At 41.6% G+C, this 144,179-nt stretch overlaps 1 protein-coding gene across 5 annotated transcripts; it reads right to left on the reverse strand.

The window, feature by feature from the left end:
* Positions 1 to 2,352: 2,352 nt before the first annotated feature.
* dcbld1 (discoidin, CUB and LCCL domain containing 1) lies at positions 2,353 to 71,976 on the reverse strand. Of its 5 annotated transcripts, none has more exons than XM_080192568.1 (15): positions 71,708 to 71,976; positions 54,391 to 54,609; positions 38,454 to 38,591; positions 35,885 to 35,936; positions 26,032 to 26,104; positions 24,654 to 24,787; positions 23,946 to 23,986; positions 20,057 to 20,278; positions 15,351 to 15,475; positions 13,874 to 14,021; positions 8,005 to 8,106; positions 7,347 to 7,434; positions 6,469 to 6,512; positions 3,973 to 4,092; positions 2,353 to 3,182 (listed from the first exon to the last, which is right to left on the reverse strand). In XM_080192568.1, exons 1-15 carry the CDS (start codon positions 71,793 to 71,795, stop codon positions 3,010 to 3,012), a joined length of 1,767 nt encoding a protein of 588 aa, XP_080048694.1. In that variant the 5' UTR covers positions 71,796 to 71,976; the 3' UTR covers positions 2,353 to 3,009. The 5 variants fall into 5 exon arrangements, with proteins under 5 accessions (XP_080048694.1, XP_080048690.1, XP_080048691.1 ...); XM_080192564.1 differs by having other exon boundaries at positions 2,353 to 3,485; positions 71,708 to 71,970; XM_080192565.1 differs by lacking the exon at positions 71,708 to 71,976 and adding an exon at positions 63,029 to 63,782 and having other exon boundaries at positions 2,353 to 3,485.
* Between the last annotated feature and the right edge of the window lie 72,203 nt (positions 71,977 to 144,179).

The raw sequence follows: 144,179 nt of genomic DNA on the forward strand, positions 1-144,179 counted from the left end.
CCCCTATCTACATCAACAGGGACGAAGTAGAAAGGGTCGAGAGCTTCAAGTTTTTAAGTGTCCAGATCACCAACAACCTGTCCTGGTCCCCCATGCCAACACTATAGTTAAAAAAGCCTACCAATGCCTCTACTTTCTCAGAAGACTAAGGAAATTTGGCATGTCAGCTATAACTTTCACCAACTTTTACACTTGCACCATTGAAAGCATTCTTTCTGGTTGAATCACAGCTTGGTGTGGCTCCTGCTTTGCCCAAGACTGCAAGGAACTACAAAAGATTATGAATGTAGCCCAATCCGTCATGCAAACCAGCCTCCTATCCATTGGCTCAGTCTACATTCCAGCTGCCTCAGCAAAGCAGCCAGCGTAATTAAAAGACCTACGCATCCTGGACATTCTCTCTTCCAGCTTCTTCCGTTGGGAAAAAGATACAGAAGTCTGAGGTCCCGTTCCAATGAACTCAAGAACAGTTTCTTCCCTGCTGCTTTGAATGGATTAATATTGCATTAAGTTGATCTTTCTCTACATCCTAGCCATGACTGTAACACTACATTCTGCACTCTCTCGTTTCTTTCTCCATGAACGGTATGCTTTGTCAGGAATAAATTTCTGACTGTACTAGCCAATCCAAGCTCAGTCCGCATCTGTACCTCAGGATCTGGCACTTTCTTAAAATCTGAAATGGGTCTATTCACCCAAAGAAAGACATCTGGCTGAGTATTGCTTCTCCAGACTTTGACTAAAACTGGATACTCACAGATGCCACATCATCATAATCCATCCCATTCCTCTTGCCAAATCTAATGATGCACATTTCAGCAGAAACACAATGAATAACGAAAAATCGTACAGAACCCCCTGCCTTGAAGCAGCCCATCAGTTGCCCCAGTATCTATGTGTCTTCTACACATCTTCTAGATGTCTTCTGCCCAGAGTAGAGTCTCCACCTCCTGGGGCAATTACCCACTCTTAGTCCCAATTGGTCCCTCAAGCCAGATAACCCTCTTTTACTATGTTGAACTGCCTGATAACTCATCATCTACACGTACCAGATGCCCTTCGCCACAAGTGCAATTTTATCCCAGCATTATTTAAATACAGTAGCTCTTTACTGAGTCCAACTACACTTGAATTGTAAAGCTATTGGAAAATTCATGGTTTGCGTCGGTTGTTCAAACAAGTATATTAATTAGTGTGATAGCTATATGATCTTTATATTTCTCTTAAAAACCAGCTTAATTTTGAATTGCATTGAGTTACCTTTTCTCCATTAATAGGAATACCAGTGAAAACCTTCAAAATTTTGCAGACATTAATAAACTATTTTTTTACTGAGTTTTACAATTCTACGATATGAAAGCCTTAAGTAAGCTGTCAACCTACACAAGAAGCATAATTTAAATTTATATTTATTTATATTGGTAACCTGGAAAGGGAGGGGGGAGAATGAAATAAACTAGAATGCACCTTCCTAATTATCCTATTGTAAAGTAAGTGGACAGATAATGTAAATTGAAGCATTCCAAATGGATCTGATCCTAAGCCTTTGAACACTATCTGGGCATACACAGGAAAACAGGACTCTAGCACCCATTGAGCTATTGGCAACATTGGAACACTATTTTTGCAGGACTTGGCAGAATGACAGAATTGGAAAATATTTTTAAAAACTTAAATGAAGATCAATAAAGACAACTTGTGTAGAACTTTTTAAAGATATGACATACCTCCAGCTAATATCATAGTTAGAAATATATTCTTCAGCACCCTTAGCATTGTTATAGAATAACATCACAACAGTCAATAACCCCTTAAAGTTTGAGTTCAGCAACAAAAGACCCTGTTAAACCCGGAGCAAAACTAAATTTCACACTTGCAAGTTCTTAGAAAACCTACAGTGCAGAAGGAGGCCATTCAGCCCCTCAATTCTGCACCAACTCTGATAAAACTTGCTGACTCAGGCCCACCCCTATCCTATCCCAACAACCCCACATATTTACCCTGCTCATCCCCCTAATTTACACAGTAAGGGGCAGTTTAGCATGAACAATCCACCTAATCTGCACATCTTTGGACTGTGGGAGGAAACCAGAACATTCAGAGGAAACCCATGCAGACATGGGGAGAACGTGCAAACTCAACACAGTCACCCAAGGCTGGAATCAAATCTGGGTCCCAGATGCCGTGAGGCAGCAGTGCTAACCACTGTGCTGCCCCTTTGAAAACAGGTGTTATTTTGAGAGAAGTTAATTCTGTCAAATTTAAACAATGCAGTAAGAATGCTATATGTAGTCATCAGTATTTAACAATTGGCTATTAAATAAGCAATTAACAGTCAAGAGAAAAGCAAAATGTATACCTTCTGCATGTTTATAAACCACTAACGTCCACAGGTAATCCAGTGAGCCAGCAACAAATTGTGACAATAAACTATATTAGCGCACACATTATTAAAACAAAGCAAACTTCAAAAGCTCTTCTTTCCAGTTACCAATGATAATAAAATTGAAATCTCTTATGCAACAACAAAAGGTTTTACAAAGTAATATTTCACCCTTTAACAGCAAAGGATAGTTAAAAATTACTAACTTTTTTTTACAAAGTTAAAATTCTTGTGCTGATATGATTAGAAAAAAATCCATATCTAAAATCTGCTATTATGAGCACCTCGCATATCAATTGCACAGTGTTTAAAGCAGCATATTTATACCAATTGAGGTACGGAACATAAAAATGTGTGCAATTTTGTACACTTTTGAAACATTTGCCAGTTAACAAGTCTAAGTATGTTACATTTACATAATGCCAGAATTAAAATTTCAGTCTTGCAATAGTTTGGCAAAATTGAGGCCAGGTGTGGCATGCGACTGCCATACCTTACCCAAATATTCCACTTTGATGCTATGCCAGCAGTTTATTCTCATTCCATGGTGATGAGTAAAGTTTTGAATCATCTGTACACAGAATTTGGATGCCAGATTCTTTTCACTGACGGTGGCAAAACGAAACTCAATTACCGGAAAATCCGCCAACAATCAAGGTGCTGTTGCTGGCTGGCTGATCATATTCTGTCTTGCCATTCTTTGAATTGTCAGTAATACCTTGTGGTATTTGATAAAATACACCACTTGGATGTAATCCATTATCATTAGAAATATTGTGTTCAAGGTGAGAACTAGTCACTTGAGAAAACAAAGGTATTTTTGTTAAACAGGTCACTGCTACAAAAGTTTCTTTTGTACGTGGTTTCTTACTCGTAGAATTACTAAGGTGCTGCACGTTTTCAATAATTGGTGTTGCATATACTGGTTCCTGATTAGTTAAAGGTTCTGCATATTCATGTTGGTTTACAACAAGCGGGACGACGTAATGGCTCAGAGAATCCCTTTGAACAGTTCCATCATCATCTTCTGTGTCTATTGGTTTAAAGGTAGAGCCCTTTCTTGCCACCCTTACTGTTCTAGCCATTACAGATGGCTGGTAATCTTCAAAATAAAGGACAGATGAACATGTCAGTTACAACTTTAATCTTCTTTCACTACCCGACATTGTAAGACAATACCCAAATAGATTTTAGAGATGTTTTAAGGGTTATTCTGTGGGACTTTCCAAGAAAGGAATTCAGTACATTGTGTAGCTAATTTTTATGTTACAGAAGTAATATAGAAATTTTGGGATCACTCTGAAACTTCAGCATTATGTGGTATGAAGCACACAAAATCTTGATGCAAGATTAGATTTCCTTGATTCTAAATGTAAGAACTGACAAACTTCAAAGAGAACATGACCACGTTTAAAACATGCAAGTAGCAACTGTGCAATATCACTTCTAATAATACTTTTAGAGGCGATTAGTGGTAAAATCACAATATTAATTGCTCTAGCACAGTTTCTTGAGGCAACGTCTTTCAAATGCGATACAAGTTTAAGCATATAAATGATTCTCAGGATATGTGAATTCATTCCTTTTACCTGATGAATCGCTTCTGACAACATCAAGTTTCTGCAAGACCTCCTTTTCTTGGCTGTAACTAATGGTAAATTCAGTTGATTGGTATCTTTTGAAAGGCTGTTTGAATTGTTCCCAGCAACCTGAAATAAATCATATAAATAATGCTTCAAAGGAACATAGGACATAGAAGCAGGAGTCATCCAATTGGCCCTTTGTATCTGCTGTACCATTTGATAAGATCATGGTTGAACTGGTTGTGGTCTCAATTCCACTTTCCTGTCTGACCCCCATAACATCAAATCTTTGAGAATCAAGGACTGTCAAATCCAGAAACAACTTTATAGTATTATCCCAGTGCCTAATTGCACAAAATTCTTATAAACCAGATGAGACCCCAACCAACCTACAAAAAAAAGTGCAGATTCTTTTAACTATAGCAATGCCGAGCTACAAACGCAGTCTTCAACATGTACTTCCACTTGGCAAGGACACAGGAAGCCAAGCTGTATCAAGACACATTTACACATGAGGCTGAATAAACTAGGCTTGTACTCGTTAGAGTTTAGAAGAATGAGGGGAGATCTCATTGAGACGTATAAGATGATGAATGGGATGGATAGGATAGAGGTGGAGAGACTCTTCCCGCTCAGAAAGGACAGTAGGACTAGGGGGCACAGCCTCAAGATAAAGGGGGGGGGGGGTGGTTTAGAACGGAGTTGAGGAAGAACTTCTTCACTCAAAGGGTGGTGAATCTCTGGAACTCTCTGCCCGTTGAAGTGGTGGAGGCTGCCTTGCTAAATATTTTTAAGATGCAGGTTGATGGGTTTTTGATAAGAGAGGGGATTAAGGGTTATGGGGAGAGGGCGGGAATGTGGAACAGAGCCACGACAGATCAGTCATGATCTTATTGAATGGCGAGGCAGGCTTGAAGGGCTAGATGGCCTACTCCTGCTCCTATTTCTTATGTTCTTATGTTCTTATCCTGCCAGCAGCAAGGTCAATTCATGCCGAAATAACTTAATGTATACTGTAAACTAAATAGATTTGTCAGTGATATAACAGGCCCCAAAACATATCAGGGAACAACAGAAGAAAATTCCAAAATGTTGTACAGCTTTTTGATATGTTGAGCAGTATTGAATACTAAATAAGGTAAATGGGATCATATGTAAATTATCCCTAATCATTACATTATTCCAAAGATAAGCAAAAAGCCAGTTACTTCCTTCCTAATGGTAAAAATGCAGAACATTTCTTCATTTACTATGCATCACCCCTTTTAAAGACCTGCACATCATTCTTATGCTAGCTTTTAATTACTTTCTATCCTAGCTGCGAGAGGTGTCCGGATGCAACATGTTCCTCTGACACTATAAGCACTGCAGCCTCGCAGCGCCAGGGATGCGGGTTCAATTCTGGCCTTAGGTGACTGTTTGTGTAAAGTTTGCAGGTCCTCCCCGTGTCTGTGGAGATTTCCTCCAGCTGCTCCAGTTTCCTCCGTTCAAAGATGTGCAGGTTGGCGGATTGGTCATGCTAAATTGCCCCTTAATGATGTACATGGGAATTAGTGGGGCAAATATGTGGGGTTACGGGGATAGGGCCTGGGTACATCCTCTGTCAGAGAGTCGGTGCAAACATGATAGGCCAAATGGCCTCGTTCTGCACTGTAGGGATTCTATGGCTGAGATGACAATCTGCGTACTCAGAACTTAAACACAAACAAGTTACAGTTACACAAACTGCCCTTGTATTTTTAATCTCTGCTGCTTGCTTTTGTTTAAAATCTTCTATGTGGCTTATAACTGCATTTTCTCCACATCTCAGTATCTCCTTTATTTTAGATTTATAATCTGCGCTGAAGTGGTTTCTTACTTGTGGCTTCCCAGAAATGTGAATGGTGAATGTTAGCGTCAGAGAATCCAAGCAACAATTATTTTAATTGCTTCCAAATATTAAGCAGATTTTTCAGGGAAAATGAAAGTATTTTCGCTGTGAAATATGCAAACAGGAATTTTATAACTTAGTCCATGCTGCTGGTTAATGTTAACCTTTGTAACAATGCAGATTTGTGGTTCACTTCAGCTTAATTTACTTACTCAATGGCAACATCATCACATCATATGTCATATGAGTGTGGATTCAATTCCCTGTTCAGGAACACAAGCATAAAATCTGATTGACATTCCAGTGCAGTACTGTGGAAGTGCTACACTGTCATCTTTTTTTCACTGTCATGAAACCTTAAACCAAAGTCTCTATTGTCCCCTCAGATAATGTAAAAGATCCCATGACAATACTTTGAAGTAAAGATGAGTTCTCTCGCCATCCTGGCCAATACTTATCCCTCAACGAACATCATTACAAACAGATTCTTTGAACCTTGCTGTATGCAACTTGGTTGCCATGTTTCTGTCATCACAACTATGACTACACTTCAAAATAACTGGCTGTAAAGTGTTTTGGGATGTCCGGAGACAATGCATGATGCAATGCAAGTGCAATTCTTTCTTTCTCACCTGTTTTTTGACTGGGAGTGCCAATACAATCTTCTGTTTTCTTTCTGCAAGATGAAAGTAATTACTAGAATGTTGAAAATTCAGTGCAACAGCTGACTGTGAAAATGCATGTTTTTACATGCCGAGGCATCTTAAGGGCACAACTATTTTGTAGGATGTCTAACTGCAGAATAGCAACAGTCAATTGTTTGTATCTTTATTACCCCACAAAAACAGGCTTAGATCTTTAAAATGACAACATGCTGTCCCGAAAAGCTTTTATTGAGAAAGGACATTTTAAAATGGACTTGCCCTTGTTAAAATAATAACCCACTGAAGACAGAACATTCTGAAGGCTAGAACATTCAGACTATTTAGATAGAATCATAGATCATAGAATCCCTACAGTAGAGAATGAGGCCATTCAGCCCATTGAGTCTGCACTGACAACCATGCCACCCGGGCCCTATTTCCATAACTCCCCATATTTACCCTGCTAATACATCTACCCTACCCATCCCGGGACATTAAGGGGAAATTTAGCATGGCCAATCAACCTAAACCGCACATCTTTGGACTGTGGAAGGAAACCGGAGCACCAGGAGGAAACCCATGCAGACACAGGGAGAATGTGCAGACCCCACAAAGACAGTGATGCAAACTGGGAATTGAACCCAGGTCCCTACAGCTGTGAGGCAGCAGTGCTAACCACTGTGCTGCCTATGGAAATGTACATATATATGTCCATTGAAATGTATATTTCTTTCTTTAAAAATTGTTTGCTTTTTATACAGTAAGCCCCTTCAGTTAATTTACAAAGTTCAGAAAAACATCTACCAAACTTTACAAGTTACTGTCTTAAACTCTTGAAAATGTGAATTCTTTTATTATTAACTTACTTTCTTAAACTCCTGAAAATGCAAATTCCCAATAGCATTAGGACTACAGAAAGTACAATTGGAACCACAATAGCTACGAGCCTTATTCCTGAATTAAGAGAGAAGAAAAATAGATGAATTACATAATTCCTTTTAGCAGAATGAATCTTGTGATGGGAGCATCTTTCCCCCGAATTAACACACAAAAAAGTTCTCTTGCTGAAGCAAGGGTTACCAGCAAGTGTCCTTCAAGTGGAAATCAAACCAGCAGCATCTCTCTACCAAAACATCTCCAACTGGATCAATTGCCATTAGTTCTATAAATTTTAAACCCCCCCCAAAATTTTAGTTGATTCAACAGTAAAGTAATTTCTGGGCCCTTATTTTGCTGTGTCTACCAGTCTGCTATAACTTTGATGGGATATGTGCAAAATGTCTTGGAAAATTAGTTAAAATCTGACTTGCACTGTTAACCTTTGGGTTCTGCGGTCATCCCTTGGAGTTATCACAGGAGACAGGTAGGACTGTGGCAGAATTCAGGGCTATAGTCGCTAGATATGTTTCTATACAGAGGAACTGTATTTATGTCAGAAACTCTCTCATTCAAGCATAAATCCCTGGACAGCTGTCATTTAATTTGATTAAGTTGGCACAACAAGTGATTATAGTAATATCTTACCACAATTTATATCCTTTTTAATTATAGGGTCTGTATTGTTCACATTTTCTTTTTCCAATATATCAATATGCCGAATAGATTTTTGTTTAATACCTGTAAATGCTGGAAAAATGCAAAATCATTTGTCTTTACATATAATACATATTTAACAGTATTATTTCTCAGTAAGTAAAATGCAAGTCACTTTTCCCTGCAAGGATTAGATCACATCTGTTGCGATCAGGATGGGCAAAACCACATATCTCTTACACTGAAACAATAGATAATCACATAGGTGATAGAGATATTTTTAATTTATTTAGAGTTCTTCTCATTAATACTCAGGCAAAATCTAGGTCTGTCATTAGTCGAAAGGCACTTGATGGACACAGTGGTACATTATGTGCGGACTTACTTCAGGATCTTAGGGTTGCTTGTCTGTTCTTTCAGCTTTATGCATATTAATATTTAAGTTGCCTATTACTGTGTCCCCACCAATATCATTACCACTCTAAGTACATTTTGACACAGATTAATTCCGCCAGAGAAGATTTCAATAAATTTTGAATCCATTCATCATCGTTAAATATAGAAATAGGATTTTACCTGGATTTTTTTATTGAAATTAGTTATTTGGCAAGGCACTCGATAATAAAAGCAGCATCAGAGCAAACCTCACTTGAGAATCTGTGAATATTAATTTGAACACAGTGGTGTCAAAGTAACTATCCCCAGCACATGTGTGATAAAGACAGTGGGTTAGCTGCCAGTTTTACACATGATATAATCTTCAGTGTAAAGGAAAGTCCATCTTTTGGGCTGTAAGCTGGGCAGGGAATCTACTACTACCCATTTAGTGAAAAGTGAACCCAGTGAATTTTCTACTCGTCAAAGATTTTTGAAAATCCCCAGTTATCCAAACACTAAGGTGAGTCTGAGGGTACTAAACAACTGTGGGGTTGGGTGGGGCGGGTGGCAGGTGGTATAGAATGTTATCAGGGTAGAGCATCAGACTTTTAATCTGAAGGCCCAGGGTTCAAGTCCCTGGTTGGGCGACACTTTAGCTCTACATCTCCTTCAACTGCACCTTCAAAAAAAAACCACAAAAAGCAGCTAGACTGTCAGGTTTGTCATATCGTATACCAGGAATTCTTTACCGACACCACACAGTGAAGTTATTCAGTGCAAATCCAATTGCTATTATCGTCAGTGTACTACTCGAGTACTGATTTCAATAGGTCTCTAATTAGAATCAGGTATCTAAAGCATGTGAGAAGGCAAGAGAAAACCACTGGGAACATTGTGAAACCAGAAAGGAGTTGTAATGATGTCAGTGCACCTGGCATCTGCAGCCATTTAGTTAGCAGTTTCTGGCTTAAAATTCTTCAAGTATTCCAGAATGATGAGCAATACAATACAGCACAGGAAACAGGCCCTTCGGCCCTCCAAATGTGCAAGACTGTTGCTAAGTTTTCTTATGAGAACATTCATGGCAAAAATAAAGTGCAGGAACAGGACAACTACTGATCAGGAAGTCCTTTAAACAGTATGAACAATAAAGTGTCCAACAAACAAACATCCATACATTTTGACAAAACTTGCCATTATCAGAACAAGTTTGAAATAGGGCTTTACTGTGAAGGTGACTTTTGACAACTTTCAGATACTCTCCTCTTTCTTTATGAGTCACAGGAAAATCTGTAAGACAAAACTGAATATAAAGTCTCTGATATCATCGGTGCCTCAGCTGCACAGGAGGAGGAAGAAGAAGAGTGGAAGGCCAATGGTGATAGGGGATCAGACAAACGTTTCTGCAGCTATAAACATGATTCTAGAATGGTGTGTTGCCTCCCTGATGCCAGGGTCAAAGATGTCATGTAGCAAAGAGTGGACATCAGGTTTCTGAGGCATTTGCATCAAATTTCTGAGGGATTGGGACCAGTTCTGAGCCAGATGGATTGGTTACATCTCAGTAGGACCAGGCCTGCCCAGGGAGATTTACTAGTGCTGCTGCGAAGGGTTTAAACTAGCTTGTCAGTGAGATGGGAACCTGAAAGGTAGATCAAATTGGAAGGAAGTAAAACTGGTAACAGGAAGTAGAAAAGTAGCAAGCGAAATGAAAAGGCAAGAGAAATGAAGGTGAACATCAACTGGGCTTAGAGTGCGCATGAATGTTAAAGAGACAAAGTTAAGGACACTCCACCTGAATGCAGGGAGCATTCACAAAGGTAGACGATTTAAAGGCACAAAGAAAGGTAAACGGGTATGATCTAATTGCCAAACACGGCTATTGGGTGATCAGGACTGGGAATTGAATATTCAAGGATATTTGACATTTAGGAATGACAGGCGAAAAGGGGAAGGAGTTGCAGTGATAATAAGGGAAAGGATAAATATATTGCTAAGGGAGGATTTCAGATCACAAAAGCAATTGTGGAATTTTTTTATTGCAATTAGGGATGTCTTACTGCAGTCATACAGGAGTCTTGGTGAGACAGCACCTGGAAAATTGCGTGCAATTCTGGTCTCCGCACCCAAGAAAGGATCTGCTTGCCATAGAGGGAGTGCAGCAGAGTTCGCTCAGCTGATAGCTGGGTTGGTGGGACTGTCCAATGAGGAGAGATTAGTTTAACTGGGCCTGTATTCACTGGAGTGAAGAGATCGTATTGAAATGTATAAAATTTTAACAGGGCTGGACAGACTAGTTGCAGAGAGAATATTTTACCTGGTTGGGGAATCTACAACAAGGGGTTGCAGTATGACCATTTAGGACTGAGATGAGGAAAAACATCTTCACTCAAAGGGTAGTGAACCTGTGGTACTCTCTACCACAGAAGGCTGTGGCGGTCAAGTCACTGAATGTATTCAAGAAAGAATGAGATGATTATTTTTAGATTTAAGGGCATCTCAGGGTATGGGGGGAGGGGCAGTGGTGAGTGAGCATATGGTATTGAGATAGATAATCAGCCATGATCATGTTGAATGGTGGAGCAGGCTTGAAGGGCCAAAAGGCCTGCTCCTCATTTCTACATAAATATCTCAAAATTAAAGATCCAAGAGATTAGGGAAAATGAGGAACTGAAGGAAATTAGAATTAGTAGAAGATTGTACTGGGGAATTTATTGAGACTGAAGGTTGGTAAGTTCCTGGGACTTGATATTCTACATTCCAGTGTTGAAAGAGGTTGCCATAAAGATAGTGAATGCATTGGTTCTTCCAAAATTCTATAGATTGTGGAATGGTTCCTGCAGATTGGAAGAAAATGTAATCTCACTGTTTAAGAAGGGAGGGAAAGAGAAAACAGGGAACTATAAATCTGTTAGCCTTACATTAGCAGTGGGGAAAATGCTGGAATCTATTATAAAGGAAATATTAAATGAAAACTTAAATCCATGTTGATTATGCTCAATCAGATCATTATTATCTAAGAATGAGAAATCATGTTTAACAAACTGTTGAAGTTTTTTGAGGATATTATGACAGAACTAAGTGGACACAGTATACTTGGATTTTAACTTGTTATAAAGTCCCCCAAGAGAAGTTGGTTAGCAAAATTAAAACATATGGGATAAGAGGTAATATCCTGGCACGGATTGAGGACTGGCTAACAAGCAGAAATCAATGAGTAGAACTAAATGAGTCATTATCATGTTGACAGGCTGTGGCTAGTGGGTTACCTCAAGGATCAGTACTTGGGCCCCAGCTACTTACAATATCAGTGATTTAGATATGGGAATCAAATGTAATATTTCCAAGTTCACAGATGACGTAAAGCTACATGGAAACGTGCATTATGAGGAAGATGCAAAGCAGCTTCAAGAGGGTTTGGACAAACTTAGTGAGTGGGCAAGGACATGGCAGATGGATAATAATGTTGAAAAACGTGATGTTATTCACTTTGATAGGAAGAATAGGCGTACAGAGTATTTCTTAAGTGAATGTAGAAAACGTAGATGTAAAAAGGAACCTGGTGTGATCATCAACAAGTCACTGAAAGTTAACATGCAGGTGCAGAAAGCAATTAGGAAGGCTAGTGGAATGTTAACCTTTATTATAAGAGGATTTGAGCATAGGAGTAGCAAAGTCTTTCTTCAATTGTAAAGAACCTTGGTTATTAGCCCATACCTGAAATAACATGTGAAGTTTTGGCTCCCTTATCTTAAAAAGGAAATTATTGCCACAGAAGGTGTGCAACAAAACTTCTGGGGATGGCAGGACTGTCCTATGAAGAAAGATTGAGAAACTGGGCCTGCATTCTCTAGAGTTTTGAAGAACTGGAGGTGATCTCATTGAAACCTACAAAATACTTAAAGGGACAGACAGGGTAAATGCAGGTAAGATGTTTCCCTTGTTGGAGAGTCTAGAAGTAGGAGGCACAATTTCAAAATAAGGGGAATGGCACTTAGAACTGAGAGAAGAGAAATTGTTTCACTCAGTGGGCTGTGAATCTTTGGAATTCTCAACCTCAGCGGGCTGTGGAAACTCAGTCATTGAGCATGTTTAAAGCAGAGATTGACAGATTTTTAAATTCCAGTGACATAAAAAGATAATGGGATATTATGGGGAAAAAGGCATTGAAGTGGATGATCAGCCATGATTGTACTAAATGGCAAAGCAGGCTTGATGGGCTTCTGCTCTTATGTTCCTAAAGTAGCTTTTGACTGTTTTCCTTACAAGTGATGAAATTATGCATTAAAGCAACATGTAGCCAATAGTAGCCACCAAGTTGTATTATAGAACCTTCCTGTGAAGGTCAATATTTTCCAGCTAAATATCAACAGTTATAACAGAGTTTCCATCACTTTTTTTATGCTCATGGCTATTAGTAGATTTTATTCAAATTTTCATGTTCCTGGACCAAAAGTAAAAACAAAATCAAAGTAGTGATTAATTTGTGCAGTCAACTGTTCTAATGCAAAGTATCTGGTATGTATCCAGACGTCCACTGGCCTCAAATATAGCAAACTGAAAATAATATTCAGACATACTTTGGTGGCTTCACCATTATCATTTAATACATGTTTTATGAGGGATGTACAGACATCCACCAAAAAGTTTCAAATGCCATCTCTTCTTTTGGTCCACCCTTGATCAGAACCCATGTTAACCTTGCCATCTGAATTTTGCCTGAAAGACTCTATGACACTACTTGAAGAAAAGCAGAGGAAGAATTCTTTGGGTTTCTTGGCAAACACTTAACCCTTTATCTACACTAGTAAATTAGATTATGTGATCATTTATATCTGCTGTTTGTGGGACCTTGCTTTTTGACAAATTGGCTGCCATTTCAACTACATTACAGTATATTTCAAAACTATTCAATAGGCTATGACACACTTTCAGACTGTGTGTGAACGTGTACAGCAGTGTATCAAAATACTTCCTAGCAAAGATAATTGGGTGGAATGTCAGAAAAGGCTCTTGGTTGGTGATCGCCTGCTTTGCTCTACTGCTCAAGAAGATCCCTATGTTCATAATACAAAATAAGTGTGATTTTAACCTTTTATTATGTCAATCTCTCATCCTTAATAAATTAACTTGCAGTTTCCTAAAAGGAAAAGCTCTGCAGAATCCTTCAGTGAAATGAGAAATAGAGTAAATGTCATTATTTGGTTTTGGGACATCCCAAGGTTGTGAAAGACACCATCATAAATGCAAATTCTTCCTTTCTATGGTCTCTGAGGATCAGATCATTCAGTCAAAAGAACATTGACACAGGAGATTCATGATTATTATGCAAAGGTATAGTGCTAAAAGATTAATTAACTGGAAACATAATTAGAAACTCCCCATCATTATGCATTGATGGTTTTGGTTGAAGATGAGGTTGATTTCATACCAATGTGCCCTTCACACTAGGACATTATAATTTGAAGTCAAATGTACTCACATCGTACTTGCCGGCATCCTATTAACTCCACTTTTATGGCTATTCTCTGACTCCAGCTTTGTGGAATTACACGAATGTAACGTGCAACGATAGCAGGGATGAAGTTATTGCGGGTCAACTGACAGTAATCAGTGTTGCCCTCAAATATCTGCAATAAGCATTTATTGTGTTACCTTCTGAGAGCATAAAACATTTTAAAGATGCCTTACATACAGCCCCTTTATCACTGGACATGAAACATTGGGCCCGATTTCACCACTTTCATTCGAAGTGCTGAATCTGGGCTTAATGCAAATCAGACTTAGAAATCCGCTTTCAGGCGCCCCCATACACACACAGCCTGAAAAAAAAATCTCCAGTCCCATTCACACTGTGGGCGGGGCTTAGCGTGGTCAAAACGATGGGAGCTCTGAACTGTGCATGCACAGTTAGAAAAAAATTTGACAAAGCGCGCCGGTGTCAGATTGCTCCCAGGCTGCAGAAAGCTCGGGAGCGACAAGCGGAGTGATGGCCCCTACACAAATCACTGTCCCCCTTATCAACCTCCCCCACTACCCAGACACCTCACTGTCCCCCTTGTCCAGCCCCCCACTGCCCAGACTGATCGCCACCTTTGCAACCTCTCCCCCACCCCGCACCAATCGCCCGCAGAGTGGCAGCAGATCCCCCTGCCCCCGACCCCCCCCCCCCCCCCACTGGAGATCCAATCTGCACTCCCCCCCACCAGTGAGTGATCAGGCCTCCCTTCCCTGCCTCCCCCCCAGACAACAATGCAGCCTCACTCACTCCCCCCTCCCCCCCTGCCCAAGAATGGTCTGGCCTCATTCACCCCCACACACTCCCCACATCAGACAACGATCTGGTCTCACTCCCCTTTCCCCAACCAGAGAATGTTCTGTCCCACTTCCCTCCTTTCCCCCACCACCGATCTGAGTCAGAGAGCCATTGGAAACTCTTCAGCAGCTGGAGCACCCGAATCAGACATTTATTTAGCAGATCCATTACAGTGAAGTTCCACATTGGCAAACACGGTGGTAAAGGGGGAAATGCTGATAAAGTTGGGTAGGCAGTTCATTAATTCAATTAAATGCATGCAAACGCATTTAAATTGCCAGTGTGCCCGCTTTGGGCATGAATCAAATCGCCACCATTCCTGGATTTTGGTAAAGTGGCAATCTGCGCAGATCACGTTAATAGCCTCATACTCAACTTTACCATGTTTTTGCACCCAAAAACTGGCGCAACACAATGGTAAAATCAGGCCCCTTGACAGCTACAGCTTTGGAACACAAAGGAAACGCCCAGCTTGCTTATAACAACTTAGTATTTGAAAATTTAATAATAAAATACATCAGTCTATAAGTGCAAACATAGATTTACAAAAGTGGTTTTTGAGATAACCTCGAGCAAAATGCCTTAACTTAAACAATGAACAGCTATGATCCAATTGAAATTTCTGAACTGCTGTAAAACTTACCCGTTCAACATTATTGTTGCTTTCTTTGTATACCTTCCATTTTTTACCATCTTTGCTGTAGGCCACCTTATAAGTCTCTACGTAAAAGAGAAACCGAGGAAGTGTGGAACCTGTAGTTATGATTCCTGAAGAAATTACAAAACCATATAAACAGACTAATTTCTTTGACAGTTACATTTTGTATAGATATATTGGTGTCTTGCACATTCTTTGGACTGAGATGAGGGGGAATTTCTTCATTCACATGGTGGTAAATCTTTGGAATTCTCTGCCCCTAGGAGTTATAGAGTCAGAGAGGTCTACAGCACAGAAAAAAAATCCTTCCGCCCATCCAGTCGGTGCCAGTCAAAGACAAACCACCCAACTATCCTAATCCCATTTTCCAACACTTCATCCATAGCTATGTATGGCTTGGCATCGTAAGTGCATATCTAAACATTTCATTAAATATTGAGAGTCTCTCCCTCCATCATCATCTCAGGCAGCGAGTTCGAGACTCCCACCATCTTCTGGATGAAAAGGATTTTCCTCACATTCCCTCAAAACCTCCTGCCCTTACCTTAAATCTATACTCCCTAATCATTGATCCCTCCATCAAAGGGAAAGGTTTCTTTCTGTCTGTCTATCTATGCCCCTTGTGGAAGCTCAGTCGTTGAGTACGTTCAAAACTGAGATTGATGGGTTTCTACATATTAAGAGCATCAAAAGATAATGTAGGAAAATGGCGCTCAAGTAGAAAATCAGCCATGATCTCACTAAATGGTGATTCAGGTTCAAAAGAGCTGAATGGTCTACTCCTTCTCTTCGTTAAGGATCCACTGAGTTATGTGATTTAGAAGAGAAGAAAGAAAAATGTGAATGGCTTTTCTTCACATTTAATATTGCATCAATTAGAAAACTTACGATGGAGTCATGTTGCATAAAGAATTATCTTCAGATTTCAAACAAAATACAGTAATGAAATAGTCACCAATCACACCCTTGACCTTCTCGACTCAAGGCCCTAATTCTAAACACGATGCATGATTAGCATACAGCTACTCAGTTCCAAGTCAACCATATTTTCTTCATACTGTTCACATTCTGTTCTGTATTTGGCTCAAATTCAAATTAAACCATTATACACCTGTTCCAACATACAAGTGTCAGCAGATTTTGCACAGTGCATGCTGCACATCATTTGGGAAGGGAGATTGGGAGAATATAATCTGATGGTCAATTTAAATTCTAAAACATTGTCTAAAATAATAACATTACAAGGATTAACATTTTACCAAGATTAATTTCTGAGAGGTTATCCAAGAAACATTAATAGAAGAGCTGGAAGGATTCACCATGAAAGGCAACATTTGTAAAGAAATGAAAAAAAATTGATGTTTCAGATAACATTCTGAGAATATTGCAGGAATTTCATCATTAACAAAACTCTAAATAAAAGTGGATTCTCCAATCAGATGTGACTTCCTTTAGGCTCTCAATGGAGTTGAGTGGGGCTGGGGCGGGGGCGGGGGGAGTTGAGGGGTGTTGGTGGGAGGAGGGGGGTTGAATTGGATTTTCTTTTAGTACATACCAGGGTAAGAGGATGTGGCAAGGAAGGGTAACCTCTGATATTGGCTTCTGAGCAATGTTAGCATTGCTGTGAAGCTGGCACAAAATGCAAACATGCCTAATGCATTATGCGTAATGCACTGTAGTTTAATGCCTGTGTTTGATTGTGATTCAGCCACTATGAAATATTTGGTGTAGAAGGAGAAAATGACTCCTAAAGGTAGCGTGTTTACAGAATAACCATTTATTCAAACGACAATATAATCTGCAATGTAAAAGTAAAAACAAACTCATATCACCAATTGTATAGGAACTGGATTTTGTGCTTTGTGTTTATCTATTAGAATCATAGAATCACTACAGTGCAGAAGGAGGCCATTTGGTCTATTGAGTCTGCACCAACAATTCCACCCAGGCCTATCCCTGTAACCCCCACATAATCACCCTGCTAATCGTCCAACACAAAGGGAAAATTTTGCATGGCTGATCAACCTACCCCACACATCTTCGGGAGAAAACCCATACAGACACAGGGAGAACATGCAGACTCCGCACAGACAGTAACCCAAGGTCAGAATTGAACCCAGGTCCCTGGCACTGAGGCAGCACAGCTAACCATTGTGTCACTCAAACTATGACTATTATTGCAATGCAGCAAATTCATTGAAGCAACATATTGCGTGACCGAATGAAGTGAAGAGTATTACATAAATGAAATCGTACTGTAAGTTTTCTACCTGACAAATATCTCTAATAGTATTTATAAGATATAGAAACAGAAGTCAGACATTCAGCCCATCGTGTCTGCTCTGCTATTCTTATGACTGATTTGATATGATAATTCATTTTCCTGCCTTATCCCCATAACCCTTGGTTCTCGTACTGATTAAAAATCTGCTTATCTCAGCTTCGAGCATACTTAATGACCCAGCCTCCACTGCCCTCTGTGGTAAAGAATTCTACAGATTCCCTCTGGGAGAAGAAATTCTTCCTCATTTCTGCCTTAAGAATGTAAGAACTAGGAGTAGGAGTAGGCCATCTGGCCCCTCAAACCTGCTCCGCCATTCAATAAGATCATGGCTAATGTTTTTGTGGACTCAGCTCCACTTACCCGTCCGCTCACCATAACCCTTAATTCCTTTACTGTTCAAAAATTTCTCTATCCTTGCCTTAAAAACATTCAATGAGGTAGCCTCAACTGCTTCGCTGGGCAGGGAATTCCACAGATTCACAATCCTTTGTGTGAAAAAGTTCCTCCTCAACTCATCCTAAATCTGCTTCCCCTTATTTTGAGGATATGCCCCTTAGTTCTAGTTTCACGCTAGTGGAAACAACTTCCTTGCTTCTATCTTATCTATTTCCTTCATAATCTTATATATTTCTACAAGATCTCCCCTCATTCTTCTGAATTCCAATGAATATAGCCCCAGTCTACTCAGTTTCTCCTCATAAGCCAACCCTCTCAACTCCAAAATCAACCTAGTAAATCTCCTCTGTACCCCCTCCAGTGCCAGTATATCCTTCCTCAAGTAAGGAGTCCAAAATTGTACACAGTACTCCAGGTGTGGCCTCACCAGCACCTTATACAGCTGCAACATAACCTTGCTGTTTTTCCAAGATTATGCCCACCCATCCTAGATTATCTCACAAGGGCAAACAACGTCTCAGTCAAACCTCCTGAGAATTCTATATGTCTCAATAAGGTCTCCTCTCATTCTTCTAAATGTATCTACCATTTTGAAAAAAGCCATGCCAAAGGCCAGTAATAGAAGTTATTCTTCCTTCCACAGATCTTCTTACCCTGTTGTACATTTAAAAAAATCCAAATACCTCACATGATGTACTATTTTTTATGATGTTAATCATTTTATTCCTTCCAGAATTGCCCTTTATCTATTTGCATAGCAGAAAGAATGTTTTCCTCGCATTTATTTCGCCAGTTTAAATTACTTCCTTATCACTACGCTGAGTCATCTTTCCATACGGTCAAATCTTCAATGGCCAGTAAGTATTGATCATCTCTGTGTTACTGTCCAAAATCAGCATCAAAGCATTTCATAAATATCGGCTCCTACCAGTGGTATCGAATAAAGCGCTTCTTAACACTACCCCAATGCTGAATTTTTATTAATGCCTTTAAATGTTTTGCAGCTTGTGAGATTTCTTATGCTGGTGCAAATCAGTGATTTGGCAATAACAAATGGAAAAATCAGGAAACCCACACATGGAATATGTTGGTTTTTTGAACCTAATCCTCTGATCTATGCTCCATTGTGTTGGGGGGGGGAGGGGGGAGGGGGGAAGCCTTTCAAAACTGGCCTTAAAAAAAAACACGTCGACTCCAGCCACACACCAACTCAAGTGTATACCTTTCCAGTTTTTGATTTCTAGTAAGAACAGCAAGGATCCTATTATATTCTATTATGACTTGACAAGAGCAGAAACTGGTTACATAATAGTATTGGTAAATGCCAATAATATATATATTTGAAATTCATGTTTTTTCAATACCCTGGCTATGATTGTAACACTACACTCTGCACTCTCTTTCTTTCTATATGAACAGTATGTTTTGTCTGTATAGCGTGCAAGAAACAATACTTTTCACTGTATGTTAATACATGTGACAATAATAAATCAAATCAAATTTTGAGCATTGTAAGCACTCAATGTGATCAGATTAAATTTCTGCATCCGCTAGTTTAAAGGTTCAATCTGTTTTAAATCGAGCAATGCTGCAGTTAAAATAGCAGACAATGGGATTTCATTCAAGCTAATTTTAGTGTGACACTTCTGAAAGATTTTATTTGCAATATTCAATAAACAAATGACATTTATTCCAGACTTGAGGAAAATTTGATTGCTATGAAAGGTCAGAAAATATGTGTGAGTGCAGCTATTATATTACCACATAAGCAGCATCTTTATTTGTTAACTTTAGGAGCGCAGTTGTTTACATTGAGCAAGTTTCAACTTAATCTTAACATCTTGTTAGCATGAAGAAAAAAGTAATTGACAGTAATACTATAAAGATATATTCCTTTCACCAACCACATTTGAACCAATGTGCCTTTTAAACAGAAATAATCATAAAAATATTAATATATTTATTGAATGCCTAGTTGTATATAATTAAAAATAGTTGGCGTATAACTAACCTGTGACGTATTTCCTCTCTCCCAGATCTATTTGAAGCCATTGCTGGCTATTGCCTTCAGCAGCAGCCCATCCAGGCCCTGGAACATTCAGTCGTGCTTTGTCTGGTGACCAACTGATAACTTGACCATTTTCATCTGTCCATTGCCAGAATGAGGTGGCATTGATCTGATGTTCTGCAATGTGTCCCAATCCCATTCCCATTCCCAATGGTTGATTACAACCTGAGGAAAGTCAAAGATACCTTCACTTTTGAGAGCGAGGCAATGATAACCATTGTAGTAAAATAATGCTGATTAAAAATCCAGACCACTAGATCTAGCTTCAAGCACAACTTTTTGATGCAGACTCCACTAGAGAAGGTGTGGACAAGATTCACCAGGAAGTTACCTAGGCTGGAGCGTTTCAACTATCAAGAAAGACTAGATAGGCAGGGGTTGTTTACCTTGGAGCACGGAAGGTTGAGGGGGGACCTGATTGAGGTATGTGTAAAATTATGTGGGGCATGTATAGGTATGTATATAACCAGGCGGCAATGATTTAAGTTAAGGGGTAGGAGGTTTATAGCAGGTATGAGGAAAAATGCTTTCACCCAGAGTGTGGTGGGAATCTAGAACTCACTGCCTGAAGGGATGGTAGAGGCAGGAACTCTAACATCACTTGAAAAGTATTTAGATGAGCTTTCAAAATGCCATAGCATACAAGGCTATGGACCAAATCCCTAAAAATGGGCTTAGAATCGATAGCTTGATGACTGGCATAGATACGATGGACTCTTTCCATGTTGTAAGACTCAATGATTCTATTACTATGAGACCTGAAAGTCAAAATAATCTGTGTAGCTGGTAAAGAATGAGACCTCACAGAATGAACGAGCAAAAATTTGGGAAAGGAATGTTGAAAACTGAAATTGTTCCTTTAGGGCAGCTACAACTGAAGGAAATAGATGCTATGCAAAAAAGCAGAACTGCGCAGTTGATTTGTCAGTGGATGGTAAATCTCATTTAAATTGGCTATTCCTTATAAGCAACTTCTTGTCTTAACCTACATGGAAAAATATCTAACAAGCTCCGCACAACAGTGGTCTCATGTCTCTCCAGTCCCGAGGGAGTCATTTTCTTTTCTCTGCATTATTAGCTCTCAAGGCTTTGCATCGCCATCAGTTATTATTACAAGTTCCCAGTTGCGTATCATTCATAAATACTGTGATTAGGTTTGGGCAAAGACTTATGGAATTCCAATGGGTCCCTTTTCTCAAGTACAATGGGGGCAATTCTCCCAGCCCGCTGCACTGTTCTAGCAGTGCAGTGGGCTGAGAGACATAAACAGAGGCTGTTTCGCAGGCTTCCCGTCGGCCGCCACAGCCTCCATCCGTCTCCGATGGATTACCGACATCGTCGCTCCACACCAGAAATCAACGTGGAGCTGAATAAGTTATTTAAAATGACATTTAAATCTCATTAGCATTTTCAGATTTCAGTCCTAGCCTCTCCCGCCTCTCCCTCTGCCAGGAATGTTTCACAGCTCCCCAGTAATAGTGGGGGTGGGAGTGGGGTGGGGGGGGTTGTTTGGGGCTGCTGGCCAACAACGTGCGGGGTCATGGGGCTGGCCAGCAATTGAACTAGCCAGGGGTCAGGAGGCCGGCAATATGAGACTACTGCGCATGTGCCGATCTCTGCTATGACAGATCAGTGCATGCACAGTGGCTGGCTCAGCGCTATTCCTGCTGGAGAGGCCAGCAGCATAAGTCCTGCCCACTGATTTTCAGTGTGATTCACACTGGAGCACTCTGTGATGCACAGACTGTGGGAGATCCATTTTGAAAATCCCGCTGAAAAAACCTGTGGGATTTACTCTTGTTTTCACACAAATTCGGCACTGAGAATTTTTTTGGGAGAATCCCACCCAACATTTTCCATTTACTGCTAACCTGTCTTCCATTTCGAGTATTGCCTATTCCATCAGCTTTGAGTTTGATTATTAGCTGCAATGAGAAAATCTGCCAAAGGCTTTCTGAGAGCAGCATGGTAGCACAGTGGTTAGCACTGCTGCTTCATAGCTCTGGGGACCTAGGTTCGATTCCCGGCTCGGGTCTCTGTCTGTGTGGAGATTGCACATCCTCCTCATGTCTGCATGGATTTCCTCTGGGGGCTCCAGTTTCCTCCCACAGTCCAAAGATGTGTGGGTTAGGTTAATTGGCCATGCTAAAATTGCCCCTTAGTGTACTAGGATGCTTAGGTTAGAGGGATTAGCAAGTAAAATATGTAGGGATATGGGGGTAGGGCCTGGGTGGGATTGTGGTCGGCGCAGACACGATGGGCTGAAGGGCCTCTTTCTGCACTGTAGGTTTCTATGATTCTATGAAAATCTGATTGTATTACATCTGGATTACGCTCGGTTATTAATATTTAACTCCTCAAAGAATTGAAGATCACCTGTAAGCCATGATACATCACTTCTATTGTGCTCCCAGATTGAAGGTTTGCAGGAAGGATGGAAAGTAATGTTCCCTGGTTGTTTGCTGCCCCAGATCTGTCCACAATTTTATGATGTGCCCAATCTTGATCCAATTTTTGGCCATTTAAGGGTGTTGACCTTAATTTTGAGGCTGACTGGAGGAGATCGGGGCAGGGGGAAAACTTAGCAGGACTCCTTGCTCAGATCTTGGTTGAGAAGGTAGGTGCCTCCCTCAAGGGCCTGCTTTCCCCCCAGCCCTCTCCAGCAAACACCACCATCTGAAAAAAAAATCCTACCCCACATAAGCTAAACAGCATGCATTGTTGCTGCAATTTGAATCCAGGCCTTCTTTATGGTAATTGGTGGATTAGACTGGCAAACAGGATACAGAACTGCTCTACTCTTCTGGATCTCTCCAATCAAAACATTCAGGTCCTGATCTGAGAAGCAAAGGGCAGCTGGACCCTTCCCTTTCCCAGCAGCTCCTCAGTGTGACATTCGAACAACAAATGTAGGGCAAAAAGTATCACGGGCCTTTCAGATTACAATTCTCTGAAAGGGAAAGCCCATCATTGGCCATCTAATCAAAGATCAGCTAACAGTTGGACAATATTTCTCCCACTCACCAAACATGCAAATGACATTTCCTCTTAAGCACACAGATCTTACCATTACCTTTCTACCCCTCAAATGGGCCTCTTTTTATACGCGCCCGAGTTGTTAAACCTATGCTGGGACTACCTCTGACCACTCACTGATGTCGCCCATTGGGCAGCACAGTGGCACAGTGCTTAGCACTGCTGTCTCACAGCACTAGGGACCTGGGTTTGATTCCCGGCTTCAGTCACTGTATGTGCGGAGTTTGCACATTCTCCTTGTGTTTGCATGGGTTTCCTCTGGGAGCTCTGGTTTCCTCCCACGGTCCAAAAATTAGGTTATGTTGATTGGCCATGCTAAAATTGACCCTAGTGTCAGAGGGACTAGCAGGGTAAGTGAGTGGGGTTATGGGAATGGGGGCTGGTGGGATTGTGTCCAGTACAGGCTCAATGGGCCGAACAGCCTCTTTCTATACTGTAAGGATTCTATGATTCTATCCCAATTACTAATATAGCCTGCTACTCCCGAAGTGAAAATCAGATTTTTAGGACCATTTTTATAGAAGACAGGTTCAAAAGCCGGGAATTTGCATCAGACGTGTAGACTGAAATCCAGATCTAGCAGCCTACCCCTAGTCATCACAGCTGCCCCTACCATTGTCCAAGGTTGTGAAAACCTTGCGCCTTCTTCCAATAAAACAAACAAGCCGCTCAAGCTTATTGTGAGCAGAATTCAGAATTGATACATGACTCCCCCATCTCTTCATTCTCCAATTTTACCCTAAATCAAAGACAGTCCCAAGGCATAACAACCTTATAAACAACAATGCCATCTTACCATTTGTGCCAAATACAATCCGCTTATCTGACAGCGATCCACTGAAAATATAACAAGAGGATAAAAGTCAATACGATATATTTTGAAATGAAATATTTAAAAATTGAGGGCATGAATAGCTTTTATCCCAAGGGGAGGCTTGGCTTAGTGCCACTTACTCTCTAGTAGCTTCAAACCCTCCTACAGATTTCAGCACTTAATCTATGCCAACACAGGAAGGAAATACAGATTAAATGCTGCATTGTGTGCCTTGTTCTTTCAAGACAACAAGGGAAAGAATTGTTCATTTAGTGCTACTTCAAGCAGGGTAACGCTGACTTTAATAATTTCCCAGGGACAGATGGCACCACAGGCAGCTACCCGCACAGCAATGTGATGCTCAATATCAACGAGAAAGCCTTATCAGAAATGAGCCTGCAAGACTGTCTGCTCCTGGGATATCAACATATATCGGCATAGTTCTACTTTAAGCCGTGCTTTGCAAACAAAGTTTTCCCCAAATATCTGAATAAATTCTATGCGAGAAAGTGCTAAATTTGATTGACTTTTCAACAACAATATTTGATTTTCATGTTGCCTTTCAGCATAGGAGAGAGAAAGTTAGCACTTCAAGTTATTCCACATTTATCATGGCAGCAAAAATCAGCAAAAAATATTTCAAATAGCGAATCTGTACTTGAAGTAAGACAAAGGAAACTTGTTACCTACTCTTTTGACAAAACACCATTTGCCAGGATACCTTCGTATCGACTCAGACCTTTATGCTGAACAATATCGATTCTCCCACCCAGTTCATCCAATATTACACCAGCATGAATGGCAGCTTTGCAAAGGGCTGATGTCTAAAAAAACAAAATTACAAGTTGGTCAAATGGGTAACCTGAATGTGCTAATAAATTGTTTATTTCATGCTCATAGGGTAAATAGATATTTTACAATCATGGTTTCCCATCCCTATTCATACCCTTTTGATTTTTCCGCAAGACTTGGGGACAATTTCCATTGGAGTAGAGAAGGTTAAAGAAAGATTCAAGAAAAGGAAAAGACCATTTTCTCTTTCAGAATTGATTTTGGCTCAGTGGCGACACCCCCATATTTGAAGATTGTAGATCCAGGCTCCACTCTGGAGTTTTGAGCCCATAATCGAGGCTGTGCTCCAATAAAGCACAGGGGGAATGCTAGCATTTGGATTAAGCATTAAACCAAGATACAATGTGCCCGCTCAGGTGGACCAAATGATTGTATGGTTGATTAAGAGCAAGAGAGTAATCTCCTGACGTCCTGGTTAGCATTTACCCCATAAAATCACCACAGATATTAGTTTTTAGGAATAATGAGGTACAGTTAGGAAAAGCCAGATATATGGCAGCTTCTGACACATTGGCCAACTCCATTAATACAAAATACTGTTGGACCACAAACATTAATTAGTCTTCTCATTTTCTGGCAGCTGTTAAAGTACTAGATTACAGAAAGCACTGGCTAACAGTGATCTTTGTGTCAATCATAAGCTGTGATTGAAATCCTCAGCCCTGCCTTTGTTTTCTTTAGATTTGGCTATTCCAATACTCTCATGCTGGCTGACTTCCCCTCTTGCATCCTCCACCAACTTGAATGTATCCAAAACTCTACTGCTTGTCTCTACGTCACACCAAGACCCACCACCCCTGTTTTCTCTCAACACTGGCTCCTGGTCTGGCAACACTCAAATTTAAAATTCTTATCCTTGATTTCAAATGCTTCCATGACCTCAACCCTTCAGATCTCTGGAATCTCCTCTCTCCTTATAACCATCCAAGATCCCTGGACACCTTTCATTCTGGCTTCTCATGCAGCCCAAGTGCCTTATCTTCAGCTACCATGACTCTAAGCATTGGAATCACAGTTTGAAACTTACCTCAATGACCAATCTTAAACCTCTTAAATGGCTCAATGAAGCACTTCAGAATGTTTTACTATGTTGAAATGTAAGTTGGTGTTGTGTTAGGAAAGTTGATTCTTTGGATAGAGCACCCACACTCTCAAAACAGCCTTGAAAGAATTGTTAGAGGACAAAAAGAACCATTTACTCTTGTTTTTTACTCACATGCCTGTATCCTTGAAAAAAATCACCAGAGACATCTCCTATCACAGCTTTGCAACCAGCAGGACAATTCTTGCTAAACCAAAATGAAAAATATCAAATGAATTCAGCATTCTTCTAAAATGTAAGTGTAATAAATCGGGAGAATCATCAAAATTCCAATATAACATAACACTTGGCTCACCATCAGTATTAAAAAGATCGTCAGCCATAAAAGACCAATTACTATAGACAACCTTCCAACTTTCTGTCAGTTCAAGGGCAATAATTACTCATAAAATTTGTTAGAAAATGTAACAAAAGGATTTGAACAGCCTAAAGGAGCCCTTGAATGTCAGACTAATTTGTCTATACATATAGCACTTGGCTGAGTTTTCATCCTCGAGATATCTCAGGTTGGAAGGTAATGGAAAAAGCTGAGGAACAACAATCTACTTTTGAGAGTTTGGTAAATATTTTTCTATGAGGAAAACACATCTTTAAAGAGGTAAAAGTGATTGGCATTTCTAATGCACCTTGACTCGGTTCCCCGATATCACAATGTACTTCCTGTAAAATTAATTAATTTTTAACTGCCTTGAACTTATGTAGGTGAATAATGGAATCCTTATCCATAAAGCAAATTTTAAATTTCTCCACTTAAACTCGTTAATTTGTTTATGTGGTGATTCCATCAGGGAAGCAGAGGTAGTTTTAAAGGATTTATATTTGTATTGTTGAATATTAGCAATAAGATATAGGGTGGGATTTTCCAGCCTCACTCACCTGAAACTGGAAAATCCTGCCCGAGGTCACAGACCTCAAATTCCTATGACAGGTAGGATGGTAAAATTCACCCAACAGAGTTAAGTGGGTTTAATTTAATGTTTCTGTGTATGGAAGGATAAACCTATAGTTAACTTCATGTTAGACAAAAGTGTTTGCATATGGGATTTTGGTTTCAATTCAAACTGTGCTTCCACTGTGCTGAGAGAGGGCTACAACATGAAAAGTAAACAAGCTTGGAGAAGGGAAAAGCTGTTGCTTAGTAACCAGGTGGACTTTTAGGGGAAGATGACTTTTGAAATGTAGTTTTAACTGAAATCATTAGCAGTTGGAGTTAGGTAGTAAGGGAGAAGGCAGCTCTCACAGCTCTGCTGGAAGCACGAAAGCCGTACAATGGAGTAAGGTGCATAAAAGCAAGCTCCAAGGGAACTAAAGGACTGTTAATTCCAGAAACCAGGGAATGGAAATGAAGCTCCAGGAATATTGAAGTGAAAAGGATCAAAGAAGAACTGTCCTTGGGAATAGGGTAGTGTTTATGGATGTTAAAGTCAGACCTGGGAAAAGAAGAGCTGATGAGTCTGGTTACAGACAAGGCATATATTTGAAGCAGTCATAAAGTTTGATGTACTTATTTCTAATAATCTGTTAGGGACTGAGTACCTGCTATTTAAGATAAAAGAAGCTTGATAGGAGAGGTGGAAAAGCTGGGGCTGGATTCCTTGTTAAAAAATCAAGCAGAAGCTTATTTTGACAGGACAGTTTGAAAACTTGGAATGGATTTTTTAATGTAAACAGCTGATAGAAAGCATTGTTTGAATGAAGATTTTAAAGTCTTTATGGGAATGGTGGTTGGGAAACTCTCATGTGACAATCATCTGGGGGGGATTGTGAGAGAAACCCACAGAAGATTGGGTGAGTGCCAATCGCCATTTACTTTTACAATGGGGTGATATCTTTGAAAACTACATATTGGAAAAGAGTAAAGGAGTATTGTATTATAATCAAGCCTTTCATGTTTAAAAATTTTATTCTTGCTGTTAAAAATGAATTGGTGACCTTGTGACTCTATTCCTCCATATTTTCTAAAAAAGTAATAGTTACAATCATTTGAGCCTGGGTTCCATTCAGGAATCTTCCCACCCAGTAATATCGCCAGCTGGGTTCATAACAATTCTCTGACTCTTCCTGCCCTCGATTTCTTTATCTTAATTTCTGGAGACAGGCTTTCTACCAATATTCACTATAAGGCCACTGATTCCCACGGTTACCTTGAGTACACTCCCTCACATTTCACTTCCTTAAGGACTTTGAGGTATTTTCCCATCGCATGAAATTAGAAAATGCTACCTTTCATATTAATGTTTGCCAAGTTACTTCCTTTTGCCTCTACTGAGAATTCCACCCCACTGGTTGATACGACTCTTGATTATATTTATCCAATTTCCTGAAATTCTCTTTTTCTTTCCCCACCCTTCCAGACCTATGACATAGCAAGGTTGAGTTAGCTTCATTAGAGCAGTGAAGGAGGCAAAGTCACAAGAGATGGAGAATTAAAGCAGCAAGTGACCTGACGCTCAGAGCCACATCTGTGGATTATAATGAGATGTTCGGCAAAACAGCCCAACTCCTTACCCTCACCTTTCACCCTCCCGGCCTGCCATTTCCAGTGTGATGCCAACAGTGGGGCTGAGGTCGTATGCTCTGGCTGGACATATTCCCATTTTCTGGAAGATATCAATGGAAGTGATGTGACAGAAAGCCAGTGGTGTGGCCTGAGCAAGTTCCAAGGGAGCACAAGAGAGGAAAACTTCCTGTATAAATTCTCACCAATTCACACACTGGTTTAATTTTTAAAAAATCAGCTCAGACTAAATTTATCTCTATAACTTTCAACCTACTGCTGGCTGATGCAACTTTTCTAGCAGCAGTACTTGTTCTATTTATTTCCTCAAGTCAGTTGGTAGAAATAGCAGACAATGATGTTCATGAGTACAGTCCAAATGCATGTTAATTTGGGTTTACACTTTATGTCATCACATTCTCAAGTACATAACTTTTAAAATTTTTTAAAATCTGCCAATTGCTTTCAATTGCCACTGGGAGACTGATGCCAATCTCAGAAAATTCTTGGCCATTCCAGAAGAGTTACGGCAACCCTAAATGCATTTTCACACCTTTTCAGCATTTTAAAAAGGATATTCCCTCCATGACTCATCACCAACTTCTTCATCATTTCCAAACCCACTCACAGCATTGCCCCATGCAAGCAAAAGAGTTGAGGGGGTTGAACTATGAGGAGAGGCTGAATAAACTAGGCTTGTACTCGTTAGAGTTTAGAAGAATGAGGGGAGATCTCATTGAGACATATATGATGATGAATGGGATGGATAGGATAGAGGTGGAGAGGCTCTTCCAGCTCAGAAAGGACAGTAGGACTAGAGGGCACAGCCTCAAGATAAAGGGGGGGCGGTTTAGAACGGAGTTGAGGAGGAACTTCTTCACTCAAAGGGTGGTGAATCTCTGGAATTCTCTGCCCGTTGAAGTGGTGGAGGCTGCCTCGCTAAATATTTTTAAGACGCGGGTTGATAGGTTTTTGATAGGCAAGGGGATTAAGGGTTATGGGGAGAGGGCGGGAAAGTGGAACTGAGACACAACAGATCAGCCATGATCTTATTGAATGGCGGGGCAGGCTCGAGGGGCTAGATGGCCTACTCCTGCTCCTATTTCTTATGTTCTTAAAACCTTCCCTTCCCTTCCCTATATTGGAGTATAATGTTAGCAAGTGTGATGTTATCCACTTTGGCAGAAATAATAGCAGAAGGGATTACTATTTAAAGGGCGAAAAGCTGCAGCATGCTACGGTGCAGAGGGACCTGGGAGTCCTTGTGCACGAGTCGCAAAAACCCAGTCTGCAGGTGATCAAGGAGGCGAATGGAATGCTGGCCTTTATAGCGAGGGGGATAGAATATAAAAGTAGGGCGGTCTTGCTGCAACTGTACAGGGTACTGGTGAGGCCGCAGCTGGAGTACTGTGTGCAGTTTTGGTCACCGCACTTGCGCAAGGATATATTGGCCTTGGAGGGAGTGCAGAGGAGGTTCACCAGGCTGATACCGGAGATGAGGGGGTTGGACTATGAAGAGAGACTAAATAGACTGGGTCTGTACTCGTTGGAGTTTAGGAGGATGAGGGGTGATCTTATAGAGACATATAAGATAATGAAAGGGATGGATAGGGTAGAGGTAGAGAGATTCTTCCTGCTTAGAAAGGATAACAGGACTAGAGGGCACAGCCTCAAGATAAGGGGGGGTGCAGTTTAGATCAAAGTTGAGGAAGAGCTTCTTCACTCAAAGGGTGGTGAATCTCTGGAATTCTCCGCCCATTGAAGTGGTGGAGGCTACCTTGCTGAATATATTTAAGTCACGGGTAGATATGTTCCTGATAGACAGGGGAATTAAGGGTTATGGGGAGAAAGCAGGAAAGTGGAATGGATCCACTTCAGGTCAGCCATGATCTTATTGAATGGCGGGGCAGGCTTGAAGGGCTAGATGGCCTACTCCTGCTCCTATTATGATCTTATATGTTCTTATGTTCTTCTTCCGTTTCCACCATCCAGTCCCAAAAACAGTGAAAGTGCAATTTGCTTGTGCTTTGTACAATTTAACATATTGCATTCACTGCGCACCATGTGTTTATCTCTACACTTGGGTAATTAATTGTAGGTTGGGTGGCTGTTTTTCCGAACACCTCATTACAGTCCACAGATGTGGCTCTGAGCTTCAGGTCACTCGCCGCTTTAATTCTCCATCCCTCCCGACTTTGCCTTCTTCATTGCTCTGATGAAGCCCAACTCAAACTTGAAGGACAGCACTTCACCTTCCAGTGAGGCACTTTGCAGCTTTTGGAACTCAATGTGGAGTTGAACAACTCCACATCACAATCATTGTTCCCATTTTCAGAGAGCAGATGCTGGGAATGGTTCTGCTCTAGATCCGTCTTGTATCTCTTTCATTGCCTCATTACCAGCTCCTCCCCTTTTGCCACTGAATCACTCCTTCCCTCCACTGTATCACACCTTCTCCTTTATTCTTTTCTCCCCACTCCATCCTTTTCCTTTGGTTCTGCACTTACTTATAAACGGTTACATTTCTACTTTTCCACAGTTCTGATGAAAGGTTACCCACCTGAAATGTTAACTCTTACACCCTCCCCAGAGACAGTCAGAACTGCAGGGTATTTCCAGCATTTTTTCTTTTTACTTCAGTATAATTGTTTCTATCATCGTTGCTACTTTAAACAATGCAGTCTTCGTCCAGCTTGCTGCACTCAAAGCGTTATCTTAGATTATATTCTCAAATCATAGTCTGGAGCTTGAAATCAATAACTGAATAATGATCTAATCCAAAGTGTCTCATCAACTGCATTAAATTACAATGAATAGTGAAAGCATCATATCAACTCCTTCATTCTGCCAATTCAAAGAGAAGTGAGGGAAAAAACTTGCTTTACAATAGTGATCGCAATTTCCTAATCATTCCAAGATAAGTGCTGCAATCAAATAAGAAATGCGTGATAAAGTATAATTATTCTGAAGTATATTGCTGGGAATTTTTGAGAGGAAGGTCAATTTTTCTGAGAATTCTAATAGAGTTTTGCCAAACTCGATGGGCGTGACCTTACCAGCCGCTCATGCCACATTCCCACTGCAGCAAGGTTGGAGAACCATTCACTGCAGCAGGATGGGAAAATCACGCCACTGTGAACAGTGGGAACATTCCAGTCATGTTTAGGTGTTTCTGTTTAGAGTTCTTAACTGACATGGAAATCAATAGGATTGAATAATGAGAAGAAAGCAATAAAGGCTGAAGTCTAGTATGATTATTTTTGAGAAATTTTAGAATGGTTGCAGCACAGAAGGAGGCCATTCTGTCCATTATGTCTTTGCTGATTGTGCCATCTCCCGTGCTCTTTTCCCTCATTTTCTTCCATTACAGATAATAATCCAATTCCCTAGCATCATGTGACATTGCCACCACCATGCATTCAGGTAGTTCATTCCAAATCCTAACCAATCACAATGTCAAAAATATTTTCTCTTTTTTTGCTGTTGCTTCTTTTGCCAATTACCTTAAATCTGTGTCCTCTGCTTTGCAATCATTCCAACAATGGGAACAGCTTGTCCATCTCAACTCTGTCCAGACCCCTCATGATTTTCTATAAATCTATCAAAACTCCTTTGTATCTTCTCTTCTCAAAGCAGAACAACCCCAACTTCTCCAGTCTATCCATGTAACTGAAGTCCCTCGTCCCTGCAATAATTTCCATTAACCTTTTTTGTACTTTCTCTAATGCCTTCATATCCTTCCTAAAGTGTGGTGCCCAGAACTTGATGTGATGCTACAGTTGAGGCCAAACCTATGTTTTATACAGAGATAACATGCTTCCCTTCCTTTTGTACTCAACCCCTTGATTGATAAAGCATTTGATGCATTAAATCTTCACTTGATTGACAGGAGCCACAGAAAGACATACAACCATGTACAGTGGATACTGTGCTAGTTTCCACTCACACCACAAATTAGTACTCTGCACATCCATTTCCTACCCCCCCCACCAAACATCATTACCATATGATTTTACTCTACCTATTACTGAAGTTACACAAACCTTGTGGTCAATAAACTTGAGTGTTATTCTCCTAACACGGAATCTTAAAGGCAATGTTGAATAGTGACTCACTGTCTACAATGACAATCATTAAAGATGCAGACTAAGTGCTGAACTTATAAATGGCCGTGTAGGCGGGAGGGAGGCAGACAGCCTGCCGTTGGCTAGCATGCTGGTTTACTGACAATGTTCCCACCTCAGGGCCATTTGGGAGACCCTGGCTCGATGTAGACAATTAAGCCTTTTAATCCACCAATTAACATCAGCGTGTAAACAGCAACTGCAGTCTGGCTCTCCGATGGGGCCAAATCCTGGCCAATGCATGGAGGCAGATTCCCAGCAGCAAACCAGGGGGCCAGCACTCCATCTAATATTTTCAACAGCCATCACCTTCCTCTCCATCCCACCCACCCAAAGACATGATTGTGAAATGATGACGGTTGCAATTGCACAGCACGTTGTGGAAGTTTTTAAAAAGTGTTTAGAAGACTCTTCCATGTTGAGGCACCTTCCATCTCCCACAGTTTCTGCAGTTTCCACTTTCAACAGTGAGTGCTGAAGTGTCAGCACTGTAAGGCCTCCCATTAGACACGCCTTGCCTTAACTGGATGTGACTCCAAGGCAATCATTTAACTAGCCACTGCTTTGGAAATCACCCTCTGGGTCCTAATACCATGTGTGGGTTCCCAATCCACATTTCCTCCTGAAAGCAGGATTCGGACCCACAACTGTAAATACAGCCCTGTGAGTTTCTGCTTTGGGTATAGTCAGTAATCAATTGCACTTAAAACTGTTTTCATTTTGGAGAAGCATATTTTATCTCAAGCTTCCACTCAAACATAGGCTGCAATTCTCCTGAATTGTGACTCAGGCAAAATTTTATGAGACAAACGCAAGCTGTCCACGTAGCATGAAAATGGGAGAGTTGCAGATCCATGTTTTGGGTGAGTTTTTAATCCCAATCTTACGCACATAGTGCAAGATAAAAATGGGGCTGGACTGTTTCTAGCTACGAGAGGCAGTGGGTGGGACTTAATTCACCAGTCAGCAGCAGATGGAGCTATTGCGCATGTGCAGACCTCAATGTTTCCAATAGCAGAAGCCTGACGGAGAGAGAGTGAGCTGACAGACCTCTGCTGTTGCAGCCAGCCTGAATCAATTCCCCCCACCCTCCAGCAATTGTGGGGACCCGTGGCCGATCACGGACCCCACACCAGCTGAAAATAATTGACCCTGCTGCCCCCTTCCACCCAGGGCCCACTATGATCACAGCTGCAGAGCGGCAGCAGGCCCCACGTCCCCTCACTGATCGCAGCCGCAGAGCAGCAGCGGTCCACCTCCTTCCCTGCCCAATCAGGCTGCCCCCTCAAGGCCCTGTCTCATAGTCCCTTCAGGTCCCACCCCCATAAGCCTGTGCCTTTGTGCCCCATCCCTTTGGGCTGTGCCCCCATAGGGCCTGCTCCCTGCCACTATCCACTGCATAGTGGGCATTGCTAAGATGCCAAGCTGACACTGACCAATGGGTACCCCCTTTCCCCTCGTCCTTCCTGGGTGGCCTCAATGGCCTCCAGTTCTACCGATGAGAGCAATACATCTGTTCCCTGTTCATGGGGAGCAGATGTTTTCCCTCGCTGGAGAGAACCTCTCACAGTGAGGCCATAAAGGCTAGTGACCGTAGATGACTGAGCACCAGGCTCACTAAACACATGCAAATTCACATTGAAATATATTTAAATAAATTATTTAACCTTTCACCAGAAATGGTGAAAGGCTGACCGGGCTCGAAATCGGGTGCTGGGAAGATTGAGAGAGCTGAGAAATCGGGCGCGATCCTGATTTCTCGGCTCCTGCGTGACTTTACCACTTGCTCCGCCCATCAATGGGCAGGGCGAGCTGGCAAAATCGTGGCTATGTGCCCACACCAGTGGGTAACCTGGAGGGCTTCCCGCTGGCACTGGTGGCATCCCTCACCTGAAATGTATTAATGAGCTCAAAGTGAGTAACTCGCCAGCCAGTGCCACTGTTCTGAGACTGGGCCATCAGTGGGGTGGAAGCATCATGATGTATTTGGCACCCAGCACAAAACCCATTTTTGAGTCAATCCCTGATTCTCTGACCTATTGTGATTGCGATCAGAGCTGGCTGGCCAGAAGAATCCCCCCCCCCCCACCACCCCCACCTCCCCCTCCCCTAAAATGAGCCAACACAATCAAGTTGTGTTTTTGGCTTTTTTTAAATGTTAATGTTTAATTACCAAATTTTAGATGTAAAATTCAAGTGTTAATACCTGATGCAGCTTTAATACAGATGAAAATGACGCTGATCACAAAAACCTAGCATTTTAACTACTGCGCTCTTTCCTGTAATCAGCACTTTCTGTATAATTTGATTTGCAAAAATACTGACAATGGCTTTAAAAAACTATACGGAAAATTTACTAGTTACATTGGTGGACAGTAAATTTCAAAAAAAAAATCAATGGACCCATTAGTGCCCTTGCACCTTCAAAGAAAGCTTAATTTTAAGATCCTCCTCTGCAAATGCATTCAATTAGTTGAAACTCAAAACATTGATTAATTTGATCTGGGACATGGCCACTTTTGTATGCAAAAACACAGCGTCACTCAGTGGGCAGGATTTGCTGGTTTGGGTCAGGCCCACAATGTTGGGATCAAATATGGCTTCTGACCCCACAATGCATTGGAAATGGTTACCTGAACAGCAAGCACACTCCCGAGGCGGTGACCGGGATCTCAAAGCTGGAAAGCCAATAGGAGACCCTGCAGCTCCAAAGGGGCTATGGCCTTCCTTTGGAGGTGAGGGATGGAGAGGTCACTTCCACTTTGAAGCACCCTCTCAGCCATGAAAAAAAATTTGAAAGCAAAAAAATGATCATGGCTACCACTGTGGGGAAGGATCTGCCACTGTGGCTATGGCTGAATAAACATGGAATGACTCAGAGGCATCTTAGAATGCTGACCCCTTGGTCTGCCACTGGTTTACCACTTCCTGGCAGCTGCAACACTCCTGATGCCAAGGGGAGGGTACCCTGGCAGGCCAACTGGAATGTTTCTAACAGCCGCTTACAATTGATCCTGAGTTGGCACTGGTTCAGAGGGAGCATTGATACCAAAAAACTGGCACACCATGACCCATCGTCTGCCTCAGTTCCCATCCCCATATCAAGAATAAAACTGTGCCCCATGTTTCTTAAACTGAAAATCATGGAAACATGGAAAATATTGTACTGATGTGATTTATGCCTCTTTCTGCAATTTAGTGCACTGTTTTGGTCACTTTTGTTTGATTGCACTGAAAATAATCCATCCAACCTCATGCTCATTAACTTTTAGCCCTATCAACACTACAAAATATTATATGGAAAAATATCTCCATTCAGAAGATTCAGCTGATTTTAAAGTCTTACCTGAATTGTGGTTCATTGTAATGATTTCCTTTATCCAGACATGTAATTAAATCTGTACGGAATAAAAATCAAGATTAGAGACATTAAAAAGCTATATGCATTGCAGCTATGTAGACCTTAAAAGGGAAGGATTCACCAAATATCAACTGTAAGCAAGATTGGCATTTATAAATCTACAATTTCTAACATATAATTGACACCGGTTTAAGTCACATTTTATTTTATTATATGGAACAAGGGAATTCTACTATTATGTTGCTGATTACATTGGTGATTCCATCGATTTGTTTATGAATATACTAAACATGTGACCTTGCACAAAATGAAATAGGCTGAAAAGTATTAAACGCAATAATATTCAAATTTTAGTGTTCAATATGATTTATATTTCAAAGACCATATTATTTTAAAATCAGAAAAGAAGCGGGGCTGAGGTAGCTACATATATGACTACACATATGATGGAACATCACTTTTGACCAGAATACTGGTACATAATCTATTGCCTACTTATAGGGCTTGCCTTAAATATGATCACAGCTACCGCAATATAAGTCATTAGCATCTGGATCCCTAGGTCTTGGAGTGCATCCTTTCCACCACAATCATTTGGCAAATGATAGGGATTTTCCAATGAAATCTTGTTACGAATAGCAGCTACTGATATTTCATATCTACCGAGACATGGAGTGGGATTTTCCGGCCGCACCCCCCAAAACCGAAAAATCCCACTTGAGGTCAATAGACCTTTGTGTAGTCCACCTCACTACAATTCCTGTGGTGGGTGTGACAGGAAAATTCCAGCAGTGTTTTCCAGTCTTTAAGTGCTGAAACAAAACAATGAAACTTGGAAGTACAAATTGAATAAGAGAACATTTTAATTATAATAAATATATACATATAAGAAATAGAAAATCTTTCATAAATTTGTTTTTGTATGCTTGGTATTAACTGCTAATCTCTAAATTTCCTTGAAAAGGTGGTGGTGAACATTGGCAGTCTATGTGATGTATGTACACCAAAAGTGCTGAAGGTATACCCGCACTGCTGTTAGGGAGTTCCAGGATTTTGACGCAGCAGCAGTGAAGGACGAGCGATATATTTCCAAGTCACTATGGTGAGTGGCTTGTAGGGGAACATCCAGGTGATGTGGTTGTCATATGTCTGCCACCCTTGTCCTTCTAAATAGTAGTAGTTGTGGGTTTTGAACGTGCTGCCAATGGAGCCCTGGTGAGTTCCTGCATGTGCATCTTGTAGATGGTACACTCTGCTGCCACAGTCCGTCAGTGGTGGAGAGAGTGAATGTTTGTAGATGGGTTGCCAATCAAGTTTTGTCTTGGATGATGTGAAGCTTCTTGAGTGTTGTTCGAGCTGCACTCATCCAGGCAAGTAGAGAATATTCTTTCACATTCCTAACTGGTACTGGCACCCAGGTTTGATTCCCAACTTGGTTCTCTGTCGGTGTGGAGTCTGCATGCTCTCCCTGAGTCTGAGTGAGATTTTTCTGGGTGCTCCAGTTTCCTTCCACAAGTCCAAAAGAGGTGCTGGTTAGGTGTATTGGCCACGGTAAATTCTCCATCAGTGCACCCAAACAGGCACCAGAGTGTGGTGACTACAGGACTTTCACAGTAATTTCATTGCAGTGTTAATGTAAGCCTACTTATGACTAATAAATAAATATGTACTTTAACATGTGCCTTGTAGATGATGGACAGGCTTTGCGGAGTTAGAAAGTGAGATATTCACCGCAGGATTCTGAGCCTCTGACCTGTTCTTGTAGCCACATTATTTACATGACTGGTCCAGTTCAGTTTCTGGTCAATGGTAAGCCCCAGGATGTTGATGGTGGGAGATTCAGTGATGTTGATGCCATTGAGTGTGAAAGGCCGATGCTTACATTAATCTTTCTCCTCAGATGCTGCTACAACCCTGCAGAGTATTTTTAATTTTAATCAGTGTAAGTGAGTTCTTCTGCATTTAGAGCGATGAAGCAAGTTCTATGTTGGCAAGGACAGACAAAAACATTAGAGTCATTAAAGAACAGTAATGGGCACGCAAGGATCTTTCTAATTAACTGAGCCAATGATCTTCTTCATTTCGATTCTATTATGATTTGTGTAGGATAATCATCTTCAACCATATACACTAACCTGAGTTAAAGTAGCAAATAATGATCAAATATAACCAAAAGAAGAAATGCTGGAAAATCTCAGCAGGCCTGGCAGCATCTGTAAGGAGAGAAAAGAGCTGATGTTTTGAGTCCAGATGACCCTTTGTCAAAGCAGCTCTTTTCTCTCCTTACAGATGCTGCCAGGCCTGCTGAGATTTTCCAGCATTTTCTCTTTTGGTTTCAGATTCCAGCATTCGCAGTAATTTACTTTTATCCAATGATCGAACATACTTAATCACTAGTGTGCAATTTTGATGTATAAACAAGTATATTTCATCTGTGGAAAAGACCAGCATTCAGTTGCTTGCCTTTCATTGCAGCTCTAATTAAAATACTTGTGTTTTTTTAAATAATACTTTGTTAGATTCTAGATAAGCCTCTCAGTTTGTAATGCCTTACCTGGGTGGTTGCTCGTGGTGTATGATAGCAAGAAGCCACGTCCTGATATGTGGGATCCACTTTTAAATTGAATACTTATTTCATTGCTGTCTATATGGATTTCTCTGGAGATCGAGTTTAAGTTTCCACAGTAAGTACCTATAGATAAATGCAAAGTTCTTAAATGACACTTAGCATGAAGATTAGTCCCAATTTACATTTTCATTTTTTTTTTGCATATGTAACAATCATTATGCATCAAAAAAAGCAATCTGAAGATATTCTGCAGATATAATAAGGTGTGTGATAAATATGAGCTGATCTCTCATATTGACATACGCTTATTTTTTAAATAGGTTTCCACATTATGATCAGCACTATTTTTCTCTCATAGAATATAGAGCATAGTAGAGCACATTACAGACCCTTCGGCCCTCGATGTTGTGTCGAGCTTCGTCCGAAACCAAGATCAAGCTATCTCACTCCTCATCATTCTGATGTGCTCCATGTGCCTATCCAATAACCGCTTGAAAGTTCCTGAAGTATCCGACTCCACTATCACAGCAGGCAGTCCATTCCACGCCCCAATCATTCTCTAAGTAAAAAATCTACCTCAGACATCCCTCCTATATCTCCCATCATGAACATTATAGTTATGCCTCCTAGTAACAGCTACATCCACCGACGAAATAGTCTCTGCACGTCCACTCTATCAATCCCCCTCATTATCTTATAAACCTCTATTAAGTCGCCTCTCATACTCCTCCACTCCAAAGAGAAAAGCCCCAGCTCCCTCAACCTTTCCTCCTAAGACCTATCCTCCAAACCAGGCAGCATCCTGGTAAATCTCCTCTTCACTCTCTCCAATGCTTCCATATCCTTCTTATAGTGAGGTGACCAGAACTGTACACAATATTCCAAATGTGATCTCACCAACGTCCTGTACAGTTGCGGCATAACCTCACGACTCTTAAACTCAAACCCCCTGTTAATAAACGCTAACACACTATAAGCCTTCTTCATGGCTCTATCCACTTGAGTGGCAACCTTCAGAGATCTGTGGATATGAACCCCAAGATCTCTCTGTTCCTCCACATTCCTCAGAACCCTGCTGTTGACCCTGTAATCTGCATTCAAATTTGTCCTGCCAAAATGAATCACCTCGCACTTATCAGGGTTAAACTCCATCTGCCAATTTTCGGCCCAGCTCTGCATCCTATCAATGTCTCTTTGCAACCTACAACAGCCCTCCACCTCATCCACTACTCCACCAATCTTGGTGTCCTCAGCAAATTTATTGACCCACCCTTCAGCCCCCTCCTCCAAGACATTGATAAAAATCACAAATAGCAGAGGACCCAGCACTGATCCCTGTGGTACAACACTGGTAACTGGTCTCCAGTCTGAAAATTTTCCATCCATCACCACCCTCTGTCTTCTTTGAGATAGCAAGTTACTTATCCAATCGGCCAAATTTCCTTCAATCCCACACCTCCTTACTTTCTTCATGAGCCTACCATGGGGAACTTTATCAAATACCTTACTAAAATCCACATATACGGCATTAACTGCTCTATCTTCATCTACACGCTTAGTTACCTCCTCAAAGAATTCAATCAAATTTGTTTGGCAAGTCTTACCCTTTAGGAATCCGTGCTGACTATCTCAGATTAAACCGCATCTTTCCAAATGGTCATAAATTCTATCCCTCAGGACCTTTTCCATTATCTTACCGACCACCGAAGTAAGACTAGCGGGCCTATAATTACCAGGGTCATTCCTATATCCTTTCTTGAACAGAGGAACAACATTTGCCACTCTCCAGTTTTCTGGCACTATCCCCATGGACAGTGAGGACCCAAAGATCAAAGACTGCAATCTCATCTCCTGTCTCCCAAAGAATCCTAGGATATATCCTATCTGGCCCAGGGGACTTATCGACTCTCAGGATTTTCAAAATTGTTAATACATCTTCCCTCAGAACATCTACCTCCTGGATCACATCTACCAGCCTGGATCACACACTCATCCTTAAAAACATGGCCCCTTGGTGAACGCTGAAGAAAAGTATTCATTCATTGCTCCTCCTATCTCTTCTGACTCCATGCACAAGTTCCTACTACTAGCCTTAACCGGCCCTAACCTTACCCTGGTTATGCTTTTATTTCTCACATACAAGTAAAAAGCCTTGGGGTTCTCCTTGATCCGACCCGCCAAGGACATCTCATGCCCCCTCCTAGCTCTCCTAAGCCCTTTTTTAAGCTCATTCCTTGCTACCTTAAGTGACCCAACTGAACCTTGTTTTCTCATCCTTACATACGCTTCCTTTTTCCTCTTGATAAGGCATTCAAATCTTTTGTGAACCATAGTTCCCTCACTCGGGCATTTCCTCCGTGCCTGACAGGGACATACCTATCAAGGACATGCAATATTTGTTCCTTGAACAAGCTCCACTTTTTTAATGTGCCTTTCCCTGACAGTTTCTGTTCCCATCTTATGCTCCCTAATTCTTGCCTAATTGCATCATAATTACCCCTGCCCCAATTATAAACCTTGCCCTGCCGTATGGCCCTATCCCTCTTCCTTGCAATAATGAAAGACAGTGAATTGTAGTCACTATCTCCAAAGTGCTCTCCGACAGACAAACCTAACACTTGGCCCGGTCCATTACCCAGTACCAAGTCCAATGTGGCCCTGCCTCTTGTAGGCCTATCCACATACTGTGTCAGGAAACCCTCCTGTACAAAAACTCCCCATCTGAACTATTCAACCTATAAAAGGTTCCAATCATTATTTGGAAAGTTAAAGTCATCCATGACAACTACCCTGTGACCTCCACACCTATCCATAATCTGCTTTGCAATTTCTTCCTCCACTTCTCTATTACTATTTGGGGGCCTATAGAAAACTCCTAACAACGTGACCGATCCTTTCCTATTTCTAACTTCAGCCCTTATTACCTCAATAGGAAGATCCTCCTTGAACTGCCTTTCAGCAGCCGTTAAACTATCCTTGATTAACAATGTTACTCCTCCACCTCTTTTACCACTTTCTCTACTCTTATACCCCAGAGCTTCCAACAACCATTCCTGTCCCTGTTCTAACCATGTCTCCGTAATAGCCACAACATCGTAGTCCCAAGTACCAATCCATACTCCAAGTTCACCTACCTTATTCCGGATGCTCCTTGCATTGAAATAGATACAATATCCTGTCTGCCTGTACACTCCTGCGACCTTGATACCCTTCTCAGTACCTCACTACACTCAACACTAGCTTCTGGACTACAGCTCATTTTCCCATCCCCCGACAGATTAATTTAAATCCTCCCGAAAGGCCGTAGCAAATTTCCCTCCCAGGATATTGGTGCCCCTCTGGTTCAGGTGCAAACCATCCTGTTTGTACAGGTCCCATCTTGCCCAGAATGTGCTCCAATTATCCATGTAACTGAAACTCTCCCTCCTACACCATTCCTGCAGCCACGTAGCAAAGAATGCCTTTTCATGGCATCATCTTCATGGGTATGTACCCAATTTAAATGATAAATGCTGCATGCTAGAAGAGGCCACCAGCTGGGACACAGCTAGGCATCTAATCCAAAGATCTATGAGCCATCAGCTACATTCAGAGGTCAATGTTACCAGGAGCCTGACTCTTTGCGCATTTCAGTGTACTGCCCCTGCCTCCACTTCAGAGTGTTGCCATATGTGACTTTCCATGAGGTTGGCTACTCTTCCAGTGGAAGAACTCACACACACAGAACTCAGACACTGTGGAGTACAAGGGCTATGTTGGCTTCTTCTTTGCATGCCCATGTTTCCACAATGGTTCTGGGAATTCCGATACAGAAATTAAGTGCAGGAGTGAGAGTCGGCCATTCCGCCCCTTGAGCACGAGGATCATGACTAATCTGATTGTGGCCTCAACTCCATTATCCTGCCAACCTTTGATTCCCTTAGATAAAAGCAAATTATTGCAGATGCTGGAATCTGAGACAAAGACAGAAAATGCTGGAAAATCTCAGCATGTCTGACAGCATCTGTTGGGAGAAAATGGAGCCAACGTTTCGAGTCTGGATGACCCTTCATCAGAGTTCGTACATAATTCAATAAGATCACATCTCATTCTTCTAAATTCTCGTGTTTGGAACAAAATAAAAGGAAAGTGTGTTTGGTGTTTTCTGGCTCTATATTCTATTGCGTATGTTTGTGGACTTTCCGTTTTTGTTTTAAAACAAAACTTGACCTATATTTGGAAACAGCCCAATCTGTCCAATTGGATGAAATATTCTAAAATCTTCTCACAAAATAATCTCCTCATTCCAGGAATGAGCCGAGTGAACCTTCTCTGAATTGTTTTTAATGCAATTACATCATTCTTAAAGAGATCAAAGCTTCACAGTACTCCAGATGTGGCCTCACCAGTGCTACAGCTTTAGCAAAACATCCCTACTTTTATATTCCATTCACTTTGCAATAAACGACAACATTCCATTTGCCTTCCTAATCACTTGCTGTAGCTGCATACTGACTTTTGTGATTCATGTGCTAGGACACCCAGATACCTGTGCATCTTGGTGTTCTGCAATCTCTCCCCATTTAACTAATATGCTGTTTCTCTATATTTTCTGCCAAAATGGACAAGTTCACATCTTCCCATATTATACTCCAAATGCCAAACCTTTGCTTATGCACTTAAGCTGTTTATATCCCTTTGCAGGCCCGTTATGTTCACAACTTACCTTTCTACCTATCTTTACATCATCAGATATAGGTATGAGTACAGCTCCCAATGCTGACATAGCTTCGATCATGGCCTCAGGGGAGACATCAGAACAAAATGCACCACTGGAACCTCTGCTGTACCTGCACATCCATTTGCAAAAGCAAAGGCAAGCTCAGTCACTGTTCGTGTATGTCTTTTAAATGATCCCTCTGCGTCTGGCTCCTGTCGCCTGATTGCACCTGATGCTCCTTAATTGGCTGGTGAATTCCTTTGTGCCAATTAGTAGCTGCCACTTTAGATATCATTCCAAGTCACTGCACTGATGCTGTGTGGGTTTGGGACTGGGAAATGTTTCCGACATCAGAGTTCTAACCCCGCAATGAAAATTCTGCCCGCTTCGTCTCTGTGAGCTTTCCATAATCTGATTGGTTCAAGAAACTCTCTGATTCTTGCTCTGCTCACAATGCCATATATCCCCTGTAGAGGGTGCTGCATTGGAGAAAGTAGAAGATTAGAGGGAAATTGTGTGAAAAACATGCAGAAACTCAAAAGGCAGCCATTAGCGAGGTGATGACAAATGCTCTTTCTTTGGTGCTGACAGCAAAGATAAGGTCATTAATCGGTTCTAAAGATCCCAAACCAATCTAACTTAGTGCACTATGTATGGAATTTTACAATATTTAATTCAATTGACAATCTAATATCCTGCCTGAAATGACAAACTTACAGAATCAGAGCACGCTTCAATGTGGAAGGAGGCCATTTGACCTATCGTGACAATATTAGCTCTTTGGAAAAGTTAGCAAATTAGTCCCACTCCCCAGCTCTTTCCATGTTGCTCTGCAAATTTCTCCCCTTCACATATATTTTTTAAATTCATTCAAGAAACATGGGCTTCACTGGTTAGGCCTGCTTTTATTACCCATGTCTAACTGCCCTTCAGAGGGCAATGTTTATTCAATTCCCTTTTGAAATTTGGTATAGAATCTACTTTAACCATCCTTTCATGCTGTTTAACTATTGTGTTTAAGCTTGGCACAAGCCATTATCTTACAAGTTGGAAGACTCCACTATTTATAAGCCTCAACTGCAAAATATTTGTGTGTTCTACTGCATTAATTCCACTGCAGTGGCAGAATCATTTAAAAAGTACAACGGTCTTTGAGAGAAGAAAATTATTTTAACAAATCATCTTCCTACAAAGGTGCACATTTAAAATATTAACCTACAATTTGGTCAAATTGAGCTTTTGAAAGTTTACATGCTCAGGACTGTGATTGGAAGAAATAATGTAGTTTATTTAGCATTATGGCAATTAGGTAATATCTAGAATGATCCGAAAATGCTACAAAGTCAGTTCCATATTCTAAACATTGCAGAGTTCCTAAAATGGTTTTTGAACAGTTTTCTTCCATCATTCCTCCATTTAGTCCTTTGGTTATAATATACATAATATATACACACATGCACACAAACCTTATTTGCTGATTCCAAAGACTAGCCATCAACATACTTAGAAAGTTTGAATTATTGGGAATGAAAGTATCCCAGTTGATTTTGAATGGGAGTTGCAGAGCTGCCTGTTGTAACCATGCACCTGTGGGCATCAAATCCTTACTTACCAAAACCTGAGGGCAGCCAGTTGTGTTAAACTGTAAATTAACCTTTACGGCTTTGATAAGATACTAGCATCTAAGGGGCCTTGCTCCATATCTGTTGTATTAAATGCACTGTTATTTTTCTCTCTCATTAATGGCAGTGACAGTCTTGAAAGCTTAAATAGCATTGTTAAAGCTCTATACTTCACGGTATACCAAAAAGGAAAAGAGATTTAGCAACACATAACAGACTCAATAGTTTTCAGTCAGCTGTTTTAATGCAGCAAACCTGGGCTTAATGGAAACATAAACCTCTGAGTGGTGGAATGTTTCAGTTTTAGATTTACACTAGACAATATCAGTATAAGTATATACAGGCATTTATTTTCAGTATCAAATATCTAGATACTAATAGCATGACCATGGGAAATCATTGTTATATGGACAGGATACTGTAGTTTTCTACATCACTCCAGTGCAGTACTGACGCAGAACTGCACTGTCAAGAGTGGCATCTCTCAAATGAAATATTAAACTAAGGCCCTGTCTGCTCTTTCAGGTGAGAGAAAAAGTCCCCAAGCCATTAGTTTTTGTAAAACAAGGAAATTCTTGCCAATGTCTGAGCCAATATTTATCCCTTAATCAACATCACTAAAGACAGATTATCTGATCATGCAGTGTTGCTAAAGAGGCTGCAATTTAGAAGTATTTTATTGATTGTAAAGCACTTTGAACTGACCTGGGGTCATAAAAAGTGCCATATAAAATGCAAACTTTTCTGTTCACTGTTAGTTTTACCAATCATTCAAAAGTCAACGCAAAATATGAAACAATTAAGGTTGATATTTCAGTTGTGAGTCATATAGCACAGAAACAGCTCTTCAGCCCACCATGTCTATATTGACCATCCAATACCAATCTACAGTAATCCCATTTACCAATACTTGGCCCATAGCCTACTATGCCTTGGCGATTTAAGTGCTTGTCCAGATGCTTCTTAAATGTCTCAAGAGTACTTGTCTCCACCACCCCCTCAGGCAGCATGTTCCATATTTCCAGCGCCCTCTGGGTGAAATATATTTTCCTCAGTTTCCCTCTAAACCACTTACTCCTCACCATATTCTTATGCCCTTTGGTCTTAGTCACCTCTGCCACGGGGAAAAGATTCTTACGATCTACATATGCTTCTGATAATTTTGTATACCTCTGTCTGATTCCCCTTCAGCCGCCTTCGCTCCAGGGAAAACAAACCCAGCGTATTAAGTCTCTCCTCATAGCTGAAACTTTCCATGCTAGGCAAAATCCTGGAAAGTTTCCACAGCGCCCTCTCCAGTGCAATCACATTCTTCCCATAGTGTGGTGACCAGAATAGCATACAATACTCCATCTGTGGCCTAGCCAATGTTTTATAAAGTTGTACCAAGACCTCCCTGCATATTCAATGTCCCGGCTAATGAAGGCAAGCATTCATATGCCTTCTTCGCCATCCTATCTAGCTGTGCTGCCACCTTCAGGGATTTATGAACTTGTACACCAAGGTTCCTTTGTTCCTCAATATTCCCTAGGGATTTAACATTCACTGTGTATATCCAATCCATACTGGACCTCCCAAAATGCATCACTTCACACTTATCAGGATTAAATTCCATCTGTCATTACTCTGCCCAATTTACCAGCTGTCAGTCTGTAGCTTAAGTCTATTGTCCTCACTATCAGCAACACCAGCAATTTTTGTATCATCTGCAAACTTACTAATTATACCTTCTACATTCACATCTAATTCATGAATGTATATAAACAACAAGAGTCCCAGCATCGATCCCTGTGGTACACCGCTGGTCACAGGCTTCCAATCCTAAAGGCAACCCTGCAGCACCAACCTTCTTCCTCCTATTAACAAGCCAATTTTGGATCTAATTTGCCAACTTGCCTTGGATCGCATGGACTCTACTCTTTGTGATCAGCCTTCCATGTGGGACCTTGTCAAAGTGAACAGATGAACCTCTGAAGCAAGCATCACCACAATAGGACTTGACCCAGCACCCTCCTTCCGAACAAGTAAGTAACAGAAATGCATACAGGCTACAAAATTGGACAATCTCATCACTGAGCCAAACAAACTTTGCTCAGTGCCTATCTACTGTTTTGACTTAACATAGATTACCTTTGACTTTACCTTCTTCTCTCAGTAGAGTTTTGCAATAATATCAAACTTGCTGCTTCCCTGCTCCTGAGCAGTAAATAGTTTTTAAACTAACTACCTCTGTTTTCAGAATGAGTTGCCAGTGATCCACAGCAACAGTTCAGCTTCATCATTCCATCCCTCTTCCCTCAACTGGCCAGTCCATCTGGTTTAACTGTGTATACCTATTTTGCTCCCTCCTTGTGTCTCCAACTGTTATTGAGCTTTGTGACCTTCAGCATGAACTATACATGATTTTTCCATGGCTATGTGGTCAAACATCCTGAAATACAACGCACGCCAAATTTCACAAAGTTCATTTACAGTTTAGTGTAGTTAGACATTTCAGCTATTCAGCAGCAGCTCAAACAGTTAAGCAGTGCTCAGCTCAAGTGCCAGCTCAAGGTTCAAACACAGCCCTGCAGATCATCACCCAATTGAAACCTTTTAATGTGATGATCATTTGATTACAACCACCATTTTGGGGCTATGACTAAATTAATCATTACCACCAAGCTTTTCTTTCAATTACAGGAAAGCAAAAAATAACTTCCTAAAAGTGATATTTTGAGAAAAAGATCAGAAATACAGCTGTACTGTTTGAGGGGCTGAATTTTGGTGCACAGTTCCACAGATGCCAGCAAGTGACATAAAAGCTTTTTGTGTGAGCTTACACAAGTATCAGCAGGTTTCCCTCAATCACAGAAAGACCCAAATGTCAAAGTAAATCAACCTTCTAGTAGGAGTCTAATGGTTGCAAGTGGGGACCAAACACAATGATTTTTCTCCTTGCTAATTCTCTAAAGTGTACACCCAAATGCTATCTCACTCAAATCCAAAACTTTGACATAAACCATGAATAAAAATGGAGAATTCTAGTTAGTCAGGAATAGTGCTATGTAGTGAGAGAGAAGTCATAGAGAGATTTCATTATAGAATTAGAGGAATAAAGCCAGTAAAATGCCAATGGTATGTAAACACAGTGCCAGAGCAAAAGAGAAGCTGAAAATACAGCTTTCTTTATCCCTCAAAATGATTCAACATCCTTACCAAGATGTCCATGTTTTATCAGCTAACCCCATCCTTTTACAGAAGAGCACATTATGTTTTTGAAATGTTAACCAACTGGTTGAAACATGTGAGCATTTATTACTCAGTTTCCTTTCTTTCATTTTCATTTGTGTTTTTTTCTAATTTACAGCACTGTTTTGCAATTATCTTGGCTACGTTTCGTCAGTGCAGTTCCTTCCTCCACCTCATATCCTCCTACGGTTTCCTGTTTGACATCCTCATCAAATCACATACCAATTATATTACCACAGAACCCAAGCAACAGGATTTGTCTGCTCTGCCTAAGACTGCAAGAAACTACAAAAGGTCATGAAACTAGCCCAATCCACCACACAAACCAGCCTCCCATCCATTGACTCTGTCTACACTTTCTGCTGCCTCAGCAAAGCAGCCCACCGTGGACACTCACTCTTCTATGTTCTTCCTTCAGGAAAAAGATACAAAAGTCTGAGGTCACGTACCAACTAACACAAGAACAGCTTCTTCCCTGCTGCTGTCAGACTTTTGAATGGACTTGCCTTGCATTAAGTTGATCTTTCTCTACACCCTAGCTATGACTGTAATACTACATTCTGCATTCTCTCGTTTCCTTCTCTATGAACAGTATGTTTTGTCTGTAGAGCACGCAAGAAACAATACTTTTCACTGTATAATAAAACATGTGACAATAATAAATTAAATCAATTCAAAATTGTAGAAGTTCTTTGATTCCAGGGAATTCTGTCTTCTCTGAAGACTGAATGGAGGTAAATAGGAAAAAAATATGGAAAGAGCATACTAATTTCTTGTGAATTCAGATGCATGATTCACAGGCCTCTGTTTTCTCTGGATGCTCTTGGCCAACTGAGCTTTCTGTTTCTGCTCATCTCTTTCAAAGCTCTTCCAAACCATCAGCTTCCAAAGATCACGGCCATCAGTGACTGTCTCCCAGTCATCAGTGTCATTATCCACTATGTGCATGCCTTGCTTGCAGTAATACGTGTAGTGGAGATATAGACATCCAGTAGGTTGTGCTCTTGTGGCAAAATCACCATACAGAAGGCTTTGGGTATAGAGCTGCCAGCTATCTGATGAACATCTGTGCTGAGCCAGCACAGACATTGTTAGCTTTAAGTTTTTTTAAAAAGATTTTATCTATTAGTGTCACAAGTAGGTTTACATGAATGATGTAATGAAGTTACTGTACAATGGGGAAAACAGTGAAATGGTTATGTTACTGACATAATAAATCAGAAAACATGAACCTTGAAATTAACAACTGGCACCAGTAAAAGTAACCATGAAGCTGTCAGATGTTGGTTAAATTCCAACTAATTCATTAATATCCTTTAAGACAGCAAACCTCCCTTCCTAGCTCTATATTTAGTCCCACACCGATCTGTTTGAGTTTTCACTGCTCCCTGAGGATTAAGCACTGCCTTTTCAGGGTAATTGGAGATGGATAATAAATGTCAGTCTTGTTAATGACATCCATAGTGCAAGAATTAACATTAAAAAGGGAGACTTTCAGTTGTGACGAAAGGACACCGATCAGAAACGTTAACTTGGTTTCTCTCATCACATATATTGCTAGAGTTGCTGAATGTTTCCAGTTTTTACTTCAGATTTCCAGCAACTGCGGCACTTTGCTCTTGTATCGGATTTGTACATAGCCGTTTCATTATTTTCCACTCATTCGTTTGAAAATGCAGAAAATTGCAGGTTGACAAATATTGGCTGTGCAGTGGGAGGTGGGGGGGAATAACAGGTACAGTATTGACTGAATTGAAGTGGGTGGAAAGAGTCAGGCCAATCTGCCAAACTCTCATTCACATCCTGTAAAGAATGACTCATATAACTACTGCTTATTAAACTCAGTCAGACAGATTTCATTCGGTGTGCTCCCATTTTAAACTAGATGAAGTACAATCACTTGCTCTCTAAGATGAAAACTGATACAAATAAATTTACCTGTAATTTGAGAAAAAATAATAAAATCAAGAAGAGTGCTCCCTAAGGGGAATATATGTAAAAGCATGAATAGGAATAGAGATTTTTGGAGGAGCAGGAACTATTTTGTTCCTAAATTTGCTTACTCAACAAGTTAAAAAGAACTCAAATGTAGCTGCTAGCCTAGAAAAGAAGGAAAACAGATTAGTGATTACATCTTTCCTTCATAAAAAGACTATACTCATTCACACGCACACATACATTGGCCAATGTAGCACTTTACCTGTTTTTGGTCAGATCTAAGCTCTGCAGTCCTTCCACATCCAGTCGTGAATGGTGGTGGGTAATTAAAAAACTCAGTGGAGGAGTCGGCTCCACAAATATCTCCACCATAAATGATGGAGGAACCCAGCACTTCAGTGCAAAAGATAAGGCTTAAGTATTAGCAGCAATCTTCAGCCAGAAGTGCCGAGTGGATGATCCATCTCAGTCTCCTCCAATGGTCTCCAATATCTCAAATGCTGGTCTCCAGCCAATTTGATTCACTTCACGTGATACCAACGATTGGAGGCACCGGATATTGCAAAGGCAATGGGCTCTAATAACATTCCAGCAATAGTACTGAAGACTTGTGCTCCAGAACTTGCTGCTCCCCTAGCCAAGCTCTTCCAGTACTGTTACAACAGTGACACCTACTCAACAATGTGGAAAATTGCCCAGGTATGTCCTATTCACAAAAAGCAAGAAAAACCCAACCCAGCCAATTACTGCCCAATCAGTCTACTCTCGATCATCAGTAAAATGAAGGAAGGGGTCATCAACAGTGCTATCAAGCAGCACCTGCTCAGCAATAACCTGCTCGGTGACGCCCAGTTTGGGTTTCGCCAGGGTCACTCAGCTCCTGACCTCATTACAGCCTTGGTTCAAACATGGACAAAAGAGCTGAATTCCAGAGGTGAGGTGAGAATGACAACCCTTTACATCAAAGCCACATTCAACCGAGTGTGGCATCAAAGAGCCCTGGTGAAACCGGAATCAATGGGTATCAGGGAGCAAACTCTCCGCTGGTTGGAGTCATACCTGGTACATAGGAAAATGGTTGTGGTTGTGGAGGGTCAGTCATCTCAGCTCCAGGATATTTCTGCAGGAGTCCCTCAGGATAGTGTCTTAGGCCCAACAATCTTCAGCTGCTTCATCAATGACCTTCCTTCTGTCATAAGATCAGAAGTGGGGCGTTCGCCGATGATTGCACAATGTTCAGCACTGTTCACGACTCCTCAGATACTAAAGTAGTCCATGTTCAAATGCACCAAGATCTGGACAATATCCAGATTGGGCTGACAAGTGGCAAGTAACAATCATGCCACACAAATGCCAGGCAATGACCAATAAGAGACACTCTGACCATCCTTGAAATTTCAACATGTTACCATCACCGAATCCCCCGCTGTCAACATTCTTGGAGTTACCATTGACCAGAAACTCAACTGGATTCTCCACAGTTATGTGGCTACAAGAGCAGGTCTGAGGTTCGGAATACTGTGGCAAATTACTCACTTCCTGACTTCCCAAAACCTATCCACCATCTATAAGGCACAGGTCAGGAGTGTGATGGGATACTCCCCACTTGCCTGGACGGATACAGGTCCAACAAGACTCAAGAATCTAAACACCCACCCAGGACAAAGCAGTCCTCTTGGTTGGCATCAAATCTACAAACATCCATTCCCTCCACCACCGAGGCTCAGTAGCAGCAGTGTATACTATCTACAAGATGCACTGCAGAAATTTACCAAAGATCCTTAGACAGCACCTTTCAAACCAATGACCACTTCTTGAAGGACAAGGATGGCAGATAAACTGGAACACCACCACCATGCAAATTCTCCACCAAGCCAATCATCGTCCTAACTTAGAAATATATTGCCGTTCCTTCACAGTCACTCGGTCAAAATCCTGGAATTCCCTCCCTAATGGCATTCTGAGTCAACATGCAGCAAATGGACTGCAGCAATTCAAGAAGGCAGCTCACCACTGCCTTCTCAAGGGCAACTAGGGGTGGGTAATAAATACTGGCCAGCCAGCAATGCCCATGTCCCATGAATGAATAAAAAAAAGTCACTTAATAACTAGGGAAAACAACATCCCCTAGAAAATAATCACAAATAACAGACAGAATTTTATATAAACATACCAGCAGGGAAGCTGGTTCTGGGTTGGGAACTCGTTTGCAATTGAAGCGAGCTTTGCCATGGCCCTTGAATTTAGCCATGGCTTTAGCTTTCCACTTCTGGGTTTTAGCATAGAGAGCAGGCAGGATGATGACCCATACTTTTATCACTAAAGGATCTCTACTGAAATGGATCTCAGCAGGAATTGGAATAGGTGGAGGAAACATTGAGTATGATATAAAATAAATGGAAGAAAGATATCCCCGACCACCTTCCTTGGTTCTCAGATTCCTCCCTAAAGGTCATTCTAGGGGCAGAGAGGATCAGAATGGAAGGAAGATGCCATGCACATTAATGAAATGACATAGAAGTAATGGAGGATTTGAGCAGAAGGATTGTAGCACCCAGGACCTGGACAGTGATGGCAAGGGCATAATAACCTCATTAGGTCAGATATGAACAGTTTTATACCAATTTCAGATACCAATGATCTCCCTAGGATTCTCTTGCACTGCACTCCTCTGACTGACACATCTTACTGTTTACATACAGTTCTCTCTCTCTGGGCTTCTCCTCAAATCTCCATCTCAGCAACACTCACCCTTATCCTATTGCACACCATCCTTCACAGTCACCCTCCATAAATGGTACTGGGGCCACATGGGTCCACAGGGATGCATGGGGCAGGAGTGATCAGTCAAGGGTTGCCATGAGTACACACTGTTGGCAATGGGACTATAACAAGCCATAAATTGGGTAGAGGGACCGAAGCTGGTATGGAGATTACAAGGGGCAAAAGTTGGCATGGAGGACATGTGGATTGAAACAGAGGCATAAGTTGATATGAAGGGCATTAAGGAGCCATTAGGAGTGGGTGAGGGTTATGATATGGCATGAATTAGCATGGATGAGGTATGGGATTGTGTAGGGGTGGGGGGAGTGAGGAGACATGAGGACTACGTTTGGTTGTGTTGTATTTTTGTTACAGCTGAGACAGTCCCAGAGCACCAAGGCAGAGCTTTTTAATCAATCCACTCAGGACCCAGAAACTCCTGTTTCTGCCTCCACCACTTTCTGGGAGCAAAGACTGTATTTTTGTGAATTTATTAAAAAGAACTACAAGACACTCATATAATATCATTAGCTGAAGTACAAGTTTGATCATTGGACTAAATAATTTGCTGTTTATTTTTGCTTTTGTATTTTTCACCTGTGATTAAATTTAAAGTAAGTAATTTTAATTGAATGGATGATCAAGGCCATGTTACTTTATATCTTTTAAGGGTAATGGCAGGATGTGATGGACATCTCACATATTATCCAATACACAACACATACAAACATACAAATCAGGAGCAGGTGTAGGCCCCTCCAGCCAGCTCTGCTATTTGATTGGATCATGGCTAATCTGAAACCTTGACCGTATGTTCCTGCCCACCCCCGATAACCTTCCAAGAATCTATCTAGTTCTGCCTTAAAAATATTCAGACATTCAAAAACATTCAAAGACTCTGCTTCACCTGCCTTTTGAGAAACAGTGTTCCAGACAGTCAATCCTCTCAGAGAAAAAATTCTCTCATCGCCACCTTAAATCAGTAGCCCCTTATTTTTGAGGAGAGAAAAGAGTTGATGATTCACATCCAGATGACTCTGTCAAAACTTTGACAAAGGGTCATCTGCACTCAAAACATCAGTTCTTTTCTCTCCTCACAGATGCTGCCAGACCTGCTGAGATTTTCCAGCATTTTCTCTTTTGGTTTCAGATTGCAGCATCCACAGTCATTTTCTTTTAACCCCTTATTTTTACATGGTGATCCGTGGTTCTAGACTCTCCAGCAAGAGAAAGTATCCTCTCCACATTCACCTTGTTAATACCCCTCAGTCTTAAAGGTTATGAGGGGTATGGGTTACATAGCAACATCTAAATTTGTGCATGTTAACCAGCTCACAGTACTTAATAAAAACACATTGGTTCATAAAGGCTTTGATCGGCTGCTGGAAGCTGTAGTCTAGCAATGAACACAATGACAGGTGGAGCAAGTACTGAACTACAATAAGTTTCACCCTGGTCTGGGCATCCATGTTTCAAAGCACAGTTTATGTTCGTTAACTATTTAATTAAAATAAAATCCCACTTCATGCCATTTCTGCTCACCTTTTCCAGACTTAATTTGCAAGTAATTGCTCCTCAGCGCAGACAAATTGATTAGCACCTTTGAATCAACTGCTTGAGGTTTGGCTTGTCATTTATTGGATTTGAACAATTACACTGGTGAACTTACCATATTCAGTCACTGACGAAGATGTTCTTTTGAAGATTTTGAGGTAATCAGAGATGCACTGCTGCAAATCTAAGTCTCCAAATTTCAGGAAGATGTTCTTTCCTTCAGGCACTTGGATTTGCCACTCACACCAGGTATGGTTTGGGTAGGTTCCAGGATAATTCCTTGATGTCAATGTTCCACTGCCGGGGCCTAACAGCATGTGGCCACATCCATCACCTGGTAAAACAGGTCATTCATCAAATATGAATTTTTTTTAACAATGTGTTCGTTTCTAGATTTTGGTTGTCTTTATTTTTCTTTGAATAATGATTTCTTTACATGCCAGCTGGCATGCAGTTAAAAAAAATACTTCTCGTTTGTGCCCTGGGGCAAGGGAGGGATTGGAATGATACTTGAAGAGGCTGTTCAAAAGCAGTTTGAGAAGAAATTCTATATAGCAACATTCTTAATAGGTAGGTAATGCAGTACAAGAGAACTTTCGCAAAACTATTAGAAAGGAATCTCTTCAACCCAAACTCTATCCACATTCATTGAAAGAGGTAGGAAGCAATGAATTTCCTGGCTGAATCTTGGCCTGAAACACAAAATGACTGAGAGTAGCATGTTTGAGTTTAACCATTTACCCTTATTGGTACACACATCAGAAATGGCATGGGGTTCCCACTGTCCATCCTAACCTCTCAAGGTCAGGTAGGCAACCAATCCCAACAGATCAAATACATAAAAAAAAGATTGATTAATAGTTTTAGCATTACGTGTGCAAGCAGAGGCAAGTTAAATCAAAAGCTGAAATGCCAATACAATACTTAGCAGAATCTATTTGACACAAAAGTAAAAATGTGTTTGCTGTTCTTAAATGTTTTTTTTCTGCTGAAAAATTTTCTGTTGAATTTTTTTCATGTAAATATGCACCTTTGCTCCAGGGAATTCTAAATTAATACACTGCTATGAAATAAGGTTGAACTGAGTGTAATCAGGAGGGGATAGGCGACAGTAAGGTAAATAACTATACCTGGTCCAGTCAGTTTCTCACACCTAAAGGTATTTCTTCATGAAGTAAATTTCTGTAAAGAAGCTGCTGATTCTCAATTGTGGTTTTAAAAAAAAGATTTTACACCGATTATATATTTCAGGCAGTGGCTTTTGATCCTTTGACAAACATTAGTGTCCTTTGACCCCAAGCAACCTTATGCATTACCTGCAACAGAGGTAAGTTTGCACGTGAACATTTCACAAACACTGATAGCCTGGATAATCTTGAACCTCATGAGGATTGCTTGGAACTACACAGTGCAAAAAAGGCCCTTCAGCCCATCGAGTCTGTACCGACACACAAGAAACACCTGGACTCCCACCTAATCCCATCTATCAGCTCTTGGCCCATAGCCTTGAATGTTACAACAGGTCAAGTGTTTTTTGACAAACGCAAACTAAAGTACCAGGAACCCTCTTTGCATTTCAGTGGATAGACCCAGAAAACAGGTTATGAATTGATATGCTCAGGCCCTCACATGATGGGATGTGGGCGTATCGTCAGAAGTAGAATTCACAGTTTCCACTTCAAAATTCCCAGTGCCTTGGCCTCCATTTCATTCACATAAAAAGAGACAGCACAGAAATATTTTAGGATTTGAAACACAATGGAATCATTCTTCCATCACATGGTCCTTCATCAAAACAAATCTTTAACTTGTGATCTTTTGAATGCCAATTAGATTATGCAAGCATAAGTAACATCCCATTTTTAAATCATTCTGCTCTCATTTGTATTGAATTTACATTATTTTCTAGTCATTAGTATAATTTATGGGAAGCAAAGTTGCTTGCTGCAGTATAGGCTAACAAAGTTGGAAGCACAACAAGAACCTACATCAGTAACAGGACCATATTGTTTTAGTTGCATGTCTATATAAGCAGTTTCCCCTAGAAATACGGATACAGCAGCTTATAATGGAAAAATGTAACAAAGCGAAAAATGTAACAAGCTAAACAGCAGGAATAAAGGCTCGGTGGACTATAAGTGGACAGAGACACAGCTTGTAACATTCAAGGAGGATGTTACAGAGGATTTTAATTCCTAGGAAGGAGAAGCTGAACTAATTAATCTACCAGAACAATTCCGTTTACATAGCTTGTGTACTTTGGGAAGAAACGTTCAGGGTTACAGAGCTGAGGCTGGGAAAAGTTCTCTGAAAGAAATTAGGTTGATAGCAGTTGCTATTTTTTTAAGCAAGTCAGATTCTGGGGAAGGGTTGCTTATTCTGTGACTGAAACAGGGAGAAGAGAAATCCATTTTTCACCTCACTATGCATATCGATTAGGCAGACTGGACCTGCATTTATTCAGTATTTATATGTACAGCAACCGCAAGTCCATAAGGAAGTGATCAGCATGTAAAATCCTTAAGGCCTTACAGAAAAAAGAGTTGGTGGATTCTGTCAGAAGGTTCCCTGAGCAGACTGTCAGGAGTCATTTGACAGAACACAATATCACTGGCATTTTCAAACATGTACCAAGACCAAGCTTGGCCAGTGATGAGAAGGACACTCTCTGTCAGATCCTTCATGTGGGCCCAAAGTTTCTGCCCTTGAGGTAGCTCTGGAGGAGGGAGAGGGTGGAAGAGATGGTCCTGCAGTCCCTTGTGGGATGTGCCCTTTCAAAGACAGTCTGGAGAGAGATGCAATGGTACTTGTCGAGGTTCACCCCAAGCAGCTCCATGACGCAGGCCTCTGTTGTCTAAGGACTGTTTCCGGGGATGCACACTGAGACTAACATCAACGGCTGGAGGATCATCAACTCAGTAAAAGACACTCTTTGGTCTGCCAAAAACTTGTTGATCTTCCAGTGCAAAGAATTGTCCTGGACCGAGTGTTGCTGGCACATTCCAAGGTCCCGGACAACATGCTGAGGGATGCCCTCAAGCTTAGGGCAGCCGCCGCCAAGGCACAAAGGGGAAAGGCCACTGTGTAAGGCCTTCCAACCAGTGTACACTGAGGGGCTGGTGACTGGGTAAAACTCCTTAGACTGTGTGCTTAACCCTAACTGTATGTAACTGTACTGAAGCACCACAAAGTGCAACATGATCAATGTATATAGTTTAAACAGAATTGTATTATCTGTAATGAAAATATTGAAATGTTTGTAATGTCTTCATTTCTGAATTGAAGCATCTGAGTGCATCTTTGTCCTGGGAGAAAATGTGAATGTCAATACATTTCCTTGTTATGACAATCTGAAATATTTTATAATGTCTCTTTCAGATATTTAATGAATAAAGTATATTTTTACCAAAAGGAAGTTTTTATATGTACTGTATTTCACAGGCAAGGCATTTCTACCCTAATAAGTACTTCCAGAGTGCAATCAATGGAAACTCTGGCAGCTAACTGACACACAGTGAGGTCCAACAAACAGCAATTAAATAAATGGCCATATAGCTGTTTTAGTGATAATGGTCGAGGAATAAACGTTAATCAAACTTTCAGGAGAACTTCTCAGCTCTCCTTGAATAATGTCACAGGATCCTTGGTGTTTTCCCCACTGTCAGCAGTCCTTCAGGGATTACGTCTACTCAGCATCTCAGGTCTCTGCTGTCACCTTCATGTGACCTAACAGACTGATTCTTAACACAAATTTTGGGCACATGGGGCAGCAGGGCAGGATCTGTGATGTACACCTAGGAGGACAGAGGGGGGCCTCAGTTTAATCTCTTGTCTCAGAGACTGCATCTCCAACAGTACAGCACTACCCCCTGTAGCACAGCTTCAGGGGAGGGCTTAGGGAGAAATCCCAGCAAGTAGTTAGGGCATCAAGTTCAGCATGGGATGGGAGGGCTGAAGAGCCTGTTCCTTTGTTAGGTCATAGATCATAGAACCCTACAGTGCAGAAAGAGGCCCTTTGGCCCATCGAGTCTGCACCGAACACAATCCCACCCAGGCTCTACCCCCGTATCCCTACACATTATACGCACTAATACCTCTAATCTACACATCCCTGGATACTAAGGGGCAATTTCTTAGCAGGGCCAATCAATCTAACGCGCACATCTTTGGACTGTGGGAGGAAACCAGAGTACCCGGAGGAAACCCACGCAGACACAAAGAGAATGTGCAAACTCCACAAGACAGTGACCCGAGCCAGGAATCGAACCCAGGACCCTGGAGCTGTGACGCAGCAGTGCTAACCACTGTGCTGCCCATGGTGTTCTTTAGAAGCTGAAAGTTCTGTCACCAATGGTGGGACAAAAGGGCAGGGTGGCAGAAGACCACAAATAACTGATGGACATTTATGCTGAAGGGGGTTGCAGAAAGAAATGGTGGGGCTAGCACATAAAATGATTTGAACATGAAGATCAGAAATTTAAATTCTATGGTGGTGGGGTGGCAGGATGGGAGGGAGAAGGTGACAAATGAAGGACAGATATCTATACAGGATACAGTCTGTTGAGTTTCTGGAGGATGGTGGATGGGGGGCCAGTAAGAATGGAATTAGCAAATTAATGTCTGAGGATGACAAAAGCATGGATAAAGACCAGAGTGATGCTAAGGAAGAGGAAGGGGCAGAGATAGGCAATGGTGCAGAGCTGCAAGTAAGCATCTTGCTGATGGATAAGATGTGGGATTTGAAACTTAGCTCTAGTTGAAACAAGATGCTAGGTCATGATCAGCTGACGGCCTGTAATCAGGGAATGGAGTTTGAAGTGGGGATCAAAAATGATAGCCTCCAGATGTTCAAAAAGCAAAAAAGTAGAGAAAAAAAAGACAGAAATTGTTGGAAACACTTAGGAAATCAGGCAACATTGGGGGAAGAGGAAGGAAGAGTTAACATTCCAGTTCTATGACCAAAAATCACTGACCTAAATCATTAAGCTGACCTTCCTTGCTGCACAGATGTTGTCTGACCTACTCAGTGTCTCCAACAATTTTTTCATTTAATTCCAGATGTTCATTTAGACAAAATTAAAATATCACAGAAACAATCTGGTAATAGAGAGTTGGTTTCACAGTCAAGGGAAATGATAAGATAGAGGCAGACAGCATATCTCAGATTTGAAGTAGATCATGTGCCTACAGATGATGCCATTGAAGCTTGTACATAAGGAAGAGGGGCCAGGCTTGGACACCTGCAAGATTCTGGAGGTGACTTCCTTGGGGGATTGGAGTGGAATCATTGCTCGATATTAGCCTTTATCTGCAAGTCAAGACACTGCCCATTTAATTTTCGAAAGGAATTAAATGCAACCCTTCTCATTTGAAGTGATCAGCATTTCTATTTTTGAAATCTATCGGAATTAAAATGACTGTGATCACAATTTATAAATGTCAGTGACCAGCATATCACCAAAATTAAAAGACCACAGCTACTTTACAAATCCTATGCCATTGCTAAAAGCTGTACTGTTAGCAGATACTCTATAAGTAACTCAATCTAGCTTCTGAATGAAAGCTTGTCATTTGACTACAGGGGTAACATCTGAGAAAACACCTGAACATTCATATGGCGGCAGGGTGGTTGGGGGGGTGGGGGGTGGTGCAGGGAGAAGGAAATTACGTATTTATGAAAGAGAACCAAACAGCACTGACTGAAAATTACGTAAGCTTTTTGTATAAATAAAACCATACAGGACAAATAAAATGAAGGTTCTTCCATTTTAAATATTGCATTTTCAGCTGGCTTTATCCAAAGTGCCAAGTGGATAATCCAACATGGTCTCCTCCCAAGTTCCTCAACCTGAATATCTGTGTCAATTTGATTAATCCCAAATGACATTTAGAAGTAGCAGGAAATAATGAACACTACAAATGCAACCAGTCCTGACAACATTTTAGCTATAGTACTCAAGACTTTATCCTCAATGCTCCAGTATACCTATAGCACTGGCATCTACCCACTATTGTACAAAACCACCCAGGTCCATACAAGTTATGAGAAATAAGGCACAATTTAGCCAATTTAGATTCATTCTATCAGGATGAGATAAACATAGTGCGAGTGGAAACATTAAGAGGTGCAGCAACATTGAAAGTTGTCAGGTCCAGATTAAATTTATTGTCAGCTGCTAAGAGAAGTAAGGGAGAAAATTGTGGAGATTCTGACTATCATTTTCCAATCTTTTCTGGTGAGAGGTGGGGTGCCAGGGTACTGGAGGCCTGCAGATGTTGTATTGTTGATTAAGAAGAGACAAAGGGATAGAATAAATAATTACAATCCATTCAGTCTAATCTTGTTGTTGGGCAAATTGTTAAAAAAAAATTCTAAAGGACAGTGCAATTTGTCATTTAGAAAATCATGGATAAGTTAAGATGTGGAGATGCTGGTGGTGGACTTGGGTAGGCACAGATCAGATCAGTCTCTAATCTTTGGATAAGTGTTCTCCAAGGCACACATAACAACACAGAATCACCAAGCAGAAACTGACAACCAAATTTCGCCCACGAGGACAGCCTCAACCAGAATCTTGGGTTCATCTCACACTATCTATAACTGCCACACCTTGCCTGGGCTTCAAAAATCTCACTAACCGTCCTGGCTTGAGACAATTCACACCTCTTTAACCTGTGTTTAACCCTCTCTCCGTTTACATCGTCTACACCTGTAAAGATTTGATTACCTGTTAACACTCGCATTCCAACCATTGTCCTGTAAATTGAGTCTGTTTCTACATATGCCCGGTTTGTGAACCCAATCCTCCATTCATCTGATGAAGGGACAACATTCTGAAAGCACATGCTACCAAATAAATCTGTTGGACTTTAACCTGGTCTTGTGAGACTTCTTATTGGATTAGTTAAGACAGTGAGCGTTAATTTGTTAAGGAAAAATCATGTCTGACTAACTTGATTGAGTATTTTGAGATGGTAAAATGAGTCAATGAAAATAACACATTTAATATAGTCTACATGGATTTTAGCAAGGCTTTTGGCTAGGTCCCATATAGAACTATAGTACATTACAGCCCAGAAACAGGCCTTTTGGCCCTTCTTGGCTGTGCCAAACCATTTTTCTGCCTAGTCCCACTGACCTGCACCTGGACCATATCCCTCCACACCCCTCTCATCCATGAACCTGATCAAGTTTTTCTTAAATGTTAAAAGTGAGCCCGCTTTCACCACTTCATCTGGCAGCTCATTTCACACTCTCACCACTCTCTGTGTGAAGAAGCACCTCCCCCCCCATATTCCTTTTAAACTTTTCCCCCTTCACCCTTAACCCATGCCCACTAGATTTTTCCTCCCCTAGCCTCAGCGGAAAAATCCTGCTTGCATTCACTCTATCTATATCCATCATAATTTTATACACTTCTATCAAATCTCCCCTCATTCTTCTACGCTCCAGGGAATAAAGTCCTAACCTATTCAACCTTTCTCTGTAACTCAGTTTCTCAAGTCCCGGCAACATCCTTGTAAACCTTCTCTGCACTCTTTCAACCTTAATTAGGTGACCAAAACTGCATACAATATTTTAAATTCGGCCTCACCAATGTCTTATACAACCTCACCATAACATTCCAACTCTTATAGTCAGTATTTTGATTTATAAAGGCCAATGTACCAAAAGCACTCTTTACAACCCTACCTACCTGTGACGACACTTTTAGGGAAGTATGTATCTGTATTCCCAGATCCCTCTATTCTACTGCACTTTTCAGTGTCCTACCATTTATCATATGTTAGACTGACCTGAAAAGAATGAAGACATTGGATCCAAGGACAAGCAGGAAGATGGAACTACAATTGGTTCAGTGGATGAAGTGTAATGGTTGCTGTTTCCAGTACGGTTCCACAGGGCTAAGTGCACAGGCCCTTGCTTTTCCTGTATGTTTTAATGACTGACTTGCAAGGGGCTTGATGAAGAAGGTTGCAATTGATTGTAAAATTAGTAATGTGGCTAATGGTGTGCAAGGAAGTTGTAGACTGCAAAAAAATACAGAAAGTTAAGTCGAGTAACCATTAACACCGTGACAATGATTAGTGACTGCAAATGTACACCTCCCGTCTACAAAATCAATTAAAAGTTTAAGTCTTGCTCGTTCAGATTGTAAATCATTGTTGAAGATTGTAAAAATAGAATTATTTATTTGCTTTACTTAGTCTCATCGTCCGAATTGTAAAATCTTCCTTTCATTTCTGTACCTGTCATGTGGAGATGCTGGCGTTGGACTGGGGTGGGCACAGTAAGAAAGCCCAACAGGTTTATTTGGTATCACGAGCTTTCAGAGCGTTGCTCACCTGATGAAGGGGACAGCACTCCAAAAGCTCGTGATACCAAATAAACCTGTTGGACTTTAGCCTGATGTTGTGAGACTTGTTTCTGTACCTGATTTGACATTGTATTCACCTTCATTCTCAGCCCTATCTCTATTTATTCCTCAATCTTTAAATCTCATTGGTTAAGATGCTATTGATCCCTGTTGTAACAAGGCTGTCCTGATTGTACCACGATCAACTCACACATCTAGTAATTTCCAGGGCAAGAAAGAAAATTGAGCTGTTCATAAGAACAAGGCTTACTAACAGAGCATACTGTAAAATGCCACACTCTAGCTAATTGTGGGCCAGGAAAAGAGCACTAAGTGCAATGGATTTATGTGTGTTTATGCTCCACACGAGCTTTCATCCACCTCCCTTCAACTTACCTTATGTAATTATTTAGCTTCCTCAGATGCATCTATACCAGTGGTTCCCAACCTTTCACATGTCAAGACACACTTCTATACGATGATAAATTTTGAGGCACACCTCCTATTTTTTCAGTCTTCTTCCCTTACTGGGAACTTTGTTTTCAACATCCCTTGCCTCTCCAGCTTCTTCCAGGGTTTTTGCTTTTTCTGCAGGTGCATGGACCTTTCAGCTCTAAGACCTGTTGGTCACGTGCACAAGCCTAACCAACATTAAAAGTCTAAACCATGATTTTGTGAAGCGGAGGTTGTGTCTCAAACTTGATCAAGTTTTTTGTGGAAGCCACGAAGATGATTGGTGAGGGTAGGGCTGTGGATGTTGTCTACATAGACTTCAGTGAGGCCTTTGACAAGGTCCCTCAAGGCAAACTGATGCCGAGGGTGAAGTCGCATGGGATCAAAGGTGAGCTGGCAAGATAGATACAGAACTGGCTCGGTCAAAGAAGACAGAGAGTAGCAGTGGAAGGGTGCATTTCTGAATGGAGGACTGTGACAAGTGGTGTTCCTCAGGGATCAGTGCTGGGACTTTTGCTGTTTGTAATATATATAAATTTGGAAGAAAATGTAACTAGATTGATTAGTAAGTTTCCAGATGACACAAAGGTTGATGAATCTGCGGATAGCGATGAGGGCTATCAGAGGATACAGCAGAATATAGATCAGTTGGAGACTTGGGCAGAGCGATGGCAGATGGAGTTCAATCTGGACAAACGTGAAGTGATGCATTTTGGAAGGTCTAATACAGATTGGAAATATACAGTAAATGGCAGAACCCTTAGGAATATTGATAGGCAAAGGGATCTGGGTGTACAGATACACAGGTCACTGAAAGTGGCAATGCAGGTGGAGAAGGTAGTCAAGAAGGCATATGGCATGCTTACCTTCATCAGCTGGGATATTGAGCTTTACAGAACCTTAGTGAGGCTGCACTTGGAATATAGTGTTCAATTCTGGTCGCCACACTACCAGAAGGATGTGGAAGCTTTGGAAAGAGTACAGAAAAGATTTACCAGGATGTTATCTGGTATGGAGAGCATTAGCTGTGAGGAGAGGTTAGAAAAACTTGGTTTGTTCTCACTGGAGTGACGGAGGTTGAGGGGAGACCTGATAGAAATCTACAAGATTATGAGGGGCGTGGACAGAGTGGATAGTCAGAAGTTTCTTCCCAGGGTGGAAGAGTCAATTGCTAGTGGGCATAGGTTTAAGGTGCGAGGAGCAGGTTTTAAAAGAGATGTACGAGGCAGATTTTTTACACAGAGAGCGGTAGGTGCCTAGAACTTGTTGCAGGGGGAGGTAGTGGAAACGGATAAGGTAGTGACTTTTACGGGGCATCTTGACAAGTACATGAATGAGATGGGATTAGAGGGATTATGGTCCCCGGAAGGGTAGGGGGTGTTAGTTAAGTCAGGCAGCATGGTCAGTGCAGGCTTGGAAGGCTGAAGAGCCTGTTCCTGTGCTGTAATTTTCTTTGTTCTTTGTTCATGCAGCTCTTTCCCAGCTAGCGCACACGCAGAGGCCCAAAATTTGTCAGGATTCGGAGATCCAACACATAGCTGAAGACAAAGATTAATTTTAGTTTAGTTCCATAAACTTTGGATCTTTTCTCCTGGCACACTCGAGGGGGTTTTCACAGCACACCACTGTGTAACGGCACACTGGTTAGGAACCACTGATATAAATCATTTGTCTCAACCACCCCATGTGGTAGTGAGATTCGGTCTCACCATTCTCTCACTTTGTTTAGAAATCCTCACTGAGTTTTGTAAGACATTGCCTTTTATCTTTGGTTGCTATGCAAATTGAAATAAATTACATTCAGTAAATATATCAAGGATAACTAATTATCCCAGCCACACGTTATCCCTGAAGTACAACTGGCCAATATCACAATATCATTTATTTTTAAAAACCAGGATTTCAGATAAAGAAGAATATATTTACACAAAGGTTTCTGTCAAAACTGAACTTTTGGTGGGGGTGATTCTCCTGGCCCGCTGCGCTTCTCTGCACATTTCTAGTCACTGGATTTCCAGTGTCATCAGCTCCACACTGAAATTGGCGCGGAGCTGATTAAAGTATTTAAATCTTCACTCCAATATCATTAGCAAGCCCAGAACTGAAGCCTCTGCCACCTCCCCCGCCAACCTGGAGTGTTTCACTCCAGCGGGGTTCACAACACTCCCCACTAACGTGAAGCTGGCAACCCAGTGCTGCTGGAGTGAAGGGAGGCCATCGAGGCACCCATGAGGTCAAAAGTAAGGTGGGGTGCCCTTGGGCATTGCAAGCTTGGCAGTGCCAGCCTGATCCCCTGGCACTGCAAAGTGTCAATACCCAAGAGGCCATCTTGGCACTGCCAGTCATCAGAAAGTGCCAAGGAGAAGGTGCCAAAGGAGCAGAGGTTCCATCATCACTCTGCACTTCAGTGACAGAGACAGGGTGGACAGTGATCAAGGTTGGACATCGGGGTGGGGTGGGGGGTCGGGCAATTCATGAGGTCAGGGCTGTCGGGGCGTAGAGGGGGAGCAGGAGATCGAGGCAGACCAGGAGGGTGAGGGGTGGTCAGGGCTGGCTCAGAGATGTCCAGCAGGCCAGCGATGCAGGGTAGCTGTGTTGACCAGCGATTAATTTGGCCAACAATCGGCAGCCCAGCAGTAAGGGCTACTGTGCATGCACCGATTTCCAATTTGACAGATCAGCACATACGCAGTGGCCCACTCAGCCTTATGCTGCAGGCCTCTCCAGTGGGAATAGGCCCTGCCCACAGATTTTCATCGTGATTCACGCTAGGGCAGTGTGTGTTGCACAGAGTGTGGGAGATTCATTTTGAAAAGCTCACTGAAAAGAAAACAGCGGGATTGATTCCAGTTTTTACACGAATTCGACACTTAGAATTTTGTTGGGAGAATTGCCCCCGGTGTGTTTTCAACAAGGAGTTAGATATAGCTCTTGAAGCTAAGGGACCAAAGGATATGTGCGGGGCAAAGCAGGAACATGTTACTGAGTTGGATAATCAGCCATGAACATTATGAATGGTGGAACCCTGTCATTATGGACACACTGACCACTCTGAATACCTGCTCCAAACTAGTAGAAAAAAAAGCAAATTACTGTGGATGTTGGAATCTGAAAGAAAAACAGAAAATGCTGGAAAATCTCAGCAGGTCTTTCAGCTCTGGCAAAGAGTCATCCGGACTTGAAACGTTGACTCTATTCTCTCTCCACAAGTGATGTCAAACCTGCTGAGATTTTCCAGCTTTTTCTGTTTTTGTTGCAATAGAAGAAAAGGCAACTAACCAATAATTAATAACTCCAACTGGGCACATGATGAAAAGGGTGATCATCACTGAATCACGTTCACGTTGACAAGTGGGGACAGAGCTGGCATGTTTCACTGAGTCATGATTCTTAGGAATCACGCATGATATTAAAACATTGGTTGTAACTGCAAGTCAAAAACATAGAAGCTATACTAAGATACACTGTGTCTGAAAAATTCACGTGGGAATTTCAAACTTTAGTGGAAGAAAGGTTGCAAAGTTTTGCACTAACTTATGAAGTAAATATATACATGAAATACTTTCATATATATTGTGTGAGGTAGTTTTTTTTTATTCAATCGTAGGACATGGGCGCCGCTGGTCGGAGAGCATTTATTGCCCTTCCCTGTTGCCCTTGAGAAGATAGTGGTGAGCTGCCTTTTTGAAATGCTGCACTTCACATGGTGGGTTGATCCACAATGCCATTAGGGAGGGAGGTTTTACTATAAAAATTGCATTTTGCTGATACTGTGTTGCCGTAGCCATGCTACAATTTCTATTGGATGTTAAAGGATAAAGCCAACTGGCAAACTGTCAACATTGTGCAACATGTAGTCTTATCCTGAAATGTAATCCAATCCATCACTCAAACCAGCCTCCCACCCATTGACACTGTCTACATTTCCTATTGCCTCGGCAAAGCTGCCAGCATAATTCAGGACCCCACACACCCTGGGCATTCTCTCTTTCATCTTCTTCCGTCGAGAAAAAGATGCAAAAGTGTGAAGTCACTCGCAACCGACTCAAGAACAGCTTCTTCCCTGCTGACATCAGACTTTTGAATAGACTTACCTTGCATTAAGCTGATCTTTCTCCACACCCTAGCTATGACTGTAACACTATATTCTGCACTCTCCTGTTTCCTTCTCTATGAATGGTATGCTTTGTCTGCATAGCGTGCAAGAAACAATACTTTTCACTGTATACTAATACAGTGACAATAAGAAATCAAATAAAAAACAATGTAGGAAATGTGCCTTCCAGCAGAAAGCATGAAATAGGAAGAAGGTGAAAGAGAGAATGTCTGGGGTGCATGGGATCCTTAAGAACATAAGAACATAATAAGAACATAAGAAATAGGAGCAGGAGTAGGCCATCTGGCCCTTCGAGCCTGCCCCGCCATTCAATAAGATCATGGCTGATCTGTCGCGGCTCAGTTCCGCTTTCCCGCCCTCTCCCCATAACCCTTAATCCCCTCTCTTATCAAAAACCCATCAACCCGCTTCTTAAAAATATTTAGCGAGGCAGCCTCCACCACTTCAACGGGCAGAGAATTCCAGAGATTCACCACCCTTTGAGTGAAGAAGTTCCTCCTCAACTCCGTTCTAAACCGCCCCCCCTTTATCTTGAGGCTGTGCCCCCTAGTCCTACTGTCTTTTTTGAGCGGGAAGAGTCTCTCCACCTCTATCCTATCCATCCCATTCATCATCTTATACGTCTCAATGAGATCTCCCCTCATTCTTCTAAACTCTAACGAGTACAAGCCTAGTTTATTCAGCCTCTCCTCATAGCTCAACCCCCTCAACTCCGGTATCAGCCTAGTAAACCTCCTCTGCACTCCCTCCAAGGCCAAAATATCCTTGCGCAGGTACGGCGCCCAAAACTGCACACAGTACTCCAGCTGCGGCCTCACCAATGCCCTATACAGCTGCAGCAAGACCTCCCTACTTTTATATTCAATCCCCCTCGCTATGAAGGCCAGCATCCCATTCGCCTTCCTGACCACCTGCTGCACCTGCAGGCTGGGTTTTTGCGACTCATGCACAAGGACCCCGAGGTCCCTCTGCACCGTCGCCTGCTGCAGTTTTTCGCCACGTAAGTAATAGTCCTTCCTACCATTCTTCCTACCAAAGTGGACCACCTCACACTTGCCAACATTAAATTCCATTTGCCATTTCCTGGCCCATTCGCCCAGCCTATCCAGATCCTTCTGCAGACTCTCCACACCCTCCGCACAATTTGCCTTTCCCCCAATCTTGGTGTCATCAGCAAATTTCGACACCCTACACTCGGTTCCCTCCTCCAGATCATCTATATAAATGGTAAATAGCTGAGGCCCCAGCACCGACCCCTGGGGCACCCCACTAGTCACCAACCGCCAATCCGAATAGCACCCATTGACCCCCACTCTCTGCCTCCTATTTGACAACCAATCCTCTATCCACGCTAACACCCTACCCCCAACTCCATGTCCTCTGACCTTCTGCAGTAACCTCTTGTGAGGTACCTTATCAAACGCCTTCTGAAAATCCAGAAAGACCACATCCACCGGCTCTCCTCTATCCACCACCCTAGACACATCCTCATAGAACTCCAGTAAATTTGTCCCTTTAATGAAACCGTGTTGCGTCTGCCCTATCAAGCAATTCCCTTCAAGATGCCTCGCAATTTCCTCCTTAATGACGGATTCTAACATTTTACCTACCACAGACCTACCACATTTACCCACATTTACCTACCACATTTTACCTACCTAATTATGCTGGCAGTTTTGCCGAGGCAACAGGAAGTGTAGACAGTGTCAGTGGATGGGAGGCTGGTTTGCTTGGATTGGATTACATTTCAGGGTAAGACTACATATTGCGCAATGTTGATTGACAGGGCGCAGGTGGGCTTTATCCTTTAACATCCAATAGAAATTGTAGTGTGGTATGGCAACACAGTATCAGCAAAATGCAATTTTTATAATAGCAAGAAGTAAAATTACAAACTTTTTGCTTTACTAACTCCAGATACAAATTTAAAAGAAAATGTGAGGGAATTGTACTTATTTTTGTATTACCAATGTTCATTACTGGACAGTTCAGTACAAACTTCATCCCTAATGTTAGGGAAGTACACAACTCACTTTAGGCCTGCCGCAATTGTGAATTGTTAAGTTCTTCTGACGTCGGGGATACATTCCAGACTCACCACATAAACAGTGAGCATTCTGTTCCATTCAAATTACAGAGAAATTACAGCATCAAGTTAAGCCTTTCAATCAAGCCAGTCTATGTCGATATTGATCCTCCATAAGCTGCTGGGCTAATACCACAGGGCAGCTCTATTCCCATCTCCCTTTATTCCCTGGAAAACTGAATAGAAAAGCATGCATCTAGCCAGCATACATGTACAATAAAAGCTTATACTCCATGAACAATGCAACTAGTTTACTTTCTTGTATTAACATTAATTTCTTCCAATAGTAAGGGACACCACATTTAGATGTCTTTTGAATAGTTTCACACTAATTGCAGTCAGTTGACTTTATCCCCTACAATCTGGAAGTTGTTTGTATAGAATCAATCAACCATCCCCTTTCATTTCTGTAAGTTTAACACTGGACCACATTAGGTGATATGAAGGCAAAAGGTTTTAAAGAGCATTTTAAAGGAGGGGAGAAACTTCAAGGAGGGAATCGCGAGCATAAGGGCCGAGTCAGCAGCTAACTGTTGGAGTCATGAGCCTCAGGACAGGAGGCCAGATTTGGCTTATATGGTCAGTGTTAAATGTTGTTTGGTAATGCTTCAGGAAACATAGAAAATAGGTGCAGGAGTAGGTCATTTAGCTCTTCAAGCCTACATCATCATTCAATATGAGCATGCACTTTCAGAATCCCACTCCTCCTTTCTCTCCATACCTCTTGATCTCTTTTGCCACAAGGACCATGTCCAGCTCCCTCTTGAACATGTCTATGAATGGGCCCCAATAGCTTTCCATGGTAGAGAATTCCACAGGTTCACAACTTTTTGAGTGAAGAAGTAATTGCATTTCAATCCTGATTGGCTTACCCCTTATTCTTAGATTGTGACCTCTAGTTCTGGGAGCAGCTTGGGAAATCAAAGGTGCTACATAAATGAAAGTCGTTATTGATTGTAAGACTGGAGGAGGTTCAGAGACAATATCAATACCGTTAGGGACAATAAAAATGATCTATCAATCTGCCCTTTAAAAAAATAAACAAAATTCAGCCGTCCATTCCCTCAGTTAGAACGAAGCACAACAATTAAAGGAGAGCAGGTTCTTATTGTTATGTTCATTTTATACTGGAGATCTTGAGTCAGAAAAGTGCAATATTTAACTGTACTTAAGATGTGTTTACAATTCTACCCATACATACGATCGCTTAGTTAAAGCAATCCTATACAAGGATTGCACTATAGCAGCCATCTTTTTCTCAAGAACAAAATCTACTGAATCTACCACGCCATAGGGCAGTACTGTGGCATAGTGATTAGCATTGCTGCCTCACAGTGCCAGAGATCTGTGTTCAATTCCTGGCTTAGGTCACTGTCTGTGTGGAAACTGCACCTTCTCCCTGTGTCTGTGTGGGTTTCCTCTAGATGCTCCAGTTTCTTCCCATAGTCCAAAAGATGTGCTGGTTAGATGCATTGGCCATGCTAAATTCTCCCTCAGTGTACCCGAACAGTGTAGCAACTAGTGGGTTTTCGCTGTAACTTCACTGGCGTGCTAACTGAAGCCTACTTATGACACTAATAAATAAACTTTATTTTAAAAAATAACTAAAACATGCACACAAAATCAGTTATCTCTTAAAACTGGTTTGAAATGTTGCTGACAGCACTGGCAAACTCCTTTTGAGAATAGAAATGCAGAAAGCTTTACCATTCCCATAGTTGGCAATGGAAACAGAATAATAAAGGCTGTCCATTCATAATTAATGACAAAGCTGCATTGTATGCACTGCTGGTAATAGTCTGCAGTACACCTATGAACAGGTTTATTCAACAAACGTCAAAGAGGGACCATCCGAACAAAAGCTGTTTGACTAGAATTTCTAAATCTGTCTGACGAAATTTCAATTCGGGAGGAAATGTATCTATTTTAAAAATATACATATAGCAAAGGCGAGGCTGCCGTCATAGTTAACTTTGGTTAGTGTTGCAAGTAATCAGCACGCAGAGAAATTAAACTCCGCAAAACTAACGTGCTGTAAACAGGCAGAAAATAAAGGACGGAACCCTAGTTAACAAAGTCGTTGTTTGTGAAGCAGAGTCAGGTTTCAGCACAGTATGTACCATACCTGCTCCACACTGATCTTATTGGAGCAAAACAACTATTCTCCAGGAAGTAAAAGGAGAGAGAAGGGAGGGGGGAGGAAGACAGACCGCATGCAAAGGAATTAATGGACCTATTTGAATTTTTCCAACTTTGCTTGTATTCGGGAAGAAGTCAGGCATCACAGCATTTTGGTTTTAAAAATATACTCAGTGCATGCCTGCCAGACCCAACCGCTTTCCCCAGCCCACAGTTTGTGCCCAGTTTACAGTCGGAGGGATTCCCCTTTTAAATGAAGTCCAGTCAAACTTTCACTCACCCTTTCCCCGCGACCCAGTCAGTTGCGCCGAAGAAGAAACCGGCAACAAGAGGGTCACGACCCTTAAAGCACAAACAGTTAGCCACATGATTATTGATTGCTGGGGAAAACAAAGGGCAGTGGGACGGGGCAGAGCAGGCTTGCCTGTAACTTTCCTCGCAGCTTTCGCTGTGCGAGGCGGGCTGGGAGAGATTCATTCACTGAGCCAGACTCCGCCTCTCCAGTCAAGTTAGAGCCGGCACTCCGGCAGCGAGTTACAGCAAGTACAAAGCAGCAGCCTGTCATCTACATGGCACCAGCCTTCCCGGCCGCTGGATACTGCAGGGCCACTATACTGTGTGGTAGATGCAGGAAATCATTCAAACTGTTAAATTTAGTGTATGATCTGAGGGTTATTAGTGGTGTCCTTTTAATAAAATGTAATTCTCTTATTTGGTGGCACCGAGTAAACCTGTGACTCCTTCTCCTTCCAAGTTTAACAAGTGACCCCATCAGTTCTGATGTGGAGATGCTGGCGTTGGACTGGGGTGGACGCAGTAAGAAGTCTCACAACACCAGGTTAAAGTCCAACAGTTTATTTAGAATCACAAGTTTTCCGGGCGCTGCTGCTTCATCAGGTGAGTCCCTCCACTAGCTGATGAGGGAGAAGCTCCAAAGCTTGTGATTCCAAATAAACCTGTTGGACTTTAACCTGGTGTTGTGAGACTTCTTATTGTACTCATCAGTTCTGCTCCAGTGTTTTTCTTCTGTCGCATCCCACTGTTCTGCCCCTTCCGAGGAAGTTTAATATTCATATTTCATATTCTAATTATCTTTTTTAAAAAATGGAGGAGGGGCACAACAAAATTGATCATCTGCCACATACATACAGTGCCTTCAACACAGTAACACCGGCCAAGACACTTTAAAACCACTTCTCTGTGAATAACTTTTCTAACCTCCCCATTATTTTTGTGATTTGTTTTTGAAAAGTATTAATATCTTGCCAACAAGTGGAAATAATCAATTACTATTTACCTTATATGTTTATAACACCTTATTATGTTTAAGAGTTCTATTGGTTGCCAAAAATGCTTAAATATCCACTTTTTACATGAACAGACATTATTTAAGCTAGTATTTATACTGTCTGTGCTTGTGACATGGAATCAAAATAACTCAAATGCCCTTTCCTCCCTGACACAACACAAGGTTCCCTCTAAAGCACTTAATACAGACTTTTGCTGCTAGTGGGCTTGCCTACTGCCATTGGATATTGGAGATGGGCACTCCCATTCTTGCTGTCATTCCCACCTCTAGTACATATGTTGTCTGAGTTATTAATGCTGGAAGGACTCAAGAGGTGGAGGCCTACCAGGTTCATTAACAGAGAGGAGGGAGTGAAGAAAAAATAATTCCAACAGAAGGGGACAAATACATTCAGAGAGACTTACATAAGAACATAAGATCATAAGAAATAGGAGCAGGAGTAGGCCATCTAGCCCTTCGAGTCTGCCTCGCCATTCAATAAGATCATGGCTGATCTGAAGTGGATCAGTCCCACTTTCCCACTCTCTCCCCATAACCCTTAATTCCACTGTCTGTCTAAAACCTATCTACCCGTGACTTAAATATATTTAGCAAGGTAGCCTCCACCACTTAAACGGGCAGAGAATTCCAGAGATTCACCACCCTTTGAGTGAAGGAGTTCCTCCTCAACTCCGATCTAAACTGCACCCCCCCCCCTTACCTTGAGGCTGTGCCCTCTAGTCCTGCTATCCTTTCTAAGCGGGAAGAATCTCTCTACCTCTACCCTATCCATCCCTTTCATTACCTTATACATCTCTATAAGATCCCCCCTCATCCTTCTAAACTCCGAGTACAGACCCAGTCTATTTACTCTCTCTTCATAGTGGCATGGGATCTTGTAGGTAAGGGAGCTTGATGATTTGATGGCATGGGCAGTGGAGGAGCCAAAATTTCTATTGAAGAGAAGGATAAAACTGGTCCGGGAAGGATAGAAATTGGATGCAATGAGAGAGGGTGACAATGAAAGAGAAGAATGGATGACAGTGAAAAAAAAGGAAAATGAAAGAAAAAGACACTGTGAGGAGTGTATTTGGCATGCAACAACTGGCTGGGAATCTGACCCTGGTGGGGCCTTAATTTTGCAAACATTGAGCAGGATTTTATGTTGAAAATTCCATCCGAGATCAATGGATCTTCCCATTGTTTGCCCCTTACCTGCTCCAATTCCTGTGATGGGCAGGGTGGTGGAATTCTGACGACTGGCTCAGAAACTCTCTCTGTTTTGGTTTGATTGCAACGACAAATAACCCAACTATCTAGCTAAATACATAGGGAAGATAATTATTGTAAAGGTAGCACTCAGCAAAGGGCTAGATTTTTTGTTTGTTGTTTGGTTTTGTTTTCTTATTGTTTGGGGTCTCCTCGTTTGTTTGCAGCAGACTTGGTGTCAATAAATGTAGTCATCATCATTCTATTTCTCTGAACTCTCATTTAAAGTCTGCTAAGCTCCCTTACCTACAAGATCCCAGCCTCAGAGCATGCTTGGCAGTACTAAACAGTAGCAAGGCAAAAAGGCTTGGGGAGGGAGTTCAGAGAATGCTGGAACCTCTGCCCAAGACACAGCATTTAGGAAGAGTCTGGATATGAGCAGACTGTAATAATACAGTACAGTAAGAACTTTTTAAATTTACTTCATTCATGGGATATGGATGTCGCTGAGCAGGCTTGCATTTGTTGTCCATTCTTATTTGTTCCTGAGAAGGCAGTTTGACAAGTCTCTTAAACTTTTCCAATTCATGTCATTTAGGTCTACACATACTGCAGTTAAAGAGTTCCAGAATTTTAACTTGAAATGATGAATGACCAGCAGTGCGCTTCCAAGTCAGAATGGTATGATAATTGAAAGGGGACTTTGTGGCTTTCCCATCAGCCTACTGCCCTGTTTTTCAGAATGTTAAAGCTTCTAAGTTTGAAAGGTGCTGTTGAAGGAGCCTTAGTTAGTGGCTGCAGTGCATCTTGTATGTAGTACATATGATGGAGGGAATTAATGTTTAGAGTGCTGATTGGGTTGTGGATCAGCTTTGTCATAGATGAATTGAGCTACTAAGTACTGTTGGAATTGTACTTATCCAGCCAAGTGGAGAGTTTTCTATCATACTCCTAACCTGTGCCTTGTTGTTGTAGAAAGGCTTTGAGGAATCAGAAGGTGAGTTACTCTTGTCACAGACGATTTTTTTTATTATTGCCATGGTCAATATATTTGTATATAAAAGGTATGTGTTTTCTCACCTCCCGAGATGGTCCCAACTTAATTAATCTCAGCAGCAAGCATTGTGAATTTTTAAAATATTAAGAAGGTAAATTATTGTCACACACTTACCCCTGGAGGTATAAAACACCAATATCTTACTTACCCATGCACACACCACATCACACAAAGATTAGATACAGTTAAAGGTAAAAGAATACTGTTAATGATTATCTCAGTCTGTTAAATGGCAGGCCTGTAGTTTCTTAGATGGGCTGATGCTTTAATTGAAGAGAAGGCATTGTGAAGCAGAGGATTCTTAGAAGACTGTGAGTCTTCTTGTAGCTGAATGCCCACGAGGTTGATTCTCAAGTAAATTGTTATTTGGAATAAGTTGGGGACAATTTTTCTCATTTTCAAGATATTGCTATTTATTAGCTTGGCTGATTAGATAACTCACTTTCTGTCTCTGCAGAGTAGTTTCTTCCATTTAATTTAGAATCAAATAGTAAAATGTTTTGCTCACCATGAGACTTGTGCAAGAACAAAGATCTTTCTTTAAAAGGTTGTGGTGCATTGATTACACATTCTATGTTGTCATTTGACACCTTAAAATTCACCCAATCTCATTTGAATAAAGGACCATTGTAAAACGATGCAAGGGCCAATGGAATCCATTCACATTTATCTGACACATATTGGGTTAGATTTTATGTGCCTCTGCTGGGTCCATTTTTGACATGGGTGGGGAAGGTCATGTAAAATAGGTCAGGTGACAAGCCTACCATCTTCCTGTCCACTCCTGATTTGATTCAATTTGATTTGCTTTATTATTGTCATATGTATGAAAAGTATTGTTTCTTGCGCGATTGTTATAGTTCAGGTCAGAAACTCCAAATTATCTTATGGAGCCCACCTAGATCATAAGTTTTGCATCGTAAATGTGGCTAGGATAAGCATGATGTGTTTCATTTCAGGTATGATTCAAATGACCCACTAGGGAGCTTTTGTCAAACAAAACGTATTTAAGAATATTGTTCACATACACCCTGAACAGAACCCTCCACACACCCGACGAAGGAGCAGCGATCCGAAAGCCCAACGCGCCCACCACCAAACAAACCTGCCGGACTCCAACCAGGTGTTGTGAGACTTCCTACTGTGTTTACCCCAGTCCAACACTGTCATCTCTACATCTGCCCATCAAAATAAAACAACCACAATAATGTATAATCCTTAACAGATATATCTAAGATGTTCCAATCAAACCAAAACCTCCTACAGACAAAACCCTTCAGGTAAGTTCAACACAGCAAAGTCTAATGTTTGCATCATACTGGAACTAATTCTTTGGCTGGAGAATTGAAAACCTTCAGCCTTGTAAGTTCTAGTAGTTCTTTTGAATGCATAGGACAATTTGAAGTCATAACAGTTTCCCAGAACTCCAAGTAGATTCTGGTCACCAACAGCGGATTTTCTACTCCAGGAAGGCTTTCAGCTAACCCATAGAATTTCCAAAACCAGGGAGAGAGAGAGAGAGACAGTTCTTTCTAACTTGATGTCCCTTCTAACAGTAAAACCTGCAGCTCAGAACTGAAAGAGAAAGAGCTCCTGTTATGTGACCTGCAAACATTCTTCCTCCTGACAATGCAAGGTCATAAGACTAATTCCCAAAGTAAAAATAAACAATCCTCATTTAAAACACTTAAGGAACAATAAAAGGATCTCTTCAGCCAACTCGGCAACAATGACATCAGCTGAGAGCTACAGAGAACATGATTTTAAAAAAATTCTTAAAGATACACTAACTTCACAGCGATATACAGATAAAACATACCGTTCATAGAGAAGGAAAGGAGCGGATGCAGAATGTAGTGTTACAGTCATAGCTAGGATGAAGAGAAAGATCAACTTAATATGAGGTAGGTCCATTCAAAAGTCTGATGGCACCAAGAAGAAAGCTGATCTTGAGTCGGTTGGTACATGAGCTCAGACTTTTGTATCTTTTTCCTGAAGGAAGAAGGTGGAAGAGAGTACGTCCACAGTGCGTGTGGTCCTTGATTATGCTGGTTGCTTTTCTGTGGCAGCGGCAACTGTAGACATAGTCAATGGATGGGAGGCTGGCTTGTGTGATGGACTGGGCTACATCCACAATCCTTTGTAGTTTCATACAGTCTTGCACAGAGCAGGAGCCATACCAAGCTTTGATACAACTGGAAAAAATGCTTTGTATGAAGTGTCTGTAAAAGTTGATGAGAGTCGTAGTGGATATGCCAAGTTTCTGTAGCCTCCCGAGAAAGTGAAGGCGTTGGTTCAAGACAGGTTGTTGGTGATCTGGACACCTAGAAACTTGAAGTTGTCCACCATTTCCACTTCATTCCCATTGATGTAGACACGGGCATGTTCCTGTTTACGCTTCCTGAAGTTGGTGACTATCTCCTTCATTTTGTTGACATTGAGGGAGAGATTATTGCCGTTGCACCAGTTCACTAGATTTTCGATCTCTTTCCTGTACTCTGTCTGGTCATTGTTTGAGATCTGACCCGCTATGGTGGTGTCATCAGCAAATTTGAAAATCAGGTTGCAGGGGAATTTGGCTGCACAGTCATAGGTGTATAAGGAGTATAGTAAGGGGCTGAGGACACAGCCTTGAGGGGCACCAGTGTTGAGGATGATCATGGAGAAAGTATTGTTGTTTGATTGTTGTCTATGGGTTAGGAAGTCTAGGATCCAGTCACAGAGGGTGAAGCTGAGCCTCCAGCCATAGTGTTGAGATGAGTTTTTTTTAGGAATAATGGCATTGAAGGCTGAGATCTAGCCAATAACTAGAGTCTGATGTAGGTGTCCTTGTTATCTAGGTGTTGCAGGGTTGAGTGCAGCGCCAGGGAGATGATGCCTGCTGTGAACCTCTTGTGGTGGTAGGCAAATTGTAGTGGATCCAGACAGCCTAGGAGGCTGGAAATGATCATGACATGATGAACTCTTCAAAGCACTTCATAATGATGGATGTCAGAGCCACTGGATGATAGACAATAAGGCACGCTGGCTAGCTTTTCTTTGGCACCAGGATGATGGTCAAATTCTTGAAGCAGATAGGGATCTCAGATTGTTGAAAAGAGAGGTTGAAGATGTCTGCGAATACCCCTGCCAGCTGGTCCGCACAGGGTCTGAGTACTCATCCGGGTACTCCATCAGGGTCAGTCATTTTCCATGGGTTGACTCGCAAGAATACTGCTCTGGTGTCTGCAATAGTGACCTCCGATATTAGCTCAGCCGAGGCTTCTGAGTTGGAAGGCATGTTCTTACTGACCTCTTAGTCCAAACTGGCGTAGAATGCATTGAGCTTATTGGGGAGGGGTGCATTAGTACCAGCAATTCTACACGCCTTCATCTTGTAGCCTGCCAAGTCTTGCAGACTTTGCCACAGTTAGTGGGAGTCTGTGTGGCTAGCCTGGGACTGTCCAGTACTGTCTTTTGGCATCTTTGATGGATCTCTGTAGATCGTATCTGGATTTCTTGTATAGGTCAGGGTCGCCTGACTTAAACACCTCAGGTATGAACTTCAGCAAGCAGTGGATATCCCTGTTTATCCATGGTTACCAGTTGGGGAACACATGGATTTGCTTCTTCGGCACATAGTGTTCTACACACTTACCAATGTAGTCAGTTATTGTAGTGGCGTACTTGTTCAGGCTGGTCACTGAGTTTTTAAATATTGACCAGTCCACTGACTTGGAGCAGTCCCATAGGAGATCATCCAATTCCTCAGACCAACATTGCATGACTTCCTTTAACTGATTCTCCCGTTTGTTTTTGCTTGTAAGCTGAGAGCAGGAGCACAGCTTTGTGACCTGATCTGCCAAAGTGTGGGTGGGTGACAAAGTGGTAGACTTGTTTGATATTTGTGTAGCAGTAGTCTTGAATGTTTGGGCTCTGGTGGAGCAGAAAATGTGCAGGTGGTACCTTGGTAGCACTGAGTTGAACCCTTAAAATATGCTGGCTGTGCAGGCAGCAAAATCAGCAGCTTGCCTGCCATATGTAAATGAATAATTTAAATGCCTCTTAGGCTTGTTAGCAAGCCTATTGACCTGAAAAAAAAACACTGCCTGTGCCAAAATACAGCTGGCATGATTAGATGGGCAGGAGTGGGTAGCCCAGATAAAACAGGATGGCAAGGATGAGAGTGAACCTTATTTAATGGATACCCCACCATGCCATTCATTCCCTTTTCTTCCATGCTATGTATTCTCTCAAACCCAGAGCCCACCACCCCCCACACTACGTCCCCCAACTTCATGAACTCCAGGATCCCAAGCCCTGCCCTAAATCCCCAGAATTTACGTTTCTGAACAGTTATCCATCTTTTTCATGCTAACTAGTTTGATGACATCTTGAAGCTTGTATCAACTAAATAGAACTGATTTTGCAAAATATAAACTGAACAAAAAATTTCTTTAGTCTTTCATTTGTAAAGATAACATTACAGGGTGGCACAGTGATTAGCACTGCTGTCTCATAGTGCTAGGGAATTGGGTTTGATGGCTGGCTTGGGTCACTGTCTAGGCAGAGTTTGCACGTTCTCCCCATGTCTGTATGGGTTTCCTTCAGGTGCCCCAGTTTCCTCCCACAGTCTGAAAGACATGTTGGTTAGGTGCGATAGGCCATGCTAGATTCTCTCTCAGTGTACCCAAACAGGCACCGGAGTGTGGTGATTAGAGGATTTTCACAGTAACACGCTGTGTTAATGTAAGCCTACTTGTGACACTGATAAGTAAACTACATTTATATTTATAATAATCATAAAAGTACAGATAGGTTAATGGTAATAAATTCACCTCAAAGTGAGGTTGATTTAACAGACTGCTTATAGAGTGCATTTCACGGGTTGAGTTTGCAGTCCCAGCTGGAATCACTTAGTTAACCATATGGCAATGTGGCAGATAGAATCAGAGGGTAAAGGATATCATTGTTATCCACTTTGTAACAGTTGGTTCAGATTAGTGCTGTCACAGACCAATTCCAGGAAATTTTCTTGATGCAATACAATGGGAATGGGAAGACAACAGGGGAATTATAACAGGAGGAAATAAAGGTTGCTGCTTTCTAATGCAGCTACGGCTTTCAGACAAGCTGCTGCAATGTTCGTTCTGGCCAGCACTACCTAGTTTACACTGACTGGTTCCAAGTGGAATTTTGCCCTGAAGGGAAACCTGCACTGGCGTGCTTACACACGTGCCGAGCTTCACCCCTGCCCACTTGAAATTTTAATAGTTACAGACATGCAGGAATTGGCCAAACCATTTAAGCAAACTCCAGGTAAGTTTGTGAAGTGCTTAAGGTCTCCTGGAGTTCTCTTTAAACTTGGCTGGCCGCGTGCGATATCAATCCCACAGTAGTGGAGATTGTCTACATCTAGTGTGAGCTACATTGGTAACTTTCAATTATCTTTAATTACATTGCAAAACTGCACTGGAAGCAATCTTATGATTTTAGCAGCCAATGTGAATTTAACAAATGACTGCCCTCTTTATTGTAACTCTATCTATATGGAATGGGTACTCTTGAATAGTGCAATATTTTTTCTGCTGCTATTCTGATACCTACATTCAAATTGACCACAAACTGTTAGGACTCAAAGTGTCAATGACTATTAATATCAATATCAATCTCAAATCAATCTCCTTTCCATCTTTTCTAATTGGCATTTATTGATACAGTAATTACTCTGTCAGTCAGCAGAACGGTCAGATAGATACATACAATACAGAACCGCAAAAATTGCCCATCTCCAATAGCCATTGCCGATTGTTTGTAGGTGCCTAGAGCTTCATCATTGCCTGAAGCCTGCAGCTTCTACATTTCCTGTTTTGATGTTTCATGGGCATCAATATTTTGTGGTGTGGTGTGGTGTGGAGGGAGGTATAGGGGCACTTCACATGAACTATCCAAGTCTGACACAGGCAGTTGGGCTGAGATTTTACTGTGGCTCTTCACGTTTGCCTCATAGCCATTTAATGGTAACTTGAGGTGAGACATCACTCCCCATCTGGATGGTGGGACAGCAGCAAAGGGCATCATTAAAGTGGGAAGGCTCAGAGAAGGCCCTTATTCACTTGCAACTAAATGTAGAGTATCAGGGGAATTATCTGCAATATTTCTTCTTTCTGGCCCGTAGCATTTTTTGTGGGCGGGGTGCATGGTGGCAAAGTCCTTCTGCTTATAGACCAGTGATATGAGAGGGGCTTCAGGAAGACTCCATGTTTTAGATGAATGGAAGGACACAGCAGGAAATTCAGTAATGCAAGAAAGGATTAACCTGTGATGGAGTAACATTGGCAGGAGAGCAGGCATACCATAGGGCATTGAGGAACAAGGGGCAGGAAGGCAACAAAGACATGGAGTCCACCAGGATATTATAGACCATCATTACCAGAGATGATTTACCTGTCTAAGGTGAGGAGAAATGGGGAGGCAATTGCCTAGTTGGATTATCGTGAGAGACTATTAATCCAGAAACTCAGCTAATGTTCTGGGGACCTGGGTTCGAATCCTGCCATGGCAGATGGTGGAATTTGAATTCAAGAAAAAAATCTGAAATTAAGAATCTATTGATGACCATGCAACCATTGTCAATTGTCAGAAAAACCCATCTGGTTCACAAATGTACTTTAGGGAAAGAAATCTGCTGTCCTTACCTGGTCTGGCCTACGTGTGACCATGATGTGGAGATGCCACTTTGGAGAATGCTTACACTAAAACTTCCTGACTCCTGGAATGAAACACATAACAATGCACATCAGAAGCCTACAGGAGCTCTTGAACACTCCAGTTTGTGCTTCTCTCACTCCTCACCTCTTTGTGTTTTCCTCTTTCTCACTGATGTTCATTCAGGACTCCTGGAGTTAATTTACATTAACCTCAATTCTGTCATCCTCACAGATGACAATGAAGCAGTGAGGTCTGAAAAGCAAAGGCAGGTTGCAGCACTCCAGCACTGCAGTTTGGTTGCAAACCACAACAGCCCGTGTGCCACATGCATAAACTGCTCATACAAACGTCTTCCGCCAAGTTGACAGCAGCACCACAGAGAGATTATTCTTGGGGGACTCCCACCAAAAGTGAAAGGGCTGGAAACACCAATTAGTTAGAATATTATCCTCCTCGCATGCTGGAAATATTGAGATTCTGGAAAGGGTGCAGAGGAGGTCAATCAGATTGTTAAGAGCAATTAGGGATGGACAGTGAATGCTGGCCTAGCCAACCCATCCTTGAAATGAATACAATAAAAAATGAATCCTCAGTGGAACACACCTTGGTTACCGTAGGCTCAAAGATCTGGCTCTTGAAAAACAAACTCAGGAGATTTGATCAAGGTTTATAATCATAGAATCATAGAATCCTACAGTGCAGAAGGAGGCCATTCAGCCCATTCAGTCTGCACCGACTACAATCCCACCCAGCCCTATCCCCACAACCCTGATGCATTTACCCTAGCTAGGGGCAATTTCAACATGGCCAATCCAACTAACCTACACATCTTTAGACTGTTGGAGGAAATCTAAGCACCAGACAAAACCCATGCAGTCATGGGGAGAAAGTGCAAACTCCGCACAGATAGCGACCCAAGCCAAAAATCGAATGCAGGTCCCTGGCGCTATAAGGCAGCTTTGCTAACCATTGTGTTACTGTGCTGCCCATTGAAGGGACTAAATTATATTTACTTGGCCAATTATTTCTATTTGCATTGTACAGGTTAGGGAGAACTCAGGCCACACTGCTACATGATGCAGGGTCAAGAGTTAAATTGGATGATATTCCCGGAGGATGACGATCCTGTGAAATAGATTGCTGCTCATGCTGTGAAAGCCGCTTCACTGAATTCTTTCAAGAATGAGCTGCTGTTATTCCTAGCTGGAAAGGACATCATTTCATACAAGAGACAAGAATGCTGTAACATAAATCAAGGTCAATGTGACCCCGGTACTTGTTTTGACTACCTAAAGGAGTCAGAGAAGGATATTCTGAACAGTTTTCCCTTAATTAAAGTACATAGAGCACATCCAGATGTTAGAAATTGACAAAGCACTGAACAATACTTCCACCCATCCCAAGCCTTATTTAGCCAGGACTAAGATTTAACATTCATTTATTAGTATCACAGGTAGGCTTACATTAACCTAGCAATGAAGTTACTGTGAAAATCCCCTAATTGCTTCACTTTGGTGCTTGTTCTGGTACACTGAGGGAGAATCTAGCATGGTCAATGCACCGAACCAGCACATCTTTTGGATTGTGGGAGGAAACCAGAGCACCCGGAGGAAACCTACACAGACACAAGGAGAACATGTAAACTCGACAGAGACTGTCACTCAAGCCAGATATCGAACCCAGGTCCCTGACACCATGAGGCAGCAGTGCTAATCACAATGCCGCCCACAATCAAAAGCATCTTGGAATGTCATAGTATTTTGTAATTATATATAAAGTACAATGGAAGGATATATTTATTTTGGGACAGTTCTAATAATTAACAACAGGTTGGTAAATAGATTTCAAGGACATTTTGAAATATCCTTTGTTCTACCTGCTCTTTTGTCCTATTTGGTTTTGAAAATATTTTGCATAATCGGCAGGAGAATTGTGCACCGCACCCAAATGATTTCAATCAGGTAAAATATTACTAAACTGGCAAATGTAAAAGCCAAATGATTAAAGTTTCATCCTAATTGAATTTAAGAATATTTATGGGTAAATGAGCAATGTTCAACAGAGGAGTAATTCGCATTGCTCCAGAAAGACTCAATTATAGTTCAGTTAAGTACTTAATTGTGAATCTGACATGTTTATTCTGAGTGTGAAATTTAATTGCCATAAGTGGTGTAAATTTTCAAATCAAATTAAAGTTTACATTTATCTTTATTCAAGGTAATTGAGATATTTTAACCATAATCACAGACAGGACTTGATACAATAGCACCCTCTACTGGGACAACTCCTCAGCACATGTCCAGCAACAGCAGCTCTAACTTGACCTTGTTTTTATGTTGCCGCACTACCCCACCTGAAAGCAAAAGCAAGTGCCATTGTGGACATTATTCCCTTTCCGGTGTTTGTGTGCATAGCTGTGCACCCCTTCGCATCCCCCTTAAATCTTCTGCCCTCACCTTGAGCTTGTGTCCCCTCATGACTGACCCTTCAACTCAGGGGGACAGCTACTCCTTACCTACTCTGTCCATGGCCCTCATAATCCTGTATACCTCGGTCATGTCCTCCCTCCATTTTCTCTGCTCCAGTGAAAACAACGCAAGTCTATCCAGCCTTTCTTCATAACTTAAATGTTCCATCCCAGGCAGCATCTCTGTGAATCTCATCTGTACCCCCTCCAGTACAATCACATCCTTCCGATAATGTGGCGACCAAAGCTACATGCAGTACTCTAGCTGTGGCCTCACCAAACTTCAATACAATTCCAACATGACTTCCCTGTTTATGTAATCTATGCCATGATTGATGAAGGCAAGTGTCCCATTTGCCCTTTTCACCCCTCATTAACATGTCCTTCCGCCTTCAGAGATCCATGGACAAAAATGCCAAGTCCCTTTGTTCCAAGTAACTTCCTTGTGTCATGTCACTCACTGAATACTTTCTTGTCAAATTGCTCCTTCCAAAGTGCATCACCTCACACTTTTCAGGATTAAATTTCATCTGCCACTTATCTGCCCATTTGACCATTCCGTCTGTATCTTCTTATAACCCAACACACTCAAGCTCACTGTTAACCACATGACCAATCTTTGAGTCATCTGCATACTTACTAATCCTAACCCCACATAGACATTGATGTCATTTATATGCTGGTTTCCAATCGCTAAAACATTCTTCTGTCAACAACCTCTGTCTCTTATGTCTGAGCCAATTTTGAATCCACCTTATCAAATATGCACTTGCCTTCATTAAAAGTCTCCCATGTGGGACCTTGCCAAAGGCTTTGCTGAAATTCAAATAGACTATATTAACTGTACTACCTTAATCTACAAACCTGATCACCTCCTCAAAAAATTCAATTAAATTTTATTAGATATGACCTCTGTACACAGTATAGGTTAATGGATAATTGACCAGAGCCCTGATTATTTAGCCTGATTTTCCACTCCTGGGTCAGTAGTAGGACTCTGGAAATATTTCAGCTTGCCGCACCTGCCCTGGAATAACGTGCCCCAAAAGGTAGGCTCTTCATTCTCGGGGGCTAGTGTGGGATGAAATTGGACATCCTACCTCCAGTATAAATCATAGGCAGCCACAGCAGCTGCCAATCACTTCAGAGGACTTTGAAAAGGCCCTCCTCAGATCTCTAGTACTTTGATACAATGTGGGCTCAGAGAGGGGGTGAGCGAGGGCTAAGGAGAGGGATGTTGAGGACTCAGGAGAGAGAGAGTAAACACGAAGCAGCAGACAGAACAGTCCAGCAATGGATAGGATGGCATTCTCAGCTGCAGGCAATAAGTGGTGGAGGCAGAGTGACCAGAATGCTGTTTTCCAGAGCTGGAGAGCATGACTGAATGAGTGAGGTCACCCCATGCAGGTGAAAACCAGTATTAACAGTGGATGACAAGTGCACACCAGTGACGCAGGGGTAATGCAAGGGTGGGAGAACTTCAGGCTTCAGCAGATAAGTGCGAGCCAAGTGCACATAAGCAACTCTCCCTGACATCTGACCAATCAGCTTCAGGAGTTAAAGTGACTGTGTGTTAGAATTTTATGTTGACTTTGAATATGATTTAATTAAAAGTTAGGGTCTTTACAAAGCAAACTATTTATGAGGGTCAAGTTGGCTAAGGCAGATTGAGAAACTGTATCAAAGGATATGATGGTAGACAAGCAATTGTTAATATTTAAAGAATTGATATATAATTGGCAACAAATATATTCATTTGAGGCATAAAAATTCCACACAATTTGTTATCCAACTGTGAGAGGAGTTATTAGAAGAAAAGAAGAGGTATAAAATGTTGCGAAAAAAGTAGTGTGCCTGAGGATTGGGAGGGCTTTCAGAATTCAGCAAAAGGGGAATGAAGAAATTGATAAGAAAAGAGAAAATATGAGGGCAGACTAGCAAGAGACATAAAAACAAATTGTTCATGTTTCTAAGGATATGTAAATCGGAAGAGATTAGTGAAGTAAATATATGCTTTTGAAGTAGAGACAGGAGAAATGATAATGTGAATAAGGACATTACAGAGACATTAAACAAACACTTTGCCCCGTCTTTATGGTAAAAGACACAAATATATATAAAATCATATTCACATGATTTTACGGCCTCACTCGATCCGAGACTGGAAAACCCTGCCCGAGGTCAACGGACTTTCCCATTGTCCTCCCCTCGCCCGCTCCAATTCCTGTGACGGGCGAGGCGGTAGAATTCCGGTGAAGAAATGTCCTGGAAATGATGAAGAAACAAGAGCCTAGCGAGAATGAAGAACTTAAAGAAATCTGTGCAAGCGAAGAAATGATCCCAAGAAAACTAATGAAACTGTACTGACAAATTCCTTGAACCTGAAGACTTTCCTCTGAGGATTTTAGAAGCGGTAATTGCAGATATAATGGAAGCATTAGTTTTGATCCTCTAGCATTCCTTAGATTCTGGAATAGTTCCTAAGAATTGGAAGGAACGAATATAATCCTACTACTTATAAATGGAAGAGAGGAAACAGGAGAACTACAGATCAGTTAGCGAAACATCAATAGTAAGCAAAGAATGTTTTATTTATTTTCCTTGTTTAAGCTGCTGTAAGATGAATTTCTTTGTGATCTTGCTGATAGAATTAAAGACTATGTTGGAGTGTCCCTGCATATTTCTCTGATTAATGAGAGAAAAGTTGATCTGCATATGAAAATAAATTCTTAGATGTGGTACACATGCTTCACCACTAGCCACATATCAATTATTAAACTATGGAATTAAATGCAGCGACAGATGAAATGGCGCATCAAGTGAGAGTACTTTATTCATTTTCATATATAAGCTAGAGTCCGATACATTGTGATTATTTCTCAAGAAAATTCCATAGGTTACTGTAGCAGTGTCTCGAGCTCAGCTGTTGTATCTGTTGTTTGTTAGTATTAAAATTTCAGTAGGTAAAGCACACTAGATGATTTTTGTGAATTTATTGACTAATTTAATATTTAAATTTAGTGTTCACTAGGAGGATACTATTGTCCTCTTTCAAGTTATCATCTCTAATTTAAATTAAATAATTAATATTTTCCTTGATAGTATATTCACATGAATCAAAGTCTTCAATTTTTTCCTTTCAGCTTTGATCCAATTTGAGAGGGAAAACAACTTTCCTATTCCAGAAGTTGATTGTGTACAACTACTTTCCAAGATTTCTATCTAACAAACAAAACTTATCCCAACTTTCATAGATCAATAAAATAATTCTGAAGATGTGACATGTAATGCCTTCAGTGAGACCCATGAGGTTGGCTTCTTGGAGTATGAGCTCCCTGAGGGCATAATTGCATGTGTTTGACTCTGTACCTGAAGCACTCTAGGAGTGGAATTGAGTTTGTAAATAAAGGTAGTTGGTGAAGAGAAACTAGCCTCTGGGGAATTATTTCAAGTCATATCAGACTTGAAACAATGGCCAGAACTCTCCGGCTGTTCATGTCCCACTGTCAGCAAGAAAGGAGAATTTGATGCTCAGCCAAATCTCCATTCACTGCAGCAGAACTGGAGAATCCCAGCTGCAGGTGAGATTGGAGAATCTGATCCCATTTATCAGAAATTTACTGGCATGCCCGTCCTGGAATAGGGACAAGCGAGGCTCTTAGAACAGCATTCTCCTTTGGTCTTGGGCGGGATCTTGCATGCCTTGGGCAGGCGAGATGGTAAAATTCCGGCAATTAACTCTATTTATTTCTTCACAGATGCTGCCAGTCCTGCTGGGCTTTTCCAGCCTTTTCTGTTTCTTTTTCATTGATTTGATATGTATGATCAGCTGCCATGGAACACAAACTCATGCTCAGATGGAAAATCAATATTGTTACATTAGCATTTTAACCAACTTTAAAAAAAACTATCTTAGAAGATTGTTAAGTATAAACCATAGATAACACAACTTTCATAAAGGTAAATCAATTTTCTTTTCAAGAGGTTGACACAATACTTCATATATTCTGACAAAAAGAGATGACCTTGTGTGACAAAGTTTCAAATGCTTGATTCATTCCTATATTATCTCTTGTCTTGAGAATATCAATACACTCCTGCATTGTCTCTGAAATTCTATCCTCTATAAGCTTAGTGTAACCCAAAAGTTTTCTATCAGTGTCCTAATCCACGCCAATCCCATTCATCCATGACACCAATGCCCACTGACCTATGTTGGTTCCTGGTTAAATAATGTCTTTGATCCTAAAATTATGCTTGCTTTCAAGTTAGTGTTAGGAATCATGTTTCAGTTAGTAGGACACTCGCCTCTAATTGTAAGTCTCCACATTCAAGTTTCCCTTGTTTTTGAGAGCAAAAATGAAGGCTGACACTCCAGTGCAGTACCAAGGGAGAACTGTATTGCCAGAGGCACTGTCTTTCAGATGAAACATTAATTCAAAGCCCCATGTGCCAGTGCATCTGGATGTAAAAGATCCCATGGCCCTGTTTTGACACTGACGGTGTAAACCACTGGCTCAAAGTGGAGAGGATCTCCAAGAAGAGACTCACCTGAGGAGGGTGCAGCACTCTGAAAGCTTGTAATTTCAAATAAACCTGTTGGACTTTAACCTAGTGTTGTGAGACTTCTTACTGTGCCCAGCCCAGTCCAAACGCTGGTATTTACGCATCACGACTTTTTTGAAGAATAGCAGAGGAGTTATCCTCTGTGTCCTGGCCTATATGTATCCCTTAATCACCATGATTCAAAGCAGATTTGCTAATTATTATCACATTTCTGACTGTGGGCATTTATACAAATTAGCTGCCATGTTTCCTAGGTTACAACAAGGACAACAATTCAAAAAGCAGTTCAGTGACTATAAAGCACTTTGAGATAACTGATGAAGAGTGTAATGTGAATGCAAGGCTTTCAAATCTTTCTTTCATATTGCTCTGTAGCCTCATCCTGACTGGGCCAGATTGCTGGCAGAATGAGACAAAGGGGGAGAAGGGTGCCCAGCAGGAGGCCATTTCTGCCCAGGCTCTGAAGACACTATTCTTTAACCTTGTAAGAGGGAATGATTGAACTGAGTATCCTGAGACTCTGTAGAACTTCAAAAAAAGTAGTTTCATTCAGCATGCACGAGAGAGAGCAGAACTCGTGGCTGTAACCACAGCTTGCTTCCGAGCTACTCTATTGATCATTGGATCTTTCATATTCTTATACCCCTTTCTTTACATTGCAAAGTGTTACATTTTGAATAGGTCATCAGATTGTTACTTTGAATTGGTTACAGTTCTGTTTTTCATTACATTATATGGTTCCATTGTCTTGGGTGCTTCAGCTTTAATTTCTTTGTGGACACCTCCTGTCCACTTGTTTACAATATCAAAGAATTATGTTTGTCAAACTGATTTCAATGGGATGTTAATTGTCCCATCTGGATATTTGATTAAGTTTTCAGAGGCACAATGCAGGCCCTGCTTCCCATGTCATCTAGACCTTTTGGAGACTTGATAATTGATATCAATTCTCTTATGGTTGTTGAAACCTTGGACTGACACCACCAGGTGTGTGACTGTTTTAGTGCCATCTGAGATGTAGTTATTTGTATTTTGTCTTGTCTGCCTGCAGTGAGTGTGGATACAACAGTGCTGTTTGTTTAACCCTTTCCACTCACTCCTCTTCTGTTGCAGCCCACACTCCCTGGGTTTGCTCTACGACAAACCGGAACCAGAATTCTTCAATCTGATTGGCTAATCAGCCTGCTTGAAGCTTTCCCTGTTGCTGGGTCCCCTCTGGATGTCACCAGACTCAAATCATGTTGGATCATAAAACATCAATTCAATATTGTGTTGTAATTTGACTTAATAAAGAAAGAAAAACAATGGGGGTGATTTTGAACCCATACTCTCCATCTGTGGTGTGCACTCAAAATCCAGAATGTGCGATTCACGGCAGAAAGTTTCTGAGTTCTGATCTTACCGACCCCTCACCAGTGGAGCAGTATGAAAGACACCACAAGATTGCAGAAAGCTCATTTTAATAGCATGTTATTAGCGAGAACTCTCTATGGGACTTCCCCCTCATCGGACATTCAGTGGGTACCGGCATACTGTCATACTAGCGCCACTTATAACAGGGCTACATAAATGTGAACTTGGCACCTTCACCTCCAAGGAGGAGCTCAGAGGTAAGCACTCAGACAGCAAGCACTCTCTGGTGTATTCACTGCTCAAAGGTCACCAGAGAGGCTGCAGTTGAACTTGGGTCCAGGTGCCAAAGCCATATTGGGGGAGGGGTTCACAGGGGCCACTTGCAGGCAATACCTTCCCTTCATGTCTGCACAGTGAGTGCTGTTTGATTGAGAGGACTTGGACTTGAGTGAAAGTAGGGAGTGATAAGTTATAAGGAGGTAAGTAGTCATTAAACTTGCTTTCGGGATAAGCTAAATTAGTTCTTATTTGGGGAAGTTAAAAGCTGCACTTTAGTGCATTCCTGCAACAGGAATCAGCTGAGTCAGCTCTCAACTGAACTTGGCTGGTTGTCTGTACCATTAGTTAAAAGCAGTCCCAGGACATTGTAAGTTGTGCCTATAAAAACAGAAGCCTCGGAGTGCTGTTCAGACTGCATGGTGAGTGCTGCCTGACTGAGAGGTGTGCTTTTGGAGTTGGATGAAAACAGGGAGTTAGGTGAAACAGGCAGCAGAGGCTACAAGGGAGAGTGCTGATTAGTCAGTAAGTGTTTGTCTCCTTTTTGCTCTTGGCATTGTAGTTATTGTACACTACAATAGTGTTTCTGCACAATCTCTATGGTTTACAGCTTGAAAAGATTATCCTCGGTAGAAACAAGGAGCAGGAAAGAAGGGCCCTAGAAAATTGGGTATAATCTGAAACAAAACATCTTTCAAAAGTTTAATTTAAAGAGGTAAGACATGACAGGAGAGCCCCAAGCTGTGGTTTGCTCCTCTTGCTCCATGGGGCAGGCTGGGGACAGTTCCAATCCCCTGGGTCAGCATGTGTGCAGTAAGTGTCTCCAGCTACAGCTCCTGGAAGCTCGAGTTCCACAGCTGGAGCGGCAACTGGAGACACTGTTGAGCATCCATGAGTCAAAGAGTATCATGGATAGCATGTATAGAGAGGTGGTCACACCACAGGCTCAGACTCCGCAGGCAGGAAGGTAATGGGTGACCACCAGACAGAGCAAAAGAGATAGGCAGGTAGTGCAAGAATCTCGTGTGACCATTCCCCTGCAAAACAGATATACTGCTTTGGGGATACTGTTGAGGGGAATGACCTCTCTAGGGAAAGTAGCAGCAGCCAAATTCTTGCACCAAGGTTGCTTCTGCTACAGAGGGGAGAAGTAAAAAGTGTGCAGTGCAATAATCATAGGGGATTCAAATGTAAGGGGAATAGACAGATGTTTCTGTAGCCACAAACAAGACTCTGGGATGGTATGTTGCCTCTCGGGTGCTAGGGTCAAGGATGTCTCAGAGCTGCAGGACATTCTGAAGGGGGAGGGTGAGCAGCAGTTGTCATAGTGCACATTGGTACAAACGACACCTTAAAAAAGGGATGAGGTCCTAAATGCAGAATACAGGGAGCTAGGAAGAAAGTTTAGAAATTGGACCTCCAAGGAAGTGATCTCAGGATTACTACTGGTGCCACGTGCTAGTCAGAGTAGAAATGGGAGGATATATCGGATAAATATGCAGCTGAAGAGATGGCGTCATGGGAGGGTTTCAGATTCCTGGGGCATTGGGACCTGGACAATTTGGATGGGTTATACCTGGGCAGGACTGAGACTGATGTCCTAGGGGGAGTGTTTGCTAAAGCAGTTGGGAAGGGTTTAAACTAATATGCCAGGGGATGGGGACCTATGTAAGGAGTCTGAGAAGGAGGGAGCAAGGACAAAATGTTCCAACATCAAAAATGAGAAAAATTAGAAAAAAGATAAAAAGGAGAACTCAGGAGATGTTATTAATGGAGATGTTAGAATTCAAAAAAAAGTTTAAAAAAACTGGCATAAGGGCACTTATCTGAATGCTCGTAACATTCGAAGCAACTGAGTTGACAGCACAAATCATTGCAAATGAGTATGATTTGGTGGCCATTACAGAGTCATGGCTGCAGGATGGTCACAACTGGGAAATCGAATATCCAGTTGTTTCAGACTGTTTGGAGGGACTGACAGGAAGGTAAGGGAGCTGGGGTAGCTCTGATATTTAAGGATGACATCAGTTCTGAGATTTGTGACTCTGCCATTGCAGCTCCAGCAGTTGTGGTATAATAGATCTAGGGGAACATCATCAAAAAGGGACTCAGCTGAGTCCTGAGCTCTAGCACTCCTCCATGTGCCAATGGGTGGCATGGTGGCACCAGGATTAGCTCTGCTAAGTCTGAAGTCATGTACCAACTGACTCAAGAACAGCTTCTTCCCTGCTGCCATCAGACTTTTGAATTGATCTACCTTATGTTAAGTTGATCTTTCTCTACACCCTAGCTATGACTGTAACACTACATTCTGCACTCGCTCATTTCCTTCTCTATGCACACTGTTTTACCTGTATAGAACACAAAAATACTATTCACTGTATACTAATACATATGGCAATAATAAAATCAAATCAGCACATCACGGGATATAGAGGGAACACTAACTACTCACTTGAGACTGGAAGAATGGCAACATGTGTTGAGGATTCTCACATTTCTCTGCCCTCCACTTCACTAGCAATGTAGGCACACATTTTGATTTGATTTATTATTACATGTATGAATATACAGTGAAAAGTATTGTTTCTTGCGTACTATATAGACAAAACATACCCATTCATAGAGAACAAAAGGAGAGAGTGCAGAATGTAGTGTGACAGTCATAGTTTGGATGTAGAGAAAGATCAACTTAGTGCAAGGTATATTCATTCAGAAGTCTGATGCAGGAAAGAACCTGTTCTTGAGTCAGTTGGTACATGTCCTCAGACTTTTGTATCTTTTAAATGCCCTTGGGAACTAGGGATGGGCAATAAATGCTGGCTGGCCAGCATTTGACGCCCAAGTCCCATGAATGAGCATAAAATTTAAACAGGGACTCAAGGTTAAATTGATTCACCTGCGTACTTAGTTTTCTCAAATAATATATTCATCCTCTCGCCAGAAATGGGTGAGAGGCTGATCGTGCTGGATATCCAGTGCCAGTAAGATTGCGAGAGCCAAGAAATCAGGCGTGAACCTGAGCTCTTGGCTCATGCGTGATTTTACCGGCTCACTCCATCCATCGATAGACAGGGCGAGCCGGTAAACTCACAGCCATAATGTCCAACAAGATTTGTGAATTTCACCTTCCAGGAAGATACAGAGACTGGAATTAAAGCCAGCTGAAAAGCTGCCCAGGTGTGTGTGTAAAACAGTGCTGGCATGTTAGGGGACTGCAACACAGAAGCAAAAAGCCAGCCAGCAGCATCAATACTGCTGCAACAGCCACTTGCAGATATATCTCTATTGCTCTTTCTGATTGTTGAAGGCGGCAAAGATCACAGCTGAATCAGAAACAGGGAAACCTCTCTGCCAAATTGCAGAGAGCGGTACCAACTATTTGTCTGCTGAAATTTGTGCTACTCGAATCTCAAATCACAACGGCTGCAATATTCAATTATCTGCTCCTCAGGAGTCAAGGACTGTTTTGTATACTTTTTTTAAACTTTCTTTGGACTCAGCTCAAATCTGTATGAATGTATATGCATGCGTTTTAGCATTTGCTTACCTTTAATGATTATCAAACTCACTCTCTATCTCTAAATTCAAGAAGGCCTGTTTATATTGGTACTTTTAGAACAAAAATACTGGGACTGGAGTAAAGGGAGGAATCCCTTATTTTCATTATTCTTGCTGTGGCCAGCAGAGGGACTTGGATAAACAAAGGGGGCCAGTTCACCCCTCCTCACTTGTGAGGTAAGAATTTGGAGGTTGCTTAACAGCTGGATCCTAGCAAATTGAAGGATCTTGCCTGGGCTCATAAATTTGAGGAACCTCATCTGGGGACCATTCATAATAGGTTGTCGCAGGAACATTTTCCTGTGGAGGAGAATTACATTACAATGTTGGCCACATTTTACTCGCATGCTAACGCATTATGGACCTTAAACAATTGTACCACAGATAAGCATGCAAATTTAAGATTATTACTTTTAAAAACCATAACATCCTGCAGGACAATATTCATGGTGTTTTACTAAATTATTTGCCTCCTAATTCTAAGTGACTTTTATCATCTAGAATTTTGGATTTCTTTAATTGAGAAAATATAAAATAACATTTTAGCATTAATGTCCCTCATTATTTTTCAGATCGGGAAATTCTTAAAGTTTATTGTTTATAGTTTATTAAGATTCAATTATAACAGGGTACTTTGACATTTCCAATTGTATGTTAACAATGTTGAGTGGTTTCTTGAAGTGAAAGACACTGGGCCTGTAGGTGGTGCTATAACTAAAACTTGACATTATTAACTAATTATAATGAAACAATGCCTAATGTTAGGTGAACATCCTAAACTCCATCCTTAGTATCATCCACAGATTTATTTCAGAGCACTCATGTTTGTGGTCATCCTTGAACCTGAAACATGAACAAACAATAATGCAAAGCATGCTCTGCATTCAGAATTTGTAAATCATAGAATCCCTACAGTGTAGAAGGAGGCCATTTGGCCCATCGAGCCTGCACCCCCAACAATAATCCCACCCAGGCCCTGTGAGGCAGCAGTGCTAACCATTGTGCTGGCATGAATTGAAATTTACATAACCAAAGTTGATACATATTGATCAGACCAAAACCTCTGATTCTCATGGTCAATGTTGTATTGTAATGTTGCATTTCTGCAGTGCTCGAGGCAGAGATTATGTAGTGCTTACTGGAAACTGGCTCAGATCTTGAGAATGGAAGAAATGTACTAAATTCATGAAGTTGTCTGAAACAATTCCCCAGTGCTCATTAGCACGTAGTTGCATTTAGTCCTCCAATACCTTGAATTTAAAGTTGTCATGCTTATGTTCAAATCTCTTCATAGCGACACTGCCCTTATCCCTGTAATATCTTCAATTCCTACCACTTGCTTCAACTCCACTTTGCTGTCTGTGCCCTCTATAACCCTTGACTATCTTGTTGATAAAATTTCGTCCAAATCTGCCTTGAATAAATTCAATAACCCAGCACATTCTGATTTCTGAGGAAAAGAATTCCACAGACTAATAACCTTTGAGAAAAAAAATCTTCGCATCTCCATCTTAAATGATAGGCCTCTTATTCTTAAACTGTTCTCTCCCACAAGTGGAAATATCCTCCCAGACAAACCCCATCAGGATCTTGCATGTTTCAGTAAGATCACCTCTCATTTTTCTAAACTTCTTTGGCTATAGACACAATCTGTTCAAACTTCCTTCAAAGGATAAGCCCTTCATCCAAGGAATGAGTTGATTGAATTTTCTTTGAAGTACCTCCAATGCAATTATAGATTTTTTCAAATGAGATCAAAACTGTACGCAGCATTCCAGATGTGGTCTCACCAAGGCCCTGTGTAGCTGCAGTCAAACTTTGCTACTTCTATTTTCCATTCCTCTTGCAACAAATACTAATATTTCATTTGCCTTCCCAATCACTTACTGGAAGTGCATACTAACTTTGTGATTCATATATCAGTAGACCCAAATTCTTCTGTACCAAAGTTTGGCAATCCCTCTCCATTTAATAATATATTGATTTTCAATTCTTCCTGCCAAAGTGGATAAGGTATCACTTTCCCAATATGTACCATAGATGACTTTGGGACAAAAGAAACTGAGAGGGAGATTTGATTGAGGGACCTCCAAAAGTGGAAGTTTATAACTAATACATCTACTATCTCTGCTGCCACTTGTTTTAACACCCTTGGATACAGACCATCTGGTCCTGGGGACATGTTAGCACTTGTTAGATCTGGGGACATGTTAGATCTAACAATTTTCCCATCACCATTTTCCTGTTGAAGGTGATTGTTTTAAATTCTTTCCTCTGATTCACCTCTGTAGACTTTAATTGGGCAATTGAGGTTGGCCTCTTTGAACAGAATGGCGCAGCAGAAGCATGCTGGGCCCAGAACCTAGAAATCGGTGGATCGAAACCATCTGCTGCTACTCCTATTAACATTGATAATAGAACAACTTAACTACAAGTCTGAAACATTTATGACTTTAACAGAAGAGTTCCCTGATTAAGGGCCCAACAAAAAACATCGCTGATTAAGGGTGCAGATTGATGGCCCAATCAGGAAGCCCCATACTCTGTACTTAAACAGGAGTTTCAGTTCCTCTGACAATCCAGATGAAGACTGCATATTGAGAACACACTGTATAGTGTTGTTGGATCTTGGAAATAAAGGAATTCTGGTGAAGGGACTTCCGCCGCCGAGGAGTTATTACAACCTCTTAATTTAAGCACATTTGGGAAGTTTTATACAGCAAAGACAGACACAAAACACCCATTTAACTGCCTCTGATATTTGCTTGTTTTCCATTGTCAATTCCCTAAATTCACTCTCTAAACAACCAACCTTAGTTTTAGTTACTCTTTTCCTGCTTATGCAATTGTGAAACTCTTACTATCTGTTCTTGTATTACTAGCTAGCATTCTCTCATACTCTTCTTTCTCTTTTTATTTTTAGTTACTCTTTGCTGGATCTGAACATTTGACCAATCTTTTGACCTACCACTAATCTTTGCAGATTTTCAATGTTTCTTTCAATTTGATACTATTCTTAACTTCTTAATGATGCATCCTTCTCAATAGGTCTTCTCACTTGAAGAAATCTTTGCTGAAAGTTATTAAATATCTCCTTAAAACCTGGAATTACTTCTCTATTGTGTAATCTTTTAACTTAGTTTCCCATTTCATTTTGGTTAGGCCTAACCACATATCCTCATAATAACCTTTATTCAGGTTTAAAACACTAGTCTTAGACTCACAGTTCTTCCCTTCAAACTGAACATGTAATTCTATCAGATCGTTGTCATCTAGAGGCTCCTTTACTATGAGGTTATTGATTAATTCAGTTTCATTATTAGGCCCAGAATAGCCTGCTCTATGGTTGGCTCTAGAATGTATTGTTCTAAAAAATTGCCCCAAAATTACTCCATAAAGCCATGTTTGAAGCTATAAAGACACACTCTAAGTGTAGATTAAAGTCACACATGATTCTTGCCAAATATTTCTTAAATTCCAGTTTATTTCTTCCTTTTTACCCCATCCAATCATGTAACTACTGAGAGGGGGCTTATATGGACCATCCAGCATTTGTCACATAGCCCTGAAGGTTATGGCACTTGAGGTGCATTTCTGGATCATTTTAACATCCTGAATGTTTCTGCCTCTTTCAGGGAGTGAATCCCAACAGCCTAATACACTATGGATGAGATAACTTTTCCCCTCTAAATTTTCTACCAATCAGTTTAAGTCATCCATGGTCCACAGTCATACAGCAATGTGCTGAGAATTCACCCTCTGGGTGCTTCAACTCCTCCTGATTTATCCTCCTCTGTATTGCAGCAATTTCCACCGCTTCCTACTCTCTTCCCCTCAACAGCACATCCCCTATAGCCCACCCCCACCCCTACCACCACCAGCACCACCCCTAACAGCTCAAGTCATGGGTCAGCTGGAAGCAGAAGTGATGCTGAGGCCTTTTCTGCTGTAAGTTTCCAGCCATTGTGGGATTGGAAATGGCGATGAGGATGAGAAAAATAATCAGGTTGTCAGTGTGGCAATGCCTGGAGACCAGTGCAGGTGGGTAGAGTCCTGTGATCAGGGTGGAGAGGGCAGCGAACTTCCAGAGATCACAGCAGGGGAGAACAACTTGGACATTAGGGCCAGGCAAACTTACCAGAGATCAGGAAGGGGAGGTGAAAGTTGAGGTGGGGGCAGGCCCAAGACTTGGGAAGGACAGGAATGGCACAGGGTGCACATACAAAAACATGCAGATACATTTCCAGCAGGTCTGAGTGGGAGGGCAGAAATTCATACCTGAGAGTTGGGTGTTGCTGACCTCCAGCAGGGGAAGAAGGATCAGGGAATTGAATGGGGAAGCAGTGGACTAAGATTGTGCTTTTGAGCGACACACAGTGATAAATGTTTCTTTAAACATTTTTAATTTTTTTTTCCTTGGGCATTAGCATGGCCTGGATGTTGAGCAGGACTCTGCCCAAGGCTATAAATACTCATCTTAACAGCTTGTCGAGTTTCTTATCATTGCAGATGGCAAGATGCAGATATGGGTCTTATTGTCCCAGGCCACATTACCAACCAGTTATTCAATCTCAGTAGTCAGGTACCTGAGAACAGTGAACACGTAAACAGGGGTTATTAGGAAATCAATTTCAAGTCTTGACTCGGCAACAGTGAAAGAATGGTGATATAATTCCAAATCAGGATAGTGTCTGTCTTGGATGTAAAATTGCAACTGGTGATGTTCACGTACTTCTACTGCCCTTGTCCTTTGAGGTGGTAGAGATCACAGGTTTGGAAGGTACTGTTCAGGAGCCTTGGTGAATTGCCAGCTTTCTTTTATTATATACTTTTAAATTTAACTCACCACATTTACTGTATTACTTACTTTGTTGACTATTTCTTTATCATCTCCCCAGCATGCTCTGGTGAAGTGTCACTTTTTTCTTCCCCAGACTTGGTGATTCTGGGAGAGTTGGCACAGCAGAGGTGCTGGAGAATGATCAGAACGAAGGGGTAACATTCTAAATGAAATGGAAGGGGTGAGGGAAGTTATTGGGCAACATTTTGAAAATCAGTGGTAAGATTTGTTTATTTTTCCCATTATAACATGTAGGAAACATCACTGCTATCCTTCTGATCACTTTGATGCCTATAATGCCTAATGATTTCTTTTGAATGCAAATAATCAGTTCCACAAATTTAACAAACTGAGAGCTTTTGAATATTTAAGTTCATTGACTTCAGTAGCAACCAAATGAACAGCAAGGTCAATGGATTGTACTGCAAAAGACATCTCATCTATCTGAAGAGACAGGGATGGATTTGGGCAAGGGCAGAGACAGATGGAGAGGTTAAACTCCACTCACCCCCAGGCCAGCAACACACACACTCCCTATACCCACCCATAGACCCCCAGAAACACACGCTCCCCATACCCCCCTTCTCCCCAGCCACACACTCCCCATACTCCCCAGCCCACTAGCAACACATACTCCCTATATACCTCCCTACACCTCTCACCCCCCCCCCCCCCCAAGCAATACACACTCCCCATACTTATCCACAGACCTCCAATAACACAGTCCCCATACCCCCCCACAGATCCCAGAATGGCAACACAGCTCCACCTCCCCATTCCCTTCATTCCTCCTCCTCCACCTCCCCCACCCCCCACACAAACACACACCTAGAACCCATGCAATACTGGCCACAGACAGTACTGCTTGACAAGTCCTAAGGCTGCAGCACTGCCACTTCAGAGAGTTTCCAGCCCACCTCCCCCACCTGCAACAATGCAGGTTGCTGCCAACACCAGGACTCAGAGTCACACATAAGACCCAAGGTTAGTGTTCTGAAGCAGGCCAATGCTGAGAATCTGACGACGACGACGACGACGACGACGACGACGACGACGACGACGACGACGACGACGACGACGACGACGACGACGACGACCCCCTGACACAAAATGCAACATGTCCAGCACACAACATTTGAAAGCAAAAACTTACCTCCTCACTGCTGAAGCACCTGAATCTGACTTTTATAGAGCAGGTGTTTCCTCACTGATCCAGCTGCAGCAAACGAGATCGTTAAGACAGGTGAGTTGGGACAGTTGGGAGTGAAGCTCACTAATGACATTATGGTGAATGCAAAAAAAAATGCAAATTGACGTTTCGCCCATTCAGGGCTGGCTCCTGATCGCGTCAAACTTTTTCTTCTGTAAAATGGGAATAGGCGCAAAAATGGGCACTATTCCCACTACTTGCATCACGCCCAATTTTACAACCATCTCCCGCTGCAAAAAGGGCTCAATGAGGTCATAAAATTCTGGCCATTGAGTTATAGGGCCCTATTTTACCATTTTAATTCTAAGTGTTGGGCGAACTTGAAACTGGGAGTGTTTCAGATCTGACTTTTAGACCCGTTCTCAGGTGCCCCCATATGCATTTGGCCTGAAAAAATAGCAGTGATTCCGAATCGCGCTGCAGAAGCCTGTGGGCAGGGCTTATCAAACCCGAAATGCTGCAACTCCAATCAGAGCCTTCAGCTGCACATGCACAGTAAAAAAACACTCCCCTGCCACAGTGTTCCCAGTCTGGATAATGCCTTCTCCTGGCCTCCACAGGCATTGTCTCACCCCCTCAACATAACTGACCTCCTTATTCAACACACCCACCACCCCACTACCTAGACTGACCACTGCCTCCTGCCCCTCCTTCCCACCACTGATCATGTGCAGTGTGGCAGCAAACCTTCCCTCCGCCCCCCACCCGATCACATGCAGAGTGGCAGCGGACCCCCATGCCCTGATCCCCCTGCCCCCTCAGCAGAGAGCCAGCTGACCCGCCTCCCTCCCCCCTACCAGAGAGGCATTTGACCCGCCTCCCTCCTCCCATTAGAGAGAAATCTGACCCACCTCCCTACTCCCATCAGAGAGCCATCTGACCCACCTTCCTCCCTCCCACCACCAATTTAAGTCAGAGGACTGCTGGAAGCTTTGAACTTACCTCTTCAGAAGCTGGAGTGCCCGAATCAGACCTTTTCAAGGCATGTTTGTTTCGTGTCGAAGCTGGATGGCGAGCGCAGTGGTAAAGGAGGAAGTGCTCGTACACTTGGGCGTGCAGCCCATTAAGTCAATTTAACTGCATGCATTTTCAGTCATTAGTAAAGGGGGAATGGGTGCAAAGGCGGGCAAGGATTGCACTACTCGCCTCACAACCGACTTTACCAAGTTTTCGCACCCGAAAACAGGCACAATTTGATAGTAAGATCAGGCCTTTAGTGTCCCCTTTTGTCCAAGATGAAGCAGAGTCAGGGTGGCCAGAACTTTATAGTGCTCTTGTATATATCTATCCTTAAACAAAGGGATGTGTGCATTTCTCAGGCGGTTGTGAATGGCCATCTTCAATTAGATATTTACTTGAGACTTAGGACTCTCTAAAACTCAAATGTCAAAGGTTACTTGACATGCAATGGCTATTTTAATAGTATCCGTGTTCAGTATGAAAGTATTGACTGAGAGTTTGTTGTATAATGGGACATGGCATACAACTTGTTTAGCTGCTTTTCTCACAATAAACTGAACATACAGAATTTCAGTTACAACTGTACAACTCAGCTTTGTGTAATAGTATAAAATAAAGAACATGCCAAATTTCTCCATACCAATGATGCATCTTTCTTAAGGAAAAACAATTTCCAAAGCTCCCCTGCAGTGGATCCTTCTTGTATCCTTTTTCAGAGCCTCATTATTTTACAGATTTTAGTTTTCAAAAGCCTAACTCCCTATTTTGCATCTTATTTTAAAGTGCCCATATTCCAGCCTATGTTCCAATCTCTATCAAATGTCTTTATGCTCATAGTCAGAAATTGACCCAAGAAATTCCAATACAATGGATTAAAGGTCTTTCAAGTATAGAGACAGACTAATGAAATGTTTATTATTTATAGCTGCTGAGGAAACTAATAATCAAAGCTTACTTATTCATACCTTATCTAACTAGTCTTTTCAACTTGTATGAATACAAAATGCTGTTTAAAAATACAACATTGAAAGTAACTGTCCTTTCAAATTCTTTCTGTGGAAAAGTGGTCAAAAATATTGCAGAACATGACAATAAATGTGCAATGAAAACATTGACTGCTTTGAAACTGCTTAAAAGAAACAAACTTCTTTTAAATGAGAACTCTCAAAATAAGATTATGTTGTTACTCGGTCCCTGCTAATGTAGATTTACCATCACATCTTAGTTATATAAGTGGCAATCTTAAAATATAAATACTTAATGAAAATTTGCAGCAAAGTTCCTTCCCATGCATTGAGTCTTCAATTATCAATGAGGTTTACAATGCTTGGTCATTGACAGATTAGCACATCTCAAGCACTCTGGTAGTAAGGTACTATGGTTAGTGTAACTGCCAAGTGTAAGGTGCCAAAAGCTGTAGTGATCTTTGAAAGATGGAGTGGACATTAAAAATTGTGAGATCATTTTTAAATACTTATAAGTGTTGGAGTCTGATTACTGTAGAAACTATTAATCAATAGATTCAAGATCATTGGCTTCTCAATTGTGAATTTTCAATTTAAGATTGATAAATGAAAGAAATCTGGGAGATGTGTAGTACTTTTCACTCATCTCTGTGACCTTGGAATTAAATGTCCCAATTGTGCAAAGCACGTTAAAGCAAGGCAGAAAGATTCTATCTCTCTTGTTTTTACAATCAATCCACAGTAGTTTGATGTAGTGAAATGCTCTCAGGAGAAGTTGAGTGCATCAGAGCCACGGGAAGTGGTGTGGAACGTGTCTTGTAGCGCTAGCTTCTGCACCTGGGCAGGCTGAGTATGTGAAAGGAACATTCCAGTTCAGAGTGGCAGCTGTAAATACAATTGGTCTGGGAGAGAATAGTGACATTAGTAAGGAAATTAATCTGAAAAATCAATAACTGGTAAAAACTATAATACCTTTCTGCATGTAGCAATTACAAACAAGAAAATGTCACTGAAAATAATCACCAATTTAAATAAAGCTTACCTTCAGTTTAAATAAAATTGCTATTTCAATGTTTTTATGCATGGTTCTTGTTCCTTTGTATGCTGTAGCCTAACAAATGGACATTATTTAGTTGACATGATTATATTTCTACGCTGACAAAGTTTGCAACTATTTATTTGTTGCAATATTGTAAATGTGCTTGTAACACTCGGAATTTCTACAGGAGTCCTCTTGATCCACTGTTCTATTTTCCCTGAAAACACTGGTGAAAATAATACTGTTCAACATTATCTTTACTTGCAATATAATGATCACTGAGAAATTATAAACTATCAGCTGATTTTTATTCTTATGCATCCTTTCTTATTCATGACTCTATCATAAACAAAAACAGAATTGCAAGACTTCTCACAGAAGCCTTGGTTATCTTACCTTGCAATTATTCTTGTGGACTTGTGTTGTTGGAGATTATTTGTACCTACCCGATTGCACACATCAGCTCATATAATCTTCAAAGCATGTAGCACTAATCGGTTGTCAGCAATTACCATCATTTTTGTGGTCAATATACTTCAGAAAGAAACTATCAGTGTATCCTTTCGGTTTCAAATTGTAGCATTTTGTTGAAAATCCTCCTTTAAGAATGAAGGATGTGATGGCTATACTATTTAGCATGTTGCTAGTTGCACTGATTGTGTTTGTGTTTGCTTTAGATTTGTGAATCAGATTGCGTTACTTGTGGGATTGTTGTTACTTAAGGATAATTATTCCATATAAAATCAACTGGTTGAAATTGAAAAAGCCACTTCTATAAGTATCACAGTTGAATTACCAGTAGACTTGATGTGGAGGAGCCAGCAGATGTGGTTTATTTGGACTTTTAAAAAGCTTTCGACAAAGTCCCACACAAGAGATTAGCACGTTAAATTAAAGTGCATGAGAATGGGAACAGTGTATCTTGATGGATAGAAAACTGGTTGGCAGACAGGAAACAGTAGGAATAAATGGGTCAGTGATAAGTGGGATACCACAGGTATTAGGACTCCAGATATTTACTACGTATATTAAGGATTTAGATGAGGGAACTAAAAGTAATAGCTCAAAATTTGCAGATGACACAAAGCTAGGTGGAAGGATGAACTGTGAGGAGGATGCAGAGATGTTCCAGTTTGATTTGGGCAAGTTTTCTTTATTACTCATCTGTGGGACATGGGTCCATTGCTGGGTCAGCATTTATCGCCTATCCCGAGTTGCCCGTGGGCAGTTGTGAGTCAACCACATTGCTGTGGCTCTGAAGTCACATATAGGCCAGACCAGGTAAGGATTGCACATTTCTTCCTTAAAAGACATTAATGAACTAGATGGGATTTTTCTGACAATTTACAATGGTTTCATGGAAATCAATAGATTCTTAATTCCAGATACTTTTAATTGAATTAAAGCTCCACCAGTTGCTATGGCAGGATTCGAATCTGGGTCCCCAGAGCATTAGCTGAGTTTCTGGATTAATGGTCTAGTGATAATAGCACTAGGCCATCACCTTTGCACAATGAATGGCAAATTCATATGTTTGAGGTTATCCACTTTGGTAGCAAAAACAGGAAGACAGATTATTATTTGAATTGCTATAAATTGAGAGGGGAATATGTAACAATACCTGGGTGTCTTTGTACACCAGTCACTCAAGGAAAGCACGCAGGCGCAGTCGGTGATAAAGAAGGCAGATGGTATGTTGGCCTTCGTAGCGAGAGGATTGAAATACAGGAGCAGGGGTGTCTTGCTACAATTGTACAGGGCCTTGGTGAGCCCACACCTGGAATATTGTGTGCAGTTTTGACACGAAGGATGTTCTTCCTCCAGAGGGAGTGCAGAGAAGGTTTACCAGACTGATTCCTGGGATAGCAGTATGGATGTATGAGGAGAGATTGAGTTGGTTAGGATTATACTTGCTGGAGTTTAGTAGAATGAGGGAGGATGTCATTGATCATATAAAGTTCTAACATGACTCAACAGGGTAGATGCAGGAAGAATGTTGCTGATGATGGGGGAATCTAGAACCAGGGGTCATAGTTTAAGTACAGAGTAATCCTTTTAGAATTCAGATGAGGAAAAATTTCTTCACCCAGGGAGTGGTAAACCTGTGGAATTCACCATTGCTCAAAGCAGCTGAGGCTAAAACATTGTATGTTTTCAAGAAGGAGTTAGATATAACTCTAAGGATGAAGGGAATCAAAGGATATGGAGGGAACACTGTATCAGGCTACTGAGTTGGATGATCTGCCATGATCATACTGAATGATGGAGTAGGCTCGAAGGGCTGAATGGCCAATTCCTGCCCCTTTTTTGTGTTTCTATGAACAAAACAGTATTTGTTTTCTAAAATTGGCAACATCTGTATAAATTTTGTAGATGTGATATGTTTCCTAGGCTCTGCCTGAACTCAAGTGGGCATGAAAGATTCCATGGCACATTGTTAAAGAGGAACAGGGAATGTTTCTCTTGTATCCTGTCCCATATTTATTCTTCATAAAGGTGATTCTCTTACTTATCTCCTCACACTGTAGTCAAATGCGATTCCTTTAGCCTCAAGCTCAAACCTGTCAGTAGGATATGGCCCAGATCACTTCCTTTCACTGTTCCAACCTTTGGGGTGGAATTTAATGGTCTTGACATAGGGCCATGAACCAGCTGGGTAACCAGTGACAACACTGCCATTGATATATCTGGGAGGTCTGATGGAACTTAACCTAAACTCAGCACTTATCTACCCACTGTAGGGCTTCCTAGCACCTGCAAGGGGAATTTTCCCCCAGAAACACTGGTGTGCATCTGATGTCCCACCCCTGAGAGCTGCTGGCCAATTAAAGCTCAGCATCTCTCCATGAAAGCAGGAGCAGTGGGAACAGTGGCCATTTTCACTACTATAGTATAGTCTATATAGTAGGATTCAATGCTGGATCTCTTGGAAACAGGGGAATGGGCAGGTTCAATGGAGTCAAGACATGGAGGCTTCCTCAAAGAGAGTGAGGGGTAAGAAGCAGGTCCTACTTTAGGTCCCTCTGTTCCCACCAGGGTGTCTGACAAGGTGGGGTCCATGCTCACCAGGCCCCATGCCTATCTGCCAGGGTTCTCCTGGCAGTCGGGCTGCATGGAGTTGTATTTGCCTGCCACTACTTAAGTACAAGTGGTAGCAGGATGTGGTCCTTAAGTAACCACTTATGGATCCAGGTGGTGGACCATCCTCAAGCCTTCCTGCCCTGGTCTTAAGGAGAAGGAGGCAGGGTGGCAGCAGGATCTCCATCCCACATCAGGCTGATCAAACAGCCCTTCTGTTATTGAATTCATCTCTGGGCTGGGGGTTGTTTCCGTTGTTGACTAAATTGAATGTAGAACTAAAGATATATCCCAGCAAGGATACTATACAATTTCAGCATGATGGTCTCAGGCCTTTACATATTTAGGCAGAAAGATAGTTTCTTGTTTTGTTGATTGTTACAATGAGTGAATATGAGATCTACTACCACTCACAGGTATTTTTCAGCTGTTCTCTTAGCTTATTCAACCATGTTAGCAAAATATGTGCTTTTTTCTTGCAATATATATTTAATTGTGCTGAATCTACCATATTATGCAATGTGCAAGTATTATCTCGGCTCTCCTTCGATCCTTTGACTGCTTCATCAGACTCTACTGCCTCTCATGGTTTAGTACCATCTGGGGTTGTGATATCTTTCTAAAGACATGTCTTGTATGTAGATCACAAAGAGTCCAGCACCAATTATTCGGTACTCCACACAACCTAATATTCTTCTCCTTATTTGAACCTACTGTTTTGTCTCCTTCAGCCAATTTCTTAATAATTGAAAGTTTCAGCATAGACTCTGTGCCAAGTGAATGCTCACATAGAACTTTATCAACCTCTCTGGAAATCTAGCAATTCTATTTCATTGTGCTTTTCAATCTCACTTACTCAGGAAAAAAAAACTTCATTCTGCGCTCTCTCATTTCCTTCTCTATGAATGGTATGCTCTGTATGGTGTGCAAGAAACAATACTTTTCACTGTATGCTAATACATATGACAATAATAAATCAAATCAAATCAAAATCAGACTGGAACTGCTTCATCAGGGAAGTGAAGGGCTCGTGGTATTATTGCCAGACTATTACTCCAGTTCTGGAGTTCGAATCCCACCATGGGAGACGGTGGAATTTGAATTCAATGAAAAATATCTGGAATCAAGAATCTACTGATGACCATGAAATTATAGTCAATTGTTGGAAAAACCCATCTAGTTCAGTATTGTCCTTTAGGGAAGGAAATTTGCCGTCCTTACCTTCTCTGGCCTACATGTGACTCCAGGGCCATTGCAATATGGTTCACTCTCAACTGCCTTCCAAGGGCAACTAGGGGTGGGCAATAAATGCTGGTCAATGGATGCCATGTCCCATGAATGAATGGAAAAATTAGCTGGCAGAAGCTGTAGTTGCCCTGGTCAAACAAGAGAAAGAATCAAATAGCAAAATATTGCAGATGCTGCAAATCTGAAATAAAAACAGAAAATGCTGGTTAAACTCAGCAGGCTTGGCAGTGTCCACAGAGAGAGAAACAGAATTAATGGGGGCGATTCTCCTAAAAGTGCTAAATTGACGGGAAAACTGTTCTAAATCCTGACTGTTTTGTCAGTTCAGCTTCTTACCTGAATCTCCCTGTTCAGCGCACTGCAGAGGTCCCAGTCAGGAATCTCATTAAAAACCCAGGAGAGAGGGGGCCTATTCATGCCAGAGTCTGACAGTTCTGGAACTCTGCACATGCACAGTTGTTCTGATCTGTCAGACTCCCCATTTGCTGGCCAGAGTTTGACATTTCCAGGACTCCACGCATGTGCAGTTGTCTCGATTTGTCAGACTCCCCGATCGCTGGCCAGCCCGGGACCCCCGCAGTTCTGCTCCTCCAGCACTCCCACGGCCCAATTGCAGCCTCCACAGCAATTCCTGGGCCAGCCCTGACCCCACCCCACACCCATCCTGGAATGCCCTGATGCACAGCCCACCTCCCCAGCAGTGGCGATTCCTCACCCTGGCAGACTCCCCCCTGGCTGATCCCACCCCCACCAGAGGCAGGTCCTCCTCTAGCAGACCACCCAACCCCCAGCCCTCCCCAATTGCTGCCCCCCCTCCATCTCAGACCAATCCTATCTGCAAACCCCCCCCTCCACAACTGATCGTGTCTAGGCCCTGCCCACAATAGGCCTTGCCCCCTTGGCACTGCCTGATGCCCCCTGGACATGGGTACTTTGCCCCTTAGGTAATGCCAGGAAGTGGAGGCTGGCACTGCCAGGGTGCTCATGCCTGGAGGCACCACTTCTCCCTTCCACCACCCCACCATAGCCCGATGCCTTGGGCAGCCCCGATTGCCCCTCCTCCCCCTCATTCCCGCTAGTTCCCCGAACAAGGGGAACTAGTCTCAACCCCACCAGAAGGAAGTACTCCTGGCAGGGTAGAAGATTCAATTGGGACCTGAAAGTTCCCAAGGATCACATTGAAAACATATTTAAAACACATTCTAAAAAGATTCAAATGTCTTACCTGCCTTCCCGTTGGTTTCCAGCATGGTCTGACCAGCGGCTATTCGTCAGCTCTGGGAGATGCTCATATATTCCAGGTGCATGCACAAATCCCGGAACAGGGCTAGCAGCTCATGTCTCCCACTGCGCCCCAACAGAAAAGTTGTGGATCACAATGGGAGAATCGCAGCCAGTATTTCTAATACCATCAAAGCCAATCACCTACTTATGTTTTCAGAGGATATGAGGTACTTGCAATGGGTTGCTCTAATTCCCTGTATTACCAGAATGACTATTCATCAGACTGGTTGAGGAGCAGTTTGGAAGTCGTGAAGGGTATTAAATATGTTTGAATTCTTTTTTTCTTTGGTCACTTTCTGGCAGAATTTGCTGAAAAGTACACTTGAATAGTTGGCAGACGAAAGTGGGATCAGGCCAGGCTAAGAATCCAACGCTGAGCTGGCCCCGTGCTCAGGCTCATGTGCATTTGCAACTCGAGCATTGGCCTTGCCAAATTTTCTGATGCAAGTCGCTTTCAACTAATTTAGATAGTCTGCAGCATTGAAAACTCTGCAGCACGCTTTGATTTTAAACAGCTGCAGCCAGCCATTGAAAAGGAAGTTTGCAAAATGGAGAATTCTATTACAACAGCACAATGGAGTTTGTAGGAGTGCTGCAAACTTGTGGATCAGGTGTTAATTTAAGGCACCATTTTGCTCTCCTAGGTAGACAAAACAGATTTCAGGAAACTATTGGAAGAAGAGCAAGGAATTTTCTTGCTGCCCTTGATCTTTGGATTAGAAACATAGAAAATTGGAGCAGGAACAGGCTATTTGGCCCATTGAACCTGTTCCACCATTTAATATGTTCATGGTTGATCCTCTATCTCAATATCATACACTTGCGCTTTCTCCCCATACCCCCTGATGCCTTTAGTGTCTAGAATTTCTTGAATACAGTCAGTTACTTGGCCTCCACAGCCTTCTGAGATGGAGAATTCCACAAATTCACCACCCTTTGAGTGAAGAAATTCATCTCAGTCCTAAATGGTCAACGCTGTATCCTGAGACTGTCACCCCTTGTTCTAAACATGCCAGCCAGGGAAATTATCATCCTTTCATTCAGTCCTGTCAGAATTTAATACATTTCAGTGAGATCTCTCTCATTCTTCTAAACTCCGGTGAACACAGGACTAGTTGATCCATTCTTTCCTCATACAACAACCCTGCCATCCCACAAATCAGTCTGGTGAACTTTCACTGCACTCTCTCAATGGCAAGCATGTCCTTTTTTTAGGTAAGGAGACCAAAACTGTACTCCACATATTGTCTCAGCAACACCCTCTACAACTGCAGTAAGACATCCTTGTTCCTGTACTCAAATCCTCTTGCAATGAAGGTCAACATACCATTTGCCTTCCTAATTGCTAGCTGCAACTGCATGCTTTTTTTCAATGACTGGTGTACAAGGACATTCAGGTACTTTAGTATATCAACATTTCTCAATCTATCACAATTTAAATAATACTCTGCCATTTTGTTTTTCCCACCTGAGTGGATAACTTCACACTTGTCCACACTATACAGCATTGGTCATATATTTCCACCCCTCCACTCACTCAACTTGTTAAAATTACCTTGAACATTTTATGTCCTCCTCACCACTCACAATTCCACCTAGTTTTGTGTTGTCACTTGAAATTATTACATTTGATTCCCTCATCCAAATTGTTAATACATATTTTGAATAGCTTGGGCCCAAGCACTGATCCATGTGGAGCACTCTTGTCACTCTCTTTCACATTGAAAAAGACCTATTTGTTCGTACTCTCTTTCCAGTCCACTAACCAATTCCCAATCCAAGCCGGTATATTAACCCTAGTCCCATGCACTTTAATTTTACACAATAACCTCTTCTGTGGGACTTTACCAAAAGCTCTCTGAAAATCAAAATATACTAGATCCATTGGCTCTCCTTTATCTATTCTACTAGTTACAAAAAATTCCAATAGCTTTGTTACAAATTTTGTACATCCATGTTGGCTTTGTCTAATCCAGTTGATATTTTCAGAGTGTCCTGTTATCAGAGCCTTTGTAACATACTTTTGCTACTACTGATAGGCCAATTAGTCTGTAATTCCCTGTTATTTCCCTCTTGCCTTTCTTAAATAGCGGGGTTACATTTGCTATCTTCCAGTCTGCTGAGGCTGTTGCAGAACCTACAAAATTTTGGAAGATGTCAACTAACACGTCTATTATTTCCATGGCCACCTCTTTTAATACCCACAGATGTAGATTATCCGGCCCTGGGATTTATTGGCTTTCAGTCCCATTAATTTGTCCAGCATTATCCTTTTACTAATGCTAATTTCCTTCAATTCCTCCTTCTCTTTCAGACCCTTGCTTCTGGGCATTCCCAGAAAGCTATTTGTCTGTTCTGTGAAGACAGGAATAAAGTCATTGTTTAATTTTTCTGCCCTTTCCTTGTTCTCCCAAATCAATTCTTCCATAGGCAGTAAGGGACCTTTTTCTTTTTACTTAGGGTGGCATGGTGGCACAGTGGTTAGTACTGCTGTCTCACAGCACCAGGGACCCAGGTTCAATTGCGACATTAGGTGACTGTGTGGAGTTCTCCCTGTGTCTGTGTGGGTTTCCTCTGCATGCTCTGGTTTCCTCCAACAGTGAAAAGATATGCAGGTTAGGTTGATTGGCCATGTTAAATTATCCTTTAGTGTCAGGAGGACTGGCAGAGAGGATGCATAGGGTTGCAGGGATAGGACCAGGGTGGGATAGTTGCCAGTGCAGACTCGATGGGCTGAATGACCTCCTTCTGCACTGTAGGGATTCTATGATACTGTAGGGATTCTGTAATACTTATAGAAGCTTTTACAGTCTGTTTTAATGTTCCTTGCAAGTTTACTCTCATGCTCTATTGTTCCCTCTTAATAAATCTCTTCGTTCAACGTTGCTGAATTCTGAACTGCTCCCAAACCTCAGGTTTGCTTCTTTTTCTAGCAACTTTATAATCCTCACCTTTGATCTAATACTAGCTTTCATTTATTTTGTTAGCTGTGGTTGGGCCACTTTGCCTGTTGTGCTTTTTCACCAGAAAAGAATATGTAACAATGCAATGCATGCTTTTTCACTTAAATATTAGCCATTACCTAATCACTGTCAAGCTTTTCAATGAAGTTACCCAATCTATTGCAGCCAACTCACACCTCCATACCTTTTTAGTTTCATTTATTTAGATTTAGGACCTTAATTTCAGATTGGACTTCTTCACTTTCCAGCCTAATGAAGAATTATAGCATGTCATGGTCACTCTTCCCTAACAAGATTATTAATTAACACTTTCTCATTGTACAATATGAAACGTGTTCCCTCATTGATTCTTCAACATACTGGTCCAAAAAAACCATCCTGTACATCTTCCAAGAATCCATTCACCACAGAATTGTTGCCAATGTGGTTTGCCAGTCTATATACACATTAAAGTCATCCATGATTACTGTAGTACCCCTGTTACATGCATCCCTAATTGTCTGTTTAATGCCTTCCCTACTTTACCACTACCATTTGGAGGCCTATAAACAACTGCTACTAATGTTCTCTGCCTCTTTTTGTTTCTTCGCTCCATCCAGAATGATTCTACACTTAATATCCTGAGCCAATTACTCCAGCAAAGAGTGATGGGCCATATTCAAGAGGGCATTAGATGACTATCTGAATGGAAACAATGTGCAAGGGTATGTGGAAAAGGCAGAGGAATGACACTAAGCCACGATGCTTGTTTAGAGGCACAATGGCCCAAATGGTCCCCTTCTGCACCATAACAATTCTGTGATTCCATGTAGTGGCCTCTTACTGTAAAGTTCCATGGTTCTATATTTTGTGGAACAATTACCTTAGCATATATAATTAAGCTGAGAACACCTTCTCCATTTGGAAAATACTATTTCACGTATTATAGGCACTTTGTCTGGAATTTTCTGACCGTCCAGGCCAGCAGGATGTTCCTATCCTGTTGCAGCGAACACGCTTTGGCTTGCCATTAAAATCTCCGTCTTTGCTGCAGTGGGAGCGTGGCATGAACGGGCAGTAAGATTGCGCCCTGTGGCTATTTTTCACATAATCTTTCATTGTGTCAGTTTTTTTCAAAGGTATTTGGTAAAGTGTCGCATGATAGACATGTTTGCAAAATTGAAGCCGATTGAAATTAAATGGGCAGGAGTAATGACACTAGCCAAGGGATAGAAAGAAGGGAGTCGTGGTGACGGGTTGTTTATCATCATGGCGGAAAGTATGTAGTGATGCTGTCAAGGTGCTGTTTTAAGAGTAGTAGCCTAGAGTTTGGGATACAAGGCTTAATTTGAAAGTTTACTGATGTCATGAAACTCAGAAGTGTAGTAAACAGATCGTGGACTTGTGGAAGACATAGACAGAGCTGTGAAATAGGCAGATACATATCATAAAATGTAGTGCAGCATAGTGGAATCAATTATTAAGGAAGCCTTAACAATGCACTTAGGAAAGAATAGTATGGTTAGAACAGGGTTTTACTAAAGGGAAATAATGTTTGACAAATCTATTAGATTTTTTGAGGATGTAATTGGTAGGTTACAAGAAAGGGAATCAGAGGATGTAGTATATTTGGACTTCTAAAAGCCATTTGATAAGTTGCCACACAAAAGGATAATGCACAAGATAAACTTCTCATGCAGTTGGCGATGATACATTGGCATGGGTAGAAATTTAGTTATCAGGCAGCAAACTGGAGATAAGGATAAATGAGGCATTTTCAAGTCTGTGACTGGAATGCCAGAAGGATCAGTGCAGGAACCTCAGGTATTTACAAGCTATGTTAATCTTTATGAGTTAGATGAAGGGACACAGAGTGATGTATCTATGTTTGTTGACAAATACAATGGCTGGTTAGAATTCAAACTATGAGGAGGACACAAAGAGGCTGCAAGGAGATAGTTTAAGTGAATTGGCAGCAAGGTGGCAGACGGACTATAATGTGGTGAAGAGTGAGTTCATTCACTTTGCTCATAAGAATAGAAAAATGAATCATTTTTAAAAGGAATGAAACTTGTACATGTTGATATTCAGAGAGACTTGAGTGTACTCATACAAATCAACATGCAGGTACAACAAACAATGAAGAAAGCAAATTGCATGTTAACCTTTGTTCTTGTATTCCAAGAATACAAGAATAAAGAAGTCTTGCTTCAAATGTATGAGGCTTCCCTGAGATCACACCTGGAAAACTGTCCACAATTTTAGTTTCTATATTTAAGGAGAAATATAATTGCATTGGAAGCAGAACAGCAGATGTTCACTAAATAGGTCCTTGGGAGGAGAGGGATGTCTAACAATGAGAGGCTGAGTAAATTGGACCCATGTTCTCTGTATTTTAAAAGAATGTAAAAAAATTGCATTAAAACATTCAAACAATGAAGGAGATTGATAGGATAGATATTGAGACAATGATTCCCCTGGCTGGGGAACCTAGAACAAAGTAGTATATCTTAGGATAAGGGGCGGGTCACTTCGAGCTGAGATGATGAGGAGAAATTTCTTCAATCTGAGGGTTGTGAATCTTTGGAATTCTCTAGTCCAAAAAATTGTGATCCTAGTATAAGTGATTAGACAATGGATACAGCACTACCAAGATGGCACCTGATTTTACCACCTGTCTCCCTGCCTGTTCCTGGAAGGCTATGAAATTCCACCCCATCAGTCTTGTGCAGTTATAGGTCAGTGACTGGGAGATTCTGGATATGTCGCCAGTAGAGACCTGGAAGGAATTGAAGGTAAAAATGTTGAGGGGCTTAGTCTCTGGGAAAGCATTGCCCTGTAGGGAGCAGACCATGTTCTAGGAGGCTGTAGATACTTGCGACCACCTGACATGACAAACTGGGTCTCCTGAGAGTTTACTGTTCATCATATAAAGGTTTCTGTCTTTAGAGCCTGTTTTGTAGGTAGTGCCTCTTGCAAGCTGCACTCCTCTCTCCAGCTTACGTCTCTACTGCTGCCCTCTCCATTCTCTTCCGTATCATTGCTCTGTGCTGTTGTTCTCTTTGCTGCTACCCTCTTGGCTGCAGCCCAGCTACAGGCCTTTGTACAGTAAATTGTTGCTGCTGAGTAATACCAGTCGTCATATAGAGCCTTGTTTCAGGTCCAAGCTAAAGTCGGAGTACTATCCATCCCAATGTGATTTGAAAAAAACCTCCAGTGTAGAAGATAGAATGTACAGTGAACAAATCCTTTTCCATCAGCAGTAAGAAAGAAACTGTGAGTATTGAGTAGTTAGCTTAATACAGGCTTGTCCAGCTCATGGTCCACAGGCCAGGATGTGACCCTTGAGACCTATAAACTTAGCCTGCTAAACTTGTTGGACATTCAGTAGACTTAAAAATGTTGTAAAACTACTCATCCAGTCCCTACTCCTGTAGGTTGGCCTATTAGCTGCAAATACAGAGAGAAATCAGCCTGTGATTGAAACAACAGTGTGAGGCAGACAGTGTATCCCAGGCGGGCTTGAGAGAAGCACGAGGCAGTTTTAGTAGGGCTCACTCCCATTATCAGTGTTCTCATTCACCCTCACCCCCACACACAAACATGCACTCTCATTCACTCTCACAGTGGGTGAGTAGGTGAATGAGTGAGCATCCAAGATTGGGAGTAAGCTAGACACGCACACACACTCTCGCTTTTTCACACTCTTATGGTCAACTTTATTTATTAGTCATAGGCTGTAATTCTCCAGCTGTTCAAGCCAGCAGGATTCTCTGGTCCCACCAGCAGTGGGTTTCATGGTGGTGTGGAGTGACATCAATGGGAAATCCCACTGACAGCGGTGGAACCAGAGAATCCTACCACCAGTGAACAGCACGCCACCTTCCACCACTGGCAAAACATAGCTGGGAGTCCAGAGAATCCCGTCCATTTTTTTTTTGCTCAGCAAGTTATTTTCCATATCTTTTTTAAATTCATGTTTAATGTGTCAAACTTCATCTTTCCAAAGTCAGCCCCTTGAGTAAGAAACATTTTGAACTGTTGACCTCCACACAAGAGGGTTGGACAATCCCTGTATAATATTTTTATGAATTTGATTCAGCCTCTCACAACTGACGTTTCATTCTCACCTTGCCATCAGAGGTGAATTCCAGAAAGCCTGTAAAGTGATTGTTCAATTTAAACTAACCTAATGCATTCCAGAGATAAAAGTAAAATATCACAGATGCTGGAATCTGAAACAAAAACAGGAAATGCTAAAAAATTCTCAGCAGGTTTGACAGCATTTGTGGGGAGAGAGTAGAGCCAACGTTTCGAGTCATGTTGACCCTTCATCACAGCTGCTGATTTTCCAGCATTTTCTGTTTTCGTAATGCATTCCAAATAGCGTTCGTTTCTCGCCATGCTGACATTTCTGATAATCTGCACCTAAACCCATGCACTTCTCCAGGTTAACATTCCCCGCCGTGATTTTTGATACTCCGGTGGAGTTGTTGGACATTTAGCAGCAAACATGCATCCAGCCCACTTACCTTCTCTATTTGAAAGAGTTTTCAGTGGAGTTAGCAGATTTGATTCAGAGCTCAGTGCTTAAGAACACTTTCCAGTAATGTTTCTTTTTTCTCAAAAAAAATGGAGCCACAGTGAAGTACTGCTCACAGATAACATAATGCTTGTGACTTAATAATAATGATTGAATTGCCTAATGATACTGCCAAGTATCATGTTATTATTTGAATGTGAATTTGTACTTTGCATGGAGTTTAAAATGAAGAGCTCTGATGCCCACATGGCTGCCAACTTAGCTATCTTCAATTCCAGCGAAGCATACCTTCTAATGAAGATTCTACATTTCATCTGGCAGACATCATCTTTCTACAGTGCAAGTAATTACGGTGTTGTGTTTTGAAAGTATGGTAGTGGTCATTAGTTTGGTACAGGTACTCAGGAAAGATCACTTGGGCTGGAATATAAAAATCTAATAAAATTAGAGCTTCATGCCAGGATTTATTGTCCATCCCTACTTATTTGAGTTACTTGCTAGGCCAATTAGGAGTCTAATATGTTGGTGTGAGACTGCAGTAAAATATAAGGCAAACCAGATAAGGACCGACTCCCTAAAGAAAAGCAGTGAAACAGTGTTAATCAACCACTTTTGCTGATTTTTTTTAGGAAGAAGCTAAGAAAGCACAGAATGAGACTATACTTGTATATGTTATCAAAAATATTAGTAGTTTCTAATTTGTACTATGTCTGAAAGGTTATATTCTTTTTTCTGCCTCTGAATTGATAACTTCAAAGGTATCTTTATTCTCAGTTCTTGTATCTCCTGTTAACTGTGCCTCGTCTATCTCTTGGAGGAATCACTGGCACTTTCACGGCCACTAATTTTTTGCCACATGAATGAATTAACTTAAATGGAGACAGGTGTGAAAGAGACATGTCTTCTGAATATCCACTGTCAGGTGGTTTGCTTTCAGCTTCCTGTGTCAAAAGAATTTAACATTTTAACTGCCATATCAGAAAACTTGGCTTTCAGTGCAATTAATTTGAGTGTCCAATTATCTCTCCCCTTGGTTTTGCATCAGGGTCTTCCATCTTTTACAGTGAGCTTGGCTAACATTTAAATTGACAAGTTGATCAAAGGGAATGAGGTGCTGATGATGTGTATAGTTAACTTCATTGCACATTTCATTTTATAATAAATGGTGCTGCTAACATAAGCATTCGAATATTTGAACTTCAGCCTGTTCAGACACTCGTGTAACATTACACTGAAACATTGTTCCCATTTACAGATACAGATAGGGACAGCTGGCAACAAACAATGAAGCTCTTGTCAAAACAACCAGCTTACAAAGATGGTTTGCACGCTTGTGCCTAGCAGGCCTGCTGTTTAAAAACCTGAGTAGCCTCTTATGCATTGAACCAAGTACCTCTTATTTAAGGTGTCCATGGGTGGGTGGCAGGTCTGAGAAGATATTGCACCCGCATTATTTCTTCAGGGCGAGAGGATGACAGTGATGAAGCGGCATTAAATGGTTGTTTTGTCTTTATTTTGAGTAGAAATGAAGAAAGGTATCACGGACCATGAAAAGTCTGAATTCCTGAAGGAGGCACACTTGATGAGGTAAAAGTGGCTCTATTACCAGCATGCCTCTGTTTTTGACACATGAATGAGGGCTGTTGCCCTGTGAGGGAATGTCTTTCATCTCAACATTTTACCTTGTGATCTCTTGTTCATTGGCTTTTAAAAACGGTGAAAGGGAGGATGAAGGGAGTAAAAAAATTCTGCTCCTAGACGGTTGTTGGTTTATATTCACACAGTGAGAGCAGGAGCATTACTGACAGATTAAAAAAGAGATGAGTTTGCTTTAATTTGGAGCTTTCATCCCTTTTTGACTCCCAATTTATCTCCTTCAGTTTGGAGGAATGCATTATGCCAAACACAGACATTTTATATGAAAGTCAATGGGAGGTGAATTTTTGAAAAGCCTATCATACTTCATTACTTGTAGGTGCCCCAAAACAACATGAGGAAAAATCAATTTTAAGGCTTAATTGAAATCTGATCAAATGTGTCCCAATAATACAGTCGGACAATTCAATCCTTTCAACATCCTGATATGTCAACCCCACATGTTTATATGTTCTCAATACAATTGCTAGTCTAAATGTACCAGAAGTGAAATGTTTTCTGTTGCTTCAGAATGTTCTCTGCTGAGTTTGGAGGTAAAGGAAGAGGAAATAAAAACTGAGCATTTGGACTTTTGAAGTGCGCTCGCAAAACAGCAGCCAATCATTTCATAGCAAGGTGCTGCAAACAGGAAGCAGCTCTGTTTCCGTACTGCTTGTTGAGGGATGAATGTTGACCAAGAACAGGAGGAAACCTCTCTGCTTTTCTTCGATCATTGTCATTTCCTTTGTATCCATTTGCACAGCAGAGTGGGGCTTGGGTTTGACACTTTATCTGAACAATGGCAAAAAATTCAACAGTCCGTCTGTCAGCCTTGACTGCAGAGAAACTATTAACTCTTCCCACCTACTCTTGATTCAGAGGTGAGGGTATTACTAAATGTGCCACATTGCATTTGCCCCAATTTTAACTCCAAGCCAATTTTTAGTGAGTAGCAGCAGCGTGAACTTAAGGTGATATTGCAGAATTTAAGTATTGGGTCACATTTAAATCTTCCTGGTCAACTTTCCACTAGTTTTGGTCAGGTGTTTGTGAGAGGCAATGGCAATCACATAGCCTGGAAGCCACCTGTCAATGGCAGATATGGAACAGGTTGCCAATCTGTCCGGAGAGATTCCTGCGATTAGGGTGCATAGTGGCGCAGTGGTTAGCGTTACTGCCTCACTGGGTTGATTGGCCATGCTAAATTAATCTTAGTGTCAGGGGGATTAGCAGGGTAAATATGAGGGCTTATGGGAATAAGGCCTGTGTGGGATTGTGGTCGGCGCAGATTCGATGGGCCGAATGGCCTCCTTCTACATTGTGGGATTCTATGACTCTAACAAAGATTAAGGGACAATAAGGAAGGTATAAGCTTCCTTTACAGGGCCTCTGGGAATATTCCAGCTCTTCCTGGAGACCTAAGGGAAGTTTAAAATAAAACAAAACTCTTTTAAGCCTCTTCCAGCTCTCCCCTACTTCCCAACTGGACTGGCCTGATGGAAACCCACTGCCACTTTCTGCTCAAGATCTGGAGTGAAAAGTGCAGTCAGGTCCCGATGATGCTGGCAGTGGGTAGCTATGTTTGCTCTCTGCTCAGCTGAACAGATGAAGCTGGAACCTGGCCAATTTTAATTTAGAAATAAAATATTGATCAACTTTTATTTTTGTTTATTACAAGGAAATAAAGTAGTTGTTTCAGCTTGAATGAAATTGTGAATCTTAGCAGACAACAAGGAATTACACATGGTATGGTGGTTTTCCTTTGGGTTTGAAATGTTTTTGAGGTATATTTTCGTCAAGATAATCATGACTGATTGAAACAATAGTAATTAACAAACAAACATAGGCCTCGATTCTCCCATCCCACTGCACTAATTCTTTAGCAGAGTGGGCTAGGAGATTCTTGCGTCAGTCGATCCCTGGGGTTTGCAGGCTGTTTGTGCCCCACTAGCATCTCCCAGCACCGGATTTCCGGCAGTGTCGCATAGAATTTAAATGTGATTAGTAGGACCAAGCCTGAAGACTCCGGGCTCGCTAGCATCTCCCCTCCGTCACCAGAGTGGTTCACTCCAGCAGGGCTTTTGGAAGAGTTCCGGCCCCAGTGTTGTTAAAATGTATTTGTTGTATTTGTGACTATAGTGAGGTAGAGCTCTGTGGAAAAACAGATCACTTGAATGATGAAAACAACCATATAAATAGGACAGTTCTGAATATATACGGGGCAATTGTAAGCCCTGCCCAGTAAGGATGGGCAGTTAAAATTTTACTTCTAATTTTAACAAAAGTAGTCTGTGAGGGTAGGGATTTGGCAATTACCTGCTCTCTGGAAGCAGGCTTCCATTTAAATAATTTAGTTAGGCTGCGTACCCCAAATCTTATCTGTTCCCAAGTTTATTTCTGGTAGGGCCTGTTTCCAGGGCCTCAGAAAACCTGACAGCTGGAAGTATCCAGATGTATTGGGGCAAATATCTTTGCAGCACTGCTTGTGGACCTAGAACAGCAGGAGTGTTTCTTCCAATTTTCATGTCTGCAATCAGAATCCCACTAATCTTTGACCTCCCACATCCAGCTCACCTCCCTTGGATGTCCAACATCCAATTTACAATGACCCCACATCTGATACCCAATGTACAATTCACATCTGCAGCCCTTTCCATCCGTTTTCTCCTCTCAACACCCAGATAGCCTGTCAATCCATTTAATTTGACAGGAACTATGGGAAATATATAGTAACTGGTTCCCTCACCACCCTGCCCCCTTCCTGCCTTGCAGTTATTATCTGGGCAATAGTGTGGCAATGTTAAAAATAGAAAATCCCAGGCACAGGATGTGCATACTCAAAAATCCTCCTTGTTTACTCTTTGCAACAGGAATACATTTTTAACTGGGAGTTTCAATTGAACCTTTGACCAATAAATCTCCCCACTGTCAGCTCTGCAATGTTATTATTTTCAAGTTTCAGTAGCAGCAATGCGAAAACAAACTTAACTTGGAATTGATATTAATTTCAATAGGAAAGGAGCGACAATAATCACCTGTAACCATTTTTCGCAAGGGGTTAATGGTGGAACAGATATAAAATTCATTTGAAAATATGGAGTTGTTTAATCAATTGTGTAACTCAGCCTCCCCATAATCCTCTTTCTTTTGTGCTGGGCAAAGATGTATACAATGAAATCTGAGTATTAGATTATTGTTTCATTCATCTTTGATTGAAACTATGACACCAAAAAATGCCATTGCTGCGCATAATTGAACGATCTTTATTATATTTTCTCACTAGTAACTTTGACTGAAATGAGCACACAGAGGTCAACCCAAATAGAAATTATAGGAACTGGCACTTCTCAGATCTGCCAAATATTTGAGAAAAACTTTGTTACTGAGTTTATTATTAAAACCAATAAAGTAACAATATTTGCATTACTCACTGAAGAGTTCTTAGCTGTAAAGAGTAACAGCTCCTTGAAATTCAGAAGCATTTAACCAAATGCCGAAACATTGAAGATAAGATGATGAAAACCTTTACCATTTATTTTGACATCCTCTTTTATTTTCCTCACTCCAAATGCCTGCTCTATTTGTCACATTGTTACTATTAGATGCCACCATGCTTCTCAATGTTTGCATAACACCAAGCTTCTTGTCATTTAAAACAAACGGGCTTATTCACATCCAGAACAGTCATTTGAAAAAGCAGATGGAGGTTGCAATACAAAAATTGTGCCAAGCCATATTTTCTCTTGATAAGAACATAAGAAATAGGAGCAGGAGTAGGCCATCTAGCCCTTAGAGCCTGCCCCGCCATTCAATAAGATCATGGCTGATCTGACGTGGCTCAGTTCCACTTTCCCGCCTTCTCCTCATAACCCTTAATCCCCTTGCCTATCAAAAACCTATCTACCCACGTCTTAAATATATTTAGCAAGGCAGCCTCCACCACTTCAACGGGCAGAGAATTCCAGAGATTCACCACCCTTTGAGTGAAGAAGTTCCTCCTCAACTCCGTTCTAAACTGCACCCCCCTCCCCCCCCCCTTATCTTGAGGCTGTGCCGTCTAGTCCTACTGTCCTTTCTGAGCTGGAAGAGCCTCTCCACCTCTATCCTATCCATCCCATTCATCATCTTATACGTCTCAATGAGATCTCCCCTCATTCTTCTAAACTCTAACGAGTACAAGCCTAGTTTATTCAGCCTCTCCCCATATCTCAACCCCCTCAACTCTGGTATCAGCCTAGTGAACCTCCTCTGCACTCCCTCCAAGGCCAAAATATCCTTGCGTAAGTGCGGCGACCAAAACTGCACACAGTACTTCAGCTGCAGCCTCACCAGTGCCCTGTACAGTTGCAGCAAGACCTCCCTACTTTTATATTCAATCCCCCTCGCTATGAAGGCCAGCATCCCATTCGCCTTCCTGACCGCCTGCTGCACCTGCAGGCTGGGCTTTTGCGACTCATGCACAAGGACCCCGAGGTCCCTCTGCACCGTAGCATGCTGCAGTTTTTCGCCATGTACTGCAACAAGTTGATGATGTACATCTTGTGGGTGGCTGGAGAGAGTTAATACACTTTCTTCTTTTGTGTGTGAGTTTGCTTCTTATTTTCATTGGATAGCAGCTATGTGTCTAAATGTGTAAGCCTCTTTCTGTTGGCATATAGCCCCTCCATTGGTAAGTCCTTAACTGTGCCTTCCCATGGTGGCACCTGGAAAACTGAAGCTTCAGAGGAACTCGGAGGAGGTTTGGCCCACAGATGTCAGTGCGCAGGGTCTCTAGCCCGGGCACTCATAACCAAACTCCCAGCTATGGGAGAATAGCTCCACTGCCTTGTAGATACATCTAGAGAGTTAAAGACGAAGGGAATAATCACTGATTAAGTCTGGAGTGGATCACAAAGGTGGACTGATGTGTAAATATGCCATCTTTCTGGTAATTCCTGCAACTGAGCCTGTGCCAAATGTCCCACTTTTTATTTATTCATGGGATGTGGGCGTCGCTGACTATGCCAGTTTTTATTGCCCATTCCCAATTGCCCTTGAGAAGATGATGGTGAGCTACCTTCTTGAACTGCTATGGTGTTGGCACACTGTGCAATTGGGAGGAAGTTCAAGGATTTTGACCCAATAACAGTGAAGGAATAGCAATATACTACCAAATCAGGATGTTGTATGACTTCAAGAGGAAACTTACAGGTGGTGATGTTCCCATGCATCTGCTGCCCTTTTCCTGCTAGATGAGTGGTCATGGGTTTAGAAGGTGCTTTTTAAGAAGCCTTGGACAGTTGCTGCAATGTATCTCGTAGATGGTACATATTGCTGTCACTGTGTGTTGGTGGTGGTGGGAGTGAATAGTTAAGGTGATGGATGTAGCGCCAATTAAGGTGACCGCATTGTCTTTGGATGGTGTGGAGCTTCTTATGCATTATTGGAACTGCACTCATCCAGGCAAATAGAGAGCATCCCATCACACTTGTACCTTGTAGATTTGTGGAAAATCTTTAGGGGGTCAGGAGGTGAGTTACTCTCTGCAGAATTCACAGTCTCTGACCTGTTCTTGTAGCCACGGTATTTACATGGCTAGCCCAATTCAGTTTCTGGACAATGCTAATCCTTGGGATGTCGATAGAGGGAGATTCAGCAATAGTAATGCCATTGAAGTCAAAGGGAGGTGTTTAGATTCTCTCTTGTTGGAGATGGTCATTACTTGGCACTAGTGTGATAGGATCAGTCCAAGCCTGGATATTGTCCAGGTCATGCTGCATTTGGATGTGGACTGCTTCACTCTCTGAGGAGTCACAAATGGTGCTGAACTTTGTTCAGTCATCAATGAACATCCCCACTTCTGACCTTGTGATGGAAAAAAGGTCATTGATGAAGCAGATTAAATGCTTGGCTCTAGGACATTATCCTGAGGAACTCCTGCAGTGATTCTTGGAACTGGGATGATTGACCTCCAACAACTAGAATCATCTTCCTTTGTAGCAGGTATGCGTGGAGAGTCCCCCCCACCCCAATTCATATTTCTCAACTTTTGCTTGGGCTCTTCAGTGCCTTGGTCAATAGCTGCCTTGATATCAAGGGCAGTCACTCTCACCTCACATCTTGGGTTCAGCTCTTTTGTTCATGTTTGGATCAAGGCTGTAATGAGGCCAATAACTGAATGAATCTTATGTAACCTAACCAGAGCATCAATGAACAGGTTATTGCTGAGTAAGTGCCACTTTGTAGCACTGTTGATGATCACTTCCAACACTTTGCTGATGATCAAGAGTAGACTGATGGGGTGGTAATTGGCCAAGTTGGGTTTGCCCTGTTCTTGTGGATAGAACATACCTAAGCATTTTTCCATTTTGTTAGATAGATGCCAGTGTGGCGGCTGTACTGGAACAGCTTTCCTAGGGATGCAGTTAGTTTTGGAACACAAGTCTTCAGTCCTATTTCCAGAATATCATCAGGGCCATAGTCTCAAGGTTGATTTTCTTGATAGCATTTGTATTAAATCAAATTGGCATCTGTGATGCCGGGAACACATGTCTGGTTGTACCATTCCCATGCTGCATTGTTGGTGATGCAGAATGGGTCATCAACCACGGCTACTTGGATAGACCTTGTTCCCCATTTAAGTCCTGTCTCTCCCTTCTACATAAATCATGAATAGTGGAAAACCATTGTATGGGTGTGTGAACATATTGGTCAGATGAAAGCATTTTGGTTTGGATCTTTGCAATCTTCCTAACACCTTGTTCAGTTTTCCACACACAAAGTCCCCTTTTAAGATTAACATTCATGTGATGTCAACATCAGTGATATCTAATTACTGTACCCATGTATGTTGTCAGGGATATGTGTGTCATTCTTTATTTGGAGTATATGATGGGTGAGCTCTCAATCTACTCCTCAAGGGATAGCAATTACTAATCAGTCAGATATATGACTCTCTGTGCATCTATATTTCCTAGCTGATAATGTCCCGCATTGGATGAGACCCCTATGCTGGTCTGCACATCCTTCGCAGCAGCGTTAACATCCTTACCTGGTTTTGGAGTATTCAGTCTTGACTCACATCACTACTCTTCCCTGCTGGACTTTAAGTTGACGGAGTGACCATATTATCATGACACTGATGATCACAGCTAAGATCTGATCCTGGTGAATCATGAGCACTAATGGACCAAGTGTGAATGCAAGACCCATCTTCTCAGCGATTGTTTGGCTATTCTTTAGAAGTCAGAAAATGGTTGTGAGAGCTAGAGGAGATGTCTCCTGATTACTGAACTTAGTTTTACTCCTCCTGAAACCTGTCAGCTATGAGGATATCACAGGCATACATCCCAAGTCTCCCCTCTTCAATGGCTCCATGGCATTCATGTTATTTCTTGGCACTACCTGGGCTTCCTGCACTTCCTCATCTTCATCTTCATCCTCCCTCTCACCTCTCTGCATATTCAGATTGTGAAGGACACAGCAGAAAGCAATGATGCACCAAATTCTCTCCAGTGCATATTGCAGAGAACCATCTGAGTGGTCCAGACATCTGAATTGCATCTTCAGAAATCCTATTCTCACTTCTATGAGGGAGTGTGTGGTGGTGTGAGCAGCATTGTACCTTTTGTTGGCTGGAGTTTGAGAGCAATGCATTGGAGTCATGAGCCAGTGTTTTCGGTGTAACCGTTCTCCCCATCAACCATCCCTACAGACATTCTGGCCCCTCAGGCACCTGGGGAAGACTGAGGATGTAGGAGTCATGGCAACTCACAGGGCACTGTGAACAAACATGCAGGATGTGCTTTTGATGATTATACACCAACTCTATATTGATGGAATGGATGCTGTTGCAGTTGATGGACATTGAGATCTGCTACCATGGTGTTCGCTTAGCCACATGGATAAAACCAATTGCACTCTGTACTCTGGGGAACCCAGGGATAGCTGCAAAGCCCATGAATCCCTGAGCTTGGCTATGGTCACCCTTCCCACTAGCTCCTTGCACTGTGCTCCTTCCTCATTGTTCGCCTTGTCTTCGTCAGAACAACTCCACTCTCACCCGGTCTCACCTCACATTCTAGACCTGGTTGAACCCAGCGATGGTATGAGTCCCACAGCATAGTGCTGTCCAGATACATACTGGTATGAGGCACCAGAAGGAAAGGGACCCCTGTATTCCCCAACCTAGGCTCATTACTGATCTGACTCGGTGGCACAGAAGGATCAATGGGGCTAGCAGCATGGTTCTCTCCATAAAGACCCGTTTGGTATGGAGATGGAGCACAGGAACCAGTCTTTCCCGGCACAGTGGTGTACAGTGCATCAGGAGCAGCATAGTTCTATGGCGGGTAGGTTTTGTATGTTGTACTCACTGCAAATTCTCTTGCGAATGGAAGACTGCCTTTTGCATGCCTCTGTTTAGCATTCAGATTTTAGACCAACATAATTTAATGTGTCGTGAGATTGAAAGACCTGACATGATGCTGGCAGGCAACAATTTCAACGAGCATTCATGAGATGCAAATGGATGCTGTTATGCCTGCCACACAGTCTGTTTTAACCCTTATACGGTGGACAAATAACTGTGAGTAGATGTCTGGTTAGTTGAATCAATATTTATTTAAGACACACGATCAATGATCACCCACCCCACCAACAATAAATTATTTTTACAGAAAATACGAGAGTTCAAGTCCAATACAAGACCTTGACTTGACTTTACGTGATTGGTAACTACCCAGCAGATATTGGCCTTCATTTGTGCACTGCTCTCGGTCATCCTCTGTGTAGACTGGTTCTTTGGTCTGGTCTGGCACTCTGGCTCCAGTCTTCCTTCCTTCTCAGGTGTGGTGGCTGTCCTCATGCTGGTCATTGCTAGCAATGGTCACTGATGTTGTAGCTTGTCTGTGGGGTCAGAGCGAGGGAGAGATTCTTGGTTGTGCAGCACCCTTTACCTCACTGGGTTTCACGCTTCTTTTGGCCATTGCCAATCAATCGATCAGGACTTGATCACCCTGATCAATGAAGTCCAATCGGATGCTGCAACACCAATCTCTGGTTGTGTCCCCAACAGCCAGGTCTGCAGGTGCTGGGGGCATGTAGGGTTCACACCTCCCTTCCAAATAAGGGGTAATGGTGCCCTTATGTCTGGTAAACAAACCAGTTTGAACAGAAAGTCTCTTTTATCCTGTAGATGACCCATATCCTCTGTATTCACTCGTCTGAGTTGCAGCCTGTTTATCTCTGTCTTTTAGGCTAGCCTGTCATTTTAGTTCTTGCCCAATTGACCCAGAGTGCTTCACAAATCACCATTTTAGATGGCTTCTTTGACCACAATGCAAATGGCATTGTGGGAATCTGTGGGAAGAATGACCAGCCATTGACCCACCATTTGGAGAATTGCAATGTAATTTTAAGCTAGTGGGTTTCTGACTTTTTGGCTGCCGCAAGATTTTCCGCTCCTGCCCACCACGAAACCCGCCGCAGGTTGGATGGGAGAATTCCACCCATAATATCTCACAGAGATGGCCAGTTGCTTTCTTAATGAAGCACCGTTTGTAAAGGAACCATTCTGCCAATAGGATAGCTGTTTCTTGTACTCTTTGTGAGGGGCAGTATTGAGAGTGGTTCAGTGCCCAGCCCTGGTAACTCAAGTGATCCCATCTGCTCAATCTGCTTCTCATCCAGGTCGTCCATAATAATCAGCAACCAGCTGGTGTACTCAGTGAACAGAGAGTTACAATGTTTATACCTCTCTTGCACATAGAAATAGGTGGATATCCTGAAATCAATTACCTTCAAATGCTAACACTACTCTCAATGATAAAACTGCCAAGAAAAAACTGTCAAACCTGAGAAACCTGAAATTTTCAAACAGTTACCAATCTGTGTGACTCACAATTTAAAGGTCCTTCTGTTAGACTCACAGGCACATTTGGCCATAAATCATGTCAAATACAAGCTCACCCATGCTATTATTTCTACGTGTAACTGGCTGCATCTGAAAGTACTTGAACATCCAGGAAATTGGTGATTGCTATCGACTGCAATGGAGGACTGAGAGGCTGGAACTAATTTTATATTGGTTTAAACAAGGTTGTTAACAAATGTCCACAGAATTATGGTATGATGCATATAATGGCATGGCTCACTCCATTATTTCCTGGGACATTTAAGTTTAGACAATGGTACATGCTGTTAATGAGTCACCTCCTGTAGCATAGGTTTTGAGCAAATAGAGCAGTCCATATTAGTTTTGAATGAAGGTTCAGGGTTATTTCCTTTACGATGTAATTTGAAAATCCTGGGATCTGTGTGATTGGAAATCACAAAAAAAATTGCTGAATGGTGATGATATGATGAAGGACTCTGATCACAAAACTTCTACAAATGAATAAAATTTAATAATAGCTTACCTTGAAAATGCGCACACACACAGCTTAGTCAACTTGTTGAAGTAAGTATATCTAACAGGATGAACCAGTATCCTTTGAACTGGTACCATATAGATAGAAATCCATAGCTTTTTCTTATAGAGAGGAAATCAGTAGCTTTTCCTTTGTCATTGCCAAAGTCTTCTACTTATAATAACTAACTTAATCAGAGATTGCTCTATATTTGTAAAATGTTAAGACATTTAAGGGCTGACTTACTGACCTGTTGAAACTAAATTGCACAGGATGCAGCCCAGAGAGGAGTAATAGAGGCTATGGTCAGTAGAGATTGCAGCCTACTTCTTAAATATTATTCAGGTAATGCACTGATGTCTTGTACAGGGAGGATGATTACATGGGCCTGGGAGTAATGATGGGGATAAGATGCAATGAGCAGGCAGTGAGGGTGGGGAAAGAACAGCTTTAGAACCACTGCTCAAAATGAAAGCGATGGCAATCAATTAAAGGACATTGACTACATTTGATGATGAAAAAATGTGGGTGTTAATTTGAAGTCTTGAATGTACTGTTGTCAGTTTTTTTGCTTCATGAGTATGATCTTGAAAGAAGAATGTTATCTTAGAATATTATCTGCCTTTCTCAAGGGGAATTAATGATGGGCAATAAGTGCTAGCCTAGCCAGCAAAGCCCACATGCCATGAAAGATTTGAAAAAGGGACAGATTATCAAAAAATAGACTCTGTAGGCATGTGGCAGTGATGTTGCCTGACTTCCTGTTTCCACCTTGCCTGCCACGGGAATCAGTGGGTGGGACATGGACCATACAAAGTTCCATTGACCTCAGGCGGGATTTTTCACCCTAGCAGCAAACGTGGCCAAACCGAGTTGAAAATCCTGCCGCAGTCACATTTTCCAGGATTTCCCACATCAAAGCATTTTATCACAATCTATGCCACTCTCTTCCTCATTCAGATATTCCCCATGGTAGATGGAATCCTCACATGCTGGTGGATCACCTTTCATATTGACCATCACTTTTGAATTTGGCAAGTGTTTGTTTGGCGGCTGCCCATGCTGCTGCGAGTGTTTCCCATTTATCAAGGCTGGGGTCTGACATGGATACACACTGCCTTGTCTGCGCCAATGGTTGAGTTAACATGATTACTTAATGACACACATGTGACCTTTATTGTTCATTCTCTTTGAACTCACAACATCTCGATTCTACTTTTCTGTTTCTGTGCTAAAAGAAGTACAGAGTAAAGTTCAATTCAACTTACTTAGACAAACACAGGGCCTTAACAGAAGCTATCCTGGAATTTCAGAAGGATAAGGAACGATGAATGGACAGGCTGCTTCCACATAATTGTTCACACACTGCAAAACATCACATACAATGCCTTGCAATTTAACATCTATTGATGGTAGGTCAGGGGTCAGCATTTTAACATTTGTTTTTTTTTTCATTGTTGATTTGAGAAGCAGAGTGCTATCATTGTCAATGAGTCATAACTATGCAGCATCCTGGTTCTTCCCACTAAAGATAACAACTACCAACACAGTTCCACACTTTTTGGCAAATGCAGTTACTGAGAATTTAACAGCTTAGCTTGGCATTCCTTCTGGAAGCCGTAAGGGAGTCCTTTTTCAAATTGGTGGTGTTGGTCAGGCAGGATGGCAGGACAGCTGGTGCAGCCAGATTGCAGCATGTAGGATCCAGGGACTGCAGTAAATGCTTGCAGCTTGAAGACCTTCAGGTCAGAGCCTGTGCTGTGCATTCTGTGAGACATCAGGGAGGGGGACGTTAGCTTGACGCTTCGTATTGGGAGGAAGACACACCTTTAGGGAGAGGGTCTCCTGATTTGGTCAATGATCAGGGACAGGAGGATGTGACAAAGTGAGACAGGTAACAGGACACGGGGGCAGGAGTGTCAGCCACTGCAATCGTTGAGTAGGTTTGAGATTCTCTCAGCTTGTTTGTGAGCTTTGGTTGCAGCATGGATAAGCAAACCGACCACAACAATGTGGTAAAGGAAGCCATTCAAGTGGGGAGAGAAATAAGGAATGTGGTGGGAGTAGGAGACAGTACAGTGAAGGAGATTGACACTGTTCTTTGCAGCAAAGAGCAAGAGTCCAGACGGGTCTGTTGCCTGTCCAGTGCCCGGGTTCAGGACGTCTGCTCAGAGCTACAGAGAGGAACTGATAGTAGGAGGGGGAGGACTCAGTTATCATGGTCTAAGTGAGTTCCAGTAACTTAGCTAGACCTAGGAAAGAGGTTCTGCAATGAGTATATGTGGGGCTTAGCATTAAGTTAAAACACAGAACCGAGGGCAAATTTACATAGCTGAAAGGCTGGTATGGGAGAAATGGTCTCTGGTTTGTTGAGCACTGGTACCAAACTGGGGAAGTGGGGGCTGTACAGCTGGGACAGTCTAATCTGAAGTATGCTGAGACCAATGTTTATATGTAAAGCATATAATTAAGAAGGCTAATGTAATGCTATCCTTTATTATGAGAGGAATTTAACACAATAGTTAGGATGTTATGAAGCAATTGGTGGGATTGTGCCTTGAATACCATGTGCAGTTTTGATCTCCTTATTTAAGGAAGGATGAAAATGAATTGGAGGCAGTTCAGAACAGTTTTACTAGGCTGATATCTGGAATGGGCAGGTTGCCTTCTGAGTTTAGGTTGGACAGGCTGGCCTTGTTTCCATGGAGTTTGGAAGAGTGAGGGGCAATTTGGTTGAAGGATATAAGATCCTAAATAGTATTGACAAGGTGGACAACGAAAGGATGTTCCCTCTTATGGGCGTGTCCAAAATTAGGGGACACGGATTTAAAATTATGGATTGCAGTTATAGGACAGAGATTAGGAGAAATTATTTCTCTGAGAGCATTGTGTGACTTTGCAATTCTATGTTAGAAGGTGGCGGAAGCACTGAATGATTTTATAGATAAAGTAGATGGATTCTTGATAGGGGGATAGATGGAAATGCATTTTTCAAAACACAAACTGATCAACTGTGATCTTATTGAATGCCAGAGGGTCTGAATGGCCGGCTTTTGCTCCTATTTCGTATGCCTTGCCTCACCATTTTGAGCTAAATCCACTCTATTAAAGGAAATGTTTGAACTACTCCATTGCAGAGTGACACACTTGCAGGTGTGGACAATAATTTCTATTTCTGCCCATAACTTTGGTGAAATGCAAAGAACAAAGAACAGTACAGCACAGGAACCGGCCCTTTGGCTCACCAAGTCTGAGCTGACACAGATACCTCTCTAATCTAATTTTTTTTTGTCTCTATGTGGTCCATGTCCCTATATTCCTTGCCTATTCATGTATCTATCCACATGACTGTTGAACATTGTTATAGAATCTGCCTCCACCACCTCTTCTGGCAGCACTTTCCAGGCATTCACCACACTGTGAAAAACTTGTTTCCTATATCTCTTTTAAACTTTCCACCTCTCACTTTCAACCTATGCCCCCAAGTAATTGACCCTTCAACTCTGGGGAAAAAAACTCTGACTGTCCACTCTATCCAGGCCTATCATAATCTTGTGAACCTCTATCAGATTCCCCCTTATCCTCTGACACTCCAATGAAAACAATCCAACTTCGTTCAACCTTTCTTCATAGTCCATATCCTCCAAACCAGGCAAGATCCTGGTAAATCTCTTCTGCACTCTTTCCAATGTATCAACATCCTTCCCATAGTGTGGCGATCAGAATTGAACACAATACTCCAAATGTGGCCTAACCAAAGTCTTATATAGCTGCAACATGATTTTCCAATTCCTATACTCAACGTCTCTATACTCAGAAGTATTCCATACTACTTTGATTCTATTCATTGTCTTTCATTAAATCAAATAATAGGGATTATGGAAAAAAATCACTAAAGTTAAGAACTGTCTGGTTGCTGTTAGGTTAAATGTTGGTGACATGACTTTCACTCGAAATTGGATGCACAATTTGGTCAATGTTACAGGACATTCCTGCTATGTAATATTAATGAACAGGTTTGCACAGCAAGTGATCAGAATGGACCACCTGGGGGAGATTACCTGCTAAAAACCCTGCTGTCATTCAGAGCTTCTGTAATTTTTAAGATTGTTAATCCTGGCTGCAAGCTCGCTGTTGGTGCAAAACATTACCCAACAACATTTTCCAGGATGATAACCTATGGATAAATTGAAAGAGTTTAAGTGGTATTTGAACCTCTTTCTAAACAGTGCTGAAGGCAAGATTGACAGAAGTTTGTTTATCATACTATGCTACAAACCTGTGCAAACTTCACATTTTGCTCAGAAAAGACCTTGTGAAGACATTCTGGAAGTTCATTTTGGTCAGTTATCTTGGGAGCTAATACTGGGATTGCAGTCATTAACAGGATTCACTGATCAACAAATTCAAATCTTCACATTAAAGCAAAGGAATCTTGCTGTTAATTATTGAGAATTGGAGGATGCACAACAGGAAAAGGTATTTTTTCTTCTGGATTGGGATGAGTAATTGTTGTTAATTTTACTTAAGAGGTCAGCATGGGAATAAAATTGAAAGTACCATTACGCTTTTTTCCACATTCTGATTATCAATTTTTGACAGAAAGCATATGGCTATTAAAGCTCAGTCAACAGAGAGTCAACAATGATACTTAAGGTAGAATTAGATGTGTGCTTGAAGAAGAGAAACACTGAAGGAAAAGGGATAAAAACAGGATTGGGTCTTGTTTCAATGTAGCTATGAGCAGAAGACGTATTGTCTTGCTGATTGTGGGAAAGCAGAAAATTAGACAATTCCTTGTTTGATTTTGATCTGATTTATTATTGTCATGTATTAGCATACAGTGAAAAATATTGTTCCTTGCACGCTATACAGAAAAAGCATACTGTCCAGAGAGAAGGAAAGGAAAGGAAAGAGTGCAGAATGTAGTGTTACAGTCATAGCTAGTGTGTAGAGAAAAATCAACTTAATACAAGGAGGCCCATTCAAAAGTTTGATAGCAGCAAGGAAGAAGCTGTTCTTGAGTCAATTGGTACGTATCCTCAAACTTTTGTATTCTTTTCCTGACAGAAGGAGGTAGAAGAGAGAATGTCTGGTTTGTGTGGGGTCCTTGGATATGCTGCCAGCTTTTCCAAGGCAGCAGGAAGTGTAGACAGAGTCAATGGATGGGAGGCATGTTTGCCTGATGGATTGGGCTTCATTCATGATACTTTGTAATTTTTTGCGATCTTGAACAGAGCAAGGAGCCATACCAAGCTATGATACAACCAGAAAGATTGCTTTCTATGGCGCATCTGAAAAAGGTGGTGAGAGACGTAGCTGACTTGCAAAATTTCCTTAGCCTCCTGAGAAAATAGAAGCATTGGTGGGCTTTCTTAACTATAGTGCGGCATGAATGGCTGAGCAGAGACTGATAGCCAAGTTCCGCACACATGAGGACGGTCTCAACAGGGATCTTAGGTTCATGTCGCACTACCTGTAACCCCCGTGACTTGCCTGGGTTTGCTAAACCTTACTTACTGCACTGTCTGGAGACAATACACATCTCTTTAACCTGTGCTCAATGCTCCTTCCACTCACATTGTAGGCCTCTTTCAGACTTGAATAGCAGGCCAGGTGTAAAGACACGCATTCTAATCAGTAATCTATAAACTGTGTGTGCTGTTATATGCTCTGTCTGAGGCCAGAACTCTCCATTCGCCTGACGAAGGGGCAAACCCTGAAAGCTTGCGAGTTTACTATCAAATAAATTGGTTGGACTTAAATCTGGTGTTGTCAGACTTCTTACTGTGTTTACCCCAGTCCAACGCCGGCATCTCCACATCATGCAGTCCATCATCAGAGCAACTGCCACCCCAATAAAATTCAACCTGACTTGTCTGATTGAAAAGACTAGTTCCTGTGGTTTGTGCTGTGTTTTACTGGTTTCTCTTTTTACCATTTGGTTTTATAATGTTTGTCTGCTGACTAGCTGATATACAAACTTTTTCCTTAATTAACCTTGGGTTTAATAAGAGCCAACTGTTCATTAAGTAAAGCTTTTTTTTTCAAGGAAAGGTTTATTATTGTTGCCAGCTGTAGAAAGCAATAAACTATGAGTGGATTAATTTGTATTACCAAGATGTCATGAGACTACACTGCACATTGTACTGTACTTGCAAAATATGGAAAATAAAAATCCAAATGATCATTTTATTGCTTTGCTTCTCAATTATACAGTCATAAGTATAACAGTTTTACCTGCTCCTGATGTTGCAGTAACAACAAGAAAAATGCAAGATAAACTCAGCGCTCAAGGAGGCTTGCACTGGTTGTGGACAGACGTAATCTCATCGTATTTTGTAAGGCCACCCTATCCTGTTTATTTTAATGGATTACAAATCTACAATAATGTTCTAAAGCTTTCTAAATGGTGGAAGAAACAGAATACATTTCTAACAAAAATGAATAACAAACCCCATTAGCAGAAACAAAATACCACCGCCCCCCCTCCACCCCACCACCTTTTCTGTAAAAGATTTAAAGGGCATAGGGGTTAGTTTAACAGGGTATTGAATAAACCTGCACAGGCTGAATGACAGGGATACTTTAGGATCGGAGTTATTTTAAGCAAGAAGCCAAACAAGTGACTAATGTCTTTTTCTTGCAATGACAGCTGAATTCGGATCCTAAAATGTACCAGCAGGAAGAGCAAAGTAAATCTTTTTCCACAGCCGAGTGATTTCAGGTGTTAGATGGTTTGAAATTGATACCACGCTCAAAAAAAAAGGAAAATTGGCACTGCAGAAACACGTCCAACTAAGGATTAACTTAACATTCTGCAGCTGGGAAACCTTGACAGTCAGGAATCTCGGAATACTTAGATGTGCGCTTCACTTAAAGCTGGGCTACCTACTGAAATATTCCCATTGTCACACAACAGAGTGTCAGTTTTAATCAATTAACAAGATCTTCACAGTAACTCAACATGCTGTAAAGCCAACATTTGCATGAATGTGTTGGCAATGCTCCTCAATGCAGGTAACATCATGCTAATAACTGAAATAATCGACCGTGCTAATTTTAAAAGTGGTCAGTGATTTGCAGATAATTATGTTACACTGTACCTCAGGGATAAGTGACTTGATTTGGGTCTTCACAGAAATTCTGTCTATTTTGGTAATAATCTCAGACAGTGATGCGCTAGTGCATTGTTTTAGTACATCACCAAACTCATGATAAGCAGTGGCTTTACTTACCCCCACCCCACTGAGTTGCTATATTAGTCTTGAGCTGTGATAAAGTGTTAAGCAGAGACTCCAGAGGAGTATCAGGCAAATTTGGACAAAATCATCCTCAAACATTCTGTCCAGTCCCATTCCAGTTGGATCAGAAGGTTAAATATAATTTATTCATCTCCCACCTGCAGCTGACTTTGATTCAGGACCATCAAGAGAAACAAAAGAGAAAACCATCTCTGTAACGCAAGAGATTGTGCTTTTTCTGTTCATTTGGTTTGTAAAATTATAGTACAAAGTTCTGCCTCCTAGTATCCATAAAACATTCAGTAGCATTTTGGACTGGTAATCCCCAACATCCTTCATCCTATTGTTGGCAGCCGAGTCTCCAACAACCCTAAGTTTTCGTACTTCCTTGCTCCTTTGCCATTATATTTCTTTCTCCTTCAAGTCACCCCTTTAAAATCTACTTCTTCCTAACATCATCTTATGTTGCCTAGCGTCAAATTATCTCAGGGAATACTGCTGTTTCATATCTTGGAATGTTTCTTTACAGTAAGGGTACCCTGAAATGCAATGTGTCGTAGAACTGTGCGTCACTTATGAATAGCACATTATTTGAAGACCAAAGTAATTTGGAATAGAAATTACATGGAATTACATATGTATGTACACATGTAGAAACAAAACTTTCAACCTTGTTTTATCTTTAAATAATTGGTCTGCGACTTTCTCTGCTCTAAGGAAAATAACCCATTTTTAAAAAGTCATATTATTGTATTATAACCACTTTACAAAGTGGAGAGTCGGAACATTTTTAACTGCCTTGGTCCAATTTGGCTTCTTCTGCCTGACTTTCCAGCATGTCTTCTATACTGGGTACCTTAGTTTTGACTTGATTTGATTTATTATTGTCACGTGTATTAGTATACAGTGAAAAGTATTGCTTCTTGCGCACTACACAGACAAAGCATACCATTCACAGTGAAGGAAAGAAGAGAGTGCAGAATGAGTCATAGCTAGGGTGTAGAGAAAAATCAATTTAGTGCAAGGTGGGTCCATTCGAAAGTCTGATGGCAGCAGGGAAGATGCTATTCTTGAGTTGGTTCAGGATGAAACCTCAGACTTCTGTATCTTTTTCCTGACAGAAAGAGATGGAAGAGAGTATGTCTGGGATGCTTGGCTGCTTTTCCGAGGCAGCAGTAAGTGTAGACAGAGTCAATGGATGGAAGGCTGTTATTAAATTGTTCATAAATTGTTGTTGTCCCTTGTGATATATTGCACTGGCAGACAAATTAGCAACTCTAGCAACCTCATTCAGATCATCAGCATAGATTCCCAATGCATGCACCTCACCACTCAGTGATGCAATCTACTGCAGATATTTTGGGGGCTATTAACTGTGGTAAGCCAGAATAGTTGATTCTTGATGACTATTTTTTGTTTGCTTCCCTACCTCCCCCTGTAAAGCAGCTTGCTTGCTTCTTTTTCAGTTTGCAATTGGGTGAAAGGTTTACTTATATTTGTCTTTTCAAATGCTGGTGAACCAGTTATGTAGCTGCAGTATTTTGGGTTTCCATTTTACTAGCTTATGAAAGGAACAGGGGAATGGGGCAACATGGTAGCACAGTGGTTAGCATTGCTGTTTCACAGTGCCAGGGACCTGGGTTTGATTCCCAGCTTGGGTCACTGCCTGTATGGAGTGTGCACATTTTCTGCGTGGGTTTCCTCTGGGTGCTCCGGTTTCCTCTCACAGTCTGAAAGATGTGCTGGTTAGGTGCATTGGACCGAACATGCACCGGACTGTGGCGAATAGGGGAATTTCGCGGTAACCTCACTGCAGTGCTAATGTAAGCCTAACTTGTGACTAATAAATAAAACTTACTTTAAAATGTTTCCTGAAGGCATTGACTCTCCCTATCGAGATGTTCCATGGATGCCAGGTGTGCTCGGCATATATTCAGGCAATCATTCTTCATGTTTCAGCCTTGCTAAGTGCTGGAAATCTATTTGACCACAGGGAACTTTACAGCTGTGTCCGATCCTGTCCATGCCTGACGTTCCAACATTCACAGTTCTGGCATGGGGTCACTAGATGGCGATCAGCAGTCTGAACCCTAGCCAATTTTCTTCCACTGCAGGAACACTGTGGAAAATTGTAGCATTCCCCAATGCTGCTTGGTTCAGGTCAGCTTATCACCCAGTGGGGATTAAATTTAGGTTCTTCCTTGACTGTACAATTCACCTACTCACTGCCCTGATTATGTTAAATCTTCTTTAAGCAAATATGTGACTACAACTGTTAACCATAGACTTACAAGCAACTGTGCTGCAGATAGATTGTGGCACAAAACCCTATTATAATTATTTCACCTACATTGATAATTATATGTATATATAATCTATATCAGTTTTAATCAAATGGAAATATTGCTTCAATTGTTGAAGGAGTCCGGGGTGTGACTATGTGTCAAATGAGAAAGCAAGAATGATGAACTGTACGAAAGTAGAACATAGTGGAGAGATTGTGTTACAGTGCAACAAACTTTGGAGATCATTATCTCCTGTCCCTCTTAGTTGTATTAGGTGACAAACTATATGTTAACCTACTTTAACCCTCACAGAACGGCATGTTTGCACTCGGTGTCAGTCAATGATGAAAAGAAATACTGGATTTGTTTAACCAGATTCCAATCTGTTGCTGAACATTCACTGTTGCAAAATATAACAAAATTCCTTTGTTCCTTCCTAATTTTCTATCCTTTCCCTTTTCTTCTGCTGCAGATACTGACTAATGTTGGGGATATGGTTCTCTGATTACTAGCTGCTCTCCAGTACTTTGTTCATGTCTGCTCTTCACTGGTGGTTCAAAAGATGAATATTGCTAAAATATGAGTCAGATTACATTTGCATAAATGCACTTTTCAAAAGATAATGATCAAGAATCAGAACTAAGAGGCTAATGATCTTTTCTGTTGTAAGACTGGGGGACACTTGAACAATTGTAATATTTCACTCCCTTCCCAGGTGAAAGCAACAAACTTCCAGACCTGTGTAGAACATACATCAAATTAACTCACTGATTCACCTAGAGAGGGTAAGGATGGACCCATTCCCTCTTGTCCAGCAGCACAACAATTTGAAATTACAAATGAAGTCTTAAGACAACAGATGAAGCATTTCTCAATGAAACACAAAGTAACAATATGATTCAGTGTCTTTGGAGAATAAAATGTCTTAAAGAGCTTCTTAAAGTGGAAATAGACCCAGACTAGCAGTAAGAGACTGAAAGCATTGAAAAAGATGTAGTTTTTAAGATGCTACACAGATGCTGCCAGACCTGTTGAATATTTCCAACATTTTCTGTTTATATTTAAAAAGCCTTTTTAAGGGTGTTACGGTTGTATTTAATAAAATAAATTAAGGTGAAGATTGCAGTATTTAGCCAAAGTGACTTAAAAGAATGTTCCTGATGGTGGGGAGTGCAGAACTAGGACTCATAGTTTGAGGATAAGGTTTTAGGACTGAGGCGAGAAGAAATTTTTTCACCCAGAAAGTGGTGAATCTGTGGAATGCACTAACACAGAATGTAGTTGTGTGATTTCGAGAAGAAATTAGGTATCGTAAATTAGGTTAGGTAAAGGGATCAAGGAATATGGGGGGAAGGGGGCATCAGGAAATTGATTTTGATGATCAGCCATGATCAAAATGAATGGCAGGGAAGCTTGAAAGGCTGAATGGCCAACTTCTACTTCTAATTTCTGTGTTTCTTTGAAAACTCTCTGCGACTAAGGTTAAAGCAGAGAGAGTGGAGGAATTTGCAATGTGGACCAGAACTGGCAGTGTGAAAAATGATCACTGGCATGTTGTGTCCAAGGAGGTTGCAGAGGGAGAGAGAAATAAGACCACAACAAGGATTTGGAACCAACGGAGATTCATAGGACAGTTGCAGTAGGGAAGTAGGATTTTGTATGGTTTAGGAATGGTTGAGCTCTGAATCATTATAGTTTATGCCAAATAGAGGTTGAAATAATGAGGAAGAAGTGGAGTGAGGCAGGGGGGTAGAAACAAGCAATGGTGCAGTGCCTTGAATAATGGTGGCTCACTTGGCACAGGTACAGCTAGAGTTGTTTCGTTGATCTGTTACTTTGTTCCTTCCTGGAAGTGAAAACTGTGCTCTGAAATTCCTCTGGAGAACAGTTGAGGATAAATCTGGGTTAGGACAGAGTTTTCACTCACCCCTAAGATCTACTCTCAACTTGATCCAAAGATCAGGGCCGGCAGTGCTTATATATAGCTAGCACCACAGCTGCATCATTTTTGATGTCACTTGCATCCCCAGTTTGCTTCAGTGCAAACAAGGTTCTGGACCATGGCAGCACAGACACAAGCATCACATTATACCCAGCATTGCTGAGGCTGAGAATGAAAGAAATGCTGTTTATGGCAGAGCAATAGCACACTAATATGCCCATCCACAAAAACTATCATATTCCTGATGGTGGGATGGGTGGGGTGGAGGGTAAGAGAAATGAACACAGCTTGCCATGTCTTACCTCACATTCTTCGCATACAAAGCTAAATGTACATGACCTAAGGGCCCGGGAATTTCTACCCTTTGATTTGCAGTTGATGTCAAAAACAGGCAGATGTCACAAAGCCACATTTCAAATGGTACAATGTTGTCTTTCAAGTATTACTGTGGTCATGGATTGTTTCAATACATAGGGAAAAGCACAGCTTTGCATGAAGGAGATTGTCTTAAGTATGTTCACTAATTGCAGAAATGTTATTTCATAATTATTTTTATTGTGGAAAAAAATATGTTTAGCCTTAAAAGATAATGAGAGATAGTGGATGAAGTTGTCCTTCACAGTTGAGCTCCCATCACAGAAAAGAAGCCCTTTACAATGCAGGGTCCTTTTCATGAGGTTCAGCTTCTACTCACCTTGTGCGCCCCCCTCCCACAGCCCGACCTTCTGGGGGGGCCACGATTGCTGCCCCTCACTCCAGCAGGATCAGGCTGTTAGTTTCCTGTTAGTGGGGAGCTACTCTGAACCCGCTGGAGTGAACCACTCTGGCCAGGGGGAGGGGGGGGCAATGCTAAAGTCTGGGGCCTGTTAATCACATTTCAATTAAATGTAAATTATCATTTAAATAGCCTTTGCGCCTCTCCGCCACTTTCCAGCATGGATCTGACACCACCAGAAATCCAGTGCTGGGAGACGCTAATGGGGTGCAAATGCACATGTGAATCCCACAAATCAGTCGATGCAAGAATCTCGATGGGGGAATTGCGACCTCAATATTTTATATTACCAAATTCGTATCCTGTTAAAGTTTTCTTCCTACGGCAGATTTCAATCTACATGAGGCAGACATGTAACAGGATGAAAATGATCTGTAAATAATTGTTAGCTTTCAATGTGATGCTAAGAGCTTAGACAATGCGAGGTGATGCATTTTGGTAGATTGAACCAGAGGCAGGACTTACTCAGTTAATGGTAGGGCATTGGGGAGAGTTACAGAACATAGGGGTCTAGGGGTACATGTTCATAGCTCCTTGAAAGTGGAGTCACAGGTGGACAGAGTGATGAAGAAAGCGTTTGGCATGCTTGTTTTCATTGGTCAGAACATTGAATACAGGAGTTGGAATGTCTTGTTGAAGTTGTACAAGACATTGATAAGGCCACACTTGGAATACTGTGTACAGTTCTGGCCACCACATTATAGAAAGGATATTATTAAATGAGCAAGAGTGCAGAAAAGATTTACTAGGATGTTACCGGGATTTGATGGATTGAGTTATAAGGAGAGGCTGGATACACTGGGACATTTTTCTCTTGAGAGTAGGAGACTGAGGGGTGATCTTATAGAGGTCTATAAAATAATGAAGGGCACAGATCAGCTAAATAGTCAATATCTTTTCCCAAAGGTAGGGGAGCCTAAAACTAGAGGGCATAGGTTTAAGGTGAGAGGGGAGAGATACAAAAGTGTCCAGAGGGGCAATTTTTTCACACAGAGAGTGGTGAGTGTCTGGAACAAGCTGCCAGAGGTAGTAATAGAGGCGGGTACAACTTTGTCTTTTAAGAAGCATTTAGATAGTTACGTGGGTACGATGGGTATAGAGGGATATGGGCCAAATGCGGGCAATTGGTATTAGCTTAGGTGTTTTAAAAAAAAGGGCGTCATGGACAAGTTGGGCTGAAGGGCCTGTTTCCATGCTGTATGATTCTATGACTCTAAGAGGTGTATTTTAAAAAAATAATTTTTTCTATGTCGCTTTATTGAATCTTGAAATGGAGTGAAAGATCTAAGTGAGGAAGATTTTTTTGTTGAATGCATTCATATCAAATATTTTTACTGACCATTTTAAAATATGCTAATCCCATTTAATAAATTGATTAACACTCCATTCAAATAATGGATATGGAATTTGATGTGTAAATATTAGACATTAGTATCATAAAAATACAGTATAAATTTCTATATTAGTCATTTCAACTAAGATACTTAGCAATTAATTACAGCTCATATTTAGCTATGTACAACTTAAAAAGCTGTTCTTTTCCAGATCATTCCTGACATATTTCTTTGCAAATCAGGTAACAACATGCCATGGTAACAGAAAAGAAATCTTCATTGGTTTTCAAAATGATACAAACTTCCTCTTTCACAAAGGTTTTGGAATGTTGGTTGCAATGCCACTGGTATCTGTATGGGTGGAAGTACCAACTTCTTCACCTATAATAGTTCATCACTAAAGTCGGAATTTTACTGTTCTGCCCACCATGGGAATCAAAACAGGCGAGCGGCGGACCATGGGAAGATCCATTGACCTCGGGCGGGATTTTCTGGTTTCAGATGTTGTCAGATTTCATTGTGGATTGTCGATTTTTGTGTAGGTGCCTTTGCTAAGTCAATGTAGCCACTGTTGGTCAACAGATGATGTTGTTTAGGGCCTTCCTGTCACATGTGCATGCATCCTTGAATTGAGATTTTGGATATCCTAAAGGTCTCCTGACTGTGGCTACCTCACCATGCAGAATTTCAATGAAACAGACCTCCATCCTGCAAACGTATCTGAGCCAGTGAAGTTAACTTTGCCTAATGAGTGCCAACATATTTGAGAGATTTGCCTTTGACATATTCATGATTTTGTCCTTTCATGTGCCCAGAACGTGCTGCAAGAATGAAGGTGAACAAAGCTTCTTTTCTTGATAGCTGCAAGTTGTTCATGTTGCACAGCAAGGTACTGAGAACATAGGCCTCACAAACCTAAGGTCTGCTTCATGTTATTCAATGTACATTTTGGGCCTACAAAAGTGATAGCTGCTTCCCTTATGGGTGTATTGAGTCCTGCATCACCATGGAGCCAAGGTACCAGAATTTGTTAACCACTTGCAGTGATGTATTAGTTAGAGAGATAAGTGGCAGACAGGTGAAATCTGTGGTGTTTGGAGGCTGAGCATAACTGAAATTCCTGTGAAATATATCTGTTAAACATTGGTAAGTATGTTTAATGCCTTTCAGCCATGTGTGTGCGTTAGATTTGGGGAAATAATGTCCCCAGTCTCTGATTATTCAATTCAATCAGGTTATTCACCTTATCACAGACTATCCCTTTTGTTTTTCTCCTTCCCCTCTTCCATTTGCTCACAACATATTACATTTCTATCCTTCCATAGTTCTGATGAAAGTTCATTGACTTGTAACGTTTGCCTGAGTTCTGTGGCCATTCATGCCAGTGGGATTTGCTGGCTTCATCGGCAACACACCCCCACCTACGAGTTTCCCAATGGCGTGGGGTGGTATCAATGGGAAATCCCCTTGACAGCAGTGCGACCAGAGAATCCTGCTGCCCAATGAATGGCATGAGCCTCCCACCACTGAGCAGCTAGAGGCCAGAGGATTCTTTGCCTTAGCTCTGTTTCTCTCCACAGATGTTGCCAGACCTACTGAGCATTTCAAGCATTTTCTGTTTTTACTGTACCCAATCTCTCAATGTCCAATGGAAAGTGTTCAACGTGTATCAGTTTTATAATGGTGGGGAATATAAATAGTTTAAGTGAATGGGCAAAAAATTGACAGATGGAGTATGATGTGGGAAAATGTGAGTTTATCCACTTCGGCAGAAAGAACACAAAAATGGAATATTATTTAAATGGGGAAAAACTGCAGAATGCTTCAATGCAGAAAGATCTGGGTATTTTTGTAAATGGATGACAAAAGGTTCGCATGCAGAAACAAGTGATTAGGAAGGTAAATGGAATATTGATCTTTATTGCAAAAGGGATGAAGTATAAAAATCTTGCTGCAGCTGTACAGAGCATTGGTGAGATCACACCTGGAGTATTGTGTACAGTCATTTAATCTCTGAGGTGCAGAGGGAGGCCATTTAGCCCATTGAGTCTGCACCGACCACAATCTCATCCAGCCCCTGTCCCTATAGCCCCATGTCTTTACCCTGCTAGTCTCCCTGACATAAAATGGCAATTTAGCATGGCCAGTCAACCTAACCTGCACATCTTTGGACTGTGGAAGGAAACCAGAGCAGCCAGAGGAAAACCTACACAGACACGGGGAGAACATGCAAACTCCACACAGGCAATGAGCCAAGCCAGGAATTGAACCTGGGTCCCTGGCACTGTGAGGCAGCAGTGGTATCCACTGTGCCACCGTGCCAATCCTAATCTCCTTTCTAAAGGAAAGATATACTTTCTTTGCAGTCAGTTCAGAGATAGTTCAGCAGGCTGATTCCAGGGATTTAGAAGTGTTTATTGGAGATGCTTGAGCAGGCTGGGCCTATACTCATTGAACTTTAGAACAATAAGAGGTTATTTTATTGAAACATATAAAATTCTCATAAATCTTGACAGGGTAGATGCTAAGATGTTGTTTTCTCTGATCAGGAAATCTAGATCTTGTGTACACAG

This window comes from Carcharhinus amblyrhynchos, chromosome 7 (assembly GCF_965287045.1).
Source record: "Carcharhinus amblyrhynchos chromosome 7, sCarAmb.v2.hapA, whole genome shotgun sequence".
Lineage (NCBI taxonomy): Eukaryota > Metazoa > Chordata > Chondrichthyes > Carcharhiniformes > Carcharhinidae > Carcharhinus > Carcharhinus amblyrhynchos.

Coding starts and splice junctions, on each gene's coding strand:
- dcbld1 (XM_080192564.1), bottom strand. CDS start 71,795: ATGTGGCTAACTGTTTGTGCTTTAAGGGTCGTGACCCTCTTGTTGCCG. Junction 54,610..71,707: donor GACTGGGTCGCGGGGAAAGG/GTGAGTGAAAGT, acceptor CTGTTTTACCAG/GTGATGGATGTGGCCACATG. Junction 35,937..38,453: donor CACCACGAGCAACCACCCAG/GTAAGGCATTAC, acceptor TATTCCGTACAG/ATTTAATTACATGTCTGGAT.